This window comes from Podarcis pityusensis (genome assembly GCF_964106645.2).
Source record: "Podarcis pityusensis genome assembly, chromosome: 9".
Lineage (NCBI taxonomy): Eukaryota > Metazoa > Chordata > Lepidosauria > Squamata > Lacertidae > Podarcis > Podarcis pityusensis.
In genome coordinates, this window is record NC_138034.1 from 77,422,501 (window position 1) to 77,549,265 (window position 126,765).

Consider the following 126,765-nt stretch of genomic DNA (forward strand, 5'->3'; position numbering starts at 1 on the left):
GGGATCCAGAACGGTGCTGGCCTGTGGTTCCTGTGCGAGACCCAGGTGGTTCCTGCTTTCCTCCTGCTCCTCTCTGGGCCTGGCCTGCCCCTCCTGTCCCCAGCCGAGTTTTATTAAGACATCCGAAGTGGCTTCTCTTCCCCCCCGGCTGAGCGCAGTCAATCTCCCGCCACCCCCAAAGCCCCGTTCCCAGAGTGCCATTGGTCCGGCTACAACACCTGAAGACATGTGCGCTGTTTGGGCTCTTTGAGGCCGGAGCTAATCCTGGCTCAGAGGGCAGCGGGAACAAAGGGGCCGCTTCAGCCGGGATGCCCAAAGATCTCCTCCCTGCGCCGGGCTCCCCGCCGCTTGCGTAATCCAATTGTGCTGCCTCCACTCTCCCCTTTGATGAGGGCGGGGGGATTATTTCGCCAGGGCCTTGTTCTGCTCCGCTCGGACACTTCCTCCCGGTTTAATAGAGGGGATTAGCAGCTCCCTACAGGCTCCAGGGTGTAATCTCAAATCGTGCCAGTTCCACCAAGGGGTGCAACATGCCATGGGGCTCAGACAGCCCCCCAGGGCTGGGCAGCGGCAGCAGGAAACGCCCAAGACCTCAAGCATCCCAGGGGCATCTAGTTCAGGACTGCCCGTCTGACTGGCAGCAATGGGTCTCTGGGATTTCGGGCAGGCTTCTCTCCCACCAGGAGACGCCAGCGGGGATTGAACCAGCAACCTTCGCCTTGCAAGGAAGATGCTCTGAGCTGTGCCTTGAGAGCAGCCTTCGCAAACTTGTCACCCTGCAGATGTTGCTGGACTGCAGTTGCCACCAGCCCCATCCAGGAAGGGGGGCCAGGTGGACGACGGCCATTTCAGAGCATCACCAAAGGCTGCTCAAAGGACACGCCGGTCTAGGACAACATAGTGTGTGCACGCTCAGAGGACAACGTCCAAACCATCCTAAATATCTTCAAAGAAGCTTGCAAAAAACTTGGCCTATCATTCAACATCCAAAAAACCAACAAGCACAAAATAACCCCTCTGCAGCACCACAAAACCAACTCAATGGTGTAACGTTGGAAAGTGTCAATCAGTTCTCCTACCTGGGCAGGTATCTTTCCACAAGTGCCAACATTGATGCCGAAATCCAGCATCGCCTGAGTCCTTGCGAGTGCAGCTTTCTCCCAACTGAAGTGCAGAGTGTTTGAGGACCAGGACATTTGCGGGGAAACCAAAATGCTTGTTTACAAAGCTATTGTACTACCAACCTACCTGTATGCTTGTGAAACATGGACCACTTATAAACGCCATCTCCAACTCCTCGAAAGATTCCATCAACAGTGTTTCCGGGGGAAAATATACATCACCTGGGAAGACAGGTGAACTAATGCCAGTGTACTGGAAGAAGCAAAGATCACCAGTGTGGAAGCAATGATTCTTCAACGTCAACTTCATTGGACTGGTCATGTTGTGCGGATGCCTGATGATCGTCTTCCAAAGCAACTACTCTATTCCAAACTTAAAAATGGAAAGTGTAATGCTGGTGGTCAACAAAAGAGGTTTAAAGACTCTCTCAAGGCAAATCTAAAAAAATGTAGTATAAACACTGACAAGTGGGAAACACTGGCCTGCGAGCGCTCCAGTTGGAGAACAGCCTTTACCAAAGGTGTCATGGGCTCTGAAGACACCCGAACTCAGGACGCAAGGGAGAAACGTGCTAAGAGGAAGGCACGCTGGGCATGACCAACTCCCGCCTGGAAACCAATGTCCCCACTGTGGAAGGATGTGTGGCTCCAGAATTGGCCTCCACAGTCACTTACGGACTCACTGTTAAAACCGTGTTTATGGAAGACCATCTTACTCATCTACAAGGGGTCGCCAAAGAAGAAGAAGAGGAAACAAAAGCAGAAATTAAAAGTCATTATGAATGTCTAGTGCGATAGATCTGCCATCTCCCACCTTCACCTACAAATCCACAGTCAAGCCACAGACTGCCTGGGTGAAACTCACACAGAACCCTGTCCTAGCCAGTCCTTGGGGTCACAACATCTAGCAGCAAGTAATTTGTGATTCAAAAACACACACACACGTGTGTGTGTGTGTGTGTGTGTGTGTGTGTGGTTTGCCATTCAAAGGACTATGAACAGGAACCTCTAGGAAAAAGAATATCTTTAGTTGCTCATTGGTGCTCATTTGAGACTCTGGCTTTTGAGACAGGGGCAGCTCCCTCTGGAAAGAGGTGCTGGGACCTATCTAGCAGCCAGATGGTTCTAGCAGATATGATGCAGCCCCTCTGCTCTGCCTTAAGGAGGGGGGGGAATGCAATCCATCAATCAATCAAAACTAAACCCATCTGGCTCTGGCCAGGGCCATTTATGCCACCTTCAGATGTAAGAAAGGCAGGGTAGAAAATGCACCAAATAGATGCATCAATGTGCACCTCTGGTTTTCCCTGCCCCCTCCGTGGTCCTGGGTGTGCTGGCAAAAGCTCCAGGGAAGGGGCAAGCACTCAACACAGGCCCAGAGGCACTGTTGCCCTGCTGACACTTTCCGCTTGCACGTTCCAGGGCTGCACTTTTAACACTGGTGGGAGGCTCCCTCTCGGGTCCCCCTCTCTCCCAGAGCCAGGCTGTTCTCGAACCCAAACCTCCTCCCCGTCCTCAGAAAGGGCAGCCCTCTCTGCACCCCCACAGAGGCCATCCTGGTGGGATTCAGGGGCTGCTCCTTTTCTGCAGCCTTAGAAAAATGTACTGCCTTCTGCTAATGATCTGGGAAAAGTCACACCTCAGCCCCAGAGCCACGGGAGGGAGGGGGGTGTTTGTGTGTGTTTGGGGGGGGGAGGAAGTGGGGAGAAGCTCCCTCTGCTGTTCCTGCTCCAGAGTGGTCTCCAATTTATAGGGGAGGGAATATGGGGCTTGAGGGACCAGCCTCCCCAGCATCTGGAAGGCCAGGCTGGGTGTCGGGGAGGGGGAAGGACAGCCCCACTGAGCCCCACAGCGTCCCCTTGGCTTGGGTTTCACTAGGTCCCAGGGAGAGAATGCAGGTGGCAGGGAGAGCGGCAAGGCAAATCATGGAAGGGGTTCCAAGGGTCATCTAGTCCAACCCCCTGCAGTGCAGGAAACCCAAAGCTGAGAGAGCTGTGACGCTCCACAAGTCTTGTTTCAGTGGCCGGGGGGGGGGTCCCCTTTGCTGCTTTTGCTGCTGACCAGGAGGGATTGCTGCCAAAGATGGGGCTAGGTTTCAGGGGAGGTGCTAGGTTTCCAAAGGAGAATGTTAGTGATTGACTCACCAAGTTTCACAAGGGTGGGGGACATGGGATGTCAGCCACCCGGAGTTTCCCAGGTCCCCCAGCACCGGGGGGCAGCAACTCCTCCCTGCCTCCACAGCAGAGAACGAGGCAAAGACGGCTAAGTGGTTTTTAGTTCGTTCGTACATTTAGTTAGTACGTCCGTATAGTCAAAGCTCTGGTTTTCCCAGAAGTGATGTATGGAAGTGAGAGCTGGACCATCAAGAAGGCTGATCGCCGAAGAATTGATGCTTTTGAATTCTGGTGCTGGAGGAGACTCTGGAGAGTCCCATAGACTGCAAGAAGATCAAACCTCTCCATCCTTAAGGAAATCAGCCCTGAGTGCTCACTGGAAGGACAGATCCTGAAGCTGAGGCTCCAAGACTTTGGCCACCTCATGAGAAGAGAAGACTCCCTGGAAAAGACCCTGATGTTGGGAAAGATGGAGGGCACAAGGAGAAGGGGACGGCAGAGGACGAGATGGTTGGATGGTGTTCTTGAAGCTGCCAGCATGAGGGAAGCAGTGGAAGACAGGAGTGCCTGGCCTGCTCTGGTCTGTGGGGTCAGGAAGAGGCGGACACGACTAAACAACAACAACAAAAACGTTTATTGTTCTAGTTGGTGAGGATCATCTGAGCGCAACAAGAAACCAAATCTTCATTGTCATTGGCCCAGCCAGCCCTGTAGAACTCCCTGCCACTAGAGATTCAGCAGGCTCCTTCTGTTTCAACCTGAACTTTTTCTGTGCCGTCAGCTCACACAGGCCCTTAAGAAAACCGATTTGCATAATAGTAAGGTTCTAGCCAAAGTTCGTGATAAACTTGTAGCAATAGCATTTGCGCAGTCCAAATGCTGCCTTCAGCAAGAGGCAGGATCCAGATCTGAGTCATGATGGGTCCAGATCCACAGCGTGCGCACACACACATCCTGGTGCCACCCAGGGCTTTCTCTCACCATGGCGGGTTCACTGCGCACTTTGCTTTTTCCTGCATGAAGCTTCACCCACTGAATTTCCACCTGGCATCAAATGCATAAGTCACCCGACATCTTTAGGGGCACCAAGGCGACAAATGAGGGTGCACAATTGAGATTACGCACATGGCAAGAGATCCTGCGCTACGGGTCCCAGGTGCCAAGATGGGGGGGGGGGACGCTGGGGGCTTCCCCATTTTCTGCTTCGTTTGTCTGACGGGCCATTTCTGGATAACACTGAGCAGCAATATCAAAAGATGACCTTGAAGAATACCTCTCTCGCCCTGACCTGGCCACTGTGATCCACGCAACAGTCACCTCCAGACTTAATTATTGTAACTCGCTCTATGTGGGGCTGCCCTTGAGACTGACCCAGAAACTCCAGCGGGTGCAGAATGCTGCAGCGAGACTCCTTACGGGGTCCTCGCCATGGGATCACATTCACTGGTGCTATAATAGCTGCACTGGCTCCCGGTGGAGTACAGGATCAGGTTTAAGGTGCTGGCTTTAACCTTTAAAGCCCTATAGGGCCTAGGACCCTCGAACCTATGGGACCGCCTCTCCTGGTATGTCCCACGGAGGACCTTATGGTCTTCAAATAAAAACATCTTGAAGGTCCCAGGCCACAGAGAGGTTAGGCTGGCCTCAACTAGAGCCAAGGCCTTTTCAGTAGTGGCCCCAACTTGTTGGAACTCTCTGCCACAAGAAACCAGGACCCTGCGGGACTTGACATCTTTCTGCAGGGCCTGCAAGACGGAGCTGTTCCGCCAGGCCTTTGGTCAGGGCACAGCCTGACTCCCTCTTTTGGCAATCTTCACAGAACTTTAGCCTAATGGTTGCCATCAATTTGATTTGAACTGATTTTATAATGAAATAATTTTAGAATGTTGTATCATTTAACTGTTGTTAGCCGCTCTGAGCCCGGCTTCGGCTGGGGAGGGCGGGTTATAAATAAATAAATTATTATTATTATATTAGGGAAGCTTTGCTGGACCGAGCCAATGGTCCACCGAGTCCTCCGTCCTGTTCTCTCAGCAACCAAATGCCCCAAAGGATTTGAGCCCCAGAGCAACTCTCCTCTCCTGCGGTTCCCAGAAAATCGCGTTCAGCAGCCTTGCTGCCTCAGACCACAGAGGCAGAGCTTCATCCCATCGATCGCCCCGTCCTTCACAAATTTGCCTAATAAACTCTCTGTGGTCCCCTTTGCCATGAGGGTTTCGTGTCTTGCATCCAGGGGCCCATAAAAGTTCAAGGTGGTCCCCCACCAACGTAGGACCATCCCAGCCTCTCTTGCGGCCACCGCTTTGCCTTGTGGGGCGGAGAGAGGGAGTGCCCACCCCATAGGAGCTTTGGGGTCCCTGCAAAGAGGTCCTTGTAAAGGGGAGATGAAAGGCTGGACTTGTAAAAGAGACTTGTCATTAAGAGGCCTGAAGGAGCAGCCCTCCCCACCCCACCCCTGATAAATCCAGGGGGGTCTGGATTGCCTCGCCTGCCCTAGCGGTGCCGTTAAGGGCCCCTTTTCAAAGGCGCCTTCGCAAATAAGGAAAGCCCCCCCTCCAGCAAAGTGGTTAAACATGTTCAAACACTTGTCTGGGCCAACAGCACCCCGTGACTCTTGCACTTCCAAAGAGGTTTTCCCCCTCCCATCCCTGCGAAAGGGAAGGGCAAACACAGATTTGTTTGTCCCGAGGTGGGGGGCGAGCCCCCCAGCTCCTCCCTCCGACCCCACACCTATCAAAGGAGCCAGGCAAGGGACCCTTCAGATGTGTGGGGTTGGACGGAAGCCGCGTCCATCAGGCTTGTTTGCAAAGGACACACACCCAGGCGGGGAGAGGACCCCCCCTGCCTCTTGTTCTGGGGATCCCCAAACATCTGGCCTCTGGCCTGGTCTGGCAGGAGGAGGGGTGGAACTGAGGAGGGATTTCGACTTCTGGCAGCTTCCCCCCAACCCTGACACTGGGGTCTTGCCTTGAATCTCTTGCCCCCACTGCTCCCCGGTGGTCAGAAGCACGAGAAAAATGCACATCTATTTTTTTTATATACATTTTTCATTTTAGTTCATTACATACATCTCAAATTCTTAACATTTGCTATATATTCCTCCCTCCCCTCCAAGACTTCCCCCAACTTGCGTTTCTGGTTTGTTTCTATTTTCACCCGCGTTTCCCAACAGAAAAAGTTATTAATAACATCAAACCTTAAACACATAAAAATAAAATTAAATACATCATCTTATTTCGCTATCTTCCAAACATTTTCTGATGCTAATAATGGGAATGTTTATTTAAATCCTGCTATCTAATGCACATTCAAACACAGCGCAGATTTGAACTGTGGAACTCCCTCCCACAGGAGGCAACCCGGATGGCTTTCAAAGAGGACGGGGCAAATTCCTGGAGGAGGAGAGAGGTGGCGGCTCTTCTCTGCCCTCATGGACGGAAGCAGCAGCGCTCCTGCATCCCAGCCCAGCGCAGATGTGGCTGAGACAGTTTTTTGGCCAAGCGCATAAAGCTGAATTTGAGAGTTGAGAGTCAACTGTATTCTCAGCCAACATCTCCAGATGTGCGCATCCGGAGTGGGGCTCATCCCTCCTCCCAGCGCCTGGCCTTCCGTCCTGTTCCAGAAGTGCCTTAAGCGGAGATGCTCTCAGCACTTTCAAGGGCTATGTCTCCCCATGTGGCGTCAAGTGCGCTGCTTCTGGTAGGGCACCAGTTCAGCATCGTGGCCATTACCTTCAAAGCCCTTCGTGGCTTAGGACCCGGTCACCTGAAGGGCCACCTGTTGGACCCCTCATTGCCTTGAACCTCAAGATCTCCAGGGGAGAAGGGCCTCCTGTCCTCTGAGGGGAGGTGGGGGCTGCCAGGGAGAAGGGCCTGCGTGGTGCTGGCACCCCAGATAAGTTTGCTCCTTCCTTCCATCCTTCCTTCTTTCCTGATATTTACAACTCCCTCTTCATTAAAGTCAACCCCGGAGCATGTTACGATAGGTGGCTTAATAATACATGATGAAATTAAGCAATCTGGAAAGACAAGCCATAACAACAATAAATCCAGTGTACATCACAGCCCTGTGACTTCAAAAACCCATCCGCATAAATGCGTCTGTGTCTGTGTCCTGTAATATGTTCCTGAGCCTCTTTAGATACAATTTAAATCCTCCAAAAGGCACCGTTGGGCTTTATTACTGAGGAAAGGTTTGGAGTTCTCCAGAACTCATCATCAGGCTGCTTGTAGCAAGAATATGTGTGTGAAAGGAATTCTTAATTCTGGTGATAGTTTTATGCCGCTGTGGTGATTTTATGGCTTTAAACTTTTTTTCTGTATTTATTTTCTTTCTTTCAGTTTTGTAAACTGCTCCAGGAATATAGCTGAAGACAGTATAAAAAAAAACAAACAGTGGTACCTCAGGTTACATACACTTCAGGTTACATACGCTTCAGGTTACAGACTCCGCTAACCCAGAAATAGTGCTTCAGGTTAAGAACTTTGCTTCAGGATAAGAACAGAAATCGGGCTCCGGCGGTGTGGCGGCAGCAGGAGGCCCCATTAGCTAAAGTGGTGCTTCAGGTTAAGAATAGTTTCAGGTTAAGAACAGACCTCCAGAACGAATTAAGTACTTAACCCGAGGTACAACTGTACTTCAAAGAAATAAATTTCCTTATTTTGGTTTCAAAACGTTCCCTCTTTTCCCTAGCAAAAATAACGTGTCACTCTTAAAACTTTAAAAACAAAAAACCCCACACACATCATTTTCTGCTTTTCTTCAACCAATTATGATGTGCCTTGCCTGAAATGTCCTGGATAGTTCTCTCCTCTGTGTGAATGGGCTGGCAAATTTGCACACTTAATTGTGCCTTGCCAAGAGCATGACCTGGAAGCAGCTGAGAGCTGGTTCCTTTGCATGTCACTGAGTTGCCCCAAAGGGCGAGGGAGCCTCTCAGGTGCCCCACTGAGGCTGGCCAAAGAAGGAATCCTTGCAGAGATCAAGGGACAATGCCCATTTCTTGCCCAAGGCCCCCTCTGGAGAACAAACACCTTCTCCTTAGGCACAGCAGCCTCCTTATTGGGCAATTATTACCCAAAAGGGGGCAAATGAATGAATCCTTAAGCTATTAAGGTGTGAGTGGGGCTTAATCCTTTTGTCCCTTGGCTTGGGTGGGGAAGGTGTGTTGTGTGGCCAGAATCTAATGGGCAGCAATGAGGGTCATTAGCAAATGAATCCCATTGAGGACATGCCTGAACTTAGTCACTGTCTGGAAGGCATGTGGATTGGCTGTCTGGGCTGGATCTGCAGGATCTTCTCAAAGAACACAAGAGGCTGCCCTATACTCAGCCAGGCCATTGTTAATAATAATAATAATAATAATAATAATAATAATAATAATGCAATGACAAACCTAGACAGCATCTTAAAAAGCAGAGACATCACCTTGCCAACAAAGGACCGTATAGTTAAAGCCATGGTTTTCCCAGTAGTGATGTATGGAAGTGAGAGCTGGACCATCAAGAAGGCTGATCGCTGAAGAATTTATGCTTTTGAATTCTGGTGCTGGAGGAGACTCTTGAGAGTCCCATGGACTGCAAGAAGATCCAACCTATCCATCCTTAAGGAAATCAGCCCTGAGTGCTCACTGGAAGGAGAGATCCTGAAGCTGAGGCTCCAATACTTTGGCCATCTCATGAGAAGAGAAGACTCCCTGGAAAAGACCCTGATGTTGGGAAAGATGGAGGGCACAAGGAGAAGGGGACGAGAGGACGAGGTGGTGGGACAGTGTTCTCGAAGAGACCAGCATGAGTTTGACCAAACTGCGGGAGGCAGTGGAAGGCAGGAGTGCCTGGCATGCTCTGGTCCAGGGGGTCACGAAGAGGCCGACACCGCTAAACAACTCAACAACAATTTATTTATACCCCACCCATCTATCTGGGTTTCCCCAGACACTCTGACGGGCAGCAGCCCTTCAGGGATTCAGGCAAAGGACATTCCCAGTCCTAAGTAGAGCCTGGCTGCCGGATCCGGCCAAAGGAGGCCCTTCCAGGATCCTGTTCACAGTGGTCAACCAGATGCTCGTAATAGGAAACCTGTGAGCAGGATCCGAGAACAAGGACACTCTCCTCTACCGTAAATTATGGACATGCCATGATGGTGCATGTTGAAAGATTCAGGGTACCATAAAGAACTGAAACTGTGGAACTCCCTCCCACATGAGGCAGCAATGGCCTCGGACCTGGAGGGCTCCCAAAGAGGACTGGAGAGGGAGGAGAGGGCGATTCATGGCTCCTTGCCACAAGGGCTAGGTTTTGCCTCTGCAGTCGGAGGCAGCAAGGCATTTGAAGACCACTTTGTTTTTCGTTGTAATAAACTTTATTTGCACATTAAGCATTACACATAATGAAACACATTAGTATTATATAAAAAAAATCCACACAAAAAGAAAAAAATTAGAAGAAACGAAAAGAAAAAAAAAGATACAAAGGGGGAAAAACTTGTCAAAAAACATACAGCTATTTAAGAAATACAAACCATCATCGATGATATTCTAAACACATATTTTCAGTAAGAGATCCTTTTCTCTTGACCTTATCTTTTTTCCCCCTCGCACCTCTCACTTTCTTATCTGTACCTAATCTCTGGTTTTATTACCTGATTTATTTAATGACTTCCTTCTACTTCTATGCAGTTCCTAATTTCTCATATCTTAAAGTCTCTGCGTCCATTTTTAGCTCTGCGAAACACCATTCTGTTATCTCTGTGGAGTTTAATCTATGCTCAACCCAGTATAATCATTGGAACCGTATTTCATCCTGTAAGTTTTAAAAGCATCCCATTCTTTTCTGATCTTATCTCCTGAGTGGTTTCTTATTGATTCTGTTAATTTCGTCAATTCCAGTTCCTTTCTTCTTTTGTCAGTAGAACATTCCTTTTCCAGTACTTTGCTATCAGAATCCTGGGAGCTGTAGTAGCAGAAAGAAAAACTCTTTTATTGACCTTTGGGATGTTTGTTGTCAAAATACCTAATAAAAACAATTCTGTTTTTTTTAGGAAATGTATATTTTAACATTTTCTTCCATTCTTCATATCTTCTCCTTTGGCGATCCCTCGTATCTGAGTAAGACTGCCGTCCATAAACATAGTTTTAACAATGAGTCCATAAGTCACTGTGGCGGCCAATTCTGGATCCACACATCCTTCCACAGTGGGGACATTGGTTTCCGGGAGGGAGTTGATCATGGTGTGGATTTGCCAAGCATACCTTCCTCTTAGCGCGTTTCTCCCTTTCGTCCTGAGTTCGAGTGTCTTCAAAACCCAAGACACCTTTGGTAAAGGCTGTTCTCCAACTGGAGCGCTCGCAGGCCAGTGTTTCCCAGTTGTCAGTGTTTATATTACATTTTTTAAGATTTGCCTTGAAAGAGTCTTTGAACCTCTTTTGTTGACCACCAGCATTACGCTTTCCATTTTAAAGTTTGGAATAGAGTAGTTGCTTTGGAAGACGATCATCAGGCATCCACACAACATGACCAGTCCAACCAAGTTGATGTTGAAGAATCATTGCTTCAACACTGGTGATCTTTGCTTCTTCCAGTCCACTGATATTAGCTCGCCTGTCTTCCCAAGTGATGTGTAAATTTTTTCGGAGACACCGTTGATGGAATCTTTCAATGAATTCTTCATTTTTCATGTCCCAAAATAATTTAATTTGAAGACCACTTTGTGGAAACCAGGGGAGAGCTCTTGTGCTTGAATCCTGTTGGCAGGCTCCCCTTGGGGCAGGATGTGGGACTAGATGGGCCTGATCCAGGAGCCTCTTCTGAGGTTCCCTGGAGGTCTCTGCCCGCCTCTCCTTCCTCGTTAACACCTCCTCAGGCTCAGCTCCATTAGCTCCTCCAGAGCTCTGCTGCTTAAGGGCTGCTAATGGCCTGAGACTGTGGGGTGGAGGAAGATGCCCTCCTTGGGTGAGCTGCCCCTAAAGATGGGCTCTGAGGACACACCAGGGCTGGTAGATGCCTTCTGCAGGGTGGGTGTGAGAGAGTTCTTAAACATTTGCAGTAGGCAGTCTAAGTTTGCTCTTAGTACAGTCATACCTCTTGTTACGTTTGCTTCAGGTTAAATCTTTTCAGGTTGTGTCCCGCAGCAACCCAGAAGTAATGGAAAGGGTTACTTCCAGGTTTCGCAGCTCGAGCATGCGCAGACGCTCAAAATGACGTCATGCACATGCGCAGAAGCCGCGAATTGCGACCTGCGCACATGCGCAGACGCGGTTTGTGTTGTGCTCATGTTGCGAACGGGGCTCTGGAAGGGATCCTGTTCGCAACCAGAGGTACCACTGTATAAGCTTTCGTGTGCATGCACACTTCTTCGGATGCACACGAAAGCTCATATCCAGAACAAGCTTAGTTGGTCTCTAAGGTGCTACTGGACATTTTTTAATATATTTTGGCTGCGTCAGACCAACACGGCTACCTACCTGAATCTTGCAGCTAGCAGAGAGCCATCAAGGGACTAGGCTGGCATGTGAGGCTGCCGTCATTCCGCTGTCTTGTGCAAATGTATTGGATACCCACCCACCCTGAGATTGTAGAGGAACCAAATAAGGATGAGAGGAGATAGTAGAATCATAAGAGTTGGAAGGGACACCAAGGGTCACCTAGTCCAGCCCCCTGCTATGCAGGAATCTCAACTAAGGCAACAGATGGCGACCATTCAACCAGTGCTCAAAAACCTGCACTTGTGGGAGACCCTTCCATTGCCAAACAGCCCTTACCTTCAGAAAATTCTTCCTAATTAGTCGGAATCTCCTTTCTTGACACTTGAAGCCACGGGTTCGAATCTTACCCTCCGGAGCAGGAGAAAGCAAGTTTGCTCCATCTTCCATGTGACAGCACTTCAGATATTTGAAGATGACTATCTTATCTCCTCTCAAGATCCTCTTTAACTACAGTGGACGCTCGGGTTGCGAACATGATCGGTGCGGGAGGCACGTTCGCAACCCAAAGCATTTGCAACCCACAGCGCCGCATCTGCGCATGCGCGGGTTGCGATTCAGCACTTTGCACATGCGTAACGCGCGGTTTAGTGCTTTTGCACATGCGCAAGCGCCAAAATCCAGAAGTAACCTGTTCTGGTACTTCCGGGTTTTGGCGTGTCCGTAACCCAAAAATGTGCAACCTAAAGTGTCTGTAACCCGAGGGATGACTGTATTTAGTTGTGCTTTCACCTTGTATTTTTATTTTATGATGAAGGACGGTATAGAAATCTAATAAATAGAATTGATAAATGAATAATATTGCAGTAGTGGAAACGAGAAGTGATTGTACCACATTAGAAAACCGCATCTTTGAATCGGACTTCAGTAATGTCACCCAAAACCCCTGGAGGTAAAGCCAGGACCCAGTGGGGTCTTCGGGGGTCTATATCTCCCCAAACAAAAAGTCACTCCTGCAAGCTCTGCCCCATCGCCTCCTTTGGCAAGACCTTCTCATGGCATCCTCCACATCAGGGGTTCAATCATCTGCTCATCTGCCAAGAATGACCGTCTGCATTCTAAAGAGAGTGCACTCTTGAGGCAAAATAAGAAATGACACAAATCTTATGTGCGAAATGCCCATGGCCATAAAAAGAGGATATTCTGACACCTGCGGCCTCTCTGGAAACAAAGGCTATTTAAATGGAGATGGCCATGTGAAACTGCCAAATAGCAATTCCATCAAGAAGTTCAATCCTATCACTTGTGGGTTTTTATCACACTTATCCCATGTGTTAATCGGCTTATCAGTTATCAGCACAACCTTTGTGCAGCCTGCGTGGCTCCTTGGGACTCTGGAGAGCTTCAGGCTACGAAGCAAACTTGGAGGAAGACCAGAGAGCAGTTGGCGCAAATCTCCTTCCGATGTCAGATGGATGCCAACAAGCCTGTACTGAAGGTATTGGAGTTTGCTTTTATGCTGTAAACCACCTTATATTACTTTAGTATGAAAGTGTGCTTTAGAAATATTGAAATAAAATCAATATCATGGTCTCTTCTGCATTTTCTTTCTGATCCTGCTGTCTACACCCCATGCCCCCAAATCCAAGTGTGTGCGCATACACACAAATTCACATACACTCACTTGCAGCTCAGGGTAACATTTTGTGCATCTGACGCAGTGGCCTGCGATGCACAAAAACTTGTGGCACCCTGATGTCGTGGTCCTGAAGGTGCCACAAGACTCTTGTTCCTTGTGCTGCAAGAGACTAAGGTGCCCCACCCCAGAAATTCCTATATCCCTTAATTTATTCCCTCAGTGTTACTCATGGAAATCTGCAGATCTGCTAGATGTACAGGGACACGCCGGCTCTTAAACCGCTGCCCTGATCCCACCCACCCACCTTTCTGCAGAGAAAGTGGCGAGGCCCCGGGCCCCGCAGTTCCCTTCGAAGGCAGTGTCACCTTCTGCCCAGTGTCTTCTCTGCCACAGTCTTATTTGCCAAGTAAGTAATAATTTTAAATAATTTCAACATTTCAAAACTCGACTTCCTTCCCCCCTTTCTGCGGTTCCTTAAACTTATTTTTTAATATTTTCTGCATATCCCAATTAACTTAATTTGCTCATTTATTCATCTGCTTCAAATCTATACTCTTAAAAAACTGCAGCTTATTACAATGATCCTGTCAATGTCCTTCTCTGTTGACAGTTTATCCAGAACTTCCATCTCTCGGTGGGGGGGGGGGGGGGCAAAGTGATTGGATGCCTCTGGAGGCCTCGCCCGCTGCCTTCCCTTCCTTTCCAGTGGGGGGGGGGTTGTCTCTCTGGCTCCCTGCAGAGCTTCCCCTCGGGCTCAGAGGAGCCCCAGAGCTCCTGGCTCCTTGCCTGCCCCAGTTGGAGAGATTGGGCCTTTTGTGTCCTGTGGAACTCCCTGCCACTGGAGATTTGGCAGGGGACGCCTGCCGGGCAGACAGTTTTCTTTTTATTCCAGGCCATCAAGAATTCATCTTTCCACAGAGGCAGATGGACTTCGGATTTCAACCTGTTTGGTAGGGATTTTATTGCAAGGCTTTATTGCTACAGGAAGGAATAATGTGCATTTTTATGACACAGAGGAATAAAAGATAACAACAACAACAATAATAAAAACACAGAGAGACAGAGAGAGATATATATATAATTATGAATATACTTCCTGTAGCAATAAAGCCTTGCAGTAAAATCCCTACCATATATATATATATATATATATATGCCACACAAAAGCAATTAAATTCACATGAATATGATTACGGTAAACGTCAGCAGACCACTATATATATATATATACTATACTATATATTTCAACCTGTTTGGTAGGGATTTTACTGCAAGGCTTTATTGCTATATATATTTATATATATATATATATATAAATGACTGGGGCGGGGGAGGCTCCTGTCTCAGGCTGGGCACGAGGCGCCCAGGTGTGCGCATGCGCGGGATGTCAGCCTTCCAAGGCAGGTGGGGATTCCGGAACCGGAACCTTGGCGCCGCTCTGCCCGCGCTCCCTCGATGGTGGCGCCCTCCTTCCGGGCCGCGGAGCATTGTGGGGCGGCAAGATGGCGGCGCTCAGCGGTGTCCGGGCGGTTGCCAGGGTGAGTGAAGGGGGGCGGGGGGGGGCGCCGAGGGTCTCTGGGAGGCGCCCTTTGGCAGGAGGGGCTGAGCCCCCCGCCCCCTGGAATTGCCCCCCCGCAGGGCGAGGGGCGACCCTGTGGGCCCCCCTGGGGGGCTGCTCGCTGCCTCGGGGGCATTTCCACCCCCCCTCGTCCTCCCAGGAGAGCCTCTCTCTCCCGACTCCCTGGGGCCAATTAGTTGAAACACACAATTAATGGAACAATCTATGTAGTTATTATTGTACAAAACTCACATACAGCGGTACCTCGGGTTACAGACGCTTCAGGTTACAGACTCCGCTAACCCAGAAGTATTACTTCGGGTTAAGAACTTGGCTTCAGGATGGGAACAGAAATCGGGCTCCGTCAGCAGGAGGCCCCGTTAGCTAAAGTGGTGCTTCAGGTTAAGAACAGTTTCAGGTTAAGTACGGACCTCCAGAACGCATTAAGTATAGTGGTACCTCGGGATCCGTTCCGCGGCGCTGTTCGCATCCTGAACACAACGTAAGCCACGACAGCGCACCTGCGCAGGTCATGTTTTGCCACTTCCACGCATGCACGTGACGTCATTTTGAGCGCATGCGCGAGCAGCAAAACCCGGAAGTAACGCACTCCATTACTTCAGGGTTGCCACGGAGCGCAACTCGAACGCGCTCAACCCGAAGCACATTCAACCCGATATATGATTGTACTTAACTCAAGGTACCCTGTATACGTACATTAGTCACGGATACGATCTGCGCTATTCTTAAGCAGCATTTGAAAACAGTTTGTTATGGAGTCTAACTAGTTTTGAACAACAACAAAATTCCTTCCAGTAGCACCTTACAGACCAACTAAGTTAGTTATCAGTATGAGCTTTCGTGTGCATGCGCACTTCTTCACATACACAGGTATTCTGCAGATACCTGTGTATGTGAAGAAGTGTGCATGCACACGAAAGCTCATACCGATAACAAACTTAATTGGTCTCTAAGGTGCTACTGGAAGGAATCCCCCGCCCCCCCGGACTATGGCAGACCAACACGGCTACCTCCCTGTAACTAGTTTTGAATGGTTCCTGTTCATTTTCGGATCCCTCCATAGTTGTACAGTCTACAGCATGGAGGTGACTTTTGCATATAGCCCACAAATTCTCTTTTTTATTTTTTTTTATTAATTTTAATTTTATTTACAACATAAATCCATCACAACTCAAATAGCCCACAAATTCTCAATGGGATTGACATCCAGGGAATTCCCTGGCCAATCAAGTACCTGTATTTGCTGCTTTGTCCTGAATTTCTTCCCCACTCTCAGTGTGTGACAGCGGACTGGGTCCTGCTGCAGTATTCCCAGTACCGTCAGGATACCTCTTTTCCAGCTCTGGAATAACTCTCTTTCGTAGAACCTCAATATATTGTGGCGAGCGCATGATTCCTTCTATTGGCTGCAGGCTTCCGACACCATAATGAATTTTCATGTTTGTTTTGAGTACAGTGGTACCTCTGGATGCGAACGGGATCCATTCCGGAGCCCCGTTCGCAGCCTGAAGCAAACGCAACCTGCGTCTGTGCGGTTCGCGGTATGCTGCGCCTGTGCATGCATGTGACGTCATTTTGAGTGTCTGCGCATGCGTGAGCGGCGAAACCCAGAAGTAACGCGTTCCATTACTTCCGGGTCGCCACGGAGCACAACCCAAAAATGCCCAACCTGAAGCAACTTTAACCTGAGGTATGACTGTATGGAATTACGAGTAAGATAGAAAACATGCTTAGTTTCAGTTAATTTGCACAAGGGTGTACAATGCCCACCACAACAGCACTGCCAGATAGGGTCAGGCTGAGAGGTGGCGATGGGCCCCCAAGGTCACACCCAGTGGGCTTTGTGGACATGCAGGGGCAGGATTTGAACCCTGGTCTCCCCAGGTGCTGGAAGCCATTCAATGCCCACAACAGCCCTGCCAGGGAGGGCCAGGCTGAGAGGCAGCGACAAGCCCCCAATGTCACCCCTTGGCTTAATGGCCAAGGGATTTGAACCCTGGTCTCCCCCAGGTCCTAGTCTGACATGGGTCCCCGGCTGTTGTTGGACTACAAGAAGAAGAAGAAGAGTTTGGATTTGATATCCCACCTTTCACTCCCTTTAAGGAGTTTCAAAGCGGCTCACATTCTCCTTTCCCTTCCTCCCCCACAACAAACACCCTGTGAGGTGAGTGGGTCTGAGAGACTTCAGAGAAGTGTGACTGGCCCAAGGTCACCCAGCAGCTGCATGTGGAGGAGCAGAGACGCGAACCCAGTTCCCCAGATTACAAGACTACCGCTGTCAACCACTACACCACACTGGCTCTCAACTCCCAGCATCCCTCCCCACTGGTCCTGCAACCGCTGGATGATGGGAGTTGTAGTCCAACAGCAGCCAGGGCCCCCAAGGGAGACCCCCCGCCTCAAGGAGTTTGCCTTCCGAGTCTTCCTGGGCAGGGAGCCCCAGGGATGGCTGGCACATGAGGAGGTGCCTGGGCCCCAAGCGCTGCGTACCCCCAAAGAACTTGTGAAAACGGCAGCCTTTCAGGAAGAAGCTTGTCTCTAGAATTATTTATTTCATAAACAAGAAACAAGAAAATAATCATCAAGAAAAAATTACAGTAGCTTAAAACGCACAAGAAGTTAAAATACTGAGATGTGTTAAAATTCGCATCCACTTTCTAAGCATCTGAGTAGCCTTGTCTAAACAAGAATGTTTTTAGCAGTGAAGGTGTCTGCTTGGTGTCAACAGGCAGGGAGTTCCAAAGTGCAGGTGCTGCCACACTAGATGAATAAGTTCTACAAGTGCAGAACGGGTAGTATGTGACACTTGCAGTAGTGCTAATTCCAGCGACTGAAGCAGTTGCGGTAAGGTGATCTTCTAGGTCAGCTGGTTCCCAGTTCTTAAGAGCTTTAAATACTAACAATAACACCATGAACTTGGCCCAGTTGCAAATCGGCAATCAGTGCAAATCTAAAATAAGGCTTCCTGCCAGGAATTGAAAGATAGTTAACATAATGACTGGGGCTGGTGGGAGTTGGGGGGTCCAGCAACATCTGGAGGGCCAAAGGTTCCCCATTCTGACCTGTGGAATTCACTGTCACAAGATTATTTTTATTTTTATAATATTTTTATTATATTTTCAACAAAAAAAAGCAAACAACAAACACAGCAACAACCACAAACAAAGAAACTTATACACAACAACAATATCAAATCCATAAAATGGGATTCTCTGAATCCCATGATTCCCCCCTTCCTTAAATTCCCATTTCATCTGCAAGAGATCCAAGTGTGGTGTAGTGGTTAAGAGCGGTAGACTCGTAATCTGGTGATCCGGGTTCAATTCTCCACTCCTCCACCTGCAGCTGCTGGGTGACCTTGCGCCAAGGTCTCTGAAGTCTCTCAGCCCCACTCACCTCACAGAGTGTTTGTTGTGGGGGAGGAAGGGAAAGGAGAATGTGAGCCGCTTTGAGACTCCTTCGGGTAGTGATAAAGCGGGGTATCAAATCCAAACTATACTCCAAATTATTTTTTCTACCTCAAATTTCCTGTATTAATTGTAAAATTACAAGTGTTCTTAAAATCCTGCCAGTGTATTAACCTGTTTACAATACTTTTGCAAATACAGTCATACCTCGGGTTACAGGCGCTCCAGGTTGCGCGATTTCGGGTTGCGCACCGCACCGAACCCGGAAGTACTGAAATGGTTACTTCCGGGTTTTGGTTCTTGTGCATGCGCAGAAGCGCTAAATCGCGCTTTGCACAGAAGTGCCAAATCGCAACCCTTGCGTGTGCAGACGCAGCGCTGTGGGTTGTGAACGCTGAGGGTTGCGAATGTGCTTCCCGCACAGATCACGTTCGCAACCTGAGCGTCCACTGTACATAATAAACATTTCCCATTCTTTTAAAAATTTCTTACCATCTTGATTTCTTTTCCTTTTTTTATTAAAGATTTTCTTGATTTACAAATCATCTTGATTTCTGAGCTTTCCAGTTAGTTTTGTCTTTTCAACATAGTCCACTAACTCACTGTCACAAGATGTACTGGTGGCCACTGACTTGGATGGTTTCGAATGTGTTTGTTGTTGTTGTTTAGTCGTGTCCGACTCTTCGTGACCCCATGGACCAGAGCACGCCAGGCATCTGTTTAATTCAATGTTATTTCTGCCTTAGTAAAGCCTAAGGAGTAAAGCTAGAGGTTGAGCCTTGCTTATATGGGATCAGCTCCTTATATCAGAAGCTAGAGCCTGTTTAAAGCCCTAAACGGCCTTGGCCCAGTATACCTGAAGGAGCGTCTCCACCTCCATCATTCTGCCTGGACACTGAGGTCCAGCTCCAAGGGCGTTCCGGCAGTTCCCTCATTGCAAGAAGTGAGGTTACAGGAAACCAGGCAGAGGGCCTTCTCGGTGGTGTCAAGGAAATAAACAACTATCTGACTTTTAGAAGACATCTGAAGGCAGCCCTGTTTAGGGAAGTTTTTAATGACTGATGTTTTAGTGTATTTTTAATCTTTTGTTGGAAGCTTCCGAGAGTGGCTGGGGAAACCCAGCCAGATGGGCAGGGAAGAAATTAATAATAATAATAATAATTCCTTTTCAATTGCAGAGTCTTCTGCTGTCGCAGAGCTGTGGGGCATGGAGGAGCCTCAGCACCTCAGCTGCAGTTCTGCAGAAGTCAGCCAAGGTAAGGCCTCTTCTCTCTCTTGGAGATGCTCTCCCTTCTTCCAGCTCCAGGCTTCCTCTGTTTATTGATGGCATTTCTATGTCACAGTTCTGTGTTGCAACCAACATCTGAAGCAGTGTACGAAATGTTAAGAGAGCTGTAGTTCATCTGCAAAAGGAGGCTAAAAATACTGTCATACCTTACAGGGTTGTTGTAAGGGCCACCAATGTATGTGCAGTGCTTTTTTCCTAAAGTTCTTTTTTAAAATTCAGACGGGGGACTGGGAGCGGCCGCTGGGACCACATAACACTGGTCCTGAGAGATCTGTATTGGCTGCCAGTATGTTTCTGAGCACAATTCAAAGTGTTGGTGCTGACCTTTCAAGCCCTAAATGGCCTTTCAAGCCCAGTATACCTAAAGGATACCTCCATCATTCTGCCTGGACACTGAGGTCCAGCTCCAAGGGCGTTCCGGCAGTTCCCTCATTGCAAGAAGTGAGGTTACAGGAAACCAGACAGAGGGCCTTCTCGGTAGTGGCACCCACCCTGTGGAATGTCCTCCCATCATGTGGTGGTCAGGTTGGATTGCTATGATCCCACGTGACCACCACACATGAGATGTCAAGGAAATAAGCAACTATCCTATTTTTAAAAGGCATCTGAAGGCAGCCCTGTTTAGGGAAGTTTTCAATGTTTAATGCTGTATTGTTTTTAATACTCGATTGGGAGCTGCCCAGAGTGGCTGGGGAAACTCAGCCAGATGGGCGGGGTATAAATAAATAATTATTATTATTATTATTATTATTATTATTATTATATTACATTGTGGGGGGCTGGACCAGATGACCCTTGGTGTGACAGTTCTATGACTAAGTTTTCATTAAAAAGAGATAAATCAGTTCAGCTCCTGCCAGGGTGCTCATTTAGCTGTATATCTGATTTGCATAATATTCCCCAGTTTAGATGGTTGTTTTTTTTTAACCTCTTCTAAAGGATGGGGAGTAAAAACCAGATCTGCTCCTCTTGCTATGAGGATCAGGATGGGTGTGACTCTGTGCTCTCTTCTAGGCGGAGAGCTTCAACTCGGAGGGGGTGTTCCCCGTCACCATGATCCCAGGGGATGGTGTGGGCCCTGAGCTCATGCACTCCGTCAAGGAAGTCTTCAAGGTAAGAGCGCTTGCTTCGCTTGGCGATTTCTCAAGAGCTTGGCTTTGGGGAGGGGGCAAAGGGCTGGCTGGCTGAGACGCTCCAGTCTCTTGCCCTCTTGCCCTTAAGCCGTGGCATCTATGTTGTCAAGCCCCAAGGTCTGGTCCTCAGGTCAAGACAGTTGGGCTCAGATCAGAGTCCCAAGCCCAGCTGCATGACAGGGTTGCTGGGAAAAATCTCTCCTGGCTTGGCTCGTCCTTGGGGGTGCCTGTGACAGCCAGTATGGGTGTTGCACAGTGCCCCCGCACCTCGACAGGATTCACTTTCCGCATGTGACATTCCTTGCAAGAGGCGGAGAGGGATGCCCCTGCGCTACTTTCTTCTGCATGGGACGACCACGTGGTATGTGGAAGTCAGAGATCTCCAGGGGCAGAAGGGGCCCACCCTGGCCATGTGACCCAGCAGCACGACACCCCACCTTCTCCCCTCCTGTGTGTTTCTGCAGGCGGCTGGTGTCCCTGTGCAGTTTGATGAGCACCACCTGAGTGAGGTGCAGAACATGGCTTCAGAGGAGATCCTGGATCAAGTCCTTGGCTCCATGGACAAGAGCAAAGTGGCCCTCATTGGTACGGCGTGAGGGGAAGTTGGTGGGCAAGGCTTCCTTCATACGCCTTAGAGGCCCATGGCGTGCATCTGGGCCAAGCATAGGCAAACTCAGCCTTCCAGGTGTTTGGGACTACAATTCCCATCATCCCAGACCACTGGCCCTGTTAGCTAGGGATGATGGGAATTGTAGTCCCAAACATCTGGAGGGCCGGAGTTTGCCTATGCCTGATCTGGGCCATGGGGAAGTGGCTTACATCTTGCAAGGAGACGGCTTTCTCTGGGCTGCCAGTAGCACCTTCACGGGGGCTCCCATCCCCTTATCACCCTGTGGCTCTCCTCTGCAGAGGGCTGGGGTCTTTTCTCACTGTCTCTCGCCATTGCAGGAAAGATCCACACCCCCATGGAATACAAAGGGGAACTGGCCTCCTACGACATGAGGCTCAGGTAAGTTTCAGCAGCCTTGCACCGGGTAGACTAGATAAACTTCAAATGCTGCCACCATCCAGCTAAAGGCATCCAATTTGCTGTCGTCTGAAAGGATGGAAAGGTTGTGTTTCCCTATATGCTGCTTTTCCACAATGAGCTGTACCCAAAGCAGCAAACATCCAAAATATCAAAATGAGAAGCATGTCAGTATATTAAAAAATGACAAAAATCAACAATTTAGCAAACAGAATAATACTACACACTGCAAAACAACAACAACCCACCAATCCGTCTAGCCTTAAATACCTAAATACAAAGCGAAATGAGAGTTAATTACCAATGAAGTTTCTGGTACCAATCTTGCTGCACTCCAAGGAGCGTGGCTTAAATGCGTTTCAGAGGGGCGAGGTAGATCACGTACGGGGGCAGACAGGCGAGGGGAAAGCCACGGCTCAGGTGCCTTTGCCTTATTCAAGGCAGCCCTGGATAGGGAAGGTTTTAATGTGTGATGGTTTTAGATTTTGTTGGTAGTCGCCCAGAGTGGCGGGGGCAATGCAGTCAGATGGGCGGCATATTATTATTATTATTATTATTATTTATTATTATTATTATCATCATCATCATCATTATCATTATTTATTGCTGGGCCAGCCCATCACGGTGACTGAACAGACAGAATTGAATGAGCAGCCATGGGGGCAGATTGAGTTGGAGGATGTGGGGCCGGCTGGTGTTGAGACAGCACTTTAAAATGGTGGTGGTGGTAGGTTGTCTCTGTAACTCTGGCTTCCCTCTTCCAGGCGCAAGCTGGACCTCTTTGCCAACGTGGTCCGTGTGAACAGCCTGCCCGGCTACAAAACGAGGCACAACAACCTGGACCTGGTGATCATCCGTGAGCAGACGGAGGGCGAGTACAGCTCCCTGGAGCACGAGGTGAGTGCCGCCAATACAGTAATGAAAATAAATATATAATTTACATGCCACCTATCTTGCTGGGTGACCCCAGCCACTCTGGGCAGCTCCTGACAAAAGAGAGTCAAAACACTATACAGCATCACTTCCCTGAACAGGGCTGCCTTCAGGTGTCTTTTGAAAAGCACATAGCTCATAGACCACATGACACCGGTCTTGAAAGGTCTACATTGGCTCCCAGGACATTTCCAAGCACAAGTCAAAGTGTTGGTGCTGACCTTGAAAGCCCTAAATGGCCTCAGTCAAGTATACCTGAAGGAGCGTCTCCAACCCCATCGTTCTGCCCGGACTCTGAGGTCCAGCTCTGAAGGCCTTCTGGCGGTTCCCTCACTGCGAGAAGTGAAACTACAGGGAACCAGGCAGAGGGCCTTCTTGGTAGTGGCACTCGCCCTGTGGAACACCCTCCCACCAGATGTCAAAGAGAAAAACAACTACCAGACTTTTAGAAGACATCTGAAGGCAGCCCTCTTTAGGAAAGCTTTTAATGTTTAACAGACCACTGTATTTTAGTACTTTGTTGTAAGCCACCCAGAGTGGCTGGGTATAAATAATAAATTATTATCATAAATTATTGTATCTGTTTGGCATCTGCTGGGAGGGCTTCTGTTCCTGGCTGTGCTGATCCTGCAGTTTGCCTAAAGTTACGCAGTTGAGCGAGATTCAGGGAGTGTGAGAGCCGCTGTGTGAATGGGAAGGACATTTCTAACGTAACGTTTGATGATGGGGTCGGGGGGGCGAAAGGCTGTGTACACTGACAGCCCCCACAGTAAAATGGGGAGGAGACAAAGCTTGTGTGAACCTTTGGGGTGGGGGTCGGAAGGGGAGCTTGCAAAGTAGTTTTCTAGTGGGATAGGAGCCAGTCTGCTTAACTGTACACCCCTCTGGTGTGGGGCTTCTCCCCTTGGCTCTGGAGAAGGCAGGCTCTGCTTGCTTCAGATTCATTCATTCATGCTAAGCAGGTTCATTTAGCTCTAAGGGCAACTTGCCTAAGAACGTTGATGTACAAGACAACCTCTGCTTGCAGGCTTACATTCTAAAAGACACAGCACAAAAGGAAATGGGTTGGGATGAGATGAGTAAAACAAGCAAACCCGGGCACCAGTTCTTAAAGTTATAAAGTTTGAAAGGAAACAGTTCTTGGGCAGGAGGGGGCGGATGAGGAGGAAGAGCCGGGTGGAGGCAGTCTCTGAGCAGAGCCCAGGAGGCCTGATGCTTGAAAGGGGCGGGGGCCCTGGTGGGGGCAAAGCCTTCCTTCATGTGGTTTGTGCTGCTTGTGCCCCCTCTGTGCTCAGAGTGCCAAGGGTGTCATCGAGTGCATGAAGATCATCACTCGGGCCAAGTCGCAGCGCATTGCCAAGTTTGCCTTTGACTTTGCCACCAAGAAAGGGCGCTCCAAGGTCACGGCCGTCCACAAAGCCAACATCATGTGAGTGGGGAGCAGCGGGAGGGCGGGGGCCGGCTGGCTGGGGGCTCCTTTTCCTGTTGCTGACCCCCAGTCCCCATCTCAACACCCAGGGGGTTCCCAAGTGTTTGTGCTGCCACACTAAGGGGTCAGGTTCTTACAGATGCTGAACGGCTCTTCTGTGGCCCTTGGTGACAGAGTCAGTTCCATGGAACGAAGTGGCCGACCTGTTGAGATGAATGGCCTAACTGGGACATGCTCCTTACTTTCATCATCATCATCATTTTTAATTTGTATATCGCCTTTCTATCTTGCAATACTCAAGGCGGTTTACAAGCTGAGGAAACGACAAATGTACATCTTATAACAATCTAACGCAATACAAAAATGTGATAATAAAACATAACTTTAAAATAGGCAGCCTGCATCAAAAAAGTAACATTCCACAATCAATTAGAATAGTATAAAATAATAATATCAACATATAAAAGTTAAACAGAAATCCACCCAACAGTTACAATAATATCTAAACTATAATCAATAAAACAACGGCACATAATGCAATACAAATTGAGAAGCAGAGGGTGGGGCAAGGCAGGTGGAAGGAGGCCTTCCCCAGTGGAGTCTCTCCCCTCACAGTTCTTCCTCCAGGAGCAGCTCCCTTATGTGGACTCCTAGGGCCGGAGGGTGGGGCAAGGCAGTGGGTCAGCCTTAGTTGAATACCGCCCCAAGTCTGTCTCCTGTTTCCACCTTACCCACTTACCTTGGGACAGCGTCCAGAATTTCAGACTGCCTTCTCTCTCCCTCTCTCTCTCAGGAAACTGGGCGATGGGCTTTTCCTGCGCTGCTGTAAAGAGGTGTCCGAGTTGTATCCCAAGATTAAATTTGACACCATGATCATAGACAACTGCTGCATGCAGGTAGGCCAGGCCCCTCGGCCCCTCCCTCCCCGCTGCCTCCTTCAGCAGATACCTTCCCTTGGGGACCCTTGCCCCTCTGCCCAGGCTTGTGGGTTGCCAGAGGAGTCCCCCAGTGCTGGCGGTGTGCCCCTGCAAGTCTCGGTTGCTGGGCGGCCTCACCCCCTCCTGGCATGTGGCCTGCAGAGGAGCTTGGGCACAAAACCGTGAGCTGCCCGTGAGACTGGCATGACGGGAGGCTGCTTCCTGCCGCGATTCCACGTGCGATGGTGTGCCGTGTCTTCCTTCCAGCTGGTGCAAAACCCTTACCAGTTCGACGTCTTGGTCATGCCCAACTTGTACGGCAACATCATCGACAACCTGGCGGCCGGCCTGGTGGGTGGGGCCGGCGTGGTTCCTGGAGAGAGCTACAGTGCTGAATACGCCGTCTTTGAGATGGTGAGGAACTGATCGGGGCTGGGTTCGCCCTCCCTCCGTCCCGGGGGCTTCAGGGGAAGCTGGGCGGCACGACGTGTCTGAGAGCGTTTTCCCCTTTCTCTCCTTCCTTCCAGGGCGCCCGTCACCCCTTTGCTCAGGCTGTGGGGAGAAACATCGCCAACCCCACAGCCATGCTGCTCTCCTCGGCCAACATGTTGAGGCATCTCAAGTGAGTTCCCTGGGCTGAGTGGCAAGAGGGCGGGGAGCCTTCCAGCAGAATAATAATACCACCTTCATTGTCATTGTACAACCTGTGTACAATGAAATTAATTGAGCCTCCCTCCCCCCCCCAACACTCAGTCTCGCTGCACTCTGTGTGCTTTTCGAACAACACACCACCTCACAAATCAATTTCACTGTGTTATTTTCCGTTCAACAGCCTAACAGCCCCCATACAAAAGCTATTTTTTAGCCTGTTGGTACGGCTGATTATACTTCTATATCTCCTGCCCAAGGGTAGAAGATTAAAGAGGTGCATAGCTCTCAACGTTTCCCTTTTTTAAAGGGAAATTCCCTTATTCCGAATAGGATTCCCCGCAAGAAAAGGGAAAGGTTGATAGCTATGAAGAGGTGATGGCCGGGGTGGCCCTACCTCACAGGGTTATTACTCCTCATGACAGTCTCCTCTTTCCTCCTCCCCTGTCTAGCTTGGAATACCACTCCACCATGATCTCGGACGCCGTGAGGAAGGTGATCAAAGTTGGCAAAGTGAGTATTGAGCTGTCTGATTTCTGTCCTTTCCTTTCTGCTGTGTTCTGAACCTGTCTCTGCTTCTCTTCCCTCCGTGTTGTGCCCAGTTCTGGCTGGCAGGTTCTTTTGGGGCAGTTGGGGGGGAGTTCAGGCCAAGGAGAGAGGGGGGGGGCAGAATTTGCCAGGGCAGCTGACTCACTCCCCCAGGAGGAGGAGGCTATTGGGGCTTGTTTGTACTTAGAGCTCACCCTTCATCAAATGGTGCCCGGGTGGATTACAAAAATATCCTACTTAAAATTATTTTCAAATTATTATTATTATATTTATTTATACCCCTCCTTTTCCTCAGTGCAGGACTTAAGGCAGCTTACACAAATTAAAGCAGCACAAATAAAATACAAAAAGCAAAAAACATACACAGTGGTACCTCGGGTTACATACGCTTCAGGTTACAGACTCCGCTAACCCAGAAATAGTACCTCGGGTTAAGAACTTTGCTTCAGGATGAGAACAGAAATCGTGCTCCGGCAGCAGCAGCAGGAGGCTCCATTAGCTAAAGTGGTGCTTCAGGTTAAGAACAGTTTCAGGTTAAGAACGGACCTCTGGAACGAATTAAGTACTTAACCCAAGGTACCACTGTAAAAGTTAAAAAGTGATCAAACGATAATAGAATTAAAACAGCGTAAAATTAAATCCTTTAAAATACAGATAGCAAAAACAGCACAGCACAATTAAAAGCCCTTGCTTAAAAAACAATTCCCAAAGGACTGTTGGAACAAAACAGGCTTCATCTGCCAGCAGAAGGACAGCAAGGAGGGAGGCAGCCCAGCTCCCCAGAAGGCCCTCTCCTGCGTCCCCACCAAAAACTCCTAAAATAAAACCCCCAAAATGACCAAAGTAACAAAACAGCATCACAGAGCGGCAGCAGGAGGGAAGTCTCCTGCTCAGCCAAAGGCCTCCTGGGTAAATTGGCCAGTGGTGGCCAGGCATACATCCCTCTGAGTGGAGGTCAGTCCACCCCCCTGGGAGCCACACCCCGCTGAGCTCAACACCTGGGCACCCAAGTCGCTCCCCCCCCCACTCCTCATTTACCAGCGCAACTGCAGCTCAGTGGACGCAGCTCTCAGAGAGACGCCAGTTTCTCCGTGTGGAACTGGAATAGAGATCAGATTCCCTTGGCAGGGAAGGGACTATTGACTACAGTGCCTGCCCCCAACCCATCTCAGACTTTTCCCATGCTGGGGCCTGGCCACAAACAGGGCCGCCTCTCTCTCACGCAGAACCTGATTGGGAATCATGTGTGTGTGGTTGTTCCATCCCTGTGACTCCCCTAAGGAAGACCCCTTTGGGGTGACCTCGCCGCTTGTGGCACGGCTGGTTCTTGGTGCCGTTCACAGGACGAGACTCTTCCCAGCACAGCCTCTCTCCTCTTCGCAGCTGCAAACAGCCAGCCATGTGTACTTGCTAGCATCCAGCGGGAAATGGGGCTGGGGTCCTGCGTCTTCTGCCCCCTTCTCCCAGCTGTTCCCCTTGTCCTGTCGTCTCCCCTCTTCAGAGCCTTCTGTGGACCGTCTTGTGGTCCACAGATGTGCCGTCTTGTGGTCTGTGGCCTTGGTGGGGTGAGAGTGTCTCTGTGTCTCCCTTTGCCTCTCACTGTCTCTGGGTGCAGCTTGGGCTCATCCCCTTCCCTGTTTTTTTTTTGGGGGGGGGTTTCGTGTTTCCCCCCTCCCACATCTCACAGCCACATGTCTGTCTCCCTCTCCCCTCCTTCCCTGTGTTGGATTGTAGGTGCGGACGCAGGACATGGGCGGTTACTCGACCACCTCTGACTTCGTCAAGTCTGTGATTGACCACTTGCACCCCCACTATGGGGCCTAGGGCTGGCCTGGCCCTCGGCTGCTCCCCGCCCGGCCCCCCCAGCACATGGGCGCCACAGACACCTCCTCCCTCGGGGCTGCCTGTCTCAGAAGAGATCTGGGTGTGCTCTCCCTTGCGTCTCAGATCTGAAGCTGGCCGGTCCCTACTGGGGAGCGAATGTTTTCTTGCCCCCCCCCCTCAAATCTCTTAACCCTGGGTATGGGTCCCATAGATGAATTGAGGACACTCCTCGGTGCTGTGAGCTTTTGGGAACTGCTCCAGGCCTGGGGTCCCCAGGCAGGCCTCCGCCTGCAGCCCCCCACAAAGACTTGCCCATAGTTTTGAAAGCAGGCACTCTTGAGAGGCTGGGGTCCTTCAGGCTGCTCTGCCCCCTCCCATTCCCCCTCTTTTTCTGGGTGGAAATACCCCCCCTTCCCACTGAAGCCCAGGCTGGAACTGGCCTTGGTCCCTCTTTCAAGGGAAAGAGGTTTTTCCTGCCCATAGTCCCTTTTCAGCAAAGCTGAGCTCTGCAGGCGATGCTGTGACCTTTGTGGGGAAGGGTCCAGTCCCCCCACCCTGCTGAGGAGGGTACCTTTTGTGGCTAGACCCTTGGTTCCTGCAGTTCTGACACAGGAGGAGGAGTGCTCTGTGTGTGAGAGAGAGGGGTGGGGAGGGTAAAAAGGAGATTTTGTTACAGCTGTGGTCACTTGCAGAATCATGACAGCCTGGCACCAGTCTCTGCAAATGGACCTTTAGGCCCACGGAAATCCAGGTCATGGGGATTTGTCGGAATCTGCCTGTGGTGCATGTGTCAGGTGGTGGTTTGACCCCCATGGGGGTTGTCTCATTTTGAGGCCAGCTGGCTGTGTTGGCGTGAATGTGTGGGCAGAGAATCCCACGTGTGCTCAGCTGTCATCATACTCCATATTAATTGTGAATAAAACCGTTGCGGATTTTCTGCACCAAGTGGCTCTGCTCCCTCCTTGGGGCTGTGTGTGTCTGATTCCTGGCAACATCTCTGCTGTGGACCCCAGAGGGAGAGCACAGGGCCTCTGGACTCCAGACCAGGCCCCTGGAGAAGTTCCAGCCGTGGGGAATCTCTGCATGGTTAAGGGTTTGCCCAGCCCCAACTGGTCTGGCAGCCCTGGAGTGGGCAGGAGCCAGAGGCTTCACCTGGGTCTGCCTCCCTCCCTCCCTGCTCTTGGCCCCCCAACGGAGCCCCACGGATGCTCCCCTCTCCCTTTCCGGCTCGAGCGTTTGTTCCATGTCCGTGTGAAGCAACAGACGTCCTCTTCCCGCCGTACTAGAGCTTCCTCTCCCTGCCTCCATATTCATTTGCACACTGTCCATCCTGCGCCTTCAGCATCATTGCATGACCATACATACCGTGACTTGCAAAGCAGTAATCACTAAAATAAAAAGTGAACATCACGCTTACCATCAGCAGTTCATCAAGGTAGTTTAGATTTTCCTGCAAGTTAGAACTATACACGTGAGAGGTTCAAAAAAGAAACAGCCATAGTGGGGGGTGCCTGGCAGGCCTCCCTGGAGAGGGCATTTCAGTGGCAAAAGGGGGGGGGGTGCACCTTCTGTGAAAAGTCTCCCCCACTGCAGTGAGGCAGGTGCTGGCAGCGGTATCATTTAAGCTCCAAGTATGTTGCTGGCTGGCCTGCTTGTAGGGATGCCTGTTCATTTAGCCTCTTCCCTGATGGGCCAATTGAACTTCTAAGGTGTGCTTTGTGAAGCGCCTTAGGATTTATGGAAGGTGACGTAGAAATATTTTTAAATAAACGGGGATTCAGGAAACTCTGTGTCAGCTTAACCCCCTCTGTTCCTGACAAATGCTGGAAAGTGGTACTGAAGTTGCCCTTCGAAGCACCTCAGTGAGCAGGAGGGGCAGCCTGGCTTCTACAAGGACTGGGAAGATGCAACAGACCAGGTTTTCCTAGCAGCATTTACCCAGTCGCTGGCCAAAAGCTCCTGAGCGAACAGCTGCTTAAGGAACAGGAAGCACAGAGGGGCAAATGGAGAGAAGTGAAAAGTGGGGTGCCCAAAGGATGGTGCAGGGCCCGGGGTCTTTGTTGCAAGTGAAACTCATGGAAAACGAGGTAGCGCTGAGCTCCAAAGGGCTCTCCCAGGCAGGCAAGAGGCCACGAAATGGCAAATAAGTACAGTGGTACCTTGGTTCTCAAACTTAATCCGTTCCAGAAGTCCGTTCCAAAACCAAGGCGCGCTTTCCCATAGAAAGTAATGCAAAATGGATTAATCCGTTCCAGACTTTAAAAAACAACCCCTAAAACAGCAATTTAACATGAATTTTACTATCCAACAAGACCACTGATCCCTAAAACAATGTACTGCAGTCACACAATCAATCAGAAGCTGAACTGGGTTCCACACAGTCACAAAACAAAAGAAAAAAGCCGCAAAAACAAAAATGCAAACTAAATAGCAAAAACAGACCCCAGCGTAACACTCAAAACGGATCATGTTCGGCTTCCGAAGAAAGTTTTCAAATGGCAACACATACTTCCAGGTTTGCAGTGTTTGGGTTCCAGGTTGTTTGAGTCCCAAGGCCTTTGAGAACCAAGGCGCCCTTGTACAGTGTGAACAGTTCGCTGAAAGTAAGTATATGTGCTGTGCCTGGGGTGGGCGGCAAAGGTCCTCCCTTCACATCTGTGCTTACGGGGTCTGAGCTGGTGGGGAAGGGGTTGTAGACAGCAGGTGGGAAATGCTGGCTCCCTGTGTGGCAGCAGTGAGAAAGGCAAAAGGAGCTGTGGGGTGGCGAAGGACCTTTGCGGTCTTTTAGCGCACCCTGCTGCCTGCACATGGCAGGATCCCTGACACAATGGCTGTCAGTCCCTACTGCAACGCCTCCAGCGAAGGACAGCCCAACGCCCCCCAAGGAAGAGGGTCTCACTTTGGTGCAGCTCCTGTCTCTTAGGAAGCTGTTGGTCCTCCTGTCCTTCAGCCAAGATCTCCTGCTTTGTCCTTCCCAGCCACTGCTTCTCTGCAGCGACAGCAAAGGGCTCCTCCGCTCTGGCTTCTGCAGGACCAGCCCTTCAGATCCTTGCAGATTGCGCTCCTGTCTTTGCTCTTCTCCCACACCCTGCCTGACCTCAACTTTCTTTTTCCTTTTCCAAAAAATTTATTGCTTTCCAACATTCATCACAAAAATAACATAACAAAATACACAACAAAGAAAAAAAGCACACCACACTACAATAAACTAAACACACAAGAAAAAAAATATTATCTCTTCAAATATCCAACTTTCATCACATTGATGACTGACTTCCTTGAATCGCCTCTAACTGAATTTCCTTATATCACCTTTATAACCGTCCTCCAAGTTCATATTTCTAATAATATTAACTGCTTTCATTTACTAACCTCTTCTCCTTTATTAATGTTGTTGTTTAGTCGTGTCCGCCTCTTTGTGACTCCATGGACCAGAGCACGCCAGGCATTTCTGTCTTCCACTGCCTCCCGCTGTTTGGTCAAACTTATGTCCGTAGCTTTGAGAACACTGTCCCACCATCTCATCCTCCGTCGTCCCCTTCTCCTTGTGCCCTCAATCTTTCCCAACACCTTTATTAATATTCTAATCCTTAATATTTACTACCACATATTCTTATTCTACCCCTAAGCCTATTTGTTACTTCCAAGGATTTTCTATTTATCTTATATCCTGCTTGACCTCAACTTAAACTTCCCCCAGTACAACTAACAGTCCTGTAGAAATTGCAGAAGAAATCCACAGTTCCAGGCAGGGCTTTATAGCGCCCGAGGCTTCTGCTCCATTGCCCATCAGTTGAGAGGAAGCCATTTTCCCCTCGCACAATTGAAGATTCACCTGCACTTGCTGTTTAAGTGGTAGTTGCCAAAGGAACCTACAGGGATTACCTGATCTCAGACAAACCCGCCACAGAAAAGAAAAATCCTGATGGGGGCGGGGGCAAAAATGGAGACTCCAAAGACTACTCAGAAAGGACAGAAACTCTTTAGGACCTCAGGGATTCCTACTTCGTGGTGTCCAAACAACTTTCTCATTATTCATAGCTCTGACCACACATGGGTTAAATACGCTGTCAGGTGAGAACCAAAAGATTATTTCACAGACATGCTTAAAAAGGGTCCTTGCATGTTTTGCTTCATGGCTTTGTAGGCAGGCTAGACTTGACAATGAGGGCAGCACAGCAACAGCTCCCACACTTGACAGCATGGTGAGAATAAAGGTAGTTTTTCACATAATGGCAGAAATGTCACCCTATCGAATGGATTACTAATAAATTAATGACCGGCCACAAAAATGATTTCCGCAACTCCAGACAGTTTAGAGAAGTCTTCTGAAGTCACTGAAAAAGAACCATATCTTTGCTAGAGTGTTGAGGGGGGAGGGGTGGAATACCAAATTTTGGTAGAAATGGAGAATATGCAATAGTTTGTTAGTGCACGTCAAAAGTCACTTTGTTCCTTTAGGAATATAAAACGTGTTATGTGTAACTTGGTTTGCCATTAAATTATGTTTGGTATATTAAAAGTTCAGTTTGTGTTCAAACAATAATTACAAATTTACTGTGCATTTTGAAATGTTTACAGTCTTTGTTACAAGATCGTAAACTGCAAGTTGCTGAACTGTAAGGAACCTCTTTGACCAGATCAGTTTATGAGCAGGCAAAAGCAATCAAATGGGAGGACTCAGCCGCATTATAGTTTTAAAAAGAGGAAATTACCATTCAAAACTCCCACTGTTCTAGGTGCATTTTGCGACAGGAAATTTCATTAGTGCAAGCCGTTTCTGAGCTCTCGGTGCAGTACTGCACCTAAGATTTCAGATTAAACCTGCAGAGTGGAAGGAAAAGAGGGCCTTTTTCTGCCTCCCCACTTCCAGCCACTCTGGAGAAGAGACCTTCTTTAAAATATTAGGGAAGGTGGGCAGGGGAAGGACTAGACCATGTGAAGAATGAACATATTTTAGCTGCAGTTGGTTCATTTTCCTGTTATAAAAAAGCACGCCTAGACATGCCATTGTTGCGCCCATAACCTCAGTATAAGGTGCCATTTAGCTCCTTGCCTCCATATCTCAGTTTCTAACAATGTCCACCATTGTGATGCAGTCACTTATTTCCATAAAAAGAGCTGAGCAAAGCAGGATGGGAGAGAACCAAAGCGAAATAAACACCAGATGAAATGTCACCCGTCTATTTCTATTTGTCTCTGTTGCTTCTGATCATTCATATTTATCTTCAACTTCTAAAAACTGAAGTTTTTGCCTAGATTGGAAAGCGTCTAACGCCCCTTTGCACCATAGGCCAAAATAATTGGGGGCGAAAGCAAGAGTTTGGAAAACAAAAAGGGAGGGTGGCTAGATGGCTTGAAAGGCTGGCCAGGCATCCATGAGAAAGCCAGCAGTGGCCCCAAGAGGAAGGAGGAGACCTCCATGCTCTGCTTTTCCTGCAGCAGCAAGGCTGCAGATTTGTTGCAATTAGTGATTAGTGGGCCCAGCTCTTGCTTTGGCTCCCTGTTGGCACAGCATTCCACAGAATATATATATATATAATTTTTAAGACTGTAAACTAGAAGGGAGGACAGTTTGTAAATCATGGGATCTGCAACAGAAATGAGGCCACATCTGTGTGGCTTCAGGTCCTTTCTTAATACCCCCCTCTGTTTCATGATCTTTTTAATTTGAAACTCCAGCAGATGGCAGTCCTGAACAAGTCATTCCCCATCGTCTTTTGGAAGATTTCTGCAGTAGCTCTTTCCTCTTTTGCTTGGGATCCAGGGAAAACAAGCCATTTTTTGCTAGGATTCTAATGTGATAATGCAATTTTATAATCTTCAAAGTTCTTTGCAATTATGTGCAACCCACTGTTTTGGTAGTTAGCAATTGCATAATTAACATTGGCACTTGGTACTGTTTGGCATTTCCTTTCCCTCAGAATTTGCTTTTTACAATTCCACCCCACCCTGGGATAACTGCCACCCATACAAGTTCATACCATAATACAGTCGTTCCCAGTTGGTGGCGACCCAGGAGGTCCATGGCACCAGTCACCTAACAAAAACCACCATGAAGATCACAATTGCCCATAGTTGGGGGTCCATGGTTTGGCGTTTTTAAAAAAGGGGTCCACAGTACTTAGCTGATTGGAACCACTGCCATAATAAATATGGAAGTTTTAAAATTCCTAGGCACCAACACATATTGTTCCCTCCATAAATATATATTGTTCCCTTTGTTTTGGAAGCTGTGTATTATTAATATTCTTGCACAAAGGACTCTTCTGGAGGAAGAAATGGCCTTTTTGCTAACCTCCCCATCTCTCTTCACAGGTGCGGACACCAGACATGGGCGGCTACTCCACATCCCACGACTTCACACGTGCCGTTATCACAGCTCTGGGCGAGTAGGGCTTGCTGAGAAGCACATGGGGGAGGAATTCAGAAATTAATTATGACGCTGCTTTCTGCTTCTGCCAAATAATTTATTGTGAGCTTAGCTCCTTGTTGCACAAATAAAGTGAATGTGGCCACTCCCATGAGTTGTGTGCATGAAATACTCCTAGACCTTGGAGGACTCTTCGGGGAAAGTGGGAAGAAGCAGTTGGCTGCGGAGTTCAGCTAACCTCTGTCAAGTGAAAAGCAGCTATAATGAAAAGCAGCTATAAGCAAAGAACTAAAGTCTGCAAATCTTGCAGTCAGCTAGCGGAGCACCAGGGATGCTGTTTGCTTGAGTCTTGAATGTGGAGAGAAGCTGGCAGTAAAACCCACCAGCTGCCCAGAACCATACACCTCCCTCATCCAACGTCTTTAAACCTTTATGCACAACAGACATGGAATAAACAGACTGTGCCATGCTACTTGGAAGGGCAAACCTCGTTTTGTTGTGCTACACCCCCTTCCTGGGTCTCATCTTAACAGAATACCCAGAGGCAAAGCTGCTATAAAAAGACAGTAATTTTATTGTTAGCTGGTTAAGTACATGAAATGTCCAGGTGGAACTTGCTGAATGGACGTCTCCTGAGGCCTCAGCTGCAAGCCACAGAACACCCTCCCCCCAGCCTGGCTCACTCTCTTTCCTTGTGTCGCCAAGAAAGGGACAGGAAACGGATCCTGGGCTGCCATTCTGCCCATGGGAGGTCCAACCGTGGCTACATTCAGTTGTCACAAAAGTACTGGGCAGAGAGCGAAGAGCCCAGAAGCCAGTTTTTAAAGAAACCCTCAGTGGACCTTAAGTCTCAGGCTGGCCATGTTGGACGGGATTTTGCCACTTGTCCTGCCCACTAGTCCTCCTCCTCCTCGTCTTCCTCCATTCTGGCCTTTTTCTTCTTTGTCTTTTTCCCCTTTGGGTGGGGCGTCTCCACAAGGCCCAGCTTCTTCTTCTTTTTGGGGGAGACCTCTTCCTCCTCCAGGCCATTCTCAGACGGCTCCACGTCCTCCTCTTCCTGGTGCTTTCGTTTTTTCTTTTTCTTGGGCGTGACATCATTTTCCTGAGATTAATTTATAGGGGAGGGGGAGAGAGAAGAGAATGGAGAATGCACACAGCCCTGTCTATCGCAGACACTCGGCTCCTGCTATGCCCAACCCTACAACCAACCACTGGCTCCCCAAAGGGGCTTCTCACCTCTGCCGTCGTCTCGAGCGCAGAGTTCTCCATTTCCTCTGCGGCCTCCAGGGCTTCCAGCCGCTTCTTCTCTCGCTTCTTTTTCTTCTTCTCTTTCTTCTCCAGCTTCTTCTTCATTTCAGCAGCCACCTCTGTGGCCTGTGAATGTGGAGAGTTCACAGTACCGTCAGTACCAGCCCGCGCACCCCCAGTTGTTTGCAGCAGCAGCAACAGGCTGAATCAGACTCATTAAATCAGCTTTTGCCTCCACCAGTGGATAGGTCAGGCTCAGGTCATTTCATCACATCCAGCGACTGCTATGGGGCAGCCCCTCTGCCCTCCCACCCCGGCTCCACAGCCCATTGCCCACCTCCTTCATGACGTCAAGGTTCTTGCGTGGAGGCTCCCCCGTCTCATAGAAGGCCAGGCGCTCCTCCACCTGCTCTCGAAGCTTGTCTCCAAAGACGCAGGTCGGGGTCTCTGCAAAAAAACACAGACGGGAATGCGTGAGTTGGAGGGCACCTGCTCTACATGGCCAGACCCCAGAGAAGGGCGGCAGCATATTGTCCACTCTCCCCTCCACCCCACGGCCACACCCAGCAAGCTTCGCTCAGCCTTGATGCGTCACCATTCACTGGGTGAAATGCTGTTGACGAAAAATGTAACCATCATAGCAAAGCTGCTCGGCCGCTTGTCCAGCTCCATACAGAGATAGGCCAGGCCCCGATTCCTCACCTGAGAAGCAGTCAATGCGGGATGCAATCGTGCACTTGTTGGCCAGGTAGCGGGAGATCCGGCCCTTGTTCTTGGCAGCTGCTCGGCCAATGAAAGTGGAGTGGAAGATCAAGCCATATTTGGGAGTGTTTCCCCGAGTCTTCAAGGCTCTGCGGGAAAGAGGGGGCAAGGTTTACCAAGACAATGCTTTCTGGCAGAGGAAGAGAATCACGCAGAGACCCACAAATTAAGCCCCCAACCGCGGCTTGTCTCCCTCCTCCCAGCTGTGTCCAACCATCCCAGGCCAAGCCTGAAATAGCTAACCTACCGGATGGAGGGGAAAGGGAATGGCCCAGGTGACCGCTCAGAGGCTGGGGGCCAGCCCATCACACATGCGGCCAACGGGACTTGACCAGCACATCAAGCCCAGCACCCCAGGAGTCTGCCATCACTGCGGCCGCCCTGCAGCTGTACCTGAAGAGAGCCTTCTCTGCTCCCAGGATCTGCACTGTGGAAGCGGGATACTTTGCCAGGTTGGTCAGGCTGCCAGCGTGGGAGATGAGGCGGGCGCCCACCTGCGGGGAAAGGAGGCAGGCAAGGCAATCATGCGACGCAGCCGCCTCAGAGCAGCAGCCAGACCCACAATGGGGCCCAGGAGACAAATTGCTTCCCAGGCTGTGCAAGGGGCTCAGGGTTTGCTAAGCCCCAAACAGGAAGGTAGAAAACTCCGAAGCATCCACCTGCACCAGCGGCCCAATCCATGGGAGCTGCCCTTGGCCTTGCTCAGCAGCCGGCTAACATTGCACACACAAAATGTTACAATGCTTAAAACTCCTCTCTACAGACGGCCTCTGCCCCCTCCCTTTCCTCTGGCACAGATCAGCAGTGAGAGAGTGTCAGCACGAGAGCTCAGTGGATTGACAGATTCACATTGTACATCATATCTGTAGCCAGTGAGAAGGGGGGGGCAGGGGGTTCCTCTCTACACACACGGCAGCCACTTACCACTTCTCCAATCAGGGCTGAGAGGCTGGGAGCCACCTGGCTCATCTTGGAGCGCAGATACTCCTGCAGGCCTTTGCGATACTCGGAGAGAGAGATGACGCGGCTGGAGAAGCTCTCGATGTTGATGAGGTCAATGGGAGAGATATCCATCCCTGCAGGGAGGAGAGAGGCACATCAGAACAGAGGAGGCAAAAAGGAGAACCGGGCCACACTCCTAACCCCCCTCCGCTGTGCAGCTTCTCTTAAAAACTGGCCCTTGTTAACAGAAGACTAAAAAGGATGAAGTTATTACAAATTGTTGCGTGTGTCAAATTTAAAACAACGGAACTGAAAACAGACATTAGCACCAGAAAGACTCAACGTCAAGTAGATGAGCTGCTTGAAATCAAAGAACTGTGCAAGAGCCGCGGTTCAGCACCTGTGTTCACCTGGCATACCCAAGGCCCCACCCCTTCCCCACATCCCTACTGACCCATGGATGAGCGGGAGGCCTCCAGAATAGCCTGGGCCTTGGCACTGTCCATGACGATTTCTTCCAAGGCCTCCAGGCTCTCCTCACTCAGCTCCTTCCGGTTCCCAATGAGCTTGGTGAGGCGGCAGTAGGTGTAGTTGTCACTCACGATCTTGATCAGCTCAGGGAAGTGATATCCGTACCACTCTCTGCCAGGGGGGAGAGGAGGCAGAGTCAGGACGGAGCACCCACAGCCTCTCCATCAAAGTTTAGAAAAGGCTCCAGGATTTTGGGTGTGTGGCTTTTTTGTGCCCGTACTAACAATACAGCTCAGGGGAAAGTCGGCCTGGCTGTGGTGTATACGCAGGGCTATCGATTCTCTGTCTCCCGTTTCTATACAGTCAGCATGTGTGGTGAAGCTGCCTGTGGTAAGCATAGGGAGAGCGGAAGGAAGAATCAACTTTGGCCAGAACGTCTCTCCAAAGCACCAGAGACCCCCTCACCTGACCCGCATGGAGAAGGTGTTAATGTCCTTGTCTAGCTGGTCCAAGAGGCTGATGGACTGGATGATCATGTTATCCACCCTGTTCACGTTGAACTTCACTTTGGCCCGAGAGTAGCTGTGCCCCAGTCCCAGTTGAGCCTTGGAGGCGGACTGTGCTGTCAGACCTTTGATCAAACTGTGGAAATGCAACCGGATACCTGGGCGGAGGGAGAAGGCAGGAGAAAGGGGGTTCAGCCCTGCCAAGCGCTGGCGGAAAAACTCTCTCCAAACACCTCATCCTTCTACAGAAAACAATTCTTCCCATTCCTGTTGCCCTTTTCACAGACTTACCTCGGGTGATCTCGGCCACGACGCCTCCAGCCTGGCACTGGAAGCCCAGCTCTTCCTGGATGGCAGCCCCGATTTTAGCATCGCTGACCCCCACAACGACCTTCTTCTTTTTGGCTGGCAAGTTCGTCTCGAGGAGAAGACGGAGGTCCTCATGGAGGATCCCTGGACCGGGCAAGAGAAAGAGAGGACTCAGTGGGGCACCAGGGCGCTGCCCTTATGGAAAAGCGCAGAATCTGAGCAAAGAGGAAGGAATCTGGGCGCTGCTCACCTTCGGAGATAGCATTGATGTTTTCCAAGGCACTCTGGGCAGACTTGAAGGGCGAAAAGGCGACGAGTTTGACCACGGTGAGGAATTTGCCGAGATTCAGGACGCTCTCCTCCACCTGCAGAAGCGCCAGCAGCACATGTCCCGGTTTTGCCCTGCGCTGAATCAACCCACGATGCCTCCTCCCCCAAAGACCAAGATGGCGGGAGCAACCCCACGCTTTGTGATGGCGGAATTTTGTTGCTGGGGGCGAGACGGCTCTGATCTATGCCAAAACCTACCGAATATTCCTCTTTACTGGCGCGACGAACAAAAAGGGGCCGTGCAGGCAGATCCCATCTAAGAAAGCCACATCGAGGGGGGAAACCTATCGAAACCCACCGGCGCGCCGCCCTCCCCGTGATCCCGCCGGGCCTACTCGCGAGTTGCTCTCCCTTGGCCGCAAAGGCCTCCCGGCCAGGCGCACGTGTCTCTCCCCCGGGCATCCCCACGTGGCATCATCCGAGTCAGAGGATGGACAGATTCCGACGGAGGGTCGCCCGAGGGGGGAGGGGTGGGATGCGGCCCCCGAAAGTCCTTCTCCGGCCCCCCGCGCTCACCTGGGGCAGCAGCAGAGCCACCTCCTCCACCTGCCGGAGGGCGAAGAGCGCGTAGCCGGCCGCGTGCTCGAAGAGGACGTGAAGGAGGACCTGCGAGGGGGGGGAGGAAGGAGGGAAGGAAGGAGAGCCGCCATTAGTCCGTCCCGAGGGAGCCCCGCGACCCCCACTCGCCCGCCCGCCCGGCTCCGGCTCCCGCTCCTCACCATGGCGCCTCCGCTCCTCTCGCCCGACTGGGCCGCGCAGGCCTCGCGCGCAGGAAGGACCTCGAGGGCCCACCGGAAGCGCTCCCCTCGCCTCACGCCGCTCAGCCAACGGCCGGGCAGGGTTCCGGACCCGCCCCTTCCGCTTGCCCTCCCCTCCGCGAGGCCCGCCAATGGGAAGGCGAGGAGGCGGCCTCGGTCGCGCGCTCGGCCAATGGGAGTAGGCGGCGGCGTCGGCAGCTCCCGCCTCTTCCTCTCAAGGGCGGCCTCCTCGACGTCCATCAGTCCACGAGGTTCGGACTCGGCGCAGGCGCGGCAGGAGGCTCCGCCCGCAGGGCTGTCCGGGGCGGGGCTGGGAGGGAGCCCCAAAGGTCATCTAGACCAACCCCCTCCAAGGCGGGGGGCGCAACCAGCGCCAGGATAATAATAATAATGATGATGATGATAATGATGATGATAATTTATTACTTATACCCCACCCATCTGGCCGGGCTTCCCCAGCCACTCTGGGCTGTGATAGGAATTTTATGGTCTTAGATATATGTTAAATGTTCATAAGTGTACCAACCAAGCACCTACATAGATCAGCACAGGAAGGCCAACCTGGAACCATTTTTGATTCCCAAACTGACCAAATGTTTTCTCTGCAAGGTCAAAGGAAAATGGAAAAAGCCTCCCCATTGTCTTTTCCTTCACAAATCCTGCCTTAAGGGCACATTTAAGAGATGAACAGGGTGTGAGGCTGACCTGGCTCAGGAACTAAGTATTTATTATTACAAAAGACTGGCCAGGCTACCCAGGAAATCCAATCAAGTGACCATTAACAGGTAACCTGCCAGACAGGAGATAAACAAGGACAGGAGAAAAACAGTATTAAAATTTCTGTTTTAGACCGCCTTTTCTGTGATGTAGGTATGATGTATCTGGGGGTGGTCTTGGACTCCAGGGCAGGCAATTTAAAATGTCTATATAAGGGCGGACACACCTTTGTTCTAGGTCCTCCTCCTTCCTCCTGCATGTGGGGAGTGAGGACCCTGTTGCAACAGATCAATAAAGATCTGGCTTACTAGCTGCTTTGCTTCTCAATATTCTCTGGTTGGCCTCTGTTGTTTTCTCCTGCCGATAGGGAACCTACGTAAGGACTCTATATAGGCTCTTAGGTACCCCATAAGGGAAGAAGGGCAATTTTTGTTTATAACAGGGTGGCTTAGAAAAAATAGTAAAATACTGTAATACATCAAACATTACAGCCATTTTGACAGAGGTTCTTCTGGAACTGCCTCAGGACATCTGCAGCTTTGGTTCCACTGGTTAAGCCAACTTCAGGAGGGTGCCCTGAAGGATCCCCCCGTCCGGAGTCCAGGGAAGCCCCCACCTGGCAGGCTGGCCCACCTCCCCCCCTCCCCTGCGCCCGGTTCCCGAAGCCAAGGCGGGTTCAGCAAAGCCTTGTATCTCCCGTCCATTGGGCTGCATCACATTTGCCCGGGGAGCCGGGGGAGAGAGGCGCGAGGCGGAGGGCCGGGGGCTGGGCCGGGAGGGGCTGAATGCCCCGGGAGGGAGGAGGCGTGCTCGGCCAGAGGCGCATCAGGCTTTGTGCCCGCAGTTAGGTGCCACTCGCCGCCACCCTTTTCCATTGGCAAAGTCCTTGTACTCTGCAGGTGCTCAGGCGCTTTGCAACAACATTCCAGTCGCAGGAGGTTAATGGCCGGTGTAATTAAAAAATTAAGGTCTTGTTGTTTAGTCGTTTAGTCATGTCCGCCTCTTCGTGCCCCCCTGGACCAGGGCACGCCAGTCACTCCTGTCTTCCACTGCCTCCCGCAGTTTGGTCAGACTCATGTTTGTCGCTTCGAGAACACTGTCCCACCATCTCGTCCTCCGTCATCCCCTTCTCCTTGCACCCTCCATCTTTCCCAACATCAGGGTCTTTCCCAGGGAGTCTTCTATATATAATAAATGTTCATAAATGTACCAACCAGGCAGGTACATAGATGTGTGGACCACATGTCTGGAGCAGCACGGGAAGACCTTCCTGAAACCATTTTGACTCCCCAACTGACCAAATGTTTTCTCTGCAAGGAGGGAGGGGGTGAGGGAGCCTTCCCATTGTCTCAGCAATTGGGAAATCGCCATCTCAAAGGAATGGCCAGACTACCAGGAAAGGCAATCAGATAAGGCATTATCAGATAACCTGGCAGACAGGAAAAACAACAGCATTCAAATTTCTGTTGTAGACCACCTTTTCTGTGATGTAGGTTTGATGTATCTGGGGGGTGGTCTTGGGCTACACCCCTTCTGTGATGTATGTATGATGTGTCTGGGGGTGGTCTTGGACTCCAGGGCAGGCAATTTAAAATGTGTATATAAGGGCAGGCACACCTGGGCTCTGGGTCCTCCTGCATGTGAGGGGAGCCCCCTGTTGCAACAGATCAATAAATATCAGGCTTACTAGCTGCTTTGCTTCTCAATATTCTCTGGTTGGCCTCTGTTCTTTTCTCCTACCGATGGAGAACCTACAAAGGACTCTCTAAAGGGTTCTTGTGTCCCCCATAAGGGAATGAGGGCAGATTTTGTTTACAACACCGGGCAAGCAAAGGGAGCTTTGTGAGCCCTTATGGTGGCTGAGAGACGTCTGCTTTGAGCCTCTCACTGCCTTGGCTGCACCTGAAGCCATTTCATGTGGATACCTCTTTGGGCATCTGGGAGATTTTTATCAAGTTACATGTTCAATGTAATATTTGTGCACCAATGGCCACTGGGTGGTTTACTGTTATTTGGTACTATTTGTACATTATTATTACTCTACTTTCCCCCTTTAATTTCATTTCATTTCCCCGTTTTTCCTTGTTAAATTTGGAAATACAAGGAGTTATTTTCAAAGGCCCCTCTAACTCATATGAGTAACTATGTCACACAGTGCAAACTTGGTTTAAGAGTTCAGTTTATTTATCTCAAGAGCTCCAAGGAGTCAACGTGCAAGAAGGTTTCTGCCTCAAAGTGCTTGTGGATCTCCAGGCTCCAAATGGCTCCTCGCCCCCAGCATCCCAACACCACAGAAGCCCCCACCATGGAAGTCAGCAGAGGAAGAGAAGGGCACTTAGGGGCTGTGGCCAGGGAGCTGCAAGATGAAGTTTGCAGAGAGAGACCCCCGCCGCCCTTAACCAAGTGCCCCAGTAAGGCCAGTAAGACCCAGAGGGTAGGGGAAGAGACACCCCTTGCCATGCTTGGGCCGTCTGGGGCTGCACCCAGAAGCAGCAGGAAGGAAGCTGAAGGTGCTGATGAAACAGGTAAAGGGCTTGGATCTGGCGATGGCATTCCCTCCATCGTCCCCATCTGGCAGGTGGCAAGCAAAGATGCCTCCCCTTCTCCCTTGCTGGCCGGGGGGGAGTTGCCTGGGAGGGAAAAGCCACAGCACACAGAGTAGGTCTTGGGGCAGAATGGACTGTATCTGAAATGGGAGGAAAGCCTGGCCTGAGAGCCAGGAAGGAGCAGGTGCCCAGTGGCCATCGCTAAGGGAGTGGGTGAGAGCTGGGAAGGAGGACAGTGGTCATTGCGGGCAGAGTTGCCTGCCCAGTTTGAGGAGGGAGGCGCACAGAACAAACACAGGTCGTTCAGAGAGTCGGCAGTGCCAGGAGGGCCTTGCACAAAGAAGAGTCTGCCTATTTAGTGTGCATCTTGTAGGAGGAGAGGCAGCAGTGGAAGGGGGCGGGGGGGAGACCCTCTTAGGAGATGAGGCGGGTGTGGAGCTTGTGCAGCTGCTCGGGCGTGAGGACCAGTTTGTGGACCTGGCCGTGGCCCGGCTGGCAGGGGAAGGTCACTTTGCCAATGTAGACGGTGTCGTCCTTCTGCTCCTCTTTGGCCTGGAGGGGAAGCAGAGCAGGCGGGAGAGTCAGGGGGGGCCCAAGAGGACTCCCTCCCCCCGCTTCCCTGCCCAGGGCCAAGCGCTCACCTTGAGGAAGGGGGCTGAGGGGAAGGTGCCAAAGTCAGTCAGGACGTTGGCTCCGGGCTGCTGGAGGACAGTCTCCTTCAGGACTTCATCCTGCAGGACGGGAAGCGCAGTCAGGGCCGTCCAGCCCGAGCCCCCCTGTATTCCCATCCCGGCTGCTCAGGAGAGGAAGCGACACAGCCCTGGAACAGCCCACCAGGCAGCGGCCTTGGGGGGCTCTCGCTTCCCCCTTCCCCTCTCTGAACAACCTCTGATGTTGCCCCTCCCTTTCTTCCAGGGAACAGGGCCCTGAGCCGCTTATTGCCAGCGAGAGAGACAGAGACTGCTCTTGGGCACTTTGCCAATGGGCAGAGTCTCTGGTTCAGGCCCCCAGTGCCACTCCCACCCCCTCCACCAGGAAGGGCTCTTGCCCGGGACAGGAGATGATGGCCAGAGGCCTCGATTACCTTCAGTTTGTCGATGGTTTCGCTCAGTGACTTCAGGCGGGCCGTTTGCTCCAGGAGCTGGGCTGCTGGGCTGGTGGCTGCGGGGAGGACAGAGAGACAGAAAAGGCGTTGCTATTGCTGCCCCTCCCCACCCTGTAAGGGCACGCTCCGCAGGGATGGAGAGGCTGAGCTCTGCTGCTGCCCCCTCCCAGCCCCCGCCAGGCGCACCTGTCCTCTGCCGCGTGATGTCCACCACCTTGGTGTTGGCGCTCATCTGGTGAAGGGTCTCCAGCAGCTGGCTGGTCTTGCGGTAGAGGGAGCTGGAGACCACCTCCTCCCCTTGCCTATCCTTGGCGAGAGACAGCTTGGGCACCCGCAGCGGGGTCAACGAGGCCAGCTCCCGCCTCATCTGGGCTCCCTGGAGAGGAGGAGGAGGAATAGCAGGGCTCAAGCCAGACACTTTGACACACACACACATACACAAATGAAAAGGGGCACAAGCAACCTCCAGCCACACTAGAGCACCCCCACCCAAAAAAAGCAGTTGCTCTGGGCAGCTTATTGTATTATGACATGAATTTATATCCTGCCTTCTTCCCAGCCCAGGACTCAAGGTGGCTTACTCATTGAATAAAACAAGCTAAAAACATAGAAAATACATTCATTAAAAAAAGAACTAAAACACTGACAGAATTAATGTATGATTAAAAGATCCTTTAAAAACAAAGACAATAATAAAAATCTCCTTGGATCTCCAGGAACGGTCAGGAAGAGTCTCTTCCTTTCACGCGTGGCCCCCAAACCAGCCCAGGCATTCCTCGCACTCCCTCCACGACAAAGGAGGACAGAACCAGAGATGCCGCCGGTCAAATTGTGCAGGGAGGGGTCGTGAAGCAACATGGAAGAGAGGCATGTGGAAAGGGAGCTGGGAAGGAAGGAAGGAAGGAAGGAAGGAAGGAAGGAAGGAAGGAAGGAAGTCTCCCTTTGACAGGTCTTCCTTCTTGCCTGGGATTCCTGTCTGCCGTGACATGGGGGGTGTTATGTTTTTATAATGTATTTTGTGTTTCCGTCTTGTATTTTTATGCTGTGAAGTGCCCAGAGCTCTACAGAGGAAGAGCGGTATACTAATAAATAACAACAGCAGCAGCAATAATATGAACAACAGCAGCAACAATATAATGTCCACAAAGGTGAGGATGGCTGGGGTGCCACAGCCTGCGGAGAGCAAAGAGTGTGGGGCAATGGGGCTCCATCCCAGAGTCTGCTGCTTTTCCTGTCCATTTCAAAGCAGGCACCAGTCTTGGAGACACCCCCTCTCTGCTCCTCCCCTCCCCCCGCCTGCAGGGCTCCTTCCCTCCGGCCAGGGAATGCTGGGCTGGAGCTGCAAGCAGGAAAGCCTCCCCCCCGCTCACCTTGAGGCGGTTGTTCTCGTTCTTGAGATGCTTGATGGACAGCTGCATAGCATCGATCTGCTGGAGGAGGAGAGGGGAGTCCTTGACCTGCACAGGGCCGGAGCCGGCCATCATCACCTGGCCAGCACCCACACCTGCAAAGAGAAGAGCAGCACGGTCAGAACAGATTTCCAGAAGATGCCTCTGCGCAGCGCATGCCTGGACTGCTCCATGGGGAGCTCACAGAAGGAGCTTCCCACCTGCATCCTGGCACAAGAGGTGCTCTGCTGAGGGTCAGGGAAAGGCAGGATGCACCCGCATCAGGGCACCACAAGGCAGAGAAGACTTGAGCTGAGCCCAGGAGGAGACAAGAGCTGAAGGCCCAGGAAAACACACGGGAACATGCAGCCAGAGGCAGAAAACGCCCCGGGGAGCAGTTTTGTATGAATATATGCAACATGCCAAACACACTTCAGAAAGAGCCCCCACCTCATGCATGTGGGGGACCCAAGACAGGTCTCCAGCCTCACTGTGCTTCCTTAGGGAGGCGCTCAAATTGCCTGTGGCCAGACCCCTTGAGGCCCCAGCCCAGCCTTCTCAGAGCTTGGCTCATTTCCAAGCACAGCGGGGTAACGAGACATTTGCAGCAGAGGATGGGCTGGAGAAATGTTCTGTCACACACATGCTTTGCACCCTGGCATGGGACCTTGCTGTATCCCCCCCGCTTCCTTGGCGCACAAAAAAACCACCTCAGTCTGGGAACAGGGGGCAACAACTCTAGCAGCCGTCACAGATTCCCCTCTGCCCCCAAAGGCAGCCTCAGAGTCCCCCTTCTGTCCTCGGGAGATTCCTGGCCCCAGGTGATCCCAGCAGCCCCACCTGGCCCATGCCACTGTACCTCTCTGCTGTTCCTCTGCAGCGGAAGCATGGAAGAGATGAGAAGGAGCAGAAATTAGGAGAGGCGTCTGAGAGAAGGCAGGAAAGACAGCAGCAGCAGCAGCAGCTCCCCTCTGGGTTTGCTTCTCTGGACTACACGACAAACCTGCTTTTGTGAGCCACGATGGGCCACCTCTTCTTAAGGGCACTGGGACACCATCTACCCAGAGCCCTGGCCAAGCACGCCAGGAGGGCTCCCTTGCTCTGCAGCCCTTCAGGAAAAAACAATAGCCCCCCCCCCCCCCGGTTTGGAGGAAGCTCACACAGCCCCCCGGACATGTGGGAGGAAAAAAGACCCAGAAGCAGCTCGTGTGAATCACTGAACGAAAAGAGAGCAGCACCAGCACGAGGGAACCCACAACCACGTGCAGAAGCTTCACTGGCCGACCCTCCCAGGCCCAGTGCAGCTTGAGCAGATCAGCCCTCTTTTAATGGGTAGAGATCTCTGAAAGGCAGTGCGGCATGTGAATGTGAGTCTGGTGGCCTCAGCTCAAAGCAAACCCCTCCCTAGAGACAGCCACTCCAGTCTGGAACATCCCCTGCAGCAGGCTCAGAACTCTGAGATTCGCCGTCTAAAGAAACCTGTGGATCTCAGCGAGTTTGGATTTGGGATTCATCATCCAAAACGGCAGAATTTTGCAGCTCTGGGCAAAGGTGGCAAAGTGATCCTCTGTGCATCGCCTCTGCAGTGCTCCAAGCGGGAGTCGCGGTGGGAAAGGGCTTCTGAAGACGGTGGCTGTGAGCGCGTCAGCACTCGGCAGTGCAAGGCCTAGACCCTGGAGCCTCCCTCCCCAAATCCCTGGCTCTTTTGGATCAGCAAGGGAAGGGAAAAGAGGAGGGTGGGGAGATTCTCGCTTGGAAATGGAGGAAGTGGAAATAAAGGGGGAGCAGGAACCAACGTGCCCCTGCAACCTGTCCTGCCCAGGGCTGCCCCAGCAAGGAAGGAACAACAGGCAGGCAAGGAGTTCAGGGCCTGCGTCCATCAGCTTCTCTGGAGTTGCTGGCCCTCCAGCACCCCAAGACTCTCGGGGCGTCTCTCCCCTGCAGTCTCCCTGCCCCAAAGCATCCACACACGCTTCCGAGGGCTCACCTCCGGTGATGCCAGAGATGACGGAAGCGACTCCCGAGGGACCAACTCCCCGGAGGCCCTCAATGGTGCGCTTGGACTGGTTGCTGAGCCGCTGCTTCAGCTCCTGCTTCTCGGACTCCAGCTGGTCAATGTCTGCTTGCAGGGCGTCCATCGTCTCCTCAAACTCCCTGCGGAGGGAGAAAGATACAGAGGAACTCAAGCGGGGGCGTCAACGGCGGGCAGCAGCCCCCTCCCTTTCAAGACCCTTCTTCATCTGGGCTGCCCTCCTCCTCTGCACACGCTCCAGCTTGTCAATGTCCTTCTTAAATTGGGGTGCCCAGAACTAATAATTTTATTATTTACATGCCGCCTATCTGACTGGGTTTCCATTCTGGGCGGCCTTCAGCAACTAGACACCGTATTCCAGGCAGGGCCTGACTAAAGCAGAGGAGAGTGGAACTCTTCCCTTCATCTGGACACTCGACTTCTCTTGATACAGCCGAGAAGAACATTAGCTTATTTTGCTGCTGCCTCACACTGTGGACTCAGGTGAAGACCCTGAGATCCTTTTCACATGAACTGCTGTCAGGTGTTCCCCATGCATCTGATTATTCCTGCCTAAGCATAAAACCTTACATTTGTCCCTGCTGAAATTGATTTCGTTAGTTTTGGCCCAGTTCTCCAATCTGCTGTGCTCATATTGAATCCTGTTTCTGCCTTATATAATAATAATAATAATAATAATAATAATAATAATAATTTATTATTTCTACCCCGCCCATCTGGCTGGGTTTCCCTTCTGAGGTATTAGGTCCCCCTTCCAGTTTGGAGCCCCCGGCATCCCTTCCCTCCCTTCATCATTTCCTTTGCCATTTATAAAAACATACGAAACCTCCTTATACTGAGCCAGACCATTGGTCCAGCTGAGCATCACTACACTGACTGGCAGCTGCTCTCCGGGACTTCAGACAGAGTTCTCTCCCACCTGCCCTGCCTGGAGATGTCTCTGGGGACTGAGGCTCCACCACTGAGCTATGGGGCCCTCCCCACCCTTTGCCAGAAAACAACGCCGATCAGTCCCAAACTTCTCTGGGTGTGAGCACACAGCCATGTGTCTCTCAAGGCCAGAGCTGAGCTGCCCATTAAGTCTGTCTGGGGCATTCGTGGAAGCCAGGAGTGTCCAGAAATCAAACAGCCCCTGTTGACCTTTGGGCAAAAGAGTGGAGCGAAGGGGGCAGAGGAAGGCAGAAGTGGACAAGGAGGGGATGGGGAAGCTGTCTGAAACCAAGCTCCACCATCACAAGGGATACAGAAAGGATGGCCAAGGTCTCCAGGATGCCAGATGCTGTGCCAGGGAGCAGATCCAGTCTTGGTCTTGAAATCCCTGGGCACACAGAGCCCACAGAGCCCTGGCTGCGCCTGGCAAGACCCGATCTGTGTGTAGGCAAGCTCAGAGGACACAAGAGGATGTGAGTTTGGTACAGAAGATGCCAGCCAGCATCTCCTGCATCTGTGGATCCTCAGAGGACACCCCACCTCCTCCTCCTCCACTCCCCGCCCCCCGCTTACTTCTCCTTCTTCTTCAGCAGAGCCTGGGTCTCGTCCAGCTTGGTCTGGATCTTCTCCACCCGGTCATCCGCGTCCTTGGAGGAGCTGTCCAGTTTCTTCTCCAGGAGGCTCAGGCGGACGTTGGCCTCGCTCAGCTCCTCGCCCTGGGCAGCGGGAGGGAGGAAGGGCGCTTGTGGGAAGGGGGACGGGGCACCCGCAGGAGGACCCCAAGAGCTCTTCTCTGCTGATGCTCCATGTCCTCTGGGGCCAGGCAGCAGGAGCAGGGCCACCCACGGCCACCCACCTCTGGAGCAGCCCCCTGGGAGACTGGGCCCCCTCCTCGTGGCAGAGGCTTCCCAGCCCCACCTGCTCCCGGGAGAGGCAGCTCCTTAACTCACCTTGATTTTGAGGGACTTCTTCAGCTCCTTGATGACCGTCTCTCGGTCCTCCAGCTTCAGCCCCAGACCCTCAGCATCTGTGATCTCTGCCCGCAAGGCGGCTGCCCGCAGATCCACTGGAGGAGGAGACTGCAAGAGGAGTCCATGTTGGGTTGCTCAGACATGGACCAGGTTCTGGGAAGCGTCTCGAGATACAGAGCATGCAATGAACCCCTCCCAAGCCCAGGGGAAGGCCCCACACCTTCGTTCCTCCCCAAAGGATTCAACTGCAAGGAAGGCAGTGCGAGGAAGAGCCCTGAAACAGCAACCGGATCAGTCCAAGGGGGTCCCAGCATGGAGGCCAGCCTCCTCCTTCCCACAGTAGCTGCCCCCTGCCTCTGAGGCTCCTGCAAGCAGAAGCCTCCCCCCACCTGAGAGCCCACCCAACAATTTAAAATGGGGCTGTGCCCCTTTCACTGGGGCACAGACACCCTCCCCCAACCAATAGGCTGGCCCCGGTAGCCAAGCACCAGCCAGGGGAATCTGCCCGCAAGGGCCTTGGCCCTTGCTGGTGGGTGAGGCCAGCTCCTGCCCTCTCTCTGCCCTCTCTGCCCAGGCTCACCTTGGCCTGAGGCTTGTCTGCATCGTACTCGCCCTCCTGCATGGCCGTGGCCATCTTGTTCATGGTGGCAATCAGGATGTTGCACGACTGTCGCAGGCACTCGTGGGGGTTGATGCCTTGTGTGCCGTAGATCTGGAAAAGAATTGGACAGGTCCAGAGGACGCCAATGCACGTCCCTCGGCAGTGCTGATCCCGGACTGAGGTCTGCAGAGAGCTCCCCAGCCCTAATTAGCAGGAATGGAAGAGGAAGGAGTCAGCCTCCCCAGGCCTGGGGAGACTCTGGGAGGAAGGCCAGGCCTGGCCCAGTTGGGAGAGCAGGGGAGCTTCCAAGATCTCTGAACTGAGGAGGCGCAAAGGCAGGTTCCTTAGCCCAACAGCCCCTCAGCCCCCATACTGCTGTCCAATTATTATTGTTTTATTATTATTTATTGAATTTATACGCCATCCTATACCTGGAGGTCTCAGGGCAGTTCGCAGGATAAAACCAAAATATAAAATACATAATCAAAATAAAAACAACTACTCAATAACACCCCCCCCCCAATAACACCACATTTTAAAAGGCACCGGATGTCAATTAAATCAATCAAAGCCCTGGTTGAAGAGGAACGTTTTTGCCTGGTTCCTAAAGGTGTATAATGAAGGCGCCAGGCAAACTTCCCTGGGGAGAGCATTCCACTGATGGGGAGCCACTGCAGAGAAGGCCCTGCTCTCATGTTGCCACCCTCTGGGCCTCTCGAGGAGGAGGCACATGAAGAAGGGCCTCAGAAGAAGATCTCAGAGAAACTTACGGTCTTCAAATAAAAACATCTTGAAGGTCCCAGGCCACAGAGAAGTTAGGCTGGCCTCAACTAGAGCCAGGGCCTTTTCGGCTGTGGCTCCGATCTGGTGGAACACTCTGTCACAAGAGACCAGGGCCCTGCGGGATTTGACATCTTTCCGCAGGGCCTGCAAGACAGAGCTGTTCCACCAGGCCTCTGGCCAGGGCACAGCCTGACTCCCTCCCTCGGCAATCTTCGCGGAGCTCTGGCCCAATGGTTGCCAGTGGCTTGAATTAATTAATTTTATAATGAATGATTTTAGAGTGTTGTTTATGCTGTACTTTTGTACTGTTTTATTGTTGTTAGCCGCCCTGAGCCCGGCTTCGGCTGGGGAGGGCGGGATATAAATAAAAAAATTTTATTATTATTATTATTATTATTATTATTATTATTATTATTATTATCTCAGGGTCTGGGTAGCTTCATATGGGAAGATTGAGGTATTGCGGTCCTGAGCAGTTTAAGGCTTCAGAGATCAAAACCAGCACTTTGAATTGGGCCCAGAAACTAATTGGTAGCCAGTGCAGGATCAGTGTAAGATGCTCAAACTGTCTTGCTCTGGTGAGCAACCTGGTCGCTGAATTCTGCACCAGCTGAAGTTTCTGAACCGTCTTCAAAACAGTAGTTAGGCTCTCCCTGTCCAGATAGGGGCATAGCTGGGCCACCAGCCAAAGCTGATGGAAGGCACTCCGGGCCACAGGCCACCTGAGCCTCGAGTGACAGGAAAGGATCCAGGAGGACCCCAAGCTACGAACCTGCTCCTTCAGAGGAAGTGTGACCCCATCAAGCGCAAGTGACCTCTCAGCCATCTGGTCTAGGGAACCCCCCACTAACAGTGCCTCCATCTTATCTGGATTGAGCTTCAGGTTGTTGGCTCTCATCCAGTCCACTACTGAGGCAACTGCTCAAGGAAGCCAAGCAGCAATACTTTAGAGCTCTTAAAAGAGGCAGTGGAGGTGTAGTGGTTAGAGCATCCGCCTAGGACCTGGGAGGCCAGCCAGCAAACCCCTGCTCAGCGAGGAAACTCCCTGGGTGACTTCAGACCAGTCACACACTCACAGGATCCTTGTGGGGATAAAATGGGGAGGGGGGAGAATCATGGACACCCCCTTGAGCTCTTTGGAGGAAAAAGGCAGATACAAGTGCAATAATCAATCAATCAATCAATCAATCAATCAATCAATCAGTAGCTGTGTGTGAGCCAGGATTTAACCCTGCCAACCCGCAGCAACCGCACCCCCCCCCAGTGATTCTGGAAGGGATCCTGCTCTGCCCACTGACAGATGCAGCCAAACGCAGCGGAGGCCCCTTACCTGCTCGCTGGCCTTGAAGGCCAGGTCTTCCAGCTTCACGGCCTGGAGACCCTCGTTCTCCGTCAGAGGGGCAATCATCTGAGCCCCCGCAGCCGCCACCTCCTGCAGCACCGCCACCACCCACGTCAGGTGCTTGCGGCAATCCAGCAGCGTGTCTGCGACCTGGGAGATCAGAGCAGGGTCAAGAGGCAGCCACGCGCTCAGCTTCGGGGAAAGGGGCACGTCACTCCCTCAAGGGGGCTGGAAGCCCAGCTCTCTGTCCCGGGCCGGGCGACCCACCTGCTGCCCAAAGCCGAGCGCTGCAGGGATGCCGGGGGCGTCGGTGCCAGGCATGCGGCGCCGGATCTTCTTGCAGAACTGCCGGATGTCGCTGCAGGAGGTCTCCAGGTCCTTCAGGAGGATGGCAAAGTCGGACACCTCCTGCCCGGTCTGAAAGCGGGAAGAAGGGCAACGTCAGGACCCACGGCTGGAGCAAGCAGCCTTGCCAAGGAGACCCCCACCTGCTGCCTCCTGGGGGTGGGGGATGGATGGGCTTACCTGCAGGAAGGACCGCAGCCTGCCCACCTCCACACTCATGCAGTCCAAGGCACTCTGGGTGAACTGCAAGCAAGCAAAGGCACCGTTACCTGGGCCTGCGCAGGGCAGCCTGTTCCTGCCGCAGCCAAGGGCTGGGAAGATGTGGCTTGGGATGTGGCCGATGATGTCAAGCTCCCTGGGGAGGGGAGACTGATTTTGCGGGGTTGTGAATACAGCATGGTTTCACTCCATATTTTTTGTGTGTGTTTGTTCTGAAACACACACAGAGGGAGAGAGAGAACTTTTTTTCTGGGGGGACGCAAGGGGACGCATACCCCTAAACATTTTGTGAATTTAAGTTTGGCCTCATTGAGGAGAAGTTTTTCAATGTGAGTAGGAAAATGAGAGTATCCCTAAACATTTTTAAAGAAAAAAGCACTGTGTGTGTGTGTGTGTGTGTGTGAGAGAGAGAGAGAGAGAGAGAGAGAGAGCTGGGAGAGACCAGGGTTCGAATCCCCCCACAGCCACAAAGCTCACTGGCGACCTTAGGGGCCAGTCTCTGCCTCTTTCAGCCTATGAGGAGACGGGGAGAGCCACAAACACCACCTGCTCACCTTGATGTGGTCAGCCAGCTGCATAGTGCAGTCCTCCGCCTGGTCAGCCAGATGGATGCTGTACAGGTGCTGGAAGGGAGAGAAGGAGGAACAGTGAGGGGGGGCACCTCTGCTGCTGAGCTCCAGCTGGCTTCCAATCCACCTCAGCCAAGGCAGCGCCAGAGGGCCTTGCCCCCCGCCCAACATGCCAGCCTTGCCCTCTGTTGATCTTGCCACCACCAGGAGAGCTGCAGCAAACACAAGGGCACCCACCCTCTTTCAAACCAGCGCAGCAGCATGGCGGGACCAGACTCTGCAGACATATCTCCTGGGAACCAGGCCTGGCAGCCCTGGGCTCATAAAAGAGCCCAGCCGCTCCACACTCTCAGTCTTTTCCTGGCACTGGGGGGAGACGCAGCCAGGGCTTGAATTATGGGGATGGGGGAACAGTCCCTTTACCTTTTGGGGGAGGAGTGTCAAAACTGAGAGAGGGCAGCCAGGAGGTGGGGCTAGAGGATTTCATGAAATGCCCGCCCCCTTTCCCAGCATAAATCAGCGTGACGCGGGCTCCCCTTGGTGTGGTCCTGGGGGGGCAGGGCCCCCTCACCTGATAGTACTTGATGGCTTTGGTCAAGGGCTCGACGTTGACGGTCTCATCCAGCTGGTCCTTGTGCAGCAGCTCAATCAGGAAGTCCAGGGACCTCTCGTGCACGCTCATCTCGGGGTACAGGGTCCCCACTTTCTTGTAGATCTCCACGCTGCACTTGTTCAAGGCCCTGAGCAAGAAGGTGGGGGGGGCGAGAGAGGTAGGGGCCATCAGGCTCAGCCAGGAGGGGGCACAGAAGCCACCCTCTCAGGGGGACCCCAGGGACCCCCGGGCGGGAGGACTTACTGCTCATATTTGTGCAGAGTGGCTTGCAGGAGGCTGAGGGAATACACCAGCCCGGCAGCAAAGCTCAGCTGCTCCCCTGGCGCCCCCCGGAGGCCAGCGCGCTCAGCACAGTTCTCGTTCAGCTCAAACTTCTCCTGGGCCTGCTTGCTGATCAGCTCAGCCTGTTCCAGAGAGAGAGGGAGGGAGGGAGATGTCAGAGGTTCAGCGTGCCCCACCCCACGGCATCGCTCCGGTATTATCTCGGATAAAGGAAAGGCCCTTTTCACACAGTGCAGACCTAAAACTGCAGAGCTCCCTCTCGCAGGAGGCAACAACTGAGACGCCTTTAAACGAGGATTCAGGCAATTCCTGGAAGAGAGGGCTTTTGGTGCCTACTAGTCTAGGCTAAACCTAGACATCATCTTAAAAAGCAGAGACATCTCCCCTCTCCATTCTGAAGGAAATCAGCCCTGAGTGCTCACTGGAAGGACAGATCCTGAAGCTGAGGCTCCAAGACTCTGGCCACCTCATGAGAAGAGAAGACTCCCTGGAAAAGACCCTGATGTTGGGAAAGATGGAGGGCGCAAGGAGGAGGGGACGACAGAGGACGAGATGGTGGGACGGTGTTGTCGAAGCTACAAACATGAGTCTGACCAAGCTGCGGGAGGCAGTGGAAGACAGGAGTGCCTGGCGTGCTCTGGTCCAGGGGGTCACGAAGAGGCGGACACGACCAAACGACTAAACAACAACAAGTCTCTGCTCTGCCTCCACAGAGATACAAAATGCTGCTGAATAATACCAGTTGCAGGAAACCACAGGAGAGGAGACCAAGCCTATTTGATGTTAGATGATGTGGTTGTATTATTTTGCTTTGTAAAATCTATTGGGTTTGGGGGGGGGGGGTAGGAATAGAAATCCTAATTTATCTTTTCCTGCAGTTAGTAAAGCCCTGAGTCGTAACTGGGGGGGAAAGTGAGTGCCTGGTTGCTGAGAATTTGGGATGCGGTATGTATGGTAAAATTAATTCACCTGTAAGGGAAGGAGGAGAGTTAAATAATATAAATATATATATAGAGAGAGTAAAACTGGTGCTGAAGTAAGTTTTATTCTGAACAGAGTCCCTTGTCCTAACTTAGTCAACAGGTCCATTCTGAGTAAAACTTAGTTTGACTATCACTTGATATATTTTTGTAATCTATTGTAATGTGAACGTTAAAGGTTTTCTTCAACCATATATGCTGCTGGGTAGTGTTTGAGGAATTAAAAAAGCATAGAGTGGTACCTCTGGATGCGAACGGGATCCGTTCCGGAGCCCCGTTCGCATCCTGAGCAGAATGCAACCCGCGTCTCTGCATGCAAGGGTCGCGACTCACCACTTATGCGCATGCATGTGACATCATTTTTAGCGTCTGTGCATGCGCGAGTGGCGAAACCCAGAAGTAACCCATTCCGTTACTTCCGGGTCACCGCGGAGTGCAACCTGAAAACGTTCAACCTGAAGCAACTTTAACCCGAGGTATGACTGCAATAATGATTCACGTTCAGGTCAGAAATTTCAGACAACGTAATTTTTTCTGTAGGAAACAGACTAGCAAAAACTTGATTTGACCTAAATCATTTGTGGTTGGCGTGTTTCTGTTGGAAAGGCAGACGTGGCGACACCGCCCCACCCCCCAGTCGCTCTTAGCCTACCTTGCAGATGAGCCGTGGGATGAGCAGCAGCACCAGGACGCAGTCGTGGTCCCCGCCATGACGCAGGAAGCTGTCCGGCATGAAGGAGGTGAGGAGGGAGACGTGGCGGTTGGCCTGCTGAACCTCCATCTGGCGCAGCTCCATCTCGATGGCCTGGAGGGGGACGGGGAGAAGCCCATTGGACACCCCCATTCTCTGCAAGCTGCAAGCGACACCCGGGGGCGGCACCAGGAACACCTCCAGGCCCCACGTGTGAGCACAGCACAGGAGAGCGGGAACCCCACTGCAGTGATCAGGTGGGATTGCCATGAGGAATTAGAAAAAATATGGAGCCCGCCATTTGTGTCAGCAATGAAAGCACTGCGTTGACTGGGTTTGAGCCATTTTGATATGATTTCTGATCAATCCACACCTCTGCATCCTTGTCCTATTTCTCTTGCTTGACACGTACACAGCCCAGCTGCCAGTTGCTTCCTCAGGCATCCTCAGTACATAAAGATAGTAGGTTATCTTGATGTAGTTTAATCTTTAGATAGATCTTAGGGGCCAGGAAGAGAGTTCACAAGGGGATGGTGAATACTCTTTCCTTGCCATCCTTCCGCCCTCTCCTGTTTACTCCTGTTTATGACCTTCCTAAAAGCATTCCTCTTCACTTCCTGAATTGCATATGCATGCTCAAGTAGGAAATTAGCTTTTTGTAGTTTTAACTTTAACTTTGTCCCCATGTGGGTTTTTTTGAAATGCTCAGAGGAAATCTGATTGGTTCTTATGAACACTTTACACAGTGTTCGTAAGAACCAATCAGATTTTGTGAATAAAACGACCTGGGACGGAGAGTGGACAGGAATTATTATTATACGCACTCCTCCCAGAGTCTTGCTGATTTAAGCCTCCATGTGTATTTTATTATCAGAGTCCAATCCTTCCTTTACTTTGGGAAGGCTTCACCCCACAAAACCCCACGACTCTCCAAGATGACTCCTGCCGCTGCTACTCCACCATTTGTGCCAGTGGGGTTTGCTCTTGACTCCACAAGCGCGTCTGAGGTGAGCCTGAAGGCGTCCCAGGAGCCCTGGCAGACTACCCTGAACCTGTATTTATTTGTTTTACTGATATCCTGCTGCAACCTAGTAAGCTATTCTTGAAAATACAAGCCTCATTCAAGGTTCCTATTCTAATCAGAACTAGTTTCTGAAAAATCAAGCCTGAACTTTCAGGTTCACGGACTTCAGAAAACAGATCGTCTGTTGGAACTGAAAGTATCTGTAACATTATTCTGAAGCACTGCTTTAAGACTAGCTCAAGAGTGTCTTCCTGGCCCCAGCTCTTCACTTTCTAACATGGGTTTGGGATGGGAAACGGGGTTCTCCCCCTTCCCTGCCCTCCCCCCGCCTATCCCTGCTGGTCTCCAGCTGAGCATACCTTGGCGTGAGCTTTGGTCTCCGCAAATTTAATCTTGAAGTCAAACATTTCAGGCGGAGGCTGCTGCTGCCTCTCCACAGAGGCCTCTTGCTGGTTCATCAGCTCCCGGTTAACATCCTGGAACATGGAGAGCAGGAGTGAGGCATGCTGGGAAGACAGTGCCGAAGGAGGAGGAGGAGGAGTGCATGGCTCAAGGGGGAACCAGGAGAAGCCCCGGAAACCCAAAAGGCACCTGAGGGGGCTAAACAGGAACCGGAGAGGGAGAGCACATATAGGTGCATAGAGATTTTGTGGCGCCTCCTGGCCCCAGTGCAGGAGATGTTGGGCCTGAGGGGTAGCCTGGAAAGACCCACATGTGGCCTCTCCAGTTCCTGTTCCACACAAGGCTCCTTGCGCTGATGCTCACCTGTCCCTCTCATGCGCTTGGAAGCAAAGTCTTGCCCTTGCACAGACATTTTCACTGGGGGAGGAGGCCAGGTGCCCTCCAAACGGGCCAGGAGTCCGTCATTCCTCCCGCAAGGCTGTCCTCCATCACCCGAGCCTGGCCTGCTCTGCGCCCCGCCTTCCTCCCCCCACAGCAAGCACCTGCAAGTGCGCAGTCAGCTCCCGATACTTCTTGATGGTCTGCTGGTAGTCGGCCACCGTCTCCTGAGCCGCCTCCACGCGCTTCTCCGCCTCTCGCACCCGGGCAGTCGCCATGTCCAGCTGCTCTCGCAGCTCCAGCTCTGTCTCCCTGGCGTTCTCCTGCAGCTCGTCGTTCATCTCGTTTATGGCTTCCTGGAAAGGGGGAAGGGCGTGGGGGGTGAACATGGAGGATGCAACAGCAGGAGGCCCTTGGTGGCCAAAGACTGACCGACCACCAGACAAGGATAAGGAGGGCACCCCACAGCCCGCCTGTGGGCCACGGCAGCGTCTGGGGAGAGACATGCAAGAGGCCCCCACTCCCTCTCGCCACGAGGCAGATAGAACAAAAGCCAGCCCCCTCCCCTCCCCTCCCCTCCCTGCTCCTCCGCCCCCTCACTCTCACCAGGTCTGAAACCGTCTCGCGAAGCTCCCGGACCTTCTCCTCCAGGTCCAGGTTCCTCTCGGTCAGCGTCTCCACCATCTCCTCAGCCCCCAGAGCAGCATCCACCTGGGGAGAAAGGACACCAGGGTTGGGCCCAGACCTGGAGCGATCCGGGCACAGCTTCCCCATCCCAGCCCCTGCAGCAGAGGGAGCCCAGCCCCAGAAACCAAGGCTGAGCCTCTGACCATTGTCATCGTGACTTCCTTATTATTGGTTATGCTTGTTGGTCAACTTTTCTCACAGAGTGAAGCAAGGCAGCTGGCATTTAAAAGCAACTAAGGGGTGACGCTGTGGGTTAAACCACAGAGCCTAGGACTTGCCGATCAGAAGATCGGTGGTTTGAATCCCCACAACGGGGTGAGCTCCCGTTGCTCAGTCCCTGCTCCTGCCAACCTAGCAGTTCGAGAGCACGTCAAGTGCAAGTAAATAAATAGGTACCACTCCAGCAGGAAGGTAAACGGCGTTTCCGTGCGCTGCTCTGGTTCGCCAGAAGTGGCTTAGTCCTGCTGGCCACATGACCCAGAAGCTGTACGCCGGCTCCCTCGGCCAATAAAGCGAGATGAGCACCGCAACCCGAGTCGTCCACGACTGGGCTTAATGGTCAGGGTCCCTTTACCTTTACCTTAAGGGCAACCAAGACCAAACAACCCACTGAAATAGATCTTAAAGAAAGCAAAGCCTCTATACTCAAACTGCTCCTCTGTGAGCATCCCTAACCTTCCAGAGCTGGCGGCTGAGGGGGCTTTTCCCAGCAAGCAAGGCAGAGAGTGTAAAAGCTCAACCAGTCAGCCTGCAACCGCGCATGGTTGAAACTGCAGGTGCTGAATGCTCCTGAGATGCCATAATACTCAACATGGGTTTGGGATTCTGGCCAGGGGTGGAAGCTGCCTACCAGGCCTCTGGCAAGGCACAGCCTCCAGCCCACCCCCTTCTCCCCAGCGACCCCCATGCGCAGCTGAGCGCATGGCTTGGAGGAGACGTCAAGGCGGGGCTGTCTGGCCCTGGGCACACATGCCTGCTCCTTCAGCTCGTCGATGGTCCTCTCCGCCTGCTTCAGCTCCTCCTGAAGCTTCTCCTTCTGTTGCCGCAGCGTCTCCAGCTCCGTGTTCTTCTTCTCCATGTGCTTCTGGAGCTTGACGTGCTCCTGCTTCTCAGAGGCAGACAGGTCCCGCATCCTGCCGAGGCCAGACGGGGAGAGAGAGGGCGGCTCAGAGTCACGCACCCCCAGGATGGGAGGGCAGCAGAGCCACCCCAAGGCCCTCCCAAGCCAGACAGGGGAAGAAGGAGCAGGACACTGGCATGGAGAAAGAGGGGGAGGCACCTGCTGGAAAAGGCTTCTCCCCGCCCCCAAAATATCCCCAGTTCAAAAGAGAGAAGCTTCTCTGGGAGTGGGTCACCTTCCTTGGGCAACAGAAACAGCTCACGCCACAGACCCAGGAAGGGGGGGACAGGATCCTGCCTTCAGAGGCTGCAGGAACCAGGACACCGGGGGGGGGGCGGTGTGTGCCTGACGTGGAGGTGAGTGTTGGTTGCATGCTTGTGTTCTTACCGCACCAGCGCCTCCTTCAGCCGGCCATTCTGCTCTTCCAGCTGCTTGACGTGGTAACTGGAGGCAGCGCCGTCAGATCCTAGAGAGGTGGGAAGGAGCATGTGAAAGCCCGACCGGATGCAGCTGGCGCAACTGACTCACTGGCAGGCAACATGGTGCGTGGGAAGCCGGGCCGGCCTCTGGCTCAGCAGGCAGCCACCCCACCCAGCCTATGGGAGGAGGGGCATCTCAGCTGCCTTCCTGCTAGGAGGGCACCCAGCGCCCCTGCTGCTGCTGTGGGGGATCCAGGCCCTGCTCAGGCGTGTGGAGCCTGTCTCAAGGATGCAGCCAGCCAGGTGAGGCCCTGGGAGAAATCAACCCTTCCACCGCTTGGAGAGCTTTTCCTCCCTGAAAGAAAGGGCAGGGCAGACTGGGCCCAGCCACGCACCAAGTGAGATGCCAGTGTTCCTGCCACCCTCCCGGAGCCCCCGCCGCTCTCACCCTTCTCCTCGATCTCGTGCTTCAGGATCTCCAGGTCCATGGTGAGGTACTCCACCTTCTCCTTCAGGGAGTCCACCTCCTGCTGCAGGGACTCTGCCCGCTCCTCGGCCATCTCCTTGTCCAGAGTGGCCATCTCGATGGCGTCAGCCGTGTCAGCCATCTCCTCCATGTAGCGCTCTTTGGCCTCCAAGGCCTCTTTGGCTTCCTGGCAGGAGAGGAGGCAGCTGGGTCTGGCCGGTCGTGCAGCCCCCACCCTCAAGCCACCCTGGGTGCCCGGCCCCTTGAGAGACTTCTGCCTGGCAGCCACCAGCTGCATCCAGGACGACATCTCAGGCTAACGGGCCAAGTCTTGGGGAAGGCCCGCTGAACGGCAGCAGGGGAAGGACCAAGCAGAGCAGCCTGGGAGGAAGCCCAAATCTGAGGGATGCTTGGGATGGGAGGAAGAGGCTTCCCCTGAAAGGAGACCCTCTGAGACTTCCAAGGCCTGGCATGGACCAAGCCCTGCGCTGCTGGATGCCCCTCTGCCCCCAGGCAGAGCTCCTCAGTTCCCAGCATGCTTTGCAGGCTGCCCATCTACTCTCTCACCTTTTTCGCCTCCTTCAGGCGCTTCTGGAGCTCGGCCTGCTGCTCTTGCATTTTGCTCTTCCACTCCTGGACCTGCTCCAGCTGGATCTTGTACTTCTCCAGCTCCTTCAGCTTGGCCTTGTCCTCGTTCCGCTTCATCTTGAGGGTCTCCAGCTTCTCCTCCAGGTCTCGCACCTGGCTGCGCAGGTTCTCCTCCTCCTGCAAGGCAAGGAGGGTCCCACAATGAGAAGCCACACCCTGCGCGGTCAAGCCTGGACCTCCAAGCAGGAAAGAGCCACCTGGCTGGCACCAGGGGAGACCTCCTGCCACATCACTGCTATTTAAAAAAAGAACCTGCAGCATCCATCTGCATAACATGACCTGGATAGCTCAGCTGGAAACCAGCAAGTTGCAGGTTTGATCCCCGTATGGGGCAGCTGCCTATTCCTGCACTGCAGTGGGTTGGACTAGATGATTCTCAGGGTCCCTTCCAAGTCTGTGATGCTTTGCAGTTTAGCCCCAATAAGGCAATTCTCACAGGAGGGCTGCAATGCCACCTCCTCTCCACCAGGGGCACTTCCTTCTGCCTCCAGGGTCTTGATCACAATCCCTGCTGTGACACAGAAGCACCAGCCTCTCCTTGGAGCACGAAACACTCGCAGAGCACAAGCACAACGAATGCGCTTTCTTTTGAAAATGCCATGTTCCACCTTTCCTTTCCAGGCTTACAAATAGTTATCACTTTCAAAGTCTGTGTCAAGAACCGTAACATCCAGACGATGTCACGTGGTCCTGCAAATAAATATTGCAGAGAAGCCCCCCAGTTGTCAAAGAAGGAAGGGGAGGGGGAACTTGCAGTCTGGCCAAATCTGGGGGGCCACCACCATTACCCCCTGCTGGGAAATAGGGGTCAGCAACCTTTTTCAGCAGGGGGCCGGTCCACTGTCCCTCAGACCTTGTGGGGGGCCGGACTATATTTTGGGGAAGAAATGAATGAATTCCTATGCCCCACAAATAACCCAGAGATGCATTTTAAATAAAAGGACTCATGTAAAAACACACTGATTCCTGGACTGTTTGCAGGGCTGGATTTAGAAGGCGATTGGACTGCATCCAGCCCCTGGGCCTTAGCTTGCCTCCTCATGGAGACTCTCCACTTAGCTCAGCCTGGTGCTGATGAAGCCAAGGATGCAGGTACAATGCCCCTAGGGGCCACCTGCCTATTCCTACATCGCAGGAGCTTGGACTAGACGACCCTCGGTATCCAACTCTACAATTCTATGATTCTCCTTTTGAAATCTCCTTGGCTGAGGAGCAGAGTAGCCCACGAGAGAGAGAGAGAGAGAGAGAGAGAGAGAGAGAGAAGAATGAACACATTCACTGCTTAGTCTCAGCTGTCCATCTGTTCAATAGGAATAATATTTCTCCAAGTCAGAGGGTTGCTGTGAGAGAGCACGTCAAAACTGAACAGCAATTTCAATATCCGTAACAGCGCACGAAAGCTTGGAAACTCTGAGGACAGGTTCTGGGCCCACTGGACACCTTGAAAGCCCTAAACGGCCTCGGTCCAGGATACCTGAAGGAGCATCTCCACCCCCATCGTTCTGCCCAGACACTGAGGTCCAGCACCAAGGGCCCTCTGGCGGTTCCCTCATTGCGAGAAGCCAAGTTACAGGTAACCAGGCAGAGGGCCTTCTCGGTGGTGGCGCCCGCCCTGTGGAACGCCCTCCCAGCAGATGTCAAAGAGAAGAACAACTACCAGACTTTTAGAAGGCATCTGAAGGCATCTTTAGAGAAGTTTTTAATGTTTAACAGACTATTGTATTTTAATACTTTGTTGGAAGCTGCCCAGAGTGGCTGGGGAAGCCCAGCCAGATGGGCGGGGTATAAACAAACAAACAAACAAAATAATAATAATAATAATAATAATAATAATAATAATAATAATAGTTGTTGTTGTTGTAATTTCCCGCTTTCAGATTTCCACGCTACAAGGGCTGCCTCTGATGAACTTGTGCACGCAAGGAGGGCTGTCAGAGGGTCTCGGCTTCGAGGCCAATGGGATCCTGAAGCTCACCCTCCCCGCTCATCCCACAAGCCCCAGGTTGTAAATGGAGGGAAAGCTCAGCAGTGCCAATGCAGCCCCCCCAGGAGCCAGCCAGAGGTCCAGGGGCCCATTTACCTTGGTGGGTGACAGGATAGATGGTGGAGCCACGGGAGAAGTCAGTGACGGCGTGGGAACCACGGGAGCAGCCAGAGGCGTCTGCGCAGGAGTGCTTGGTTCACTGCTGCTCATCTCGCCGGCCGAGGCAGAAGCTGAGCCCGAGAGCCCCGTTGTGCCGCTGGAGGCTGCTGAGCTGGCCGTCCGGGTGGGCTGCAAGGCCGCCATTGGGGTGGAGAAGGAGGAGGAGGGAAAGCATGTTAGAAGGACGATGGCTTTGCTGAGCCCGTGGGCTGCTCTCTGGGGCAATGGCATTGCACAACCGAAACGGCAGATCTCACGCAGCTTCTGCAGGAAACGCACAGGGACGGATGAATCCAGGAATCGGCAGGAGTTGGAGTAGATTCTGGCACTTAAGGGCAATGCAGAGGAGAGGGTGTGTGTGTGTGTGTGTGTGTGTGTGTGTGTAAAAACCTCCCAATGGGCCATTTTTTTCTGGAAGCCTGCTTGGAAGCCCTGCTCGACTCATAGGGACTGGCTGTGGTGAAGGTAAAAGCACTCTGTACCAGCTCTGGGGTACTCTCTTAGCCATTCCTATTTGTGTCCCAAGGATGAAACTTGGCCTTGAAATGAAGACACCGGAACCCTGACACCGTCCAGGGAAGGGTCACTCCAAGCAGCCCTTGCAGCAGAAGGTGCTGGGGCGCTCTCCCCCCAAGAGCTCTGCAGCCTGGAGTCTGGAGTCCTGCTCAGCCAGGCTCCCCAGCAGCGGGATGCTGGCTTCACAGCCTGTCTTTTATTTATTTTATTTATTTCATAAAATTGATAAACCGCTTTGTTGTAAAAAAAAAAGGGGGGGAGGGGGACCTCAAAGAGGTTTACGAAAAGATAAAACAAGGAAATCAAGAAAAATACAGTTTAAAACACAAAACACCCCAAAGTTAGAATACTTTCAACTTTTAAAATTACCCCAACTTTCTAAGCATCTGGGTCTAAACAAGAATGGTTTTAGCAGGTGGCGAAAAGGGTGCTGTGAAATCACCTGCTTGAGCTCAACTGGTAGGACATTCCAAGGTGCCTGTACTGACACACTAAGTAATCAAGTCTGGCAAGTGCAGACCTGGCATCACGTGGCTCCTGCAGCGGTGCCACTCCTGTCAATCGAAGCGGCCGAGGGGCAGACATGGGGCTTTGTGGGATCTGCTCCCACGCCTGCCTCCAGACAGGCCTGCTCCGCGTTTGCCCAGTTGGCTTCTCTGGGCCCAGGATGGCGATATGGGGCACATTCCTGCTCACATTTCAAGAATCTGCCTGGCAGAGCACCTGAAGGCCCACATCAGAGGGAGGTGCCAAGGGGCAAGTTGAAAATTAACCAAGTCACTGTGTCCAGATAGCATACATCAGAGAGCTCTCAAAATGTGAAATTACCGTCTATCAAACTATGCCTCTTGTCACTAAAATTGGCCTCCTTGCTAGAAGATGAGAAAGACTCATGCCATGTCATATAATAATAATATAATAATAATAATAATTTATTTATATCCCGCCCTCCTCAGCTGAAGCCGGGCTCAGAGCGGCTAACAACAATAAAAGTAACACAGCATTCTAAAATCAATTCATTCTAAAATCAATTCAGAATCAAATTAATGGCAACCATTGGGCTAGAGTTCTATGAGGATTACAGAAGGAGGGGGTCAGGCTGTGCCTTGGCCAAAGACCGTGTTGATTCTATGATTCTATGACCTGGTGGAACAGCTCTGTCTTGCAGGCCCTGCGGAAAGATGTCAAGTCCCGCAGGGCCCTAGTCTCTTGGGACAGAGCGTTCCACCAGATCGGGGCCACAGCCGAAAAAGCCCTGGCTTTTTCATTTGCATTATTCATTTGCATTATCCCATGTTTCTCCAGGAAGAACCCGTGGTTCTCCTGCCCATATAATCCCCACAGCAACCACGGAGGTAGGTGAGGCTGAGATATACCGAGATGCCCTCCCTACCCCGCCACAGAGGAGAGAGGCTGTAGCAAGGGTCAGCTCAGAGGGGCCTCAGACCCTTCAGCAGCAGAGAGCATTCAAAAGAGCTGTGCAAAGCCCACCAGTTCTCACCTTGGGCCTCCTGGTGGTGGTCTGGAGGCCGGCAGGAGCAGAAGGCAGAGGAGGAGGAGACAGGCAGACAGACAGATGGGGAAGACAGGAACAGGGAGACACAGAGACACGGCAGCAGCAGGACAGAACAAAGTGCGGAGGGAAGAAGAGAGACAGGAGAGTGGTTAGTGCGCACGCCATCAGCTCCGCGAGTCTGGCACCCCGACACCCACCCCCCCACCCGCAAGGCAAGCTGCTGCTCATGCACAGTCCAGATGGGGCTCCTCCCAGTGCTGTGAGGCTGGACGCCCCGAGCAGCCTGGTCTCCTCTTCCTGGACAAGGGACAGACCTCCCTGCCTCTGAAGTCAAGGGGGCCCTTGCCACAGCAAAAGGACGGACACTGACAAATTGGAAAAATAAAAATGCGGCTCCCTTCTATGATTGGATTGAAAACTTGTACAAACTTGCAACGTATGAACAACTTGCATATAAACGCAGACAAATTCAATGGTATTTGGAATCCATTCTTACAAATACTGTAACGGGTTAAGATCTGGTGAAGTACAATAGCAACTCTGTAAAGTACAGTCATACCTTGGAAGTCGAACGGAATCCGTTCAGAAGACCGTTTGACTTCCAAAATGTTTGGAAACCAGAGCGCGGCTTCTGATTGGCTGCAGGAAGCTCCTGCAGCCAATCGGAAGCCCTGTTCGGCTTCCAAAAATAGTTCGTAAACCGGAACTCTCACTTCCAGGTTTGTGGCGTTCAGGAGCCAAAACATTCAGGAACTAAGCTGTTCAAAAACCAAGGTACGACTGTATAAAGTTTTGGGTTTCTTCCTCTGCCCCCTTTATTTCCCCTTCTCCACGGGTGCTGTTTCTCTTTTTCTTTTTCCTCTCTCGTTTGCGTCTCATCACGTTTAGTACACATATAATTATGTACTTTTTGAACTTCCAATTAAAAAGAAAAGGTGGCAGACCAAAAACCACGCCCCCCACCCTGGATATCCATTAAGCACTGCAAGCAGAGGAGGCAGCAAATTTACAGCAGCCAAGACTCGCTTCAGAGGCGGGTGAAGTCGGAGAAAGCTTGAAGGGAACCTGCAACCGGGCCAGAGCTTGGAGCTGACCCTACCCAGGGCCATCAAGGCACTTGGGAGCTCTGGGGGTCAAAGGCCATCCTGACTTCCCAGGGGATAAGAGAGAGGGGGAAAGGGGACGGATCCTGCAGAGGACTCAGCGCCTCCACTCACATGAAGGAGCTTCCTGGCAGAGGGGAGTCCCAGCTGGAGATGCCAGGGCCGGAAGCTGGAAATCCCTGCTCTGCTATTAAGGTCTGGGCAGGCTGATGACACCCACAAGGCCCCGATCCAGGCGATGCTTCCAAGATTGAGGAGGAGGCAGCTCCCCTTCCCATCTTGCTGAAACACTGAGACAGCACATGGCAGTGCAGAACTATCCTGGGGTGCAGCTCTGAGAGGGCTGCAAGACGGTGCCCCCGCCGCTCTGCCACCTGCAAAACACCACTGGGGGCTGCAGCTGCCCCTCCCCTTGCTCTGCCCTCCTCTCCTGGAGCTCCAGCCCCCACCTTGCCAGCCGCCTGTGCCCAGAGGCTTTGCTGACAGCCAACGCTGGCGCCTCCGGGCAAAAGAGGAAGCCAACAAAGTCTCCATTGTCAGGAGAGGGAGGCGGCTCCAGGCATTGTCCCTTCTCCCCTGCTGCTAAGATGGAGCGTCCTGCTAAGCTTGCAAAGGCCAGTCTCTCAAGCGCCCCTTGTTCTCCCTGCAGAACAAACTTCCGAAGAACAAAGTGCTCAGCTGGAACTTGTGGCTGGGCGGGGGGGGGGGAGCAGGGGGGACTGGTAGCCAACTTTCTGCCTTTGGGGTGCACAGCTCCGGCTCTTTCCATTCCCAGCTCCTGCCTGTGTGCCTGCAGAGTCAGGCCAGGTGTGGCCTGTAGCTCTGAGAGTGGCAAATCTGAACTTCAAGGCTGCTTTCTCCACAGTTGCCCTCGCATATCCTTTGCCCTGTGCAGTTTGCGTAGGGTCTTTGGGACCATCTAACGGATGCGGGTGGCGCTGTGGGTTAAACCACGGAACCTAGGGCTTGCCGATCAGAAGGTTGGCGGTTCGAATCGCCGCGACGGGGTGAGCTCCCGTTGCTCGGTCCCTGCTCCTGCCCACCTAGCTCTTTGAAAGCACATCAAAGTGCAAGTAGATAAATAGGTACCGCTCCGGTGGGAAGGTAAATGGTGTTTCCGTGCGCTGCTCTGGTTCACCAGAAGCGGCTTAGTCATGCTGGCCACATGACCCGGAAGCTGTACGCCGGCTCCCTCAGCCAGTAAAGCGAGATGAGTGCCACAACCCCAGAGTTGGCCATGACTGGACCTAATGGTCAGGGGTCCCTTTACCCTTTACCTTTAACGGACAGTCACTGGGCTAAATGCCCCTCTTGATGGAGGAAGGCTTCCTAGGGGGAGAGCCTCCGCTTTAGCAGAAGGATGTGGGTGAGATCCCTGAAGTGTGGTGAGACCAGCCTAAGGAAGTGCCTTCTTGGGAGTCGGGCCACGGGTCCATCTAGATCAGCACTGTGCCCAGCACCTGGCAGAAGCTATCCAGAGTTTCAGCCCCAGCCCTACCTGGAGAAGCAGGGCACTGAACCAGGGACATCAGGCATGCAAAGCAGGCCCTCTGCCACTAAGCCACAGTCCTTCCCGGCTGGTGAACGCAGTCAGAGGGCGCTTGGCCAAGTGGGTAAGGAGAGCAGTCCATGTCTCGGAGGGGAAGGTCTACTTCCACCCAACCCTAAGATGGCCATTGTAAGAACATCACTGGAATCCCACTGGGTTGTTTTTAACGGTTGCAATCCAGCCAGAATAAATGCACCAGAAGGGCAGAGCTTAAGTTTTGTTCATATACGATTGGCATCCTTCTGTCTCGGGAGACAGCGGAGGAGGGAGCCTTTGGGAGTAAAGTCCAACCACAGGAGAGTTACAGCGCCTGCTGTGACTGGAGAGACATGTTTTCTGGCAGGTGAGGCAGGTGAAAGCGTCTGGTTTTGCTGCTTCAGGTGCACCACGTTAATATAAATATAAAAAAAAATACAGAGCACGCCCCACCCCCCCAATGTGCCAGTGCCTTGCCCGCCTCATCGTGGCTTCGCAGCTCCTACAGGACCAGGACCAAACAGCCTGTGTGCCAAGGACAAGCCAAAGGTTGCAGCCAGCAGGAATGATGTGCAATATGCAAGTGGAGCGCCAGAATCTGAATACCTGATGCGGTTGCGCAAATTTTCCTCCCCTAAAAGCTGCTCTGCCCCAGGCTCCAAGGAGGAAATGCGTCTTCGGAAGAGGAGATGTATGTCCAGTAGCCACAGCAGAGCACCAGCAACAAGGCCTTTCTCTGCCCTGTCCCAGGCTGGACAAGGCAGCCTCCCTGCCTGCCTCTCAGCCGCAGCAACACCCTCTCCAGCCCCACCCGAGGCAGGCGCTCTCCCCATCCAGAGCGGATGATTTCAGCCCACCTGTTTCTGGCTATGGAAAGGCCAGCTGCAGCCACGCTCCAACGCAAGGACAACAACGGCTTCGTGCCCTTTTCGCCCACCTCATCCTGCCCTCCACGAGGCATTCAACCCATGAACTATGAAGTCCGTGAATATCAGCGACAGCTACAGCCACCCATTAAACCCAAGATACAATCTTAGGCTCTCATGGTCCAGGTAACAAGCTGTGGCTCACATTCCTTGCATAGTTCTTGAGTGGGAAACTTTTGGGGAGCAAAGCAGTCTTCTTCAAGACACAGAAAGGAATAAACACATTTAAAAGAGAGCAATGGATGAAGGGATGCATTTCAGTCTTATTAGGACAGAAGAAGCGTTCAGCAATGGTTCTAATTGCAGGTGCTGCAAGTTCAACTACGATTCCCTCCATTCAGCTTTCTTTCTTGAAGACCCAGACCATGATGAGGTGACCCAGCCTAGGCAAGCAAGCCACTGTCCCCACACCTGGCCCCATCCTCTGGTGGCCTAGGAGTGACTTCCCAAGCTTGCGCTCCAGGAAGGAGCCTGCTTTTCCCAAGAAGCAGATTGGTTTGTTGTATCAGCTGACCGGCCGGCATGCCAAGGCTAAATTGGGATCTACACCAGCCATCTTGCCCTGCCTTTAAATGCAAGAGCCCTGCCACAAAAGCAGGCAAGGTCACAAACTGGCCTTCAGTCTCATTTGAGCAGAGTCCCAACACCACTCCCCCCAAAAAAGAATTGCCCAAGGAGCAACATGTCCCTTTCGCGGAAAGGCTAATTCAGGACTGCAGGCTACTTCCTGGGGGCGGGTGGAAATCCCAGCTGGGGTGCCAGGAACTCCAATTCAGTAGAGCAGACACCGAGAAGCCACGTGGGGACTCTGCCCAGCCCCTTGCGCATTTCTCTCTCTGCCCCATGCCTTTTCTGTCTGCATACAGGTCAAGGGGCTGTCAAGAGAATGACAGTGACTGGCAGCCTGGCTCTGCCTGGTCTCCTTGTCCAAGCGCCACAGGCTGCCAGGTCCAGGTGCAAGGTGTATCCTAGCACTTGCATGCGCTGGAAGCAAAACTGATTGTGCTTCCCCGTGCCACCTGACAATATCCTTCCTTCCTTCCTTCCTTCCTTCCTTCCTTCCTTCCTTCTTGCAATATTATTGCCTACCATGGCTCCAGGCCCACCCTCAAGTCCGCAACTGGGGACAAACCTGCTGGAATCAACTTTCTGCTGCTTTCCAACAGCTGAGCTGCATGCTTTCCCCTACAGTGACCGCTGTCCACCAAGCCTCCTGCCTAGTTCAATAACCCTCCGCCAAAGGACCACGGGAAAAAGCCGAGGGAGCCTGAGGCATGCAAGGCGGGGTCATCACACCCCAAAAGGGCATTTGCCAGGAAACAAATCCCGTCACTGCAGCCGTGCAAAGCCTCCTTATTCCAAAGCAGGACAGGGGAGGATTAAAGAGGCCCCCGCAAATGCCAAGGGGGCATTAATTTATTGGGATCTATTTCTATACCGCCTTAAATAAATAACATCTCTCAGCAGCGCAGCACAAGATGGATGAAAACCAAAACTAGCCAAAATAGGGGCAAGGGCAGGAGCAAGGGCATCAAAGCAGCGGCATCGGTGCCCCAAGGCCTGAACATCTGAAAGCCAGCAATGTGGGCGCCAGAAGAATCCCTGGCATGACCGGGGGCACAGAGCAGGACTTCAAGAGCTGGCCTCTGCCAAGGCTCCCCTTCTGCTGGATTTTAAAGGCACCTCTCAAAATAGCCAACAGGCAGCAGCACCTCACCCCAGTCTGGCCAGCCCAATGGCCCAGAATCGGGCACTGGGCACATTTCCCGTCACGTAAGCCAGGCTACGCAGCATCCCTGCTGTGGCAGGAAACTTGCACATTTGCCTCTAAACTGCTCTCACGCTCAGCCTTGCATGCAGAAGACCCCAGCAATGGCATGGGCAAAGCGGAGGGGACAGACTGTGCAGTCCGAAGAGCAAAATGCCCCTCAGAGAAGGAGGAGGGCAAGCTCCTGACAGTGAAGACTGTCAAATTAGCCAGAAGTGTGAGAAGCCGAGGAAAATGGCTGATCCGGCAGAGAAGAAGACAAGAGAGAGCAGTTCACGGGCAACTTTCCCAGAGCAGGCAACCCCCTCTTCCCCAGCCCCGGCCCCGGGCAGCAGCGGCAGCAGCAGCAGCAGCACTGGCCCTCCAGGCTGCTTAGAGGTAAAATATATATATGCTGCATGCAACACCAAGGAGATGAAGAGGGAGGGGAACTCAAACTCAGGAAGACGGGGAATGAAATGCAAGCACATCGCGCCTTAGATCCAAACATGTGCCGTCTCCAGCCCCCTTCCAGCTCCTCCACACTCCTCCTCCCCATGGCCCGCATGAAGGAGGCAAACTCAAAATGACACCCCCCCCCCAAAAAAAATCGTTTCAGCAAACAAAATGGTTTAGCAGCAGCAGCAGCAGCAGCAGCATTTGCATTTGCATTAGACTGTACCTTCCGTGCAGTTGCGGCCTGCTTCATGGTTGCAGGAGATAAGAGGCAGAGACAGAGAAGAGGAAGGCAGAGACAGAGGGAGAGAGAAAGAGGCAGGCAGAATATTAGACCATTCAATCACAACAATGCAGCACTCCCAAGCAGCACAGCCTGTCCAGGAGATCTTGCAAATGGCCGCAGCTCCGGCGTCTTCCCTCCGCTGTCCTCCGGCTCGGCAGTCCGGCCCCGGCGGCTCCTCTCAGACCTCGGGGCGATTACAGGGGCTTGGGAGCCCAGGAGCACCCCAGCAGCCAGCACCGTGGGCCGCACATCCTTTCGCCACTGGCCTCCAACCACCGCCCCAGCTGCTCATTACATCACCACTCCTGGATCATCCCCTCCCTCCCCCGAGTTCCTCGCAGGCAGATCTCTGATCCAGACGCGCCGCTGCTGCGGCTGCAGAACCGGAGACGGAGCCTTTTCTTCGGCAAAGTGAGAAGAGGAGGGAAGAGAAAGGGATGCGCCTCTAGGGGACAGGCGAGGGGCTCCTTGTCACTTAGCAACGCCTTCGGCTCAGCTGTCTCCCCGGCTAATTAAAAGGCTTCTTGGTGCTTCCCTCCCTCTCCCTTCTCCCGGGGAAAGCAAAGGGGCTGGGCTTAGTCTCCGCACCCCCCTCCTCTCTTCCACAACTCGCTTCAGGGATCTCGCGGAGGACAGGATCCCATTCGCCAGGACTTGGGCACAACTGCACCCGCCACCCCGCCGTCATCAAAGGATTCATCAGTCAAGCCAAGTCCTTTGCTCACCATCACAGGCAGAAAAACAAAGAGGGCATACACACATGCATGCAGCGCAGGAACACAGAATCCAACGTTAAGAAGGGATGGCTTTAGGAAGACACTACGTGACTTGAACCCGGAGCCACGGAGGAGTCCTGTCTGCTTGTGAGGAAGGTCCCATGCCATGGGCAAGTTGACCATCAGGGTCTCTAAGACACAGGAGAAGACGGATGCAGCACAGATGCCTCTGGAGGACTGTGGAATATGTATGAAATATCGGGTGCCAAGGAAGCCTAGCCCTGATTTCAGCAATTGTACCAACCTGAGCATCACAGAGTAGATGATCTCATGCTGAGAATTATTACGAACCAAACTAAATGACAGCTGTCACTCAGACACTTCACCACAGACAGAGGCCTGCGTTACTTGATGCTGCTCGTGTCATAACAGGCTATAATGCAAACTTTAAAGGTGCTGACCTTTAAAGCCCTAAACGGCCTCAGTCCTGTGTACCTGAAGGAGCATCTCCACCCCCATCGTTCAGCCTGGACACTGAGGTCCAGCTCCGAGGGCCTTCTGGCGGTTCCCTCCCTGCGAGAAGTGAGGTTACAGAGAACCAGACAGAGGGCCTTCTCAGTAGTGGTGCCTGCCCTGTGGAATGACCTCCCTTCAGATGTGATGGGAATAAGCAGCTATCTTATCTTTAAAAGGCATCTGAAGGCAGCTCTCTTTAGGGAAGTTTTTAATATTTAATGCTGTATTGTTTTAACCCTCGATTGGAAGCCACCCAGAGTGGCTGGGGAAACTCAGCCAGATGGGCGGGGTATAAATAATAAATTATTATTAATTATTATTATTATTACTTCTAGTGTTTTCCGTATGTTCCTCTCGGTTGCTCTTCTGGAAGCATCTCCAGGGCAGGCCAGAGAGAGGAGCCCAGCCCCCTCCTTCCTTTTCGCCTGCTCCATTTGTTCTCCATCTCACTAATGCTCAAGGAGCTTGTCCACAGGGATGCCTGCGCTCTGAACCTCTGAACCTCATGTCACTACGTCAAGCAGGCTGGAGGTTCTCAGGAGGCCCAGAGTCGTTAGCATTTCCTTCCAGACTTAACCACTTTTCTGCGTGATGGGAGCTGGCACCTGACACTGGGCTGGAGATTCCCCATCCGGACTTTGGGATGTGTGAAAGGGACTGATGCTTTCCAGATCAACTATGGGATTAAAGGGGGAAAGCAGCAAAAATGAGCAGAAGCCCAAAAAATTGGGCAGAAGTGAACTTTTTCAGTGGCATTGTCACAACACTATACAGGAGAGGAAGACCCTCTTTTGGTTTCAGGGATTTCCCTTGGTTCTCTCTGTCTCATACTTTCTCAACTGGCCTTTTGCATAAAATGGAAAGAAAATTCAGAATCTTTAATTTTGCTACCATGAATAAAAATTCTTCACAAAATTTTAAGAGGCTTTTCAGCAGCTATGAATAAAGACACCAAGCTCTTTCTCATTTGTCACTTGGTTTGCAAAGTGTCCATGTCGTCTTCCCAAAACAAGCTCAGCTTCAGGACCAACCTATCCACTCCTATCGTCACCTATCAGAGCCCACAATCACAGCGACTGGACTGAATGAGAACGGCAGCAGAAGCTTGTGAGCACTTGCCCCAAAGGTGAAATATGACAATGAGGCCAATAAGTCCAAACAATGCAAAAAGAGCGTGCATTGGGAAGAAATGCCATTTGGGATCTATCCTCTAAGAAGAAGAATGCACATTTGTTGCAGTGGGAGATCTGCACTGGCTCACAGCTTGTCCTTGTGATCAGCCCAGAGGGGTTTGGGCAAGGTGGCCAGAGAAGCTGCTTCTCATTCTCCCGGAGAAAGCAGAGCCAAGCCAGGATGCCGGTCACCCGCAGTGAGTTTTCACCGTTAAGAACCATGGACAGCTAAAGGCCAGCTCAGCCCCTCTGCCTTGGGGGGAGGACAGCTGCAACTGGCACAAGGGGCTGGGGAGTATTTGTGGCAAGCTGGCAGGAGCTGAGCTAGATGGATCAATGGTCTGACTTGTAAAGAGCAGCTTCCTGTGGTCCTGTCTCCTTCGTGGAAACAGGTTGTGGGGGGGAGCTTCCAAGTGGGCGTAGACAAGGCAGAGTTGTGGACTGCCTTTACTGCCAAGGCAGCTGGCTGGGGGAAAGGGCCAGGCCACAGGATCCCCACACTCTGCAGAGAGCTGGGCTTGGTGACCTGGAGCCACGAGAATGCTCAGCATCTCCCAGGTGATTGGAAAAGGCTACCGTGGCGCCACACACATGGGGGACTTCTGCTGAAGCTCATAGCCTATGCCAGGAGCCCCAGGAGAAACAGGACGCCACAGAGGCTTCACTGAAGCCTTTTAAGCTGGCAGAATGTTTCACCTGGAATCTATTTAAGGTCCATATATAGCAACCTTGAGGTCCCGGGCCCTAAGGAAGTTAGATTAGCCTCAACCAGAGCCAGGGCTTTTTCAACTCTGGCCCCGGCCTGGTGGAACGCTCTGTCTCTTGAGACCAGGCCCTGCAGGATCTGATTTCTTTCTGCAGGGGCTGTAAGACAGAGTTGTTCTGCCTGGCCTTTGCCTTAGAGTCAATTTGATTTCCTCCCCCTCTTTCTTGTTCCTTTCTCCTCCTGTGATGAGGCTGCATTTTAATGCTTCAATGTTTTAACGTTGTATTTTAATCTTGTTTTGAAGTTGTATTCATTCAACTTGTTTTTATTATTGCTTGTTAGCCGCCCTGAGCCCAGCCTTGGCTGGGGAGGGCAGGGTATAAATAAAAAATTATTATTATTTATTATTATTACTCCAGGCCAGGTATCACAATGCTGTAAGCACAACGCTAACAGAAAGACCACATTGTATTCGACGAAGCTGCTCTGTTCACAGGACTTCCACTTACACAACAGAACTTTCCTTCCTTCTTGTCTCCCTGTGCATGCCCCCCCCTCCAAATATTTTCTTGGGTGTCCTCCCCACCCTCTGTAGCAGACCTGGGGAGGGGACAAGGAGAGGGAGGAGGAGAAGTTCTGTTGCTCAGAGAAAAGTCCTTGCACAAATGAGACTGCTGGATACAAGCCCCTTTCTTTCCTCTGCCCACCAACTGCTGGGCAAAGCAGCTCCCTTGGCAAGCAAGATCCCTGACTCAAACGTGAGCTGCCAGCTCTGTCTCTTGCAGGGTGGCAATGAGGATGCCCTGGCAGAGCAGCCATTAAGGCGCCGGGAAGCTGCAATCAGTGCTGACCTGATAAAAGGAGCTCAGAAGAGCAGAGCTCTGCAAGATGACACCAAGTCCCAAAGGCCCTCGCAGGGCGCTGGAACAACAGCACCCCAGGGAGGCCGCTGCTGGCTGCATGGAGACAAGGCCCTTCGCTTTCAGCAGCCAACCGGGGGGGGGGGAGCTGGGACAAAGAGGGAAACAGTCTGTACCAGCAAACTGAGGAAACAAAGCACCATGCAGAAGAGAAGCACACAGAAGGCTGCCTGAAAACCAAGCCAGGCTACGTGTGTCCATCCAGCACAGGGCAGAAACAGCTCTCCAGGGTCTCTTGCAAAAAAAGTTTTCTTCCCTGCCTCCTGATACTTCTAACTGGGAGGTGCTGGGCACTGAGCCAGGGACCTTCTGTGTGCAGAGAACGACCCACTGCCCACTGAGTCAGGAGCCCTACACCAAAAGGGCTATATGCGTTCTGCACATCTGGCCCAACTCAATCTTACAACCTGTATAGAGTTGCCTGTTTTATTTTTTATAATTCCATCCCCGCCCCTGCTGATCTCAGGTAAGAGCAAAGAGGTACATAAGGCACCAGGGCCCCATTCTGAAGACACAACGCAGCCCCTTCTGGCTTCCGAAAATAACACCCTCCGGGTCCTGCACAAGCATCCCTGCGTCCCAGGGAACAGGCTCTCCTACCTAGGACAGCTACCACAGAGAGCTCACCGCTCACTGCCAGTCTGTTGGGGGGGGGGGGAGAGCACAAGGGCCAGGTGATCACCTGGATGCCAGAGTGCATTTCAGAGATACCCCAACGGGGGACGAGGATGGTGGAAAAGCTTTTGGGTGCATAACTGGCCTCCTGCAACGCCACCAACTTGCACCCATCATTCACTGGCCACCATCTTACCTAAGCAGTAGCTTCCCCCAGTCCAGTTTGGCGATTCCTGTCTGCCCCCCAGTGGGAAGGGGGAGCATCGGCTGCATTTTGGGAACAGACCCAGAGAATGCCACTGTGGTCAGAGACCCAGGAGGAGAGAAGCGATGTAAGGTTGCTGCTAGAAGGCCCATGAGGCCGTCCAAATGCTCTTTCTAGCATTCACTCAGCAGTCCTTTGGCAGGTCCTTCACTGCCCAGGCCCCTCAGCCTCACCTGCCGAGCACAGGGCTGGAGAGGGCCCTGCTGCGCTAGCCACTAGGCAGCCTGCCCTGGTGCTCCCTGTCACCAGGGAGAGGCCACCATGCCTGGAAGGCAGACACCAGGAGCAGAGAGGCTCCTTCCGGGTGGGGAGACAGATGGCAGGGCTGGGGGAGGGGAGGGTGAATAGGTTGGGGCAGGGAGGGAGGGAGGGAGGGAGGGGACTCTCTGGGGGCTCTCCCACTGGGACCACGGGGACCATCTGTCACTAAAAAAGCACAGCCAGAGGGAGCCAGTAACCCGATTAGCAACGCAGAGCTGTGCTGCAAAGAGCCCCCTAATCTCATCAGCTGAGATTTACCTGCTGCCACCTTCGGCTGCCCTGAACCCAGCTCTGTTTTTAAGAGACCGAAAGGGGGCAGAGAGAGATTTAAGCGCTCTGAAACGTCATGAGTGTACATATATACTTGGGGGGGGGGTGCCAGCTGGAGAAAGAACCTGCCCCCACCCCCCGGGCCAAGGGGCAAGCAGCTTCAGGGACAGGACACAACGCAGCCTCGTCTTCTCTTCTCTTCCAGGCTGCTGAGCCGTTTCATCATGAGGAAGGGGAGCCCCGTGGGACAAGAGGAGTCCCCCGGCACTGCCTTCCGACTCACAAGCAAGCCAGGCAAGCCAAGACCTGCCGCCAGGAGCCCAAGAGAAAGGAGAGTCGCTCAGCTGGACGTCCGTTGCTCTCTGTGCGCTCTGAAGGAGGGGAGGACAGGCAGAGCTGGGACCAGGCTGGGGCCTCATGCAAAATGTTGGCAGCAAGGAGACGGTTCGGCAAGAAGAAGTAGCAAGAGCACAAGCGAGAGAGGGAGGGAGGGAGGGAGGACAGAGCCCATGCAGGTCAGGAAGCCTGAGGCACATGCAATAGCGGCGGCGGCGGCAATGGAAGAAGAAAGGGATCCCTGCCAGAGTTGGAAAGGGGCCCTCAAAGCCAGGCCAGGAAAGGTTCTCCCACTCGGAGGTCATTTCCACCTCACCCTCTGGAGGCCAAGGACACCCCACCTCTACTGAGAAGCCAAAAGGTAGGACTTCTCCCTCTGGGGTGCAATGCTCAGAGCTCCTGCGGGCCAAGGCACAGGGGACGGGGTCATTCCGTGATCAGATCTCATTCACAAACTGATAGTAGCAGGAGTACCTTAAAGCAGTCATGGGGATTCAGGTTTCGACCGCAACAGCCACTTGGGCCGGGGGCAGAGGGTGTTGACCCTTCCCTCCCCCCCTTTCATTTTCCAGATCTGACCCCCCACCACAGAAGCTGCCACTAGACTAATCATAGGAAGAATAAGCATGGAAAGCGGCAGCCTTGGGCTTTCTTGTTCTGATGTGTGTTTCTGCTGCACTTTCCTTGATTCTGCCTTGGGAAAAGCTGGTGCTTGAAGGCCCAAGACCAGGGGCGGCACAAAGCCCCTCCCCATGTGCCAGGAGGAGTGGGGTGGTCATTGTCCTTCTCTCCCAGAGGGGGAACGGGCCCTTCCTTGCTGCTACGAGTACCCCAGGGGTGGCTTATGTTAGGGAGAGCGAGAGGCAGGGTAAGCCAGTTCTGTGCTCTTCTCAAAGGCACACGGCTGCTAGTTCCTGGCCAGGCCTGCTCACCCAGGATGCCAGCAGTGTGTCTTTGAGTTCCAGCTTTTCTGTGTCCTGCCAGAAACTAATAGGAGGGCAAGATGGAAAGGAAGCAATCAACAGCAGCTGTGCTAGCATGGGAACCCCCAGCCAGGCTCACCCGGGCAAAAAGCAGCTGGCAGCACCCTTTCGAAGCCCACCAAGTTTGTGACTTGGAGGTGAAGCTGGCGGGGGGCAAGGGAGCCCTGGAACAGCCTAGCTCAGGGGCCGCCAGCTGCCCAGCACCCAAGTCTTGGCTGATGTTATACCGATGCTTCTTGCTGATTTTGTTCTTGTACGTTGTATACCGCCTCAATATATTCTGGTGAAAGTGTGGCTTATAAATATGTGAATTATGTAAAGCAGCGGCTCACAATTTGCTAATTACTGAGGACCCCCTATTCTTCAAAAGCCAAGCCATGGGCCCCCTATTTTGGAAAATGTTGATAACTCTGCAAAGCAATTTTTTTGAACAAAATGTGGGGTAGCCCCTAATAAGCAAAGGATTTCAGGTATACTAAAAAACAGATTAGGACTGCATGATATCTGGTTTTCAATACTGTGATCTATCAGTGGCTAAACATTGTGATATTCCAATATATCATAATGTCTGAATTTGGAGGTCAGGCGTGGGGATGAGGTAAGGAGCCGTCACAGAAATCAGGCAGGTGGGGGGAGAGGAAGCGGAGTCACCCCCATCGCATGGGGGGCACATTAAGTCACCATTAGCAGAGCAGCCAGCAGCGGCAGCCAGAGAAGATGCACATCCACTGTGACTGCTGCTGCTTTTCTGCTGAGAAAAGCTGCTCCGCCTCAGTGCCAGGGGAAAGTAGAGCCACGGTGCCTTGACGTGAGGGCAATCAGATGCCCTGGTCTCCCTCAGCGTGAGGGAAGGCAGCTCAGATCAGCAGTGTTATCAGCCGAGATCATCGTGCAATGTCAGCGGTGCCTTGAAATCAGCTGCCCTGCTCTCCCTTGAGTGAGGAGCAATATACAGTGGTACCTCGGGTTAAGTACTTAATTCGTTCCGGAGGTCCGTACTTAACCTGAAACTGTTCTTAACCTGAAGCACCACTTTAGCTAATGGGGCCTCCTGCTGCTGCCGCGCTGCCGGGGCATGATTTCTGTTCTCATCCTGAAGCAAAGTTCTTAACCTGAAGCACTATTTCTGGGTTAGTGGAGTCTGTAACCTGAAGCATATGTAACCTGAAGCGTATGTAACCCGAGGTATCACTGTATTGCTGGGTATTGCCGGGTCAAAATCGTTATCGCAGTGTGATTTCAGAACCAATTTTGGCCAATGTATTGAAAAACCATACAGAGCTAAAACAGACCATTAAATTTGTGATATTACCATGCAAAAATGACCCTTTAAAAAGTTGGTGGGGGGAGGCAAGGGACAGAGCCACGGACCCCTAATTGGGAGCCACTGATGCAAAGCACTCAAAGCCAACTCATCAGGCGCCAGCCAAGGGAGCAGACATGCAAGGAGGGCACATGCACTTGTGCGCAACGGAGGGGGGGCACAGCAGCCCCTGCCGAAACGGTTTCATGCGCGGGTGGGACTCTGTCAAGAGAAAAAAGAGGCACCACCTTTTTAGGTTTCACTCCACGCTGCATGGAAAGAGGATAAAAGATTAGATGTTAGAGATATACAGGCTGTTATGCACCAAAGGCAAGTGGGGACCAGACAGCAGCCAGGTTGCTGCCACAGTGGGGAAAACCTCGCTCAGGGCAAGCATCCGGCTTAGGCTCGGTTCACCAGCGCACCCAACCCTCCTCCTCCTCCTCCTCCTCCTCCCAGCCTTGTTAGCCTTCAAGAGTTCAACCAAGACAGAAAAGCAAGCTTGAGAAACGAGGACGGGGCTGGCCTTCCCCTCCTCTCACCCAGGTCCTGGGACGCCTTGGGCTCCGGATGGAAGGTGGTTCACACAGCAATAGCAGAGGTGGGAGGGAAATTATATAATGCCACAACTCAGTCGTAGCGCTGATGCCTGGAAGCAGGACTTAAGGTTTCTATCCTGCCTTTCCATTAAAAGCAGGAAGGCAATAGGTGAAAAGTCTCAACAGCAGACCAAACACAGGACAGTCCGAACCACGTTGACTTTGAAGTAAGCAATATGGAATTCACCGAGGAAAGACTGATGAGCTTGCAAGCCCATTGAGGATTGCAGCCAGTTTGCTTCATGGAACAATTCTTGTACGGAAGGGCCCACCTCAAAAGGAGAACAGGTTTCTCCTCGCAGTCGGTTCCACTGGTGTCAGTTTGGAAACCCCGGAGAAAATGGTTGGGACACCCTGAACGACTGCTGAGCAAAAGACCATTCCCTTCGAAGAAAGAAACCAATTTCAAAATGGCCTCTTCTTCAGCCATGATTATCTACAAACAGAGAACTATTTGCAAGTCACTGAGATGAACATGATACCACAATGCAATACAAGCAGACAATGTAGCCTGCATAACCCTCGAAGGAGATACTCTCGCCAAAGTCCGCCCTTCCGCCCATTAGACAGCCAAGGACTCTTTTGCAGCAGCAGCTCCCAAGATCTCCTGGCTCTGCTGACATCTAGTGGAGCAACAAACAACTCCTGCCCACGGCCCCCAAATTCAGCCTGGAACAAGGGATGCAGGCAGACGCCCTTCTGGAAAGGACAGAGGAAAGTGGCCCCGAGATTCAAGTTCCTCATTCTTCTTAGAAAGAAGCCACAGGCACAGCCTTAGACTCAGGACTGGGAAGCAAAAAGAAGTCAAGGGAGGAGGCGACTCTCCAAAACAGCAGAAGGTGGGCAAGTTTTATGGAAATGAGGATGGAGATGAAGGCAGTGAGGCCACAGCTGGGTGGGTGGAAGCCCAAGGTATGACCTGTTCCCTAACGAAGTTTTGAGCTGACATTATTAACATTATTGGCAGCTGATGTTATTACAGTGCCCGTACCCTTCTATAAAGTTTGGGGCTTGTGGCTAAGAAAATGTCATTTAAGGGGACAGGATGAACTCCAGGACAGGGCCATGGTCCCCAGCTTGAGTCCCTGGGAGCATCTCCTGGTATAACTGGGAAAGAGTCTTCCACGCTGGGAGATCCTGGAGAGAGTAAGTCTCCTCTTCCTCACCTTTTCTCCAAACTAAAACATGGTGGACGGATTTCATCAGGGGGCACAACCTGACCAGAGTGGTGAGCAATGTTGGGGGCAGAGTTCTGGGTGGAGCTGAGGTGGCCAAGCTGTGCTGGCAGAGGGCCAGTGAGGCAAAGGTTGCAGAAGCCAGGGGGAGAGACGGCACCAGAGTTTTCAGTGAGCGAGAGGAGGGGTTGCATTTGATGATGGACTGAATAGGCAGAATAAATGAGAAAGAAATTAAGAAATAAAGCCAGTTGCAGGTGAGATGGCAGCACTGTGAACGACAATGGAGAGTGAACAGAGAGAGAGAAATGAGAAATCCAGGACGTTAATCACATTTATTTAACTATAGAAGCCCACAAGATTTTTGGTTGCATGTGAAAAGTTAGGGAGGGGGGCAGTCAACTAAGTTTTACTCAGGGTAGACCCACTGAAAATTAATGAGCATGACTAACTGAGGTCCTTTAATTTCAGAGGGTGTACTCCAAGTAAAGCTTAGCTGAATATCACCAAGCAACTAAGCTGCTTGGATGTTAGGTTGGTTAACACAAGCTCTTTTTGTGACTGCGGTGGGTATGTTAATGTTGGAGGGCACATTAACAGAATTCCATAATGTTTTTTATTTGAAAAGACTGATGAGCCTCAACTGGGCAACTTAGGCCAGCCATCCAGGGGCAAATCCCAGCAGGCCATCTTCAAAATCAGAAAGGTTGGGACTGGGATGAGCACCTTACTCCCCAACCCTTCCATCTCTTCCCACCCAATGTTTTAATAACTCGGAAACCAGGAAAGTGGGCACTGGAGGAAGAGCAGCCTCTGTTGTTGCTGCTGCTGCCCAGCTGGTGCCGTGTGAGAGGCACCTGCAAAGCCCACGACCGCGAACCATCCGCTTCACGCTCCACGCTGCCGGCATCTGTTGGGGCAGGTGGTGCCTTTGGAAGCACTTTGTTCACTGGGCACAGAGGCCCCCCTTGCAAGGCCAGCAACAGGAAAAGCCACTCGTGCCCTTGCTCTAAAGAGCTGCCCAGGGGGTCTGGGGCAACCCAGAAAGGGTGGGGTCCAAATAATAAAATTACTATTATTCTTTATTTAAGAGAACCAGGGAGTTTGGAGGGCAGCAGCGCCAATTCATGAGACACCCACCCACCCACCTGCCTCCCTCCTGAGTCAGTCACTGCCCCCCCCCCCCCGGCAGAGCTGCTCCTTCGGCATAACTCTGACCTTGCCCCTCTGCCTTCATCCTCCTCCCTTGTTCCTGGGGCTCAGCAAGGTGTGTGTGGGGGGGGTAATCTTCCCACTGAACCGCCACATAACTTAGAAAGTGAATGGGAGGGCTTGCAAAACTGAGGGTGAAGCAAATGTTTGGCAACAGACACCCTTCTGCCCCACATGAAGGGGAACCCAAGGAAAGGCACCACCAGCCAGAGGACTGCAGCTAACTGCCTATGTCCTCTCCATCGGCCTAGAGGAGAGGCAAGCAAGGGGCTGGACTTGGGAACTTCTGATCTCCACAGAGCGCAGGATCATGAGTCAGCACTAGTTCACACCACCACAGCTCTTGGGTCCGTATCTCTGACTGCAGGCTGCTGTGCTCCACTGTGGCCATGAGAGCATCCTGGAGGAAAAGGAACCAGCCCCCCTCCCTTGCGGCTGCAAGTGCCATGTGCTCCCTGACGCATCACTCGGAACCAGCAACTCAGCAAGCAGCTTGAACCAGCCTCGGACGGAGTCATTTGATCAGCCAGCGTGGCAGTTGAGAGGGGCGCATGGTTCCGTGTTTAAGCCGGGACAACACCCCCACTCCCTGATCATGCAAGCCAACTCATCCCTGTGGCCTGGGCCAAGGTGTGATACTAGAGGGTGGGGCCTGGAACATCTTCCCAGCAAGGCGCCCTGGCCTGCAAACTGCACGAGCAGCTCCAAGTCCAGGGGTCAGAACTAAGAAGCACGCCTAGGCCTTTTGTGACCCAGAGTGTGAGGAAGCCAGGAAGCCCGGTGGCTGTGAGAGACCTCTCGATTCAGTGCACGTGGAACAAATAAGCAAACCTCTGGAGACACAGCATCACAAGCTTTGGCGCCCCTGGCCGACAGAGCTGGCTTGCTCCAGCAGACACCCATTTCAGTCAGCGGTTGCAGGACTTTGCGCTCCCATCCCCTTCTTTTTCGTTCATAAAGCAATTGCTGCCTTTGCAACGGGCGTGATGTGTGCTCTGAGTCCCCCATCCCAGCCCTGCCCTTGCGCACATTGAGAGCTAAGCCACAAAACATTCAAGCAGAGAATACATCTGTCACGTATGACCCCGGGGAGAATCCTGCACTGGAGGGGGATGGACCAGGAGGCCCTCAAGATCCATTCCAACAACAGTTCTATAATTCTATGAAGTCTCAAGCGTCTGGGTCGAAATTCTCCCCCCCCCCCTCCAAACCAAAAGTTAGACGTGGATGGAATGAACTGTTTGCCCGTCCCAAGAACAAACTACTCACCAGCTTGCTGGCTTTGGGACCTTCCGAAGAATCTGGAGGAGAAGAGAAAAGGAAAAGAAGCAAGGCACTCAGAAGAGACTCTGGAAAATGGATTACTCTCCCCGCACCTGTCAAGGCATCAGCAGCAAGTTCCTAAGGGAGGATCTGGATTCCTGAATTTCGCCAGGAAGGCAGCTCCCATTTTATACCCTTCAGCTCATTTGTGAGGCAGAGGGGGAAACTCAGGTTCCAGGCACGTGCAAACCAGCGTCCACTGAGGCAACGAAGTTAATAATAATAATAATAGGTAAAGGTAAAAGGAACTCCTGACCATTAGGTCCAGTCGTGGCCGACTCTGGGGTTGCGGCGCTCATCTCGCTTTACTGGCCGAGGGAGCCGGCGTACAGCTTCCGGGTCATGTGGCCAGCAGGACTAAGCCTCTTCTGGCGAACCAGAGCAGCGCACGGAAACGCCGTTTACCTTCCCGCTGGAGCGGTACCTATTTCTCTACTTGCACTTTGAGGTGCTTTCGAACTCCTAGGTTGGCAGGAGCTGGGACCAAACAACGGGACTCACCCCGTCGCAGGGATTCGAACCGCCGACCTTCTGATCGGCAAGCCCTGGGCTCTGTGGTTTAACCCACAGCACCACCCATGTCCCTAATAATAATAATAGCTGCTATTAAACTTAGTGAACCCCACAGTAACTAATAAAGCACACCCAGTATCCTTCGCATGGTTCGCAGTGCCCTCTTTCTGTACAGCAATGAACCTGGCGAGGCCCCTTTCATTCCTGATACTGTCCTGTAGTTACTGCGCATCGGTCATTTGCCACTTGTCTTTACTGGATGTGTTCTGTGATACCGGTTGCCTTATTGCGAATGTTAAAAGCTACTTTGGAGACGATATGATGCTTTAATGGTGAACTCAGATGGCCCTCGCCAACCATTTTGAAGGTGAAACAGGGCCACCCACAAAGAAAACAAAAGGTTTTAGCCTAGAAGGAACCCCAAGATACAAATCAAGTACTCCAAAGAAGCAAAACAGAATGCTTAAAAAAGAAGCAGGCTGCTTACTGCAGATGCACCCAGTCAAACTGCCTCACTCTTGGTGATGTTAATGGTACTCTGGACTTGTGGAAAAGGGACACAAAGTTGAAGTGCAGGGTTTCTAGCAAATCAGCCAGCCAGCCCTGGCATGCCCTCCCAGGGAGAGAGGGGTAGAGGGCGCTGCAAATCTCAGACCAATTTACCCAGCATGGGGCACACCAGCCCATGTCCCTCCAGGGCTATAGGGAGCTCTGAGCTCTGCTGTAGCCTGAATGCTAAGGAAGCCAGAGGCTCCTTAAAAAGAGAGAGAGCTACAGCCAAGCAGAGCCCAGCGCGTCCTTTCCATCTGTTTCACGCCTGTGGAAACTGACAAGGCCTGCACCAAGCGTTGCAGCAGCCTCCAGTTTCCATGGAAACCCTCTGGCAAAAAGCCGTGGCGCTCAGAGTTCCACGGAGAAAACGTTAAGGCCAAGTCCAGAAACTTTGACGCTTCTCACCTGCCGGCCTCCCTCTTGCATCCCAACCTTATAAGACTAACCCAGCCACTTCCTGCATCCTATGCCCTGGTCCTTAAACCGGGACAATCGTCACCTCCCTTCACCTCTGCCTGGTGAAGCCGGCTGCTTTCTTTTCCCCCTCTCATCTCCACCTGCTTATCTGGCTTCGCTGACCCTATGGGATCCTCTCTCCACACCCTCTTTAAGCTGCCTGCTGTTCAAATCCAGCTGCCAGAGAAAACAAGGTGCTCCAGCAGGAACCTTGCAAAATCCTGCTTGTCCCTACTATATTTACATGAACAGGCTAGTCAAGGATCAGTGAAGTCCCTACCTCTCTTGGGGACCTTCGAAGCGGAAGACTCCGGCGTCTCCGGGGACGTTGTTTCTGCGCCATCATCAAAAACCTGGATCTGATCAGATTTAACATTTCATACAAATTATTTATTGAAATACTGTTAGGTCACATTTCAGGGTAAGCACCCTCAGTGAGGCAGCTTACAATATATTAAATGCAAAGTGACAAACATAAAATAAAATCAAAATGCTGATTTTAAAACATGGGTTGGAAGCAGATAAAACATATCATTACAGCTTAAAATAATTGCAACAGCAGCATCATAAATCCATTAAAAAAGGAAGTTGAATTAGATGGTTTGTCAAAAACCAGAACTGACAGGGCCTCTCACACTTCAGTAAGTGAAGAGTTTTATTGATCTTTATTTGAAGATTTATGTGCCGCCTTTAAGAGTAAATAACCTCAAGGTGGCGCCTAATATAAAAACACTAATAATACACACAAATATATTAGCACATATCAAACAAGCAGCTAGCTGAGCATTACGTAAATACCACCGGTACTAAGAGCATCAAAGCCCAAAAAGTAAACCCCTTTGAAAGAAAGCCAGCAAGAAACATTGTTTTTTGAGATCTTTCTGAAAAGCCTACAGTGCTGCCATCACAAGGTTCTGGTCCCCAAAGAGCCTGTATGTGATGTGTGGGTTCAAATCTAGTTATGGACTTGGTAAGTGGCCCCCTGGAACCCAGTTGCTGCTTTCTAAAACAAAACCAATATGCCTAGGTTTTATAGACATGCTCTTGGTCAGAAGATCTAAGTTCTTCATCTAAAACACACACCCCCTTTAGCACCCCAGAACTGCCTGTGGAAAAAGGCTTGAGAATAAAATAGCCACCATGCCTGATGCAACAGCGCAGCTCCCCCATCTCTCGGGGGCCCCTGTCTACTGGCAGCAGAGAGGAAACACCTCCCAATTTACACCCATTGCTTCCCCCTTCCTGGGCTGCTGAAAGATTTTACCAGTCTTCCATGCCCAGTGGCTCCCTGCCCCGCATGCTAAGTACATCAAGCATTCATGATCTGTAGCCCTGTTGAGGGAAGCTTTTAATGTTTGATGTATTACTGTATTTTAATATTTGGTTGGAAGCCGCCCAGAGTGGCTGGGGAAGCCCGGCCAGATGGGCGGGGTATAAATAATAACATTATTATTATTATTATTATTATTATTATTATTATTATTATTACTACTACTATTATGACTGGTGGATTCTCTTCCCTCGGGCAACACCAGCACTACTCCAGAATTTTACAGGTATAAGAATGGGAATTGCTCCTTCTGAAATTTTTCTTCTACTGAGCCCTCAGTCTTGTAAGTAAGTTTAGGATTTCCCTTTAAGATTGTCTGGTATAGACTCTTTAGGAAGCAAACTCTTGTGGTTGGTTTTTCCATTTCTACTGCTACATATCTGACTTTCCCTTATCCCTAGTCTTAATAGTTTGGAACTTTGGGTTTGGCTATATAATTCAGGCATCGCAAAGATTCTCCCTTTGTGTGCCAGGCAGCTTTTTTTCTGTGCTGGCAACACCCTTTGAGCAAGGGGAGTGGAAGGGGAAAACTCCCTCCGTGATTACTGGGGAGTGAGCTGGCCATTTCCCCAAGTTGAATATTATTAACCCACCGCTCTTGGGAGACCCACTCATTCCGGAGCAAAGGGGCACGGAGAGGCAGAGGCAGCAATGAGGAAGGGGAAGGGTTTCAGGCTGTCCCCTCCCTTGGTTCAACCTGCTAGTGCTGACCCCCTCCTGCAAGTGCAGCAAGGGTCAAAAAGGGGGTCCTTATCCAACGACTTGTCCTTATTCAGCCCTGCATATTGGGGCAAGCTCCCTTCCGCCCCCCCCCCACCAAAAGACACAGAGCAGGGGACGCCGCAAAGGCCTGGCCAACTTCCTGTTCACCCTCCCTGGTTAATTCGTGCCCAAGAGCATGTGCAGATTATGTCACACGAGGCAGCTTCCAAATAGATACCCAGCATTTGGTTCACCCTGCGCAACCTGTCAACTTGACCCCTAACTGGGGCACGGAGGAATGCGAGGGAGAGAGCAGCCCAACCCGGCCAGAGCCACATCTTTCTGCATCTTCGCTTCCCATCACCAGGAAGAAGCTGGACCTGAAGCAGCAGCAGCAAGCAGCTCCAGCTGCCAACAAGATTGCCATAGCAACAGATCTGTCAAGCAGCACCAGAAAATTCAGGGAGGAAATGAGAGAGAGGAAGCCCCAGCAGCCAGGCCTCCAGAAGGAAGGCCCAACTGCTCCAGGCAGAGGGTTTGGGCACAACTAAGGGCAGGAGAGCAGGAGCCTCAAGGAGACCATCTTCTGCACAACACACACCGAAATGGGCACGAGCTGCAATGGGGGATTGGGCCCCACATCACTTGCCATCTGGGTTTCCCAGCTCAAGCACGAAACTATCTTGGGCTATCAGGACTGAAGTCAACCAGGACCAGACGGCACTGGGACAGAATCCTGAACACATAAGCCAAGGCCAGCAGAAGAATAGAGGAGCCAGGTTACCTCAAGCTCCCCAACTATGAACCCCCCCCCACAACCCCCCTATCTGACCTGTGGGGGCATCAGGACTTTGCAGCAAGTGCCATGGGGATGCCCCACTCTGCTCACTTCCTCTCCAGAGGAAGGAAGGGCGTGCGTGACAGAGCCAGCAGAATTAATTTGCGCTTGAAAAGCACATGGCGTTAAAATAGACGGGAAGAATAACATTACTCTAAGTTCTGCTCTATATAACCACCCTTAGTGCCTCAGGACCAAGGGGGCAGTGAGTGGGGTGGGAAGGGGTGGGCCTCGGAGGCTTGTGGGCACCAAGGGAAGACCTGAAGGGCACCAAGTTGGTGCCTCCTATTTTAGGAGACTCACGAGGGCACCAGAAAGGGTAAAACCGCAGCTGATGCTTGGAAACGCCTGGTGCACCTTAAAGGGGGTGGGGAGAGACACTCTCCCTATCAAGCGTGTTGAGCAGAACTTCTTTCCTGACCGACACAAGCACTGACTGATATCGGTAACACCCAGCCTTGCCGCTCAGGAGGAAGCTTACCTGCGATTGTCGCACAAAGATGCCGTGGTTCTCCTCGCAGGTGAAGTACTTTCTGCCCTGCACCATGCCATCGTTCTTGCCTTTCGCTTCATCCAGGATGACGCCCACCCACTTCCCGGTGGCAAAGAGCGTGGCGCCCACATAGGCCACCGTCCCACGGTACCCTTTCCCGATGACTTCCACCCGGGAGCCCACTTTGAGGGGCTTGCCGCTCACTTCCACGCTCATCCTGGCGCTGGCGCTCGACGCCTGGGGAAAGAAACAGGGAGAAGCCAAGGGTCAGTTGACAACCGCAACGAGGCTCTTCAAGGCAAATCTGGACCCAAAGCATTGTTCAGTGCCACAAAGGAGAAATCCTCCTCCTCTCTACACACGCGAAGACACGGCAGCGTTGAACAAAGGAGGCTAGTCACAGAGTTTCTTCATCGATTTGAAATAAATGTTGAAGAGGGCAAAGGGCTGCTTAGTGGACTCTCTTACAGTAGGACAAGAAACAAGGGAGATGAGCTGCTGGAAAACAGATCCAGGCAAATATGGGATGTGGGATGTGCTGCAAAGGGGAGCTGCACAATCTGGCTCCTTGCTGGCTTTCAAGAGAAGACTGCATAGGACTATGACGCACGGGCGTGGACCCTCTTTCCCCCCATATTTTTTCTTTAAAAGCCTCAAGTAGAAGGGGGCCTGCCACATGAGTCTGCTGAATGCTTCTGGTTCTATGGAAGCTGACTGACCGGAGGCCCAAAAGAAACCCAGAGGAGTTAAATGGAGGCAATTGCAAGAATCTTTTCCAAGCCCCTTCAAATCGCTTCCAACTTCTGCCAGAGCAAAATGAAGATGGGAAGCGGCCTCTCAGCAATGCCTGGTCCTTTCGCTGAAAATGCACAAAGTGGCAGCGTGTGGTTCGGCCCCTCTCTTTGGGAACCAGAGCATTCCAGAACTGCTGCAAGCCACCCTCTCTCTGGGCTGGAGCGCTTACATATTTCAGAAAATTGATACACCGCTTGATGGGAGAAAACCTCAAAGCAGCTTACAAAAAAGAGAAAACAATGAAATCATAAAGTAATTTAAAATCTACAATATAAGGCTTGACTAAACAAAAATGTTTTCAGCAGGTGCTGAAAAGAGAACAGCAAAGGTGCCTTCCTGATATCAACAGGCAGGGAGTTCCAAAGTGCAGGTGCTGCCACACTAAGAGGTCCATTTCCTACAACTGTGGAAGGGGCATTATGTGGCACCTATAACAGTGCCAGTTCCGCAGATCAAAGCAGTTGAGTTGGCATATATAGGGGACAAGGTGATCTTGAAGATGAACTGGTCCCAAATTGTTAAGGGCTTTCTATACAAATAGAAACACCCTGAACCTGGCCCGGGAGCAAATTGGCAACCAATCTCTTGCCTTTTAAGGCTTTCTGCCACTTGAAGAACATCCTCCTCCTCCTCCTCCTCCTCCTCCTCCTCCTCCAGTAACGCTACCTGCAGAAATGGCTTCTCCAGGCAGAAAGGCTCAGTCTGGAATATGAAAGGCTGATGGTTTGAGCATCCGTAAAAAGGAAAAGCTCTGAAAATTGCTAGGCATGGGATCAGTCTTTAAGAGACCAAGTGCCTGGATCTGTGTCTTCCAGAATGTGAAAGGAGCTCTTCCTCTCCCTCCTGCTGGGAAACATCTACAGCTTTGGCTATCCATCAGTACCTTTCTGAAGTCTAGACTATGTGCAACCAACCTCTTTTGCCAGCATGGAACCCTGTTGGGGATGGTGTGTTCACAATGAAAGTACAGCGAGTCTGAAGAGGGAACTATCACCTGCGGCACCGCCCCACGGAACAGACTAACAGCACACAGCCAGGAATCCCACGGATTGACAACTGGGCGCAGATCTTGTAACAGCCTCGCTCCCTTCCCAGTCCACTCCCCTTGTATATTACAGTGAACGCTCAGGTTGCAAACATGATCCATGCAGAATGCACATTTACAACCCGCAGCGTTTGCAACCCAAGTCTGCGCATGCACGGGTTGTGATTCGGTGTTTCTGCACATGTGCAAAGCGCAATTTAGCCATTCCAGTACTTCCAGGTTTCGGCGGTCCGTAACCCAAAAAAACACAATCTGAAGCGGCTGTAACCCAAGGTATGACTGTATTAAGAAAAAACACCTTTTAATTAAATCCTCCTAGATGTGATTCTTCCCAGAATCACAGGAAGGTGCTTTGTTCTAATACATGCAGTGTGTGGTTACCGCAGCTCAACAAATCCACTGGAAAAACTGCCATAGGACCAGCCCAGAATCCACACACCAGAACAACCCACAGAGATAGCTCAGCTACCGAGACAGAGCTGACCTGTCCTGGCACATCTATTCCACAACTATTGCCTCTGCAACTGCAATTCTAGTCATACCCAGTTGCTCAGCTTGCTGGCCAAGGCTCGGTGGCCCAGCGTGCCCAATTCCTGGTCAACACGACTATACCAGAGTGCCATGGTCACATTGCACTTGGAGAAGGAGCCAGAGATCCTGGGCCAACAGTTTGAAGTATTGCACCTAGGACTCTCATCTTCATGAAGCACCAAAATGCAAGCTGCAGTTTTTGCAACAGACATGGAAACGGACATGTGAAGTCAGCCAGTCAGGGCTGTGATGGGAAGCAGCAGCCCAAGTGCCCTGTTTGCCTGTTAAGGAAGGCCTCGTCACCTTCCCAGAACAGCCGCCCCCAACACAGTTTCGCCTCCAATAGGCCACCCCTGACAAGACACAGGCTTTCTGGTTTGCCTCCCTTCCTAGGAAAACTGCTGATGGGTTAAATTCACAGTCGGCCTGAGAAATGCAGGGACAGACCTGCAAATGACTCAGTCTAAGGCGCAATGCAAGGACAGCCCCCAACCGATGGCAAACAAGACCAAGTGAAGGCCGGCTTTTTAAAAAAACCTCTTCACAGATGAGTAAGAATGTTATGCTTTTTAAGGGTGGGTTGCAGAAAAGAGAACACTACTTACAGAACGTTTTGGAAGATGATGCGTGTAAAATAACAAACTTGGTGGGGAGGGGAAACTTGTTTTAAAAATGCAGCAGTGCAGCTGCCCTGTTAAAGGCTCACTTCCAAACTCCAGGTTCGTGAGCTGAAAGCTTGAAAAAGCAAGAAATTAGTCCACTTAAAATCAATAACTACTTTCCAGAGGCAGACAGCTGCAGACACCCAGCACATGCCCCACAACAGGGTCCAAAAGGGGAGGGGCCACAGTTGTTCTCCCTCCTTAAAATAAAGGACGGGGGGGTGGGGCTGACTCTGCAGAGTGATGGGTCTGGCAGCAGCTTGGCTAAGGTGGAAGTGCAATTGCACCAGGGCAGGGAGACATGCTCTTCCCACCAGGCAGTGTGATGGAAGGCACACTTAAAGGATTAAATGCTGGGCAGGAGAAAGAAAAAGCCACCCTCTCTTTACAGGCTCAAACAAAGAGGAGAGAAGGGCCTTTTAAGTGAATTCCCACCCCTGTTCTCTGCTCACCAGGACACTTAGTTCCAGGGCACGGGGCACCACCTGTACCAGAATTGTTATCTTTTGTGCTTGCCGCTGTGGGCTCCTTAGGGAGAAGCTTGGAATATACATTTATTTATTTTATTTAACAAAGTGTATATGCCGCTTGATTGAAAGAAAACCACAAATATGAAATAAAACATTGAAATCATCTGTAAAAACAGTCTATTCCAAAGAAAACTGAAATTCATCAGTAGCTAAAAAGAGATTAAATACATGTCATAACAACAGCACCGCCAGCACCGTGGGGTGTTCTAGGCAAGGAATGCCATCGTCCCTGCAACCTAGTGAGTGAGATGCCATTGGTCCCTTTACTAAGGGCTGTGGGCAAGGCATCCTTCGCCTGAGATTCCTAAAGAAGTTAGGTATCTGGCTATGGTGACACATACATGCCTTAGTTGCCTCATCACTGCAGCGTTCTTTCTGCCTGGGGCTGCTTTGGAGAAGTGTCTGTAAACTTCAGCTTCTCCAGGATGCATCTCACTCTCTGACCAAACAGCCTCACTGGCTTCCTTCTGGTTTCCAGGCCCAATTCAACGAACCTAACCTGCTTGGAACCAGGATGCACAACAGGCTGCCTTTCTGCACTTTCACTCTTCCTTATGGAGCTTCTTTGCTCTTTAAGCTCTTCCCACCAATGGCTGAGCTGTGTTCGGCTGAGAGGCTGAAGAGGTCCTCTGCTGTGGAACTGTTCCCACGGAGGCCTGTCCTGATGCTTCTCCATCACAAGAGCAGGAATTCAGCAGGGCATCTGCTAAGTTTTAATTTCCCTGGTGTTTTAGTCTGCACTGCTTTGTCCTCCGTATTTGCCATTAATTATCACAAGAAAGAAGATTCTGACTTAACATCAGGAAGAACTTTCTGACAGTATTAGCTCTTCAGCAGTGGTACAGACTCCCTCAGAAGGTGGTATGGACTCTCCTTCCTTGGAGGCTTTTAAGCAGAGGCTGGATGGCCATCTGTCATGGATGGTTTAGTTGCTATTCCTGCATTGCAGGGGGTTGGACTAGATGACCCCTGGGGTGCCTTCCAGCACTACAGTTCTATGATAACTGTATTTTATTACAAGCCCCCTTGAGGATTTTAAATTGAAAAGTGTAGTAATTAATAACAAAATGAATCATAGAATCATAGAGTTGGAAGAGACCACAAGGGCCATCGAGTCCAACCCCCTGCCAAGCAGGAAACACCATCAGAGCACTCCTGACATATGGTTGTCAAGCCTCTGCTTAAAGACCTCCAAAGAAGGAGACTCCACCACACTCCTTGGCAGCAAATTCCACTGTCAAACAGCTCTTACTGTCAGGAAGTTCTTCCTAAGGTTTAGGTGGAATCTTCTTTCTTGTAGTTTGGATCCATTGCTCCGTGTCCGCTTCTCTGGAGCAGCAGAAAACAACCTTTCTCCCTCCTCTAGGTGACATCCTTTTATATATTTGAACATGGCTATCATATCACCCCTTAACCTCCTCTTCTCCAGGCTAAACATGCCCAGCTCCCTTAGCCGTTCCTCATAAGGCATCGTTTCCAGGCCTTTGACCATTTTGGTTGCCCTCCTCTGAGCAATACAATAAATGAGCAATACATTTTGGCAGAATACAGCTCAGAAGACAAACAAAAGTAAAATAACCGAGCTCTGCAGAAGCAGCTGTGCTTGTGAGAAACAGGAGCGAGCCAGCAAACTATGGCTGCTGCTTCCGCCAGTGGGCTGTGGGGCTCCTGGAATAACAGGGAGCAGATTCTGCCCGACGGGGCCAGTGGAGGATCCTGGGAACACAACTGAAGAGCAGCCTTTGCAGCTCTCTCACAAGGATGCCTTTTATTCCACCAGCCACTAGTAGCACCAGAAAACAAGCAAGTTCCAAAAGGAGGATAATCCAGAAGGAAGGAGGAAAACCAAGAGAGCTGGGCTTGCTAGAGAGAAAACCCTCAAGGCAGCCCAGCAAAGGCGAGGAGAGACGGAGGAAGCCCACTTCCACATTCAGACGGACAAAATGATTTAGACCTCCTCGGTGAATATTATTTAGGTATCATTTTGGATGAAGTGATCCTAGCATCTGCCCAACTTGAAGAGATGTGTGGTAGGTTGAACAAGCAGACTCCATCAGCATGTCTAAAGATGCCCCAGAAATTACACAGGTGTATTAGGAGGCCAGGCACCATGAATTGCACAGGAGGTAGGGAACTCAATTCGGGAACCCACATAACGTGTCTAGAGAAAACACAAGGATGCCACAAAGCACATGGCAGTGGATACAACAAGGTGCCCTCCAGCAGTGGGAATGAGAGAGGGGCTCAACAGAACTGCCAGTCACAGGACCTGCCACCTACCACAGAATCAGAGCAGCATCCCTCAGATGAGCCAGAGAACCTGTCACTAGCCTGCCTGCTCACAGCAGGGTGGGTGGAATTTAGAAAGGAACAGCCAGGACCCCAGCTTGGGCTCTAGGTCCCCTCTACCTGGCAAGTTACACCCATGCTTTCAAGGAACAGAGTCTTCTCACTGGCTGCCCTGGTTTAAAGGAATGAGCTCCTGGAGGAGGTATGTTCAGGGCTCTACCTCCTGGGCTTTTTAGGCACCTCTCTCAGGCTCACTTGTTCACAACAGCCTTTAGGCAGAGGGCAGAAAGCTAGATATTTTTTATTTAAATCATCTCTGTGCCGCTTCAGTTTACAACCCGTCATTTATAAACAGGACACTGCAAGCACTATAGTTACAAATGCAATAATAAACTATATTTAAAGCAGCATGATTAACAGAAAAACGTGATAATCTCTCAAAGAAAAACATGACAAATGAAAATCAGGTACAAAAATACAATAGAAACTTCATATATAAAGATCATTAACGAAAGAAATTCAGTATAACAGAAGTTGCACCAACAGCTCCTTTCCCCTCAAAAGTCCTCTATAACATGTTTTATGCTGCCATACTTGCTGTTTAACTTTCAGAGCGATTTAAGCTTCTTGCATTTTTAATATAATGTTTAATCTCACCCTAGCCTTTTCCACAAGTGTTCAAGGCAACTGAACCCTTGTGAAAAAGACAGAAAGTCCTTATATAAATACATAAAAATGAGTGGGACTCCAGTGTCGCTCTGTGAAACTGAAATCTGGAAGATTCTGACCTTCTCTTGGCAAAATCCTGGTGCTTGACTCACCGTGAGTGCCTGTCCTTGGCTGCAGACGCTCCCTGCCTTCTCCACTTCAGAGCGGGGTTCATTCTCTTGGGCTGTCAATGCAGACACTTCCCCAAACATGCAAATCACATTAGTATTTCTGAAACACGCAGGCACGAGCCTCTGCCACTAAAGTTCATTCTCACGGAAGACTGTGAAAAATAACCATCTTCCACACCAATTGAGCATCGCCTGCTTTGCTTGAAGGTAATGTGCTGGAGCTTCAGTGTCGGTTCATTATCACAGGCTTCCTTCTTCCTCACTCCCAGAAACTGGAGTTGGTTTCTGACACCACAACAGCTCAAACACCAGAGGAGAAGTCTGAGGAAGGCCTTCAGCTCCACAGCCTGCCCTGCCACCCACCTCTCCAATAAGAAGAGCCAAGGATGCAGGATTCAAAGCATCTCCCACCTCTAATTTAAGTCATGGACAGACTCATCTGGAAGGAGGAGGAGGAGAAGCAAAGCTCCCTTTGCACTAAGCCTCATTATCAACAGCCATGTAATACCAGAGAGCTGCCATCTTCCCTCCTCACCAAAGGAGGAGATTACTCAAGGATTAATAACTGACTTGTCACCCAGTGACAGAATGGGGGTGGCTGCTGTCTCATCAAAGGCGATCGGAGCAGCACAGATGATCTGTTGCTTTCAAAGGAAAAGGCGAACCAGCCAGAGCTGGTGTCTGTGTGGCAGGAGCCCTCACTCTGCTCAAGGACCAGGCTGCCCCTGACATGCGCTTGGCCTGGGTTTTAGAAAAGGGGAGCCAGGCAGTGTGAAAGGAAGGACAAGGTGATGGGTGCAGGGAGGCTCCAAGGAGCTCACGAGCAGAACAAAGGGTGCCCAGCCCTCAAGGGAGGAGCGCAAAACTGAAAGCCCACAGGAAAACTATTTTCCATGTCAGCCAAAGAATGCAGAAGAGCCAGAAAGTCTAAACTGCCTTGCGCCCCCAGTGTCCCAAAGTGCAGCCACCAATCCTGGTACAACTTAAAACCAGAGAGCTGGTGCAGCGCTGTGGAGAAGGGAACAGCAGCTGCTGCTGCTGCAGACCACTCGAGCCAGCAAGCCAAGCCACATTCTACAACCACTAGCAAGGCCCGTTCAATGCAGGACCAACACAGGAGACCAAGTCAGGTCATGTGTCCATTGAGTTCAGCACCATCTGCAAGGAATGACAAAAGCTCTCCAGGATCTCAGGCAGGAGTCTGGGAATGCTGGTGATTGAACCCTGGACCCCTGCACTCAAACATATGTTCTAGCACTGAACTAAGACCCTTCCCCAACCAGCCAGCATCAAGTCCCACAGATGCTTAAGAGGGGACCACCGTGGCAAGGCATGGAACACACATGTGAAGGCCTTTCCTTTCAACAGGCCACAATGGACCTTGTCTCTGGCAAGAGACTGACCCAGTTTGGGTTTATGGGGGCAGGAGAGGATTCCAAACCCGGAAGACTATAAAAATCACAGCCCAGGCAGCTGATACATCCCCCAGAGGCTGTGCTGGAAAGGACACAACAGCACCCTCAGTGCATCAGACCCAGAGGCCTCCTGACCGACTGCCCTGCTCAAGAGGCAGCCAACATGAAACTTCAGTCACTGCCAGCCCCTTTCAGAGATGGAAGAGGAAGGACAGGGGAAGGCAAGGAACAAACCCCTGCAGAACCACAAGCTCACTTCTCAGACACCAGAGCCTGGAGGGGAAACATTTTGCACTCTCGACTGTAGCTGAGTGCCAAAGACAACGCCTTTCACCCACTTTGGGGCCTCCACGGAAACTAGCCAGGGTAACTGCAGAGGAGCCGAGGGACAAAGTGGCCTGGCCACCAGTGAAGGGAGAGCATCTGCCTTGCATGAAGAAGGTCCAAGGCTCAATCGCCAAAGGCATTTCTCTGGGTAGGGCTGGAAAGGCTCCCTGCCTGAAACCCTGGAGAGCCCCTGCTGCCAGTCAGTGCTGGGGCTGACGGACCAGTGGTCAGACTTGGTATAAGGCAGTTTCCTATGTTCCAACGAAGAACCAACGAGAAGCAGCGGCAAGAAAGGCCTCCCTGGGAATGGCACATGCTTCCTTCCAGGGGAGCCACAGACAACGGCCTCCTCTCCTTCCAGGGCTTGCAAAGGTGAAGGAAGACACAAAGGTGGCCACTCAGCACTCCCAAAGTACCTTAAGCAAGACCAGGCTCTTGGCCCAGCAGCAAGGATGCTCAAACGCACTGCCTGACCAGCCCCACATCTTGTGTGTCACTTCAGCCCTCCCTGGGGGTCGGGCAGGGCAGGGTGGGTGCGGAAAGAGAACAAGAACAAAATGACAAAGGGAAAAAAACTCCAGAGAAAGGCCCCATTGTGAGGCTGGTTCCGAGTTCTGCTGCGGAGTCTGCAGCTGATGCCCGAACTACAATATGGTGGAAGAGGGGGCTCTCAAAGACCATCCGGAAAGGAGTGGGGGGGGGATAAAGGAGGGGGTGCGGGTGGGAGCAAGTGGTTGCTGGGGTGGGGAGGGGGGGAGAAGGGGAAAGGAGCCCAGAAGCTTTGCATTAGAGAGCCCTGGGAAAACTCACCATCACCAAAGGCTCAGCTGACACCTCCTTACAGTATCAGCAGCAATTACCAGGAAATAACAGCGGCCCATCTCCATCGAAAGGGCATGGCTAGCAGGGAAATTCAGCTAGCAACGTAGCTTTCCTTAACATACATGGCATGGAGGCACAATTCATGGCAGGGAACCGGCAAAGGAAACACTCTCTCTCTCTCTCTCTCTCCCCCCCCATCCAGACCATCTGCAGGCTCCCTTCGCAACAGATTGCATCTAGAGATACTGTACCTACAGGGGCACAGAGCGCAGCCCAGGCGTGGAGCGGCCAATGGCTGCCCATGTGTCACTTACCCGGCTGTACGTGTGCCTCTTGGTCTGGGCCATGCTGATGTTTTTCCTCCCAGCTTTAATTATCTCTGAAAAGGCTGCTCTCAGCTCATGGCAGGGGGCTCACCAGGGAGGATCCTGCTCCTTCCTATGTTGCAGAGGAGGCTTCCATGCCCACGCCCTGAGCCGCCCTCTCCCTCCAGCCACACGGGGAGAAAAGAGCCCTTTTGCTGACAGAGAGGCGTCTTTAAGCCTCCAACACACAAAAATCCAGCCCAGCTGATGGAGACTCACTCTGCAGTGCTGCTCCAGACTCTTGTCACAGATTCTGTCAGCCCACTGGGTCCTAATGCTAGACTGTGTTTGCTCTCAGAAAGGAAGAGCAAGGCGCCTGGTGAGGCGAAGGTCGCACAGCACACCAGAAGCACCCACCAGCCCAGAGGCAAGTCACAGGCTGAGCTCCACTTTGGTCCTCTCTGTCTGGAATAGTCTGGGGAGCAGCCCTACGTGACACAAAACGTGCCCTCAGGTACGTCCACTTGGAGCTCTGCCTATCCTGATCACCCATGCACCCCCCCCTCCCCATTACTGGCTCCCAGAAGTGCATTTAGGCAACCTCTCCCGGGCCTTTTTTCCTGCTGCGGTGGAAAGAGAGTAAGAGGAGGGAAAGCAGAGAAGAGTAGCCAGCAGCAGCCCTGCTAGCCAAGGCTCCCCATCAGATCTCAGGCAAGATGGCAACAAAGACCCATCTCAACTGCTCCATTGCCTGACACAGCCACACAGGACGGAAGGTGAGGGGCAGGCAGCTCAAGAGTTAATCACGACTAGCTCCGAAATCAGTCAGTCTCCTTCCCCTAGACCATCTGCCTCATGACATCCAGAGCTACCTGGGAGAGGGAGGCAGCAGGCAGTAACTGGAGATTCTGGCAGGACGAGATTCCATCTGCTGCTAACATCCTAAGGAGCCAGTGTCCTCTGAAACTGGTCGTGCAAAGGGTCTCAGGGCTCCATTAGGTGAACCTAAACTGCAAACACATTCCACCAGGCCTGACTTCTGCCTTAGTGAGGGTCCCCTTTAAAATGTCCTGTTTAGAAGCAAGGGCTCGGATTCATTATTGCTGATCAGAACATCAGGAGGTGCTTCCAAAAGAAGGCAGCAGTTTCTAAAAAACACTGCTCTATACTTAGGCTGCTGCTCCTCTCTGTCTCCTTTGCTGCCGCCTCCTCTAGTTCCACCTCCAGGCCTTCTGCCATGCTGCTCCTGGTGCGTGGAATAGTTTCTCACCGCCAGCTCGGCTCCTGAACCATCCCTGAGCAGTGCTCCTCTGCTACCACCTGACTCTGACTGCTGGCCAATAAATCCATAAACCAAACAATCCATTCCCTGCTCAGCAGTGTCAGCACCACCTGAGAAACAGCTGGGGAGAGGGGGGTAGGGACAATTGCTGCCCAGTGGCAGAGCCCATGCTTTGGATGCCAGAAGGTCTCCCTTTTGATTCCTGATGTCTCCAGGAACTCAGATAGCTGCCTTATACTGTGTCAGGAAATACAGTACTATGCTGACTGGCTCTCCAGGGTTTTGAATAGGATGCCATTCCCAGCCCTACCTGGAGGTGCTCTGGGAGAAGCCTGGGACCTTCCCAACCTCAGCCCCCGAGCTAAAGCCCTTCAGTTGCTGGGAAAGATTCCTCCTCAAAACACTGGAGAGCTGATGCTGTGAACAAGATGGGCACCTGGCGAGTGAACTCAGCTGACTTTCAGGTTTCCTTTGCCCAGGAGTGCAGCCTATGGATTGATTAAATCTGCATATAATTATTACAAATGAATAGGCAACCGTTTTGTTTTTAAGATTATGCCCCTAAGTGTCAGCACCAGCACTACCTTAAGATGATTCTCCCCTCTCACGTGTCAGAGCGGGAGCAAATGCCTCTTACCGGGTGGTGCCAACTTTGCCTGTTAAAAAGAACCATTGTTGTTCTTGCGGCTCCTTTCAAATCTGTTGCCCAATTGATCATGTGGAGACTTACCGTATTTTTCGCTCTATAACACGCACCAGACCATAACACGCACGTAGTTTTTAGAGGAGGAAAACAAGAAAAAAAATATTCTAAATGAAACAGTGGGTGTATGATTTTTGTGGTTCATGCTGTGGCCACAGACATGTGATCTGACAGTGAGTTTGGAGTAGCCCAATGCAAAAATCCTGAGGATCCATGTGGATCCATGCTTTGTAACCACGTTTTTGCACCATTGCAGCCCCAGGCAACAGTGGGTGCGTGATTTTTTTGGTACAGACTGTAGCCATGGACATGTAATGTGATCTGATGGTGAATTTGGGGTGACCCAGTGCAAAAATCCTGAGGATCCATGTGGATCCGTGCTTTGTCACCACGTTTTAAATGGGGAGGGAAGGAAAGCAAAAGCCCCCCCCCCCAAGCCAGACAGGATATACGAAGTATGATTTCTTTTTTATTTACGGTATTTCTTTTTTGGCCACCTCTGTCACTGCAACCTTTGCTCTGTGCTTGCACACTTTTGGGCAATAGGGCATGTAACACACTTTTTTTCATCTGCCAAGATATAGAAAATCAATTTTAATGTCCCTATATAAAATGCCTAGTGAAGCAGAAGGGTATTACATCAGCCACTGTATTAAGGCTAAACGTTTGAAGAACAGCTCTCTATGGGGGGGGGGGAGACTAAATTCCATTTTCAATCAATTGTTATTGTGGCAGCAATTATCAGTGTATAGCGCACAATGAGGAAAAGAACTTTAAAAAATATATATAAAAAACATTCTCACGTTATACTTCAAAGAAGAGTATTAGGCTTTTAATGAAGGGGAGAGGAGAGATGCTGTAATCCTCCTGGCTCAGGAGATTCTGATTTACCAGCCGCGTGTAGAAAGTATAGATTAAGATATTTGATATACAGCATATAAATCCAGAGATTTCCATGTCTCACTCTGCAATCCAGCCTGCTGTTACTTACCAGCAGGGAAGCAGGGTTTCTCTTCCAAACAAGCATACTGTCTCCCTCCAGCAGTACATTGCTTGGAGAAGCTGTAATTTGGAGGGGGCCTGGGGGCAGGGCTCTCTGCTTTTGGAAAAGAAATGAGAAACCTACCATTGTAAAGCAAAAGTCCCCCCCCCCCCACCCAAGCCAGCCCTCTCTCTCTCTCTCTCTCTCTCTCCCACCTGCATGCTTTTGCTTTTCGGCTGCCTGCGAGTCCCTAGAGCACGGAGAGGAGGAAGTGGTGGGCTGGAGCCTGCACGCAGTGTGACTAGGAAAGAATTAGAAGGAAGGACTCGATCCTTTCCTTAACCCTCTGCTTGCCAGGAGGGCAGGGGATTCCCTGCTCTTTGTTGAGTTTGAGCAAACGCAGCAACAGAAGCGGGTGGGCAGTAAGACCCTGAGGCAGAATGCAGGAAAGCTTCCGCCTTCCCCCTTCCCTCCGCCCGCCCGCCCGATCTTTTTTTTGCTTGATTTTTGCCTATTTTGCCCCTGCGCTCCGGCGAGTCAGCGCCAGGGTCCACACATTCGCTCAATAACACGCACAGACATTTCCCCTTACTCTTTAGGAGAAAAAATCTGCGTGTTATAGAGCGAAATTTACGGTATTTATCAGTTAACCTGACTGATGACTGGACTGATCAGCATCCCTGTTCAAAACAACAAACTTCAAAGAGTTGGCAGATCCAGAAGAAACCCCAAGGCCTCAGATTCACGCAATGCCCCCTGTAAGGGGTGGGGGAAAGGAGGGAAGAGGCGCAGGGCATCCTTGGGACTTTGTGTGGGAAATGGGCACACTGGCAATTCCTCTTAATAGCTCAACAGCAAACTTGGCCAGGAAGCGCTTCAATAATCTTTTATGACACAAGGTGATATTTTAGAACATCTTGAGCTGATAAAATCAATGTGGTAGTTTCCCCTACAGTACTTAACATAAGAATGCACCTGAGGTTACTCTGGGAGGCAACCACAATGTGTACAGAAGCTTCCATCCATCATACCTGCCCATAGAGTCTGACAATCGACTCATGTGATTTATTTCCCTCTCTGCATGAAATGATTACATAAGCACAACAAATAAGAACCGTGAGGAGGGCCGGCCCATGCAGGAGCAAGGGGAGGTGATCACCTCGGGCAGCAGGATCCAGAGGGGCAGCAGATCCTGAGGTAGATCTTTATCCCCACTGCCTTGCTCCTGAAGCGGATCTTCACTCAGCCCTCCTCCCCTCACCAATGGGGAGAGCATTTTGGGGTTCACCTCAGGGGCCAAAATGTCTTGGGCTGAAGCTGACGGTGAGATCAGTGTTGCTATTATTGTTATTATTATTAATAATAATAATAAATGGCTCCCAATTCATACTTTCTCTGACACCACATTCCCCATCTCTTTACTCTCAACCCAGTCTTTGTCAAAATCTTGCAAATTCCATCCTTTCATCTACAGTGGACGCTCGGGTTGCAAATGTGATCCGTGTGGGATGCACATTTGCAACCTGCAGCGTTCGCAACCCACATCTGCACATGCGCAGGTTGCAATTTGGCGCTTCTGAGCATGCGCAAAGCGCAATTTAGCGCTTCTGCATATGCGCGACCGCCGAAACCCGGAAGTAACCCGTTCCAGTACTTCCAGGTTTCGGCGGTCCGTAACCCAGAAAACGCAACCTGAAGCGGCTGTAACCCGAGGTATGACTGTACTGTACAGTATATTTATATAAAGTCTTGTCGTTAACATTCTGAATGCTACAGAAAGAAGAAAACACCAAAGCATGCAATGCCATCAGACCTGGTTGCAACCAAAACCCGCAAAGCACCTAAACGGTCTCCTTTGAATGTCTGCTACCTCCTCCCTCACTCCATCTTAAAATTCTCACCCGGCGGAGACAGGGATGGCTTGAACATCAGTCTTTCTCTCCACAGCCGCCCTTCCCCACTTATCATCTATTCTAGCTTGATGAAGAGTTCTGGAGAACACAAAAGCTTGCTCACTATTTTGTGACATTTTGATAAACTTTATAAAGGTATGGCCCTGACACATACCGTATTTTTCGCTCTATGAGACGCACCAGACCATAAGACGCACCTAGTTTTTGGAGGAGGAAAAAAATAATAATTCTGAATTTCAGAAGCCAGAACAACAAGAGGGATTGCTGCGCAGTGAAAGCAGCGATCCCTCTTGCTGTTCTGGCTTCTGGGATAGCTGTGCAGCCTGCATTCGCTCCCTAAGACGCACACACATTTCCCCTTACTTTTTAGGAGGGAAAAAGAGAGTCTTATAGAGCAAAAAATACAGTACTTATGGGCCAACACAGTACCTTTATGACTCGGCCATTTAAAAAATCTCTGTTGTTTTGTACAAGCCTAGAAAGCTCTGCCTTATTTGACCATCTAGCCCAATAAGGTCTCTTCAGATTGGCGGCAACTCTCTGCAAGGGGGGTCTCAGGCAGAGAGGGAAAGCCTTCCCCATTACCTGCTGCTCTCTGATACTTTCTACTGGAGATGTCAAGGACTGAACCTGGGGTCCTAATAATAATATTAAATTTTATTATTGATACCTTCTGCATGGAAAGCACCTGATCAGTCACTGAGCTTCAGTCCCTCACCCCCCCACCCAAACATTCACACGTGCCACCAGTAAAACATAAGGGATGTTTTGCAAGCACAAAATGATGCATGCCAAGGTAAAAAATCTTAATTTCACATATACACTCATGGAGCCTGAACTGACATTGACTGACCAGGAACGAGACCTTGGGGTTGTAGCAGAGAGCTGATTCAGCTTGAATCAATGGTTGTCATTGTCCAGCTCTCCCTTCTTTCCTTTGAACTGATTTGGGGGGGGGATTATGGTTCTTCTTTCTGCTTTAAACAGACAGGTGGATCTTATCTTCTACAAATTGATTTATTATTTAAAAAAGTTATAAACTGCATAATAAATAACGCCCCAAGTAATGCTCAGATAGAATTATTGATAAAACATTGCTAAAAATCCATGAAGCAATTAAAAAACAAAGATCCATAAAATCATCATCATTGAAACAAAGATAACAATCAATAAAACTTTCAAATAAATGTAAGCAACTAAATCATGTCTTTGTTTCTGGTTTGCTGAAACAGAAGAGTTTTCAGCAGGAGGCATCTGGAACCCCAAAGGCCACCTACCTCATGTCCACAGGCAGTGAGTTCCGGAGCGCAAGTGCTGCCTCACTGACAAATGCGCAAGCAGACAGTCCTTCGCCTACAGAAAAACTAAACTCACTGCCCAACCCTCACAGAGACAAAGGAGTTAATAAATTAAGAAGAGATGGCTCAGCCCAAAGCCAGATCTGTTAGGCCAGGTTCCTCTTCCCCACAGATGCCAACCAGATGTCTGGGTGGGACGCCCACAAGCAGCGCATGAGCGCACCAGCTCTCATGCTCATGTTCCTCAGCAGCTTGTATTCCCTGGCGGGCTGTCTCTGGTCCCCAAGGAAGTACACAATCCTCTGCGACCAGTAGCTACTGATAAACCTGTCCTCCATGTTGTTTTTGGCATCTGTCCATCTTGCCAGGCAATGGAGGAGTGTGCCTTTGAGAGTGAAGTCAAACAGTTGGCAGGTTGCAGCGCCTGCTGTGGCTGCAGAGACCGATATAGGAGAGACATGTTTTGTTGCAACCCGGGCAGAGAAAAGCATCCAGTTGTGCTGTTGCAGATGCACCAGGGCGTTTCTTCTTTCTGCACTCCTCCCAGCGGCCATTTCTCCTCTGGTCACTACTGTGGATACAAGACCTGACTCTTTGTCTCCAGGCCCTGTGATTGTCTACAAGGGATTCCCACCCGGCAGGGTTACTGTTGCCAGCCTTCATGTCACATCTGCAGACATCTTTGTAATGCAGAGCTGGTCTTCCAATGATGTCTGATGCCTGGAACCAACTCCCCGTAGATCACGTCCTTGGGGATCCTGCCATCTTCCATTCTGCGGGCATGACCAAGCCAGTGTAGAGGTCGCTGAGGCAGGAATGCGAACATGCTGGGAATGTGTGCTGGGGAGAGCACATCTTTGTTTGAGACCGTCTGCCATGTGAAGCCCAAAATCTTCCTGATGCAGCGCACATGGAAGGCATTGAGGCAATAAGCTGCCCCTGACTCACTTCCATAAAGCAGTGTGCTCAACGCGCAAGCTGGGTAGACCTTCCCTTGGTATTGTCCTCCAAGAATTTCGTCCAATCCCCATTAAAGCTGAGCTACCCAGTTACGCATCCGAGGAGGAGGGATTCCCTGACTGATGGTATTTACAGCCTGCACACAGGAAAGGGATCTGCAGTCTCCCGTTTGGAAGAGGACTTAACTGCTGCCACACTAGGAACTGGAAGGGCAGAGTTCCAATCCCCATTCCGCCATGCAGCCCACTGGGTGGGAAAAGGGGAGCAGACATGGAATACTAATGCCTCAGAGGGCACTTGGGACATATATCAAAAAAGGCTGAAGGTCCAAACGACTATCAGTCAGCCGCCTCTGAGGCTGGGAGATGCAGCTGCACAGAACTGGGATCACAAGGACAGCAACTTGATTTAGGAAAAAAGGCAGCCTTGCACAGGGTCATCTTATGGCCCAGGTGGACCTCAAGCAGCCCCTCCGTTCCCTACTCCGTCATATTCACAGAAGGGCAACAAGGGAAGAGGGGGACATTAAGTGGCTCATATGCTGTTCTCAGTACGTTTCCGAGCGCATTTCAAAGTGTTGGTGCTGACCTTGAAAGCCCTAAACGGCCTCAGTCCAGTATACCTGAAGGAGCATCTCCACCCCCATTGTTCAGCCCAGACACGGAGGTCCAGCTCTGAGGGCCTTCTGGCGGTTCCCTCCCTGCGAAAAGTGAGGTTACCGGGAACCAGGCAGAGGGCCTTTTTGGTAGTGGCACCCGCCCTGTGGAACACCCTTCCATCAGATGTCAAGGAAATAAACAAATATCTGACTTTTAAAGACATCTGAAGGCAGCCATGTTTAGGGAAGTTTTTAATGTTTGATGCTGTATTGTTTTTAATATTTGGTTGGAAGCCGCCCAGAGTGGCTGGGGAAACCCAGCCAGATGGGTGGGGTATAAATAAAAAATTATTATTATATATCATTATTATTATTATTATTCTCATCTCTCCTGCTTCAGGTGCCTGGTTCCTCTTCCCCCTTGCTCCCTAGCCGGGTGGTGCTGTTACTGAATAAGACTTCCCTTCCCCACGACTAACCAGGAAGGAGCTAACCAGGTATGCATTACTCAGAGTGGCATCCTACCCAGAATCTTGCAATGGGCTGATGTGGGACTGCCCTTATGTTTGATGGGGAAACTGCAGCTAGCACATGATGTGGCAGCAGGGCTTGGGGCAGAGGCTGCTGTCTGCCTATTCAGGATACCATTCCTCAGGGAACTGCACTGGCCGTCAATAGGCTACCAGGCCAAATTTAAGGTCTTAGTGCACGGTGCCCTAAATGCTTGAGACAGGATATCCCAGATTCACCTTGCCCCCTTTTAGCTGCCGGTTCACTGCAGTCATCTTATGGCAGCCCAGTCGCACCTGCATTATGGAAGATGCTGTCCACTGAAGTTAGGCTCCAGCACAGCACACATCTTATCAGAGGCTTAAAAGAAAAAACAACCCCTGTTTTTTCTAGAAGGATGAATTGACTTGTTGGCAGTATCGTTTCCCTTTGGAAAAATTCTCTCACTTTTTATTTGTTGTATTTTTATTGTTGTTTTATACACTGTAATATTTACTAATGTTTAGCTGCCTATAAATATTAAAAATAAATAACAACCACTGAAGTGTGAGTTTCCACCAGGTCATCCTCTCTCCAAAGAACTAATGCAGCAACTGAGGACACTGCCAGTGAATCCCCAGGAGCAGGGCTCCCGGCTCCTGGTCCAAGCTCCTCACCCAAGGAGAACCGTGATCCACTTGGCACTAGGACCCTGCTGAGTCAAGCTGTGTGCATTTGCGCACTGACAAACTGCACCATTTTACCATTTCAGCAGTAGCTGGAGCAGCTCTGCCAAGGGAGTGAGGCTGCAGCGCCTTCAGGAGCACAGAAAAGGGGCTATTCAAACAGATGCCCCCTGACGCCCGTCCAAATGCTCTCTCATTTCTTTTCTTCTTCTTCTTCTTTTGCAGCTTAAACTGGAGCAACCAAAGCTGCAAATCAATATATCTGAAACACTTCACTGAAGGCGTAACCATAGCAACACACCAAGGATCTGAGGATGCTCCTGTCTGGTAACAAGGAGGTTAGTCTATTTCAAGTTCAAGATCATATTCATCTGAATGCGTCACCCACCACCCCATCATTCCACAGCCAACCCCTTTCACCTGACTATCAGATAGCAGGGCAGCAGGTGCGACACGTGCCGGAACAGAGGTCAAAAGCTGCTCTAGAAGTAGTTGATCACACTACTTCTATTCTTCAGAGTTCAAAATCTCTTATTTAAACTGCTGCTCTCTTTGGTATTCTCATGAGATATAGTGGTTCTCTTGTTCGTCGGTATTAGGCCCATATATTGGAATTAAACTTCCGTTTCCTTCCATCATTCCATCATGCTTTGCCTTCTAATGTTTGGCCCAAGCAGCTTTCACAAACCAAAGGAAATAATATTTCCCCCCATCTAATTTAACAAGCTGGCTCCATCGCCCTGTAAGCGTGAGATGCTCAGGAGCAAATGTCGCAACCATCTCTTCCCAGCAATCACTGTATATTTCAGAGACGCTCAAGAGAAGAGCCTTTCTGAACCTGATCAAAAGGTTCCTTCTATTACAAGATCCCGTTTCCAACAGAAGCCAGAAGGTTATTTATTTATTACATTTATATCTCACCATTCCCTCAGGGAGTTCAACGTGGCATACATGGGTCTCCCCCTCCTCATTCAATGTCCATAACAGTGCCATGAGGTAGGTTAGCCTGAGAGCCAGTGACTGGTCCAATGTCGCCCAGGGACCATAATGGCTGAGTGTGCATTCGAACTCTGGTCTCGCAGGTCCTAGTCCAGCGCACTAGCCACTACGGCCCACCGGCTCTCAGATGCCCCAAGGGGAAGCCTGTCGTGGATCATGAAAGCATAGTCAGCAGCAGCAGCAGGAAGAGGGAGGGTGAGGAAGATGTGGTCCTCCAGACATGATTCCCATTAGGGAGCATTTTCTCCCGTTTTGGTCCAGATCTCACTGGAGGATCAGGACCAGCAGCAGACCATGTTGCTACCAGAAGGAAGCCGCTCCACGTGAGCTCTCCCAACCAGCACCTTCAAGCCATCCACATCATGTCAGCTGCTCAGTCGCAGCCATGCCACAAAGGTCCTAAGAGTTCAAAGAAGTCATCCTAGTCCACTGAAAGAAGCAGGAGGTCCCAGCAAAGATGCAGCACTCTTGACCCACACTGCACAATTCCTGCAGGGGCCAGCAAGGAAATAATAATAATAATAAATTTTATTTATATCCTGCCCTCCCCACCCAGGGTGGCTAACATCAAAATATATAATACATTAAAATATAAATTCAGCAATCAACTGAAATACAGCTTAAAATCGGATTAAAATCAAAATAAACTCAGATGGCTACCCACAAATTATAACTATAGGGTTAGGGACCTTAAGTACTCACCAGGCTCAGCTATTTGTATGAGCCAGCAAGAAGCAATAGAGAGGCCACTTATATGCAGGGTCTTATAAAAGGAGGGGGGTCAGACTGGGCCCTGACCAAAGGCCTTGTGGAACAGCTCTGTCTTGCAGGCCGTGCGGAAAGATGTCAAGTCCCGCAGGGCCCTGGTCTCTTGCAACAGAGCATTCCACCCGACTGGGGCCAGGGCCAAGAAGGCCCTGGCTCTGGTCGAGGCTAGTCTAACCTCCTTGAGGCCCGGGACCTCAAGATGTTATTGTTGGCGGATCGTAAGGCCCTCCGCGGGGCATACCAGGACAGGCGGTCCGGTAGGTACGAGGGTCCCATGTCATATAGGGCTTTAAAGGTTAGAACCAGCACCTTAAACCTGACCCTGTACTCCACCAGGAGCCAGTGCAGTTGGTACAGCACTGGATGAATGTGATCCCACGGTAAGGACCCCGTAAGTAGCCTCACTACGGCATTCTGTACCCGCTGGAGTTTCTGGGTCAGCTTCATGGGCAGCCCCGCGTAGAGCAAATGAAAATAGTCAAGGAACAGACAATATTTTCTGATCACCTCCTTGTAGTATTCTGCCACTATGAGCTACAGGATGTATTTGGCACACGGCTTCTCTGTGTAGAACAACTGGGTGGAGCTGCTGAAGGAAAACTTTAAAGCACACAGGACGGGCTGCCCTCTATCACGTGAAGCAAGTCCTACAATTGCTGACTTGTCGCTGCACCGCAGATGCTAGCAGCCTCCCAGCGAAATCTCAGCCGCCTGCGTCTTTGTCATACTAGCTGATCTGCTGCCAAAGAAAAGCCTTTGGCCCAAAAAGCCTGTTCACCGACATCACACCCATTCATCAAGAAAAAAGTGATCCTTGGTGGAATCTGCCTCTTCCCAACACCCCGTAATTTTTTAGACTCCCCAGTTTTGAATAGAGTTCTTTGAGCAGGGTGTTTGAAGACTATCATGTGCTGACAAAAAATGTGAGGGAAGAGTTTGCTTGACTGTTCAGTTAAAAATTGAGGGCGGGAAACTAGCACTTGGGGTGGGTGCAACAAAACCTGCCATCCAAACAAACGCCCACCTTTAAAATGTTAAGAAGAGAGCAAATGAGCTGAGATGTTGCAGACACGAGTGATAGTCTTTAAAAAATCAGATTCCCCCCCCCCCGGGGATATGCACTGTGTTTCATTATTCTAATTTTGTTCAGCCTGCATAGATTCTGTCATCACACTGAAGCATGGGAAGAAACACCCAAGCCCAGCCCGCCATGCAAACATCTCCTGTCAGAGCCCAGACTGCTTGAAGGTCAACAGGTCCACCGGGAAGGAGGAAATGGTGAGTGAAGCGAACCCTGCAGCACAAGATCTCCTCCCCACATAGCAAAATCCAGTGGGGCTTGAAAGGAAGAGGCTGCAGTGAAAGGTCTGCAGGAACCTCAGGAAAGAGAGGCAGTGGGAAATGGGTTCTGAATGCAGGCTAGATCCACTGGCTCCAGTGAGCCAGAATGACAGCAAGAAGAAAGTCGCCCTCAAGAGCCCTCTGGGAATTGGTCCAATCCTCTTCCAAGGCCAGCCAGATGGGTGGGGTATAAATAATAAATTGTTATTATTATTTTTATTATTATTACCCCCTGCAAGGGCCGGATTGAGGTTTGATGAGGCCCTCAGCTACTGAAGGTAATGGGACCCTTTCTATGTCCAGCAGTCCTTTGTCCACAACAAATTGCTGCAGTTTTTTGTGTTGAATAGATGCTACATGGTAATTTATGAATTTGCACATCACAAAATATGTATTTAATCAAAGTAATTGTTGAACTGAAATATAATTAAGAAGAAGTATATTAATAGTGAAATACATTTTCTTTTCCTTTAATTTTTTGGGGGGGCCCAAAGAGAGCTATAGCTTGTTTAGCTTATATGTAAATCCAGCACTGTGGCCCCTGCCTCTTGTGGGAAGGGGTTCCGTAGCTCCAGGCTGCGCTGTGTGAAGGAGGACTTTTGTCTCCCTGTCCTGAATCACTTTGTCGGATGCCCTCGAGTTCGAGAGAAGGAAAGCTTTCCCGGCAGGTCCACTTTCTTCCTGCTCTGCATCCCTTCATAAATTTCTATTGCCCACCCCCCGGCCTTCCCTGCATTTTCCTTAAACCAAAAAGCCCGTCTTCATGGGGGAAGGCCGTCCCCACCGAGATGCCTTGATGGCCCTGTTGAGTTGGGCGGGGGGGGGGGGAATTGATTTTTTAAAATAATATATTTATTAGGTTTTCCATTTTATAATATTAAATACATCTTTATGGAACTCTTTCCTTATTTGCTCACGCAAGCTGTCGACTTCCCTCCATCCTGCCTCAGGGTTTTTTATAATTCCAGTTTTACCTCATAGCATTTGTACCTTTTCCAATTTACGTTGGGGTCCTTCATTTTATCACGTATTTTAAATCAGTGTGGGCCAAACTCGGCCCTCCAGCTGTTTTGGGACCCCTCCAGCCATAAGCATTCAACAGATAAAAAGCAAATAAAGTACCTGAAGACAGCTTTCAAGCCACATAAAAACAGCTTTTTGACTTTTTAAAGTATTGTTAGCATCTGGAGAAGATACTTAACTACCGAAGCAGGGCCTTTTAATGTGACCAGCATATTATCTCTATTGGCTCCTAAAGTGTCACAGCTACAAAATTACAGCTTCCACGTCATACTTTTTTAAACACCCAAATCGGGCAGAAAGCCATCTAATTCAGATTTTAATTCTATCCTGATTTGTTTTGAAGAGGTGATTTAATTATTGTTTGATTTTATATCAATGTTTATATTTGAAGTTAGCCACCCTGAGCCCGGTCTCAGCTGGGATACAAATAAAAATTATTTATTATTATCATCATCATCATCATTATTATTATCCCTAGCTAACAGGACAGGTGGTCAGGGATGATGGGAGTTGTAGTCCCCAAAAATGGGGAGGGCCGAGTTGGGTCATCCCTGTTCTAAATAAATGTAAAGAGGTAATAATTATTGAGGGGGAGGGGTTGAGCCCTGGTCCCCTCCCCGCTTCCCGGCCAGGATACAAATAAAAGTTTATTATTCTTATTATTCTTATTATCCCTAGCTAACAGAACCAGTGGTCAGGGATGATGGGAGTTATAGTCCCTAAACATGGAGAGGGCCAAGTTTGGCCTTCCCTGTTTTAAATAAATGCAAAAAGGTAATAATTGTAAAAAAGGTAAAAAAACCGTACCTCCCCCCTCTGCTTCCCGGCTGGGATACAAAAAAATGTTTATTGTTGTTGTTGTTGTTTATTATTATCCCCAGCTAACAGGACCAGTGGTCAGGGATGATGGGAGTCGTTGATGATGACGATGATGATGATTATCATAATTATTATTGTTATCCCCAGCTAGCAAGACCAGTGGTCAGGGATGATAGGATTGTAGTCCCCAAACATGGAGAGGGCCCAGTTGGGACATCCCTGTTATAAATAAATGTTAAAAAGGTAATAATTATTGGGGGGGGGGCGTTGAGCCCTGGTCCTCACCACCGGTTTCCCGCCTCCCCCCTCCGCTTCCCGGCTGGGATACAAATAAAAGTTTATTATTATTATTATTATTATTATCCCTAGCTAACAAGACCAGTGGTCAGGGATGATGAGAGTTGTAGTCCTAAAACAGCTGGAGGGCCAAGTTGGGCCTTCCCTGTTCTAAATAAATGTAAAAAGGTAAGAATTATTGGGGGGGGTTGAGCCCCGGTCCCCCCCTCTGCTTCCCAGCCAGGATACACATAAAAGTTTCTTATTCTTATTATATTATTATCCAGGATACAAATTACATTTGTGTTGGTTTATTATTATTATTATTATTGTTAAATAAAATTTGTGTTGGTTTATTATTATTATTATTGTTGTTGTTGTTGTTATCCCTAGCTAACAGGACAGGTGGTCAGGGATGAGGGGAGTTACAAATAAAAGTTTATTATTCTTATTCTTATTATATTATTATCCAGGATACAAATTACATTTGTGTTGGTTTTTTTTATTATTATTATTATTGTTATCCCTAGCTAACAGGACGGGTGGTCAGGGACGAGGGGAGTTGCAGTCCCCCAACAGGCCTTCCCTGTTCTAAATGTAAATGTAAAGAGGTCATAATTGTGGGGGGGGGGTTTGAGCCCCGGTGTGCCCCCCCCCCCCGGCTTCCCGCCGCCCCGCCAGCTTCCCCGGAGACTCCTTGCTGCCCCCCCCGTCTCCCCCCCCGTCTCCCCCCCCCCACTCACCGGCTCCCTCCTCTCTCCGCCGCGCCGGCCTCCGCCCTGCCAGCAAGGCCCCCGCCCGGGCTGCCCGCTCGCCGCCGCCCGCCCCGCCCCACCCCACCCGCGACTCCCGCCACTTCCCACGGCAGGCGCCGCGCGGGCAGCTCCCCGCCCTGAAGGCCCCCTGGGGCCCGCGCAGGCGCACCCGGGGCCGGCGAAGCCGAGGGGGCGGGGCCGCGGCGCCTTCCGCCCGGCGAGGGGCGGGGCCGGGCTGCTCCCCGGCCGCGTGGGCGGGAGGAGGAAGAAGAGGGACTCGATCCTTTGGGCTCCCGGGAAGGAGGGATCCAGCGCCAGGGTAAGGGCTCCGTCCGGGACCAGCCTCGCCTCGGATCGGGACCAGCTCTCTTGCATAGCTGTCAAGGGAAATTCCCTTCTTCCCTTATTACAGTATTCCCTTATTATTATTATTATTATTATTATTCCAAATAGGATTCCTCGTGAGAAAAGGGAAGAAGATTGGAAGAAATTTAAAGATTATTTACAGAAACATTGCAAAATTAATGAACGTTAGAGTGATGTTGGATTGAAGTTAAGTGGCTTCTAGCTGTACAGGTTTTAAAGCTATAAATATATCAAGATTAAGGATTAGGATCAAAAAGGTTAAGAGAAATGGAAAAATTGGTTCTAAATAGGTAAAAATCTTATGTCATAATATATTAAGATTTAGGATTGGAATTAAAAAGGAGGGAAAGAAATTGCTGGGTTTACAAACTGAATTGGAATACAAAAGAGGGAGGTATGAGGAAGTCCGGGAAACAAGTAAATGTAAAAGAAGTTATGAAAAGACGGAACTATTTTTAACTTTTTTTTTCTTTTTTCTTTCTTTACTTTTTTCTATTTTGTATTTTGTATGGTATATTTTTCTCTGTTTTTGTTAAAAATTTTCTTGTTTATTAATGTGATTTTATTATTTCTGAAACTTTAATAAATATTAATTTTAAAAAAAAAAGAGAAAAGGGAAACGTTGACAGCTCTGCTCTCTTGGTCCCGGTCCCGATCCCCGCCCCGCCCGGGACAAGCCCACCAGGATCCCCCTTCTGCCCCCACCCCAAAGCTTCCGGGAATCCTGTCACTGAAATTGATCAGTGTAAACTCTTTAGGATTTGCGGGTGTTTAATTTTACTGTTTACTATTGGATTCCAATGGATTGTTGAATACTGCTTCATTTGATAATAATAATTTAATAATAATAATTTATTATTTAAGCCGCCCAGAGTGGCTGGGCTGGGTGAGGTATAAATACAGTGGTACCTCGGGTTACAGACGCTTCAGGTTACAGACTCTGCTAACCCAGAAATAGTACCTCGGGTTAAGAACTTGGCTTCAGGATGGGAACAGAAATCGCGCAGCAGCAGGAAGCCGCCCAGAGTGGCTTGGGAAACCCAGCCAGATGGGCGGGGTACAAATAATAAATTATTATTATTATTATTATTATTAGCTAAAGTGGTGCTTCAGGTTAAGAACAGTTTCAGGTTAAGAATGGACCTCCAGAACGAATTAAGTACTTAACCTGAGGTAAAATAATGGTGATGATCCTGGGCGGTGGGGGGTCTGCATGGCGGCTTTGCCCACCCCCGGCAGTAGAGAGCAGAGTCCGTCCCGTCCCCCCTGGGCCGCTCTCCACCCTCCTTCCCAGGCCAAACCAGAGATTCGGCTCTGCCTCCTTCCGGGTTGGCCAATGATTCATAAAGGAGGAACTCATTCATGAAATCCCCCGCACACACACATGCGCGCGCAGTTGTCGGAAGGCGGCCCAGAGCTCGAGAGAAACGAAAGTGCCCCCGTGCAAAAGTTTAAAGGCTCAAGGAGATAGGATAATAATATATTAAGGATGGAATAACAAATAAAGTGAATAACGCAACAATAACAAAAATAATAGCAGGTACACGGTGGAGGGAAGTACTGAGTTGTGGGGGAGGGAGGTGAAGGGATTAATTGAAATTGTTAAAGATGCGTATAGGATCTTTAGGATGCGTATAGGATTTAAGAGATTTAAATTTTTAAAAGATTCTATAAGGAAAGCAGAAAGCAGCAAGAAACATCAAGTAAAGGTATCAGAGAGGAGATCAGTGTAAAGGAAAACATGAGACTTCTGGTTTGGTACATATGATTTTATTTTGGAGTTGGCTGTGGTAAAGAATGTATATTATGTGAATAAAATAAGAAAGGATTTGGAAAAAGGAAAAAAGAAAGTGCCCCTGTGAACGAGAAGAGCCAAAGGGCAGGAGGGCGTGAGTGACGTCATACCAGCATGACATCACGGCGTGACCTCACACCCCACCCGTGGGACCTGTCATCCTGTCAAGGGAGCAGCTCCACCCTGACTGGGAGCAGGGGGAGGGGAGGAACTGCCCGTCTGCCCGCCCGTCCCTTGCCAACGCCTCTTCTCCTCCTTCTTTTCTTCCAGGAGCTCCATGCCCAGAAGGAAAGAGGTGCAGGCGCTGCAGAGGCTCTGCCTGGAGAATGTGGCCGGGAACATGAGCTGCCTCTGGCTCAAGGATTACGCCGACAAATACCTGGACGAATACCACTTCCGCTACATCATGGGGCCCTTCAGCGAGCTGGGTGAGTGGGTGCGGAAGGGGGCAGCGCCCAGGAGCCCCCAGCGGGCAGCAGGACCGGCTAAAGTCTTGCCTCCCATATTGGCAGCCGGCCGGCAGTCTTGGGGTTGGAAGCCGCCCAGAGTGGCTGGGGAAACCCAGACAGGTGGGCGGGCTATAAGTAATAAATTACAGTCATACCTCAGGTTACAGACGCTTCAGGTTGCGTTTTTTCGGGTTGCGGACCACCAAAACCCGGAAGTACTGGAACGGGTTAATTCCGGGTTTCAGCAGTCGTGCATGCGCAGAAGCGCTAAATCGCACTTTGTGCATGTGCAGAAGCCCCGAATTGCAACCCGCGTGTGTGCAGATGTGCTGCTGCAGGTTGCGAACGCTGTGAGTCGCGAACGTGCATCCCGCATGGATCACGTTCGCAACCCGAGCGTTGTGAGCACACAGTGGGGTGAGGGATAAGCGCACTCCAGATCCTTGGCTCTTGGCACCATCGCAGATTAACATCCTGGGTCTCTCCTCCCCCTTTCCCAGCTGGCTCGGTCGTCCAGGAGCTGCTCCAGCTGATGGGGCAGAGCGGGCGTCTCACCCGCCCCATGCTGCACCTGCTCCTGGTGCCACACCTGACGCAGCTGAGCCTCAGCACCTGCCCAAAGCTGGTCACCAAGGCCATCGCAGACATCATCACCGTGCGCTGCAAGGTAAGGGGGGGTGCAGGGGGCGCTGTGCCAGGACGGAGATCCCTCGGGGAGGCACGTCTTCTGAGACGCTGCTTCCTCTCCCTGGCCTCCTGCCATGTGGCTTCGCTCAGGCGCTTGATGCGCTCGGATCGGGGCCATGGGATGCCCTCCCATGCGATGTCAAGGAGGCAGAGAACTTTTAGGAGACATCTGAAGGCAGCCCTGTATAGGGAAGCTTTTAATGTTGGATAATTTATTATGTTTTTACTCTGTTGGCAGCTGCCCAGAGTGGCTGGGTAGTAATAATAATAATAATAATAATAATAATAATAATAATACCGTATTGGACTGAATATAAGCCTCACTTTTTTTCCAAATTCCAACCATGAAAGGTTAGTGCGGCTTAAATTCGAGACCTTACAAAAATAGGCTTTGAAACAGACATACGGTAAAACAAAACAGGTGTGAGTTCCTGTGGAATTTTAAGGGAGCGTCTCATTTTTGAGTATTGTCTTTTCTTTTTTCCCCCCCTTGAAATTTAAAGGTGCAGGTTATATTCGGGTGTGGCATGTATTCAGGCCAACACGGTAATAATAATTAATTTGCTCTGCTGGCAGCATGGCCACGTAATCATGGTGTCCCAGGATCCTTAAAAAATATTTTTTTATGCTTTTCAGGTGTATACATTTCACTAATTTTACAATCATTTTAGCATTTCAAAACTTGACTTCCTTCCCCCTCTTTCTGCGGTTCCTTAACTTTATTTTTAATATCTTCTGCTTATCTAAATTAACTTAATTTGCTCATTTATTCATCTACTTTACATATATACTCTTATCAAACTGCAGGTTATTACAATAATCCTGCCAACCTTCTTATCTGTTTACAATTTATCTGTAAATGCTCAATAAAGCATTTCCATTCTTTTCTAAAAAGTATATTGATTTCTTATTCTTCCGGTAAGTTTTGCCATTTCTGCGTATCCCATAGGTTTTTGTATCCGTTCTTCCTTTGCTGGGACTTCTGCTTCTTTCCATTTTGGGGCGAGTAACGTTCTTGCCGCTGTGGTAGCATACAGGAATAAGCTTCTATATCGTTTCGGTAGTTCTGTCCCTATAATTCCTGGGGTCCCTTTGCCCTCTGTCCTACTCTCATTCTCGCTCCTTTTCCCGAGGCAGAACCTGTCCTCCCTGGATCTCCGCGGCTGCAGCCGGATCCCTGCCGACTCCCTGGTTGACCTGGCGGAAATCCTGCCCGGCCTCACGAAGCTGAACCTCTCGGGGACGCAGTGCAACACAGCCGTCCTCTCGGCTGTGGGCTCCTCCTGCCGCCGGCTGCGCGAACTGGACGTCTCTGCCTGCGCCCGGCTGTCCGGGGCCTCCCTCCTGTACCTGGCCTATGACCCCATCGCGGGCGCCTTCTGCTGCCCGGCCTTGCAAGCGCTGGCAGCGTCGGACCTCGAACCCAGCGCCTCCAGCCAGGACCTCCTCTGGTCCCTGGTGTTCCTGCTGCTGGCCCTGCCCAGCCTGAAGTCCCTGGCCAGCAGCCTCGTCCCGGACGCCGTGTGCTTGGTCCACCACCAGGAGTTTGGCGGGGCCCAGATCCCCTCGGAGTTTCCCTCCCTGGAGGAGCTGGCGCGGCGGCACAGGGCACCTTCCTTCACAGGCGAGGGGAGTGCCAAGCTTACGCTGCCCCTCCGGGAGATGCTGGAGGTGAGCGAGGACTCCTTGCCTGCCATCTGCGCCGCGTGCCCCCATGTGGCGAGGGCCACGGTGATCCTCGAAGACGGCCCTGCCAAGGGCAAAAGCCCCCTGCTGTCCTGGCACCGCCTTGCCCACCTGACGTTGAGCTGCCAGGGGAGCAGGCACCTGGGGGAGCTGTTGCCTTTGACCGCCGCCCAGGGCAGCCAGCTCCAGACCCTCTCGCTGGGGGGCTTCTCCCTCGAAGACCCTCTCTCCTTCCCCACCCTGCTGAGCCGCTGCCCCAACCTCCGGGAGCTCAGCGCCTCCTTCTGCGCCCCACAGCTGCCCGGCTGGCACTGGGAACCGCTTGCAAACGGAGACGGAGGCTTGGACGTCGGCCTCCTTCCCCTCGACAAATTCCCTCGACTCCGTGCCTTTCGGCTCATCTTGGCCGCGTCTGATGCTCCTCTGCCTTCTCCGCACTCCGCGGTGCTGAGCGCCACCCTCCTGTCTCTGCTGAGGAATTCCCCGTGCCTGGAAACCCTGGAGCTGATCCACGTGCCTTTCCCCTTGGACGGGCTGCTTCAGAAGGCGCTGGAGACCCCTGGCACCCCCCTGGCACACCTGCGCAAGGTCTCCCTGGCCCACAGCCAGGTGTCTGCCCAAACCGCCCACCTGCTGCTGTCTTCGGAGAATCAGCTCGGACACCTGGACTTGCAAGGTTGCCCGGATGTTACCCGGGGAGACCATGACCAGCTGCTCAGGAGGGTCCACCGCGAACGCCTGGACCTGCTTGTCCTGTGGAGGTGAAAGTCTCTGCCCCATTCAGCCTGCAATGGGGCGTCCCCCTTGTGCCGAGGCTCGGAGCGCAAAGTGAGTGTTACGTTTGCAGAATGCAAGTGCCGTCTCTGCCCAGCAAACGCCAGCAGAGCCGGGGGGGGGGGACGAGGTCCCTTGCAAGGAGTCAGCTGAGACGAAGCGAGGGCCAGAGTGAGGCCTCAGTGCTTGCAGGAAACAACATTGCACTTGGCAAGAGGCTGTGGAGAGCAGGGCAGCCAAAGATGCCAGAAGACTCATGGAATTCTAGGGTTGGAATTTACTCCCAAGTAGGCTTTACCCCCAAGGGACGCGGGTGGCACTGTGGGTTAAACCACAGAGCCTAGGACTTGACCATCAGAAGGTCGGCGGTTCGAATCCCCGCGATGGGGTGAGCTCCCGTTGCTCGGTCCCTGCTCCTGCCAACCTAGCAGTTCGAAAGCAAGTCAAAGTGCAAGTAGATCAATAGGTACCACTCCAGCGGGAAGGTAAACGGCGCTTCCATGCGCTGCTCTGGTTCGCCAGAAGCGGCTTAGTCATCCTGGCCACATGACCCGGAAGCTGTACGCCGGCTCCCTCGGCCAATAAAGCGAGATGAGCACCGCAACCCCAGAGTCGGCCACGACTGGACCTAATGGTCAGGGGTCCCTTTACCTTAGGCTTGCCAAGATATATAAGACTGAATCAGATAAATGCTGGAAATGCAAAGAGGAAACGTTCTTTCATATGTGGTGGACTTGTTAAAGGGTAAAAGAGTATTGGGAAATGATCCGTAATGAATTGAAAAAAATGTTTTAAAGTACTTTCCCCAAAAAACCAGAGTCCTTCCTGTGGGGGATAATTCAGACTGACATTCCCAGGGGTCAAAAAAGGTTGTTTATGTATGCCACTACTGCAGCCCGTGTTTTGTTAGCCGAAAAATAGAAAACGAGCCAGGTCCCAATCAAAGAACAATGGCAGCTGAAGTTGACAGAATATGCACAACTTGCAGACTTAACATAATAAGAGAACAAGAAGAACATACGAAGATTGGAAAACGTTTATTGAATATATGGGAAATAATGATTGTGTACAGCAGAAAACGCAGGCAGCGTTAAGATAAATTCAACAGGGTAAACAAGTTTGACGGATGCAGTAATGGAATACTGAATGGCGTAGTTTGTGTAAAATATGCAGGGATTTAGGATATGTAAAATGAACCATGGAAAGAGAAGAAGTCGTTGATATCTTGAGGATGTAAAATGAGTATTTTAAATTGTGAAACAGAAAACTTAATAAAAAATTTATACGGAAGGGACTTCCAAGGGGCATCTAGTCTAACCCCCTGCAATGCAGGAATCTCAGCTCAAGGATCCCTGACAGGCGAACATCCAAGCTCTGCTTAAAAGACTCCCATGAGAAAGATTCTGATGCAACATCACGAAAGGAAGAATCCTGCTGCAAAGAATTTTACCTTCTCTGAACTATTCTGAGCACAAGCAGGGAGCCCACGGAAATTCCGCTTCTGGGGTCAGTCCCAAGTTAATACATAACAGCTGCTGCGTGAAAATATCCTGCCCTGTGTGCCTTCAGCCTTTTCCCTTTCCCTTCGTGTTCATTTCTGGGGAGGCTCAGCCACCCTGGGCTCCCCGGCTCCTTCCTTTCCACCTGCACTTTCAGGGACGGAGAGGCAGTGTGATGTAGTGGTTAGAGCATCAAACTGGGACCCTGGAGACCTGGGTTCCATTCACTACTCTGCCTTGAGCCTCACGGGGTGACCTTGGGGGCCAGTCACCAACCCTCCGCCTGACCTACCTCACGGGGTTGTTGTAAGGATAATATGGGATGGGGAGGAGGGTGCAGGCCACCTTGAGCTCTGCACGGGGAAAACGGGATATAAAATGCAATAAATATTAAAAAATAACCCTTTGTCCCACCATGTAACAGCTGCAACTTAACGCTGTGCAGTTAGAACGGAGGGGGGAACTTGAAGTGCTTTTAAACTGAGGGAGATTTAATACAGTTGTTTTGTCAATCCTTCTCCTTTAAATATTGCTGTTTTTGTACTGGTTCCTCAGTTTTTGTACTGGTTTTTGTACTGGTTCCTTTGTTGTTCCTCTTGAATTCTCACTGCGTGGTTTATCCTACGGTGCTTCTTCGATGGGCCCCCATGACCTACACGTCTCACTCTCTGCTGCGTCCATATTTTGCATTATATCTCAATAAACCGTTACGTTTTGCTTCCGTTGCCGTCTGGAGTCCATGCTCTTTGCATCTGCATTGCGGCTGCACTTTAGGTCGTGCAAATCCAAGCCCAGGTTATCCCTGCTTTATACTGGAGCTGCCTTGGCCATTGCTTCCTGGACTTTGGAGCCAGGAATCTGATAACAGCAGGCAGCTGCCAATCCAGAGTTCAGGGCCGTTGACGGCGTGTGGTGCCAAAACCCCCAGGAGGGAATGATTCTTTTTGGAAAGAGGCAGTTGCTGTCAAAGACTGTGTGAATACTCCCTGAAGAACAGGACCACAAACATGCCAGTGTGTTTGCCGTTAATCCCTATACCATGCTAATAACAGAATTATAGCAGTGTTGTGTAGTGGTTAGAGCACCGGGCGACCAGGATTTGAATACCCACTCGGCCTTGAAGGGCATCGGGCTGCCAGTCACCAACCCAACCTCACAGGGTGTTGCGTTCTGAGGCCAAAGGAAAGAATGGACCCTGATTAAAATAAGACACGAGGCTTTGACCTGCAAGGCATCCTTCGCACCCTTCGCACCAGGCCATTTTATTAGCAAAAGAATCCTTTACACAGTGCTCATAAGAACCAATCAGATTTCCTTGGAGCATTCAAACAGACCTCAAGTGGGGACAAAGTTAAACTATAAACACTAGTTAGGCATGCATACTCGGGAGTAAATGAATGAAAAACTACAAAGGAGCGAATACAGCAACCCCCCCCCCAGGTGATAAACAATCAGTACACATGATAAGAAGGATGGCCAGGAGGACAGCGACCATTATCACCTTAATGTGAAACCTGTTTCCTGGCCCTAAGATTAACATCCTAAGATTACCGTACCTATTAGAAAAGCTACATCAAAGAAACTGCCCATAGTCTTTAGATGACCCAGGATGCCTGCCTGTGTACGTGACTTGTGAAGAGAGAGAGAAATGGGCAGTAGAGGCAAAAGGGCATGAAAAGGGCATGCATGTAGAATCTTAGGGGATTTAATCGGAAATTATCGTCAATATATCAAACCCAGTCAACACAATGCGTTCATCGTGGACACGATGGCTTGATGTATATTTTATAATTCCTCATGGTAATCCCATCTGATCCCTACACAGGGTTGTTGCGCGAGATCAAATGGGGTGGGGGGAACCATGTGAGCCGCTTTGAGCTCCTTGGTGGGAAAAGTGAGGTATAAATGTAATATATAACAAAAACAAACAGCTCATATGATAACTGAGCATTCCTGTTGATGATGATGATGATGACGATGATGATAATAATAATAATAATAATAATAATAATAATAATAATAATAAATTTATAGCCTGCCCTCCCCAGCCAGAGCCGGGCTCAGGGCGGCCAACACCAGTAAAATTACAGTAAAAACGTAAAACATAATGGGGGGGGGGACCCAATTTAAAATACAGGTTAAAATGCAGAGGAACGACCTTTTCAGTTGGAAGTGAGCATCTATATGAAAAATTGTAAATAGAGGGGATACATCAATGGCCCCAAATGCCTTGGAAGTCCCCTATGGTGGGTGTTTGGGAGGGAGGAGGAATGGCAAGTGGGGGCCCTGAAATGCTGGTAAAAGGGACTTTCTTTTCTTCATTTATGGTGGAAACATAAAGCAAAGTGGTGCTGGCCCAAGGCAACTTCAAGTCCGAAATCCCTTTTGACTCCCTTCTGTGCCTACTGAATAATAATAATAATTATTATTTATTATTAATACCCCTCCCACCTGGCTGGGTTTCCCCAGCCACTCTGGATGGCTCCCAAAAGAATTAAAAGCACAATAAACATACATAAGACCATAAGGTCCATCTCAGGCACAATGCATCCTTTGCAACGGCTGGGATTCTGTACATGAAGTTATGGAAAAGTAACCGGAAGCCTAATGAAATTTATGAGAAAATTATAGAAACAGCCAAGTATTACTTTACTAAGTTACGTTAAAGGAAAAAGAACATTTTAGAGAAGCTATTGAATCCTGGTAATTCCGTATGTAAAGGGAGAACAAAGAATTTCAGGGCGAGGTACAGAATGCGTCTATTTACACGATGACTATTTGTCAGGAAAGGCTGACGTGAAAAATGGCAGCTCCTTTGTTACAGATTTACAGTATGTAATCCCTCCTAAGAAATGCTCAGTCTCTGTTAAAGGTGAGATCAAGTGCATTGTCATTTGTTTGTACAGTGGTACCTCGGGTTACATACACTCCAGGTTACAGACTCTGCTAACCCAGAAACAGTGCTTCAGGTTAAGAACTTTGCTTCAGGATAAGAACAGAAATCGTGGTCTGGCGGTGCTGCGGCAGCAGGAGGCCCCATTAGCTAAAGTGGTGCTTCAGGTTAAGAACAGTTTCAGGTTAAGAACGGACCTCCGGAACGAATTAAGTACTTAACCCGAGGAACCACTGTAATATGCTTATAGAATCACAGAATTGTCCAAAGGCTCATAAGAGTCCCAGCCCCAGCATGACATATCTAAAGAATCTGTTTTAAGGGGAAACTTCAGGGGCAGCCACTGTGAAGTTGCCACAGAGATCCGCAAACGGATGATGAAAGCACAGGTTATATTATTATTATTATTATTATTATTATTATTATTATTATTAATTCATTTCTATATTGCTTTATATCTTTAAGGAAAAAACCTACAAAGCAGAGAGAACACAACATCAAATAAAACAGTCCAGAAAAAAACAGAAGAAAGTCAGCTATAAAGTATGCAATCAAAGCAATATAATTGGCAGCAAACTAAATCTTATCTCAAAGATTTGAAAATAAAACATTACAAAGGAGGTCAACGACCGAATGCAGGTTATAGCAGCAAAGTTATCTTAAAGATTTCAAAAGAAAACTTTACTAAAGGAAGTCAAATATAAAATGCACTGTTATAAGAAAAAACTGCTGCTTTTCCCTTACGGGGTACCCAGGAGCCCGTATAGAGTCCTTTAGTGGGTTCCCTATTGGTAGGAGAAAATAACAGAGGCCAGCCAGAGAATATTGAGAAGCAAAGCAGCTAAGAAGCCTGATCTTTATTGAACTGTTGCAACAGGGTCCCCTGCTCACTCCACGCAGGAGGCAGGAGGGACCCAGAATAAGGTTACCAGACATCCCCGTTTCCCGGGGACAGTCCCCGGATTTACAAATCAATCCCCATACAAAATCAATTGAAGTTGAAAAGTGTCCCTGGATTTATTGAAAAAAAATCTGGTAACCTTAACCAATGGTGCGCAAGCCCTTATATAGACTTTTGAAATTGCCTCCCCTGTAGCTCAAGACCACCCCCAAAAACAACATCACAGAAGGAGGCGGTCTACAGCTGAAAACCTGTCTGCCAGGATACCTGATAATGGTCACTGATTGCTCTACCTGGGCAGCCTAGCTGTTCTTTTGTGATGGTAAATACCTAGTTATGACTCCAGGTCACAGGCTCACCCTATTCATACAAAAATACGCCCTTAAGGCAGGATTTGTGAGCAAAGAGACAATTTGCCTCCCTTACTGCAGAGGAATATTTGAGGTCACTGAAAGACTGGAAGAGTCAAAATGGCTTCAGGATTGCTCTCCTGTACGACTTCACGTGGTTTATATACTTATCTATGAGTTTACCATTGTCAGGGAACTGCCATCGGAAGGAAAGGAAGTGAAAGGGCTCACACAGGTTGGGAGAGACTCAGCAGCTGAAGAGGGAACCAGTAGGGGGAGAGGAGCTGAGCTGAGGGAAAGGGAGCTGGAGGGATGGCTCAGAGACACTTCCAGCGAAAACAGTGGGGAGGTTTCAGGACCTCCTGTAGGGACACCCACTCCTCGCCGGAAACTGTCACGCAGAGAGTCCAGAAGACGTGTTTCCGTTAAGGAGCTTTTATGTTGGAAGCGATTCCGAAAGCAACCACTGTCGGAATCTGCCAGCGACTGACGGAGCCATGTTTAAGGGGCTCCGCTACAGACAGAGGTTTGCAAACTTGACCAAACTCTGAGGGACTAGGATTTTACACACAAGCAGCTCATCGTCCCATCACAGCATTCCGACAGTCTCCGTGAGCAGCTTGTGCAGGAGAAGGCATCATGAGCAACCCAGCCGGAACCGGAGAAGCAGGAGCTGGAGCGGGTCCAAGCCTGGAAGAAAGGTACCGGGTGTTGGAGGTCCAGCTAGCGCTGCAGACGGCGAGGCTTGAGGAGAGGAGGGCTCAGGATGCAGACAAAAAGGGGAAAGACACCCAGCTCGTCAGAAAGGTACCAGGATTGGTGCAGAAGTTTGGGGGGGAGCCCAAAGACTATCATGGCTTTCGGACAGAGATGCAATATGCCCTCAATCTGCAGTTTGATGAATTCCCTGACGAGGAATCACGAGTGGCTTTCGTGATTGGGCATCTTGAAAAGGGGGCGAGAGACTGGGTTAGACCCCTGATGGCAGCGAATAGTGACGTCCTAAAGGACACGATGAAGTTCTTTCGCGCCATGGATCTGATGTTTTCCAGCGATATTGAACAGGGAGTGGTCCGCAGACAGTTAATGGCTTGCAAACAGGGGAGCCGATCTGTCCGTGAGTACTGGACTGAGTTCACCATGTTGATCCATAAATTGGGGTGGGATCTATCGGCGGAACCCATTCAAATGCTCTTTGAAGAAGGGCTTTCTTCGGCTGTGAAAGACGAACTTTCCCGGGCGCCCAGGGCGGAGTCTATGGACCAGCTGACCAAATCAGCGCTGACCATAGGAGCGCGCCAGGAGGCGAGAGCATTGGAGAGGCGGGAAGGGAAGGGGGAACGTTGGAAGGAGTTCCGCATTCCAGACATTCCAGAGCCAACTTTCCCGCCGGCAGAGCCGATGGAAATCGGAACAGCGCGCGTGCGCGCAGTTTCAAAGCCCAGTGAGGGGGGAAAGAAGGAGGGAAAAGGCGCCCGGAAATGCTATCTCTGCCAACAGCCAGGTCACTTTGCCAGAGTCTGCCCCCAGAGGAAGGAATGGCAAGGGATGGTAGGAGCTGTGGAGGGAAGAGAGGAAGAAATACCGAAGCAAGTAAAAGCCAACGCCTGGCTGCCACCGTCGGGGCACAGCAGCCAGGCCAAAGAGCAGTGAAAGTGCCCACGCCAGAACCTCCTAAACCCGCCCTAGTGATAGAAGTGGCGCTAGAGCTGCCAAACGGACACCCTCTAAAGATAAAGGCGCTGTTGGACTCAGGCAGCTCCTGCAATTTCATGAGCAAAGAGTTTGCAGCTGAACACCAGATACAGACGATCCCTTTAAGCAACCCCCTGCAGGTGACCACGATCGATGGCAGGGAGCTGTTGGGAGGAGAAGTCAGCTTGCAGACCGTCCCAATGATAATGAAGGTGGCAAGGCACACCGAACTGATAGCGTTTAATGTGGCCACCTTGGGAGGAGCTCCCATTATATTGGGGATGAGCTGGCTAGCGTTACATGATCCGCTGGTGGGCTGGCATCAGAGAGTGGTTTCTTTTGGTTCAGCACATTGCTTAGAACACTGCAAAGAGGGAAAGGGTTTGGCAGGGGCCCAAGCCACCCTAGCAGGGACTGAAGTAATGGAGAACGTGAAGGTACCACGACAATACGCAGATCTCCGCGACGTCTTCAGCGAAAGGGAAGCTGACCAACTACCCCCGCATAGACCCTTTGACTGTCAAATCAATTTACTCCCTGGGGCACAGCTCCCTGTAGGCAAGCTGTACGCCATGTCAGACAGAGAGATGCAGGAGCTAAGAGAGTTCATTGACAAGAACCTGAAGAGAGGGTTCATCAGAGAGTCCAGGGCGGTGGGGGGCAGCCCAGTGTTTTTTGTGGATAAAAAAAAACACGAACAAGCCGAGGCTTGTGTGTGACTTCAGGGCCTTAAATGCAGTGTCAGAACCAGTGGCTTTCC

General features: G+C 51.1%; 4 protein-coding genes across 13 annotated transcripts; 2 read left to right on the plus strand and 2 right to left on the minus strand.

The window, feature by feature from the left end:
- Positions 1-14,707: 14,707 nt before the first annotated feature.
- IDH3B (isocitrate dehydrogenase (NAD(+)) 3 non-catalytic subunit beta) lies at positions 14,708-34,549 on the plus strand. Of its 2 annotated transcripts, none has more exons than XM_081021036.1 (12): positions 14,708-14,831; positions 19,458-19,535; positions 20,582-20,680; positions 21,165-21,285; positions 21,649-21,709; positions 22,492-22,624; positions 23,956-24,089; positions 24,883-24,985; positions 25,274-25,420; positions 25,534-25,628; positions 26,107-26,167; positions 34,346-34,549. In XM_081021036.1, exons 1-12 carry the CDS (start codon positions 14,796-14,798, stop codon positions 34,421-34,423), a joined length of 1,146 nt encoding a protein of 381 aa, XP_080877162.1. In that variant the 5' UTR covers positions 14,708-14,795; the 3' UTR covers positions 34,424-34,549. The 2 variants fall into 2 exon arrangements, with proteins under 2 accessions (XP_080877162.1, XP_080877161.1); XM_081021035.1 differs by lacking the exon at positions 34,346-34,549 and adding an exon at positions 27,938-28,968.
- Positions 34,550-34,951: 402 nt separating this feature from the next.
- Positions 34,952-39,782, minus strand: NOP56 (NOP56 ribonucleoprotein). Its single transcript, XM_081020917.1, has 12 exons — positions 39,688-39,782; positions 39,485-39,574; positions 38,889-39,003; positions 38,621-38,782; positions 38,289-38,487; positions 37,807-37,994; positions 37,335-37,486; positions 36,804-36,904; positions 36,351-36,499; positions 35,986-36,095; positions 35,637-35,774; positions 34,952-35,502 (listed from the first exon to the last, which is right to left on the minus strand). The coding sequence occupies exons 1-12, from the start codon at positions 39,688-39,690 to the stop codon at positions 35,296-35,298; spliced, it is 1,614 nt and encodes a 537-aa protein (XP_080877043.1). The 5' UTR covers positions 39,691-39,782; the 3' UTR covers positions 34,952-35,295.
- Positions 39,783-42,605: 2,823 nt separating this feature from the next.
- On the minus strand, positions 42,606-112,991 carry DCTN1 (dynactin subunit 1). Of its 9 annotated transcripts, none has more exons than XM_081020678.1 (32): positions 112,899-112,991; positions 88,447-88,695; positions 85,376-85,454; positions 83,521-83,552; positions 79,514-79,534; positions 71,143-71,163; positions 65,145-65,165; positions 63,065-63,256; positions 60,904-61,101; positions 60,319-60,523; positions 59,839-59,917; positions 59,305-59,464; positions 58,251-58,355; positions 57,809-58,000; positions 57,224-57,340; positions 55,802-55,954; positions 54,131-54,291; positions 53,846-54,014; positions 53,260-53,328; positions 52,667-52,729; positions 52,409-52,558; positions 52,130-52,291; positions 49,996-50,127; positions 49,395-49,523; positions 49,018-49,160; positions 47,470-47,636; positions 46,342-46,356; positions 45,465-45,598; positions 44,281-44,470; positions 44,074-44,150; positions 43,631-43,720; positions 42,606-43,541 (listed from the first exon to the last, which is right to left on the minus strand). In XM_081020678.1, the coding sequence occupies exons 2-32, from the start codon at positions 88,672-88,674 to the stop codon at positions 43,404-43,406; spliced, it is 3,792 nt and encodes a 1,263-aa protein (XP_080876804.1). In that variant the 5' UTR covers positions 88,675-88,695; positions 112,899-112,991; the 3' UTR covers positions 42,606-43,403. The 9 variants fall into 9 exon arrangements, with proteins under 9 accessions (XP_080876804.1, XP_080876805.1, XP_080876799.1 ...); XM_081020679.1 differs by lacking the exon at positions 112,899-112,991 and adding an exon at positions 103,752-103,775; XM_081020673.1 differs by lacking the exon at positions 112,899-112,991 and adding an exon at positions 98,028-98,302 and having other exon boundaries at positions 71,143-71,160.
- LOC308485986 (uncharacterized protein) lies at positions 108,896-120,888 on the plus strand (the record flags this gene model as incomplete). The annotated part of the gene is made up of 6 exons (XM_081022211.1): positions 108,896-108,953; positions 109,847-109,974; positions 113,024-113,229; positions 115,342-115,499; positions 116,021-116,187; positions 117,345-120,888. The coding sequence occupies 6 exons, from the start codon at positions 108,896-108,898 to the stop codon at positions 118,656-118,658; spliced, it is 2,031 nt and encodes a 676-aa protein (XP_080878337.1). The 3' UTR covers positions 118,659-120,888.
- Between the last annotated feature and the right edge of the window lie 5,877 nt (positions 120,889-126,765).

Bases quoted from the DNA above. Each gene is read 5' to 3' on its own strand.
- IDH3B (XM_081021035.1), top strand. From the start codon at position 14,796: ATGGCGGCGCTCAGCGGTGTCCGGGCGGTTGCCAGG. The intron at 21,710-22,491 runs GTAAGTTTCAGC...TCCCTCTTCCAG, and splicing joins TCCTACGACATGAGGCTCAG to GCGCAAGCTGGACCTCTTTG. The intron at 26,168-27,937 runs GTGAGTATTGAG...GTTGGATTGTAG, and splicing joins AGGTGATCAAAGTTGGCAAA to GTGCGGACGCAGGACATGGG.
- NOP56 (XM_081020917.1), bottom strand. The intron at 37,487-37,806 runs GTCAGTAGGGAT...TCCTCCCTGCAG, and splicing joins GGCCTCCCGCTCATCCATGG to GGATGGATATCTCTCCCATT. The intron at 35,503-35,636 runs GTGAGAAGCCCC...AATTAATCTCAG, and splicing joins CGCTCGAGACGACGGCAGAG to GAAAATGATGTCACGCCCAA.
- DCTN1 (XM_081020672.1), bottom strand. From the start codon at position 98,060: ATGGCCCAGACCAAGAGGCACACGTACAGCCGG. The intron at 53,329-53,845 runs GTGAGGGGGCCC...TCTCCCTTCCAG, and splicing joins AAGCCATCAAGTACTATCAG to CACCTGTACAGCATCCATCT. The intron at 43,721-44,073 runs GTAATCGAGGCC...CCCGTCCTGCAG, and splicing joins AAACCATCGACAAACTGAAG to GATGAAGTCCTGAAGGAGAC.